Source organism: Lepidochelys kempii, chromosome 4 (genome assembly GCF_965140265.1).
Source record: "Lepidochelys kempii isolate rLepKem1 chromosome 4, rLepKem1.hap2, whole genome shotgun sequence".
NCBI classification, from domain to species: Eukaryota; Metazoa; Chordata; order Testudines; family Cheloniidae; genus Lepidochelys; species Lepidochelys kempii.
The window spans coordinates 20,447,567-20,591,745 of record NC_133259.1 but is presented as its reverse complement, the minus strand read 5'-3'; the positions used below and the strand labels follow the sequence as shown (position 1 = coordinate 20,591,745).

Below are 144,179 nucleotides of genomic sequence, written 5' to 3'. Positions count from 1 at the left end.
ATCCCTGGGTCATTGGGCAATTATCTTGTCCCCAGCATAAATCAGAACAACTTGGACCTGTCAATGGCCCGCAAGGGCCATTCTGGCACCCTGGAATTTCCAGGGTATATGAATGTCTAACCACGTCCTTTTCTCCAGCCACGCCGTCTATGCTGGGGTGGCTGCTACCGTGACTGTCTGCCACCAGAGGATCCCCTTCTACAAGAGCTGAAACCACTGGATTTAGGGCTGCTTTGCACCTGGTGTAGTCATTTACACCAACGCTAGCTCCAGTGTGAGTGAGAGAACTTGGATCTAGTAACATTTTATATCCACTTGACACATGTAAATGACTGCATAAGGCATAGGGCAGCGGAAAATCTAGCCCCCCATTGCTTCAGAACAATTTTGTTTGTTTGTTTGTTTGTTTGTTTGTTTGTTTAGGATCTTGTTGCACGAGAGAGGTATCATATTGCTTTCTCACTGTAAGCATTAATCAATGCTTCTCAGTTTAACATGAGCCCCATGGTTTATTCCACTCTCCTATCTCTTGTCAATATGAAGCGAATAAAATTAGGGTATGGAGATACAGTAGCATTAGGACACAAAATGGCCTCATCAGGAGAAGAAATAAGGGACAGCTATGTTAAGACAGGTTTCAGAGTAGCAGCCGTGTTAGTCTGTATTCGCAAAAAGAAAAGGAGTACTTGTGGCACCTTAGAGACTAACCAATTTATTTGAGCATAAGCTTTCGTGAGCATCCGATGAAGTGAGCTGTAGCTCACGAAAGCTTATGCTCAAATAAATTTATTAGTCTCTAAGGTGCCACAAGTACTCCTTTTCTTTTTATGTTAAGACAGGTCTTCCACTGGATACTAGTGAATCAACTAGTTTTTATACACTTTGCACCAATTGAGAACAAATACTGCATGTATTTGTAAAACTACTCTATAGTTTGCATAAAGACTTCTACAAGTCTCTATGCCTTGTCCTACAGGTAAAATCTTCACTCCAGGCACACAAAGAACACACAAAGTTCCCCTGCATGTTAACAGTCTGGTAGGTCAGATTTTTTTGTATCGTGAATACTTTGCCCGTTGCTCTGTAGCATACCTTTAAGGGTTATATACATAGAAACTAAAATAAAAGTCACCTCAGAGTTCCAAGAGTCTTAAAGTTTTTGAACACAAACATTGTGCACTGATGAAATAATATTTCCCATGAAAACAAATGAGATTAATAAACACTTTCAGAATGAACAATGTCTAAAATAAATTCAACTGGATTTAGGGCTCAGATGATTACCTACTTACTGGCTGGTTTATATAAATAAAGAAGCTTCAACTATAGACTAGCGTGATACATAAGAGCAAAATTGCTGAGCTGTTGCCAGCCTTGGACTGTAGAAAGAGGCTATATTGTAGTAAGAAGGTAACAGCAAACTCTTTAGATTAATGGTTTGAGTGTGAGCAATGTAACCAGCTGAGGTGTGATTTTTGAGCTGCGGTTGACTGACAACCCAGCTAAGATAGCGAATTCCACCTTGACCTTCATCTGTTGGCAAAACTAAGCAAACAAAATATAGCATTGTTATGGCAGAAGTCAACGGGCGATGCTGTAACACACAACCTTACAAGTTCATTTTTGTGTGTGTGAAAGCAAGTGTTTAGCCTTAGAGGATGTGCTTTGGCATTATTGGTTTTCTGCTGTAATTTCTTTGGGGGAGCTGTGGCAATGAGCAAGGGAGATTGCTCTCTGCCTTACGCTCTCTAACCCAAGCTGATTCTTGGGGCAGAATTGCTGTCTGGGAACTGCCCATTAGTGTTGGGCTGAGCTCCCTGGAAGAGGGGATTGTTGGTGTGTTGTTCTAGCCTCTCTCTTCCAGGAGTGGTTTATATGTGTAAATAAAACACGCTGGCACTAAGAATTTAGCTACCTAGATGTTGCATTACTTATTTCTCCTCAGAGTCAAGTTTAAATTTACTAAATGGATCTCAGAGCAAAATGTAGATCTTCTGATGAGCTCCCCCGGAGTTCCAGAGGATTCAGTATTGTGACTCAAACTCTTCTGTACTTTATGCTGTAGCAACACTGAGTCTTGAATTTCCAAGTATTATACCGTAACTGTGGGATCTCCAGCCAATTCCTTAGCCTCAGTTATCTGCACCTCTCTGAAAAGCAACAGCTGAGGATTCTCCCAGCATGGGGGAACTCACTAGCTGGTATAAAGCTGACAACTCTGGCCCTATCCCATCTTCTCTGGCTTCCCAGGTGTAAGAGAGTATGGTAGGGGTAGAAAGAACTGTAGCTTCTTCATTCCAGTGATCCCTGGCTAGCATTATGGCCCTTTAGGGGCTGTAAAAGGCCAGGGTAACTTAGAGCAGCCTCAAGCCTGTTCTAAATTATACTGGCGGCCAAATCATCCCCCACTATTTCAGGGATAAAAGGAAGTGCAGAGTAATATACAAATATCTTTATTCCCCTCACGTCTGTCCTGAGCAGAGCTCAGCCAGACCAAAGGATTAGATCCTATTCTTTCTAGGTACAAGAAAGTGAATAGAAGAAGGAAAGTGTGTCATGTCAGAAACTGTAACACATTAGCTAATGATTTCTGAAAGAGAAGTACTTCCTCTGAGCAAGTTGGGCAGCTGCTAAAGTGGCCTTCTGATTTATCTGCTGTTTGCTTAAAATTTCCACGTCTCTGCAACTGACAAAGCCTCATTAGCAGAAAGAAAAGGAGTACTTGTGGCACCTGAGAGACTAACAAATTTATTTGAGCATAAGTTTTCGTGAGCTACAGCTCACTTCACTGGATGCATTCAGTGGAAAATACCATTAGCAGAGCACTTTGGGAAACAAACAGGTGCTGCAGGAGACATAAACAACTCAGATAAGCAGAGCAGAGCTGCTGGGCTAACTCACTTACCAATGTATCAATCAATACTATTCTGGGAAACTGGAAGGGAGCCAGTTCAGTGACAACGCGCCAAAACAGTATGAGATGCTTCTATTTGTGGTATATGTTGAAAGCTGGGCTGCTAGGTTTTCCAGGCCGAAGATGGCTCCACAGATGAGTAATCATTATGCAGCCCAATGGGAGCATGCAACAGTGCCTCAGAGGGCTAGTATTAGAGAACACCATTTAACTGAGCACTAGAATCAGTCAAAGCCCATGGGACTGTTATTATGGGTGCGTCAACAACTCCGATTAGACTCAGACATTGCAAAACCCCCACCAATCATCCACATCCTGAAGAGTCTGATAAAAACAGATGGCATTCAGCACATGGTTGTTCAGTGATCCCGAGATGATCCATCAGCAAAAATAGTCATTTGTTCTGGTTGTATTTGTGTTAATATTACAAGGGAGAGCAGGGGGAACCTTTCCACCAGTACTTCTGGTCGCAAAAAAGAATGCATGAGGAAGCAAGACAGACGTGACTGGAGAAGAACAGAGCATCAGACTGAAGGAAAATAGGAGAGGGAACGAGGAGAGAAGAAGACAGCACAGAGAGGCAGAGGCAATAATGGAGAGAGGGAGAGAGAGAGAGAGATGACAAGGAAAAGGGACGGAGCAACAGTAGTGGAGATAGAACCAGGCCACAGAGTCTGGATTTGCATCTTGGGTTTTATGCTTCCTCAAAGGTTGGAGGAGCCCAGTGCTAGGTTTTGATTTGAGCCCATATCTGAGCAGAATGAAACCAGAATAGATGTTTGGCATCCACAAAGAGACGTACAAACTAGGGCCCTGACAGCTCCAGTGCTTCCTCTTCCAGAAGTCTGTAAAAGACACCGCTCTCCTTCTCACCACATCTCTGGGTCCGAATATGCAGGGATGCCTCACTGGCTGGGGAACACAAAGCTCAGAGCATGAAGTATGTTGCAGTAGATTATGGCTACTGCCCCTCACAAAAATGATTTGAATATCTAATGGGGAAGTCCCAGAGAGCTGAACTTCACTCTCACCTTTTCCTTCCATTCCTCTGTCTCTCCCAAGGTTTCCTGCATTTGAAGAAGTAAAGAAGAGCCAGGACATTTTAAAAGTAACAACAACGTACATCAGAAAGATTAATAGTCCCAATAAAATTGATGAGTCTATTGCGCCTGTACGAGGAGTAAGTTACTGTTGGCTATGTCTGCAAGGTGTAATAAGATGATTTAAGTGATAGTTGATAGTCCCCTCATTTTATTTCTTATGGTTGCTGTTTCCATGGCAAAAATGCAGGCTAGACTTCAGGCATGCTCATCTTTTATCAGTTTTCTTTTAGCTATGTATTTCATGGGGAAATAATTTTTTTTGAAGCAGCTCAGTGCAGTGTGAGATTCAGTGTACAGGGTCGAATAGATATCGGAAGAGGTAAGGCAAGTCATTCATTCTGAATTATCAGTCAAGGCTCAGATGCAACATTAAAGCTTGTAAGAGTCTGAATTTAAAAGGAGTACAGTTACTCTCAAAATATGCGTTTCATATATAGGGAACATGGTGCAAGAGATACAAAGAGCAATGGTTACGGGGTGCATGTGATCAAGACAAAAATTGTCTATTAAAAATCTGTATGTTTTACTGAAGATAAATGAATTTTAAAGTCGAAATTACTCTTCAGTGTTTGATTTTTTGTATTTCATTCAGCTGGGATATTGGAACTAGATTAATCACTTTGACCATATAGTCAAATTCACTTTCTTATTCTTATAGCCTGATTAGAACAGCATTGCCTGGAGCTTTCCAAAACTGAGGCCCTGACAACATTATGCTAATCAGTGCATAAGAAGAAGAAAGTAACAGACCATAAAATCAAAGTGAGCAATCTAGTGTCAGTTGTCCCAGCTGAGTCAAATGCAAAAGAATCCATTTAGCTTTAGTAAAACATGTATGGATTTTTAATAGACAATTTGTCTTGATCATATGCATCCCTGTAACCATTACTCCATATTTCTTGCACTATGTCCCCCATATTTTAAAAGCATATTTCCCAAAAACATAATAGCAGAAAAACCTTCTGACCAGGCACAGGAACCTTGGGCCTGATCCTCTTTGCCTTCTACCTCACGTCCATTCTGTCTGCTTTCCACAACCCTACCATTCACACAATAGGCCAAGTCTATCCCTAGTCTAATGTCCATGTAAGTCTATAGAACAGAGCTGTTTTATATTTTTTTGTTGAAAAAGTTCCTCTTAAAAAGAAATGAAATGTTCACAAAAAACACCTCATTTATTTGAAATTCTGTTTTCTGATTAAACCCCAAAATGGAAAAAGCAGTGTTTTGGTTTTACATCTCCCCATCCCATATATCAATGGCAAAAGGAAAAAAGGCAGGGGTGGGTGGGGTGGAGTGGAGTGGGGTGGGGAGGGGAGAAGAGGGAGAAAGGAAAAAGAAACCTAAAAGGGAGAGAAAACAAACTGAAGAGAGAAAACTTTAAGAAAAAATCAAAAATGAAAAATTACTTTTCTTTTTTAAAAGATCAGTGGAATTGAAATTTCAAACCTTCCTGTGAAACTCTTTACTTTTTGTCAGTCATCTCTACCATAGAGTTATATCAGGGATGAACTGAACCTGACATGTTGCATCTCCGTGAAGCTATAAAGGAAAGAGCTGCCTATAGAATTTTCCAGCTACAAGACCTGTGGAGAGAAAGAACCCAGTGTAACACCCAGCAGGTGATCCGATGGAACGGGAAATCCACCTAGCTACTAAACTAGCAGCTGAGAGAGGGTGTACAGGATTACAGACAAAGTTCTCTGCCCTTCCATGTTCTTGCAGTGAAGTTTTCTGGGAGTCCAAAGACCTCCTGTCAGTACACAGTTGCTGGGAAAGGACCAAGAGAAAGATTAACGAAGTATAGTACAAGCAATGCATCATTCAGGCTCTGTGGATGGGCACTGAAAGAACTACATAAACTTTTTTGTTTGCATTTGGATTAACAGTAAGGTGCACAACAATACCGGGATAGACCCCAAGCAAAAATTAAGAATGAGCCTCCCCTCCTTCATAACTTCAAGACCCCCCCTCCCCTTCCCACTCTCAGGCTCCCTCTATTTCTCTCCCTGGAGAGGGTAGAGAGCCAGCATTTATGGAAAAATCCTAGAATTTACAAGAAAGCCATGGGCAGATTAACCAGGAGGTCCTGACTGCTTTGCATGGCTCCAGCAACAGCAAGCAGTCATATATCTGGTTTAAGTGATTTGCTAAACTGCATTTATATCTTTGTATCACTGGACAGGGGCAAAAGCTGCAAAAACATGTTGGTGAATAAGGCTCCATAACTTTCTATATGTTTAAACCAATCCTATAGAATTTAAAAGAAAATTAAATCCCTGCTAAAGAATTCTAGAGGATAGTTAGAGAATCTTATAGAGAGAATTTCATCCTCTATTAAATTCAATAAGAATTTTCCGTAGCGAAGACAGGTTGTCTTTGCCCCTGGCAGAGACTACCAGAGCTTGTCTCCTTTACAAGAGTAGTGGTAGGTACTCCATCCACCGGTCCAGTCCTCCATCCACAGGAAAGGGGGACTGGACCGGTGGTGGGTCTCACCCTGGACACAAATCCACAGCATTCCCAGCTTTGGAATGGTCTCTAGGAGGAACCCCTTCAGTATGCCAGATCCCCTCGTGGTCTGCTCGCTCTTCCTCTAGGGTAAGCCACACGGCTTCACCACCTCCTTAGATTGGACCTTGGGAACTTCAGCACTCCTGCTTCAAACCGTGGGTTCTGTTCAGCAAGTCCAGCTGAGTCAGACCCCCTGATGGAGACTTGTACACCTTTTAGGGACCAATGCACCTCTCATTTGCAGTGATGTTCATACAGCATTGTCGAAACAGTCAGGTTTATTAGTCCTCTGGAACATAGCATAGGAAGTCCTTAGGTTAGTATAGAGGACTGAAGGTTAAAGCGTCATCCATTCTGGTTAGCTCTGAGCCCAGCCAAGCTATAGTGAACCCCATTGTCCAAGCTCCATCTCTCTCCATCCATCTGACCTCCTTCATCAGACTCTCAGGTGTGCCCCAACTGCTTCCTGCAGCCCACACTTAACCCCCACCCCAGACCCTTCAGTCCTTTGTTCCCCAGCAGGGGAAATGCTGCTCAACCCCCTGCTGAGAGGCAGGGAAGTCCATCTCTCTCTCTGGATCATTGGTTGCTTGGAGTCTGTGTCTGGGCCATTGGATTTGCTATTGTCTTCTCAGATGTTCCAGTGATATGGGGAGTAAGGTTCACTTAGACCCAGACAGCTAGGTGCCATTCACACCTGTGCCTTAGCCTGTCCTGAGAGCAAACAGACTTTTTCCACCCACTAGGTAACAATGCAGCATATAGGGGAAACTGAAGCACATAGGCTTCACCCAAGGATTACAATAAATTCCCAATTCTTCGCAACTCGCCCCCTTTGAGAAGAATGCTTAGAGGAGGGTGGCTGCTGGCAGGGTTTGTTGCTCTGTGCTCCATTGCTGCGCCTAGCATTGACCAGCAACCTGTACTGCGAATAGCACAGACAGAAGCAAAGGAGAATAAAACAAGTGTTTCATCTTTGCACCAGCCCTGCCGCTTGGCTGAGCAGCAGTGAGGGCCCCGAGCCTGAAGGGGTGGAATTCATGTGCCTGATTAATAGGAAAGTGCCCAGTGGAATTATATTCTTCATAAAAGGACTTGCTGTTAATAAAACGCTGTTCATGATGAAAGGCCAAATGCAAGATGTAAACAAAACAGAGCATACTCCCTTGTGCTTGGCTTCCAAGAAAGCTATTGAGTTCTATAAAGTGGGCTGAGAGGTCTAGAAGGAAAAATATACTCCACAAGTTCAGGGCTGTGCTAAAATATAATGACTATGACTTATTACAGGCTCTTCATTCTACCTGACATTGAGTGGTGCATTTTAAAACCTCTTGTAGTAATCTGGAAAGCAGGGGCCTAAGATATTTGCTTACAATTATATGTGAACTGTGCTGATTCTTTGCAGCAACAAAACTCTTTCTCTTCCCTTTGGGTCCACTTCCTACACGTTGTTGCACTGGAGCGTGTATACATCCTTTCCTTGATCGCCCGCTATTTTTGTTCAGTTTCAATTAATCCAAAGTATGATACAGTTCTGGCACACAAGGGTGCTAGAAAAAGACGATGGAATTTTCCTCGCCCAGTCTCTGGGTTTGTGGTTACTGCTACTCAATATACTGGATATACCTAAAGCAGCACGCAATGCCCCACAACTGTTTAAACCAGTGGTTCCCAAACTCGTTCCGCTGCTTGTGCAGGGAAAGCCCCTGGTGGGCTGGGCTGGTTTGTTTACCTGCCGCGTCCGCAGGTTCGGCCGATCGTGGCTCCCAGAGGCCGCGGTTCGCTGCTCCAGGCCAATGGGAGCTGCTGGAAGCAGCGCGGGCTGAGGGACTTACTGGCCGCCGCTTCCAGCAGCCCCCATTGGCCTGGAGCAGCGAGCCGCAGCCAGTGGGAGCCGTGATCGGCCGAACCTGCGGATGCGGCAGGTAAACAAGCCAGCCCAGCCCACCAGGGGCTTTCCCTGCACAAGCAGCAGAACGAGTTTGGGAACCACTGGTTTAAACAAGCATACAGCCCTACACACTGTGGCTGTAGCCTTGCAGCTATGCCTGCCTGTGAAAGAGCAACGCGTTAGTCTTTTTGTCTTTGAGTGACTGATCTTTTTTCACTTAATAAAACGTAAATTTTGCATTCATGAAAGGTCAATGGGACATGTCTTTATCCAAAGTGAAGTTGTATCATGAGTGTGATGGGGCAGCTGCCCCTCACTGGCTGGCAAAGGGTTAATAGCAGCCCTTGGAGTGGCTGCACAGAACCCAGCCAACCGTAGGAAGGTTTAGAAGCAGCCAATCAGGGCCACGCTGGGTCCTATAAGAAGGGCTGCAGGGCAGAGAGGATTAGTCTTTCCCTTGAGTGAGAAGAACTGGCTATGGGGCAGGGGCAGACTGTGGCCTTGATACAGGAGCTGGGTAGGTGCTGGGGAAGTGGCCCAGGGAAAGCAGGTAGCTGCAGAGGGGAAGGCGAGGCAGTGAGCCACTGCCAGCTAAAGTGTCCCTGGGCTGCCCCCACCCCCTTTTGCCCCACTGGCTGCCAAGGGACTGCAGTTTACACCTGAGCGAGGGGCTGGACTAGGGGCTGCAGTTCACCACTGCAGTGAGAAGCTGGGTGAAAGACTGCCGCTTCCTTTAGAAGCGGGGAGACAACGGAGTTGGGGCACAGCTGCAGGGCCATGCCCTGAAGAGGACACCATGGTCTGGGAGCAACATGGGTCCCTGGAGAGGGTGGAGAAGCAGTGATGGAGAGTGAGACATCACAAGAAGCAGGTGCCCTGCTGATGGACGGAGCTAATTCCTGGAGCAAGCAGCAACAGGTGCTACAGTGGTGAGCACAACCCGTTACAATGAGTATCATGAGTACAAACTTCCCGCTGCCCCTTTTCAAGGGTATTTATCAAGGTTTCTCAAACTCTGTCCCATCATTCCCCTCTAAGGAAAGGGAAAAACTATTCAGGACTGGAAATTTGGGGGTTTTGGCAGTTTTTGGCAGAGAATGGAGCAATGAAGGGGAAGGATGTTAAGGCAATGGATATTGAATATATATTTCTAGAAGATACATTACAATGGCTGATGTTAGGCATATGCTACCACCATTCATGCATACTCACATTTGCTTTAGCTAGCACTACCCTTTTTAACTTGTCCAAACTGCTGTATGCATAATGGAAAGGGCATGGGGATCAGACCAGAAGCAGTAGTACCAGCTAATTAAGGTGCCCATATCGTGTAATTTTTCTGGCTCTGTTTGTTTGTACATCTGGAGTAAACAAATGCTCACTCTGTCTGTATGCAAACGATTACCTTCCTTTGCCGCTCTACAGATAGTTAAAAGCAATGCTGTCGCTTTACAGAGCTGCTTCTTTCTTTTTTTCCTGAAAGAAGTGGTAAATTCAGGACTTCAGTGAAATATCTTTAGGACCTTATTCGTCCTCCTTTTATGTTAACAGCAGAATTCCGGTTGACTTCAATGTGCTGAGTCTAGCTCCAATGAAGCCATCATGGAATTACAGATTTATTTATTTCTGAACAGGAGATAGAGTCCAATTCCCTGGCTTATATTGCAAAGCATTTCCTATTGTCATGTAAGTCATCAGTTACAGTTATTTTCTTTTTCTTCCTACATTCACCATGAGAAGAGGTGCCATTGAGATGAAGCTCCAGGGAATAAGCGTCCCTGGAGAAAGGAAAATAAAATATGTTGCACATCTACTCTACATAGTAAAAATGGTCACTGAGACAGGTCATCTATACAGACAGTGCTAACAATGCTGTAGGATAAATCCTCCCATTTTCATTAGGTGCATTAGCATGTCTACGGCCCCATAATATTAGCCATTGCACGAACTCATTTGTTCCTTTAAGCAGTACATCCCCAGAAGATCTTAAAGAGCTGTATTCCAGATAAGCAGCAGTACAAAACTAAAGTTAATACAGAATTCTGCCTCTGGCTCAGTGCACAGTCAGAAACCTATACCGTAAGAAGGTAAACTACATAAGCGCACACAAATGGAATCCTGTTATGGCACAGTGCACCGCACCCTCAGCAAATGGGGTTGAGTGCATTATAGCTTATGCCCTTATCTCAGACATCCTTTCTATTATCTGGTTACAGATTGCTCATTACAGACACTATTGTGAAGACATCAGTTCAGAGAGATGAAGCTGACTGAGCCAAGACTGCATGAAATAACTGCACATGAACCATTCACCTGGGAGTGGGGAGTACAGGGTGCATGACTCTCAACCTGGCTGTTGGCTTGAGGGAATGTTCCTTACCTAGGCTGCTGTTTTACCTTTTCTGCCTGGTTTCTTTTAACAACCCCTTTTGATATCTCACAGATCCCCTTTGGGGGCATATGGAATTTATAAAAATAAAGATCAGTATTTCCCACTTTTCCCCACTGAGTGCTTCTGTCCTAGAGCCACATTAACTGATTGGAGGGTATGCTAGACACCCACAAAGAATGATTTTAAACTGTCTCCATCCTCTGCCTGTTCATATGGTTCTGCTGCGTGCACTACTCCCTGCAGGGTAAAGTCTCCTTTGCTGTTTTGTGTGACATTGGCAGTCAGGGAGACTTGAACCCACGTGGCTGGGTCAGGGTCACACTGTGGTTGCTTTGCTAACTAACAGTACTCTCTTCTGGCTCTGCCTGAGTCATCTCTGCTTCCTGTTTGTAACTAACTCAGGTCTTTCTTCAGAATGGGTGTGGGCACAAACTAAACTTCAGCTGCGGGTAACATACTGTGCCTGTCTCCCCACTTAGCCGAGTGCGTTTGCTGTCCAGGGCTCATATTTTCAATGTTTCTGTTGCTGGTTGCTGTGCTATGCCTCCATCTCCTCCATTGCCTGTTACATTTTATCAATGGGATTTTTTTTAGTTGAGAAGTGAATGCAAGTCACTACAGGACAGAGGGAACACAACTGTGGCTTTTTGCCAGGCTGCCACCTGCTGTGGTGGAAGTCGAATTATATGAGTGGGCCAAGTTACTATTGGTTCAACACATATCAGGATTTGGCCCTGTGGTAGATTCCTCCCAATTGCTTCCATTTCACAAACTTTTGCCCAGATCATGAAGTCCTTAGCCAGGCAAAACTCATTGATTTTTTTCACACGGAATTTTTCTTAGGTAAGAATTTCCGCCTCTACCGCTGCCACCCAAGACCCACTAAAGTCGATGGGAGCCTTTCCATTGTTTTCAATGGGCTTTGGATCAGGGCACAAGTGCATGTGTTCCAGAAACAGTGTTTCAGTAGGGACCAGTAAACACTCAGAATGAATTACTGCTCCTTGATTCACCTTTTATACAAATGTATTACAGTATTTGTAATGGGGCATCGACCCTTTATGGCTAGAGGACACCATCTGGAAGGTCTGTTACTCTGTTCCAAGTGTCCAAAGAAAGTGGATGAAGTCCATTTAAAAAACAAAAACAAAAAACCCTGAAGCCGTCACTGGGAGAAAGGAGGATGGCCCCGAGGAACAGTTAGTGTTGGGGAGAGAAAAGATATAGGGCCATCCCAGACAATTGTGCCTTTAAAGGGCCAGGGACCAGCAACATCGTAGAGTGGTGGGCCAAGGCTCTTCTCTCTCCTAGCAGGCCCACACAGGTGTCTGAGATAATTAGACACACTGTGGAAGTGTCAGGAGAGTGGTCTGACAGACATCAGTGACTCGACAAGTAGGCTTCAAGCCAGTTAGAAAGAGCTTGCTGAGAGGAGGATGACTGTTCTGGTACCTACTCCCAGAAGAAGTGTTGTAGAAGCTCTGAACAAAAGGGGTTAGTTTGCTGGCCAGAAAAGCCAGGATCTGAACCACAAAGCCCTATAAAGGAGGGCTATGGGGCCTTGAACCTAGGGGTGGGTAAAAAGAGGGCTCTTTTGGAAGTTGGACTATGTTGACTAAATTAGATCCCAAGAGAAGGGGAATATTCTTTTAAAGAATTTTGAGTGTGATTGGATTATTTCCAGGAACCTGCAGGGGACTGCAGTAGCATGCCATGCTGCATGGAGAGATGCTTGGAGACTGCACCCTTTCTATAGTAATGGTGCCACATATGACATCTTGTAAAAAGGCACTGCAGAACTTTGGCTTATTAGACACTAGTCATATTTTTTTAAAAGTGAAGAATTTCTCTTAGTTATATTTATTTTTAACCTGCCACATAGAGCTGAGTAAACTTTTCTGTGTGTGAAACACTTTGCTGTAAAAAATGCAGATGTGTTGAATGCACCCAATTGTCTTGGCTGGCTCCCCCCCCCCCCCAAAAAAAAACTCCCAAACACTTTGTTTTGATGCTTTCTGAACAAAATATTTCATTTTTTATTTGAAATGCCATTTAAAAATTTACTTCAATTTTATTAACTTCAATTTGGTTTGACCTGAACCAATTTCTTCCTCTCTTTAAAATTTATTTTACAGCCAGCAAACCGAAAAATCTATTAACACAGTTCTACCTCCAAAGTCAAAGTGTAGTCAGAGCTACAGGAAAACCATCAACCTAAAATTCCAGAGCTAACCAAAATCCAGATTATTGTGTAAAAGCATAGTTCATAATACACTGTAGTCTCTCTATTGTAGTGAGCTGGTAGTTCATGGGTCCTGATTCAGCTAAACACTTTAGCAGGTAAAAATTTAAATTTAAGCACATGCTGAAATCCTACTAACCTAATCAAAGCTAAATGTGATAAAGTGCTTTCCTGGAGCCTTCAGGTCAGAGTTGGTAGGGAAGGGGTTATTGACCATGTACTTCTGTGGAGAGAAGCTGTAGGTTTCTTAATCTGGTACTCTTAATAAGAACTATATTAACATAAAACCCACCATAGTTTATGTGCCCCAGATGTGATCTTCTCATGTCACCACTGTTTTTTTTTCTTCGATATTATAAAAAAAAAATCCTTTTCTGACAAACAAATAACCCATAAATAAATACTTTAAACAAAATGATTACAGCTTTCTGTGAAGGCCCCAATTCAACAATTAATCCTGCAGTGAGGCAAATCTTTAAATTATGCTTCAAGTACTCCATCAGATTATAGAATGATGGGTGTATAATATATTCTAAATCTCTCATCAAGGATTAGATAGAAAGAGAAATACTCTGTTCCATTGCTTCAAAAAGAGTTAATTCTTTTTTGTTTTTGGAAATGTGCAAACTCAATTTTATTTGGCAGACGCTTAAATGTTATGGTGTCGTAGGAAATCCTCACCTAAAGTTATAACAGACATCACATACTGTGAGTATGCTAGATAAAAACTGATTGTACCGTCAGCTCTAGGCAGCTTATGATGATTAAGTGACCTTAACACAGTTGTACCTGTATATCCTGCTCCAGTACAATATCACACCATGCTTGCACCAATTCCCACCCCTGAGTGCTTTCAATTGTAGAAGACAAGCAACACACAAAGGGTGGGATGTAGGAGATCTAGTAAACATATGCAATGCTAGGTGTTTATTTTATATACACTTGATAGATACATTCTTGTAATAAATGTTATGAATTTTAAAGGAAGTTCAGAAACTTCTCCCCCAGGTAAGTAAATGTCAGTTACGTGGACAAGCAATTTCCTGCACACAGATACACAAGAAGAACTGAGGGTTATGCTAACTAATACCCAGCATCCCTCCTGGAGTACTAGAGGAGTATGTGCTACAGCAGTTATTCCATCACCCTTGAAAAGGTGCAACATATGTTTCCCCTGTGTACTGCCTGTTTCTCGAGCTGTGGTTCCTCATACCCCTATGGGAGGCGAGCACAGCTGGCAGGACTGGCCAGGAGTAGGGCCTTTGTTGCCAGCAAGGAATGGCCCCAGCACCTGCACAGGGGCACATGAGGCAGAGGAGGAAGGCTCTTTGCAATTCTCTACACATCTGCAAAGAACCAGCCATTTTTGCCCTACACTGGCAGAGGGATTGTGTCTTTACTTGTTTTACCAGCACACTTAATGAATGAGCTCAAAACAAGAAATGATCAGAATGTTAAGCCACCATTCATTGCTTTTACAAGAGGAAGGTAGATTGACTCCGAGCAAAGGAGTTATTACTCTTTTAAAAGACAATTATTTTATGTGAGAAACAACAAAAATTACATCACTTATTCAAAATACTGCTCCTACTTCCTTCGCAAACTAATGAGACTTCCATGCATTGTTATTCAGTATCATTCATACATAAAAGCCTAAATTGCCAAAGTAATATCAGACATGGAAACTTAAAAAAAAAAAAACCCCACAATTAAAATGGTCCACTTAAATTGAGAAATGACTTTTAGTTTTATTTGTAATTTAATATTAAATGTGCTAATTCAGATCTGCCTTTGAACAGGAAAGCAGAACCAATCACAAACTCCTTGCTCAAATACAGATTTGCTCTTGATTTGAATGAACTCCAGCTTGTGGTTAAAATTTTTACTTGTATTGATTCTAGCCATTTCAAAGAGTATATAGGAATTACATTAAAAACTACACTAAAAACATAAAGATTGTGAAGTCAAGCACTCAGAAATTAGGAAATGCCAGATTTAAGGTTGCTTGTGTAACCTTAATTCAACATTCTTGTGTATTATGGTACAGTCTTTAATTACTGTACTTTAATTAAGTACTATTTTTCACACAGGAGCCTTACCTCAGTGAATGGTGATTTAACATTTATCTTCATTTATTTAATGCACACCATTTAAACCCTTTAGTGAATATGAAATTACATATTTTCTCATGGGTGTTTATTGTGCTCAGCCCACTGTATCTATGCATCACAAAAATGAACTTCGCAAAAAGAAAAGGAGTACTTGTGGCACCTTAGAGACTAACCAATTTATTTGAGCATGAGCTTTCGTGAGCTACAGCTCACTTCATCGGATGCATACCGTGGAAACTGCAGAAGACATTATATACACACAGAGATCATGAAACAATACCTCCTCCCACCCCACTGCCTGCTGGTAATAGCTTATCTAAAGTGATCATCAAGTTGGGCCATTTCCAGCACAAATCCAGGTTTTCTCACCCTCCCCCCCCCCACACACACAAACTCACTCTCCTGCTGGTAATAGCCCATCCAAAGTGACCACTCTCTTCACAATGTGTATGATAATCAAGGTGGGCCATTTCCTGCACAAATCCAGAGAGGATTTGTGCAGGAAATGGCCCACCTTGATTATCATACACATTGTGAAAAGAGTGGTCACTTTGGATGGGCTATTACCAGCAGGAGAGTGAGTTTGTGTGTGGGGGGGCAGAGGGTGAGAACCTGGATTTGTGCTGGAAATGGCCCAACTTGATGATAACTTTAGATAAGCTATTACCAGCAGGACAGTGGGGTGGGAGGAGGTACTGTTTCATGGTCTCTGTGTGTATATAATGTCTTCTGCAGTTTCCACAGTATGCATCCGATGAAGTGAGCTGTAGCTCACGAAAGCTCATGCTCAAATAAATTGGTTAGTCTCTAAGGTGCCACAAGTACTCCTTTTCTTTTTGCGAAGACAGACTAACACGGCTGTTACTCTGAAAAATGAACTTAACTACACAACATCCCTGTGAGATTAGGTGGTATTATCTACATTTTACAGGTGAGGAAACTGAGGCAAGGAAAGAGTAGGCCACAATTGTCAGAAGGGTCCACTAACTTTGGGTGCCGAAAGTGAAATACTTAGGGCTTGACTTTTTTTTTCCAGACCACTTAGCACTTTGTACATTCAAAGTAATGCTCCAGTTGATTTCAGTAGCAAATGAGAGAGTTCAGCACTTCTACAAATGTTGGCCTTCAGGTATCTCAGGTTGGACACCCAGGAAATAAGGAAGGCACAATTAGCGGCTGCTTGTGAAAAGGCTGGTTTAAGTGAGTTGCTCGGCATCACAAAAACTCATGGCAGAGGCAGGAATAGAATCCAATTCTCCACAGTGGCATTAAACCACCCTCTCTTCTCTTCCTGCAGTGCCCTACCCCATTCACTACACACCTTTCAACCAGTGCAACAAATCAGGCAGGGACAACAGTCTCTTTCATTAACAAATCTTGATTCCATCCTGAAGGATGGTCCTTCCTGTGCATTGAATAACAGAGGGGTCCAAGGAGAAAAGTAGTATGTGATCATGTCATAAGACTGCATTGTAATATATACACATAAGGGGGATGAGATATGGTTGTACAGGCAACCTTAATGGTGGCATTTCCTAATTTTTGAGTGCCTGATTTAGCAACCTTGTGTTCTTTTAGTTCTGCATATTGTTTTAGACCTTAACCATATAGAAACAGCTTTTAGTTTACCATTATATTCACATTGAGTGGATGGTTTCTCCAGTCCAGCATGGACTTTTGAAAGCAAAAGAGACACCATGTTGATCTGAAAGTGGCTATTTCAGCACAGTTCCTACTTGTGAAAACCCTCAGAACGTTTTCCTTTTTGTTTCAATGCAGAACGAAGACAAATTTTGGAACCTTGAAAACTGCCATGAACTATCAATTTCCAGTGACTTGTAACATACTTCCCTTTTTCTACTGAGTTTTTAAATGAACAACATACATTGTAGAAAAGTCAGAGCTGCCTTCTTAGTGGCTGATATCTGGGCTCAAGTCTTTGTGAAAGACACAGGGTAGCCTCCTAAACAGCCCTTCAGTGCTGAGGGTAAACCTCTAAACCATCCTGCAGTTCAGCATTCCAGTCTCAGGCCCTGAATTTCAGGTTGTAGTGAGAGTTTGGCTCCCAAACTCTCCTGTCTTTTTCAGATTATCTCCATTTCTTTAGTAAACAAAAGATTTAATAAATGATTACTAGATGTTATAAGCACGTTATGATCACCTCAATGGGAAGTGTTATGCGTGGTTGTAAGCAACCTGTTGACCTGTTGCACACTAACAATTTATTAAAACGTCTGTTAATAATTTATTAACCCTTTATGAACTCCTTGTAAATGAAACCTTTTAACATAGTTCAGTCACTCTTTATTATCAACGTTTCACATATGATGACTGAGACCAAGGGTGCATGGAAAGTCTACTGCTCTTAATGAGAGCAGCACTGTGCCCGACTCGAGAGAGATGAAGATATTTGGTTGATGTATGCTGGATAAAGGAAGGATAAAGTTCAGTACATTATGACATAGGCATTTTTTTTTTGCAATGGCGTAACCAGGAACCATTTAATTATCTGCCAAAATGCTATCAATCTCTTTAAGACAGGTTTCAGAGTAGCAGCCGTGTTAGTCTGTATTCGCAAAAAGAAAAGGAGTACTTGTGGCACCTCAGCGACTAACCAATTTATTTGAGCATAAGCTTTCGTGAGCTACAGCTCACTGCATCTATACCAGTGTAAGTAATACAGGAGCTGCCTACAATGGTGCACCCAGGGTGGAGGTAAGAAATCTGAATCCCATCTGCTCCAGTGCTTACACAGTTGCTCTCCAGGAGTGCGCTTGCATGTTTATGTGGCGTTCCTCTCATGCCTGGAGAGGAGCAGTCTGGGAGCAGCACTGCATTGTCCTCCTTCAGATCATGCTTCAAAACATTTGTTTGTGATGTCCACAAAAATTTGACTGTGGTCAGGCAGCTGCAGTTCTGAGGCCACTGTCTCTCATGCTGATCAGTACTGTTGTATTGTTTCCTTATGCTTTCCCACCTGGTGTCTCTTGTCTTGTCGTTTTTGATTGTAAGCTCTCTGGGGCAGGGTGTGACTTCTGTGTTCTACAGATGAAGCATAATGGGATCCTAGCCCATGAGTGGGGGGATGCTACACGCTAGCTCACCAATAACGTTTCTGTCAAACTTAAATTAGTCAGACAAGCTGTTATAAATTAAGACCTATTTGGTGGTCATCACAATAATAAATTCTTCTTACACTTTATTTTATGCCATACCCAAGCTTGAGAATGGACAATGGGATGTAATTCAATTCAAGTTTAATGGATCCATTTATTTTGTTTAGGAAGGTGAAGTAAAATTCATCCCTCTTCTGTTGCCCCTCTCAAATGCCTTTGTGAATATAGGTTTGTCCTTCTGAAGTGCTCACTGTGGCCACAATTGAGCAATCTGTCCCTCTCCTGCAAAGCATTTAAGCACATTCTTAATTTTCGTGCCTTTAAGTCCTTAAAGTTACACATGTGCTTAAGAGATTCCCTGGATAGGGACAGCCTTAAGCTTACACTTAAATGCTTTGCTGACCTGGAGCCCTAAGTAGGAGGTGCTGAATGGTGAGCTGTGTAGAGCGCAAAGATTGGAGGACAGAAGTCTGCCTTTGGGATCAGTGGGTAGTGAAAAAGGGAACGGAGGACATCAAGGCAGCTACTAAAATGTCCTTATCGAGATTTTTACTCTAATTTGCTGTTACGTTACTTTCAACCCTACCAAAGTTTTTTGGTCTCAGAACGAAGTGATGTAGATCCTCCTCTCAGCAATGCCAGTGTAAACAGTCTTCAGAAGAAAACTCTCTGGATTGACACCAGAGTGACTCAGAGAAGAACATTAGGGGGGTGGATTCCTGACATAAGAGATCTGCAATGCTGATTTTGTGGCCATTTGTGTTCTCTTTCCCCTCACCAAATAGGGGTAGTGAAACATAAGGTTTGGATTGTCTCTGTAAATGAGATGATCGATGCCCAGAAAGGTTACGCTGCACAGATCAGGCAGGTGGAATAAAACGAGGCATCCCTTCTGCCCCATTAGGGTTACATGTAATTTTCTCTCTTGTGTTAAGATCTGGAGGACTAGCCTCCCTTTACTACACACTCAGGCAGTTCCGATTACTATCAAAATGGGAATTACATAACCATTGAATCTGAATCTGTTATTCTGTTCCTCTATTTGGAACAGGAATAGGTGCGTGTGGGCAAAAGTGGTTAAAAGCCATCTTAGCTCTTCCCATAATCTGGGTCTGCTTGGCCCTTGGTATAAACTAGAGGCTAAGACCAATTTAAAAGCGGAGGTTATCCATGAAGTTCCGATTCAAAGTGCCCATTGTTAGTGTGTATTCAGATCCAGGCCCATCTCTATACACATGAGTAATAAATGCCTCACTTTAGATTTCCTGTATCTTTCATTGTGGAATTTTATATTTACATGTCACAGTGAAAAACCTGAGTAATTTCTCTTTACATCCTTGTTGATAACTAACTCTCCTTGCAAGGGTGCAGTAAAATGCTTCCTTGAGTCCTAAGTTGTTAATGCCTGCAATTCTCAGGAGCAAAAAAAGGCAACTAGTGTTTGTAAACCTGACCCATTCTGTGGAGGAGTTGGTGTGGGAAGTGCAGGCAGGGAAAGAGGAGTAGTTAGATAAAAGTAAGTGTAGTCATCCTCTCTGGCAGTTACGATAATGCAGTGGGTGTAATCGTGACTAACCTAATTAAGTAGGAAGGCAGCTGTTTTAAAGTAGACAATCTCTGGTGGAGTGCCGACATCCAGGTAATGTACACTATCTGCACTGGCTCAGAAAACCCAGATTTGCAGCAGACAACCCAGATCTCTTAACACCTTTCTCTGAAGCATCTGCCACTGACCTCGGAGACAGGATGCTGGACCAGATGGCCCGTGGGTCTGATCCAGAATGGCAGTTCCTGTGTTCCAAGTATTTAACTAACTGCTGCCCGTTAACACAAGCATGCAGGTGTGGTATGACCTAAAGGAAGCTCTTGCTCTGTGTGTCTCTCCTCCCTTTTTGTTTCCTTCTATGATATTTATGGGCTATATAGTTGAAGAGGTGATCAAAGGAAATACGGCCTTGGCACTCGGCTTGCTAGAGGTGCTTAGGTTCGTCTAGCCTGAAACAGGAGGTGCCAGCACAGCAGTGAGTGGAACACCCTGTCACACCATCTCACAGGGAGAGGAACATATCTCTGCTTGTGATCCACAAATGAGAACCTTCTGCCTGGAGTCAGGTGGCTTACGCACAAAAGGCACTTCTTGCAGGACTGAGTGAAGGGCATGCCTCATGCTGCACAAAATGGATGCTGTTGGAGAGGGAGGCAGTGCCCCCACCAGTGCCTACCCTATAACTGTTGGTCCAGTGGACGGACACTTGCCTGGGATGTGGGTAATGCGCCTCTGTGAGAGGCGGTAGCTATCTTGATGGTAGAAGCTCTCCTGTCAATATAGCACTGTCTATACTGGGGGTTAGGTCAGTATAACTGCGGATTTTTCTCACCTTTGTGTGATGTATCTTTCAAAAGTCCTGGAAGATGGGAGAGATTCAGGATGACTGGAAAGGGGCAAATACAGTATCCATCTATAAAAAGGGAAATAAGGACAACCTGGGGAATTACAGACCAGTCAACTTAACTTCTGTACGTGGAAAGATAATGGAGCAAATAATTAAAGCAATCGATTTGCAAACATCGAGAAGATAAGGTGACAAGTAATAGTCAGCATGGATTTGTCAAGAACAAATCATGTCAAACCAACCTGATAGCTTTTTTTGACAGGGTAACCAGTCTTGTGGATGGGGGGGAAGTAGTCAACTGTTCCCAGAGAGTAGTTATCAGTGGTTCACAGCCAGGCTGGAAGGGCATAACAAGTGGGGTCCTGCAGGGATCAGTTCTAGATCTGGTTCTGTTCAGTATCTTCATCAATGATTTAGATAATGGTATAGAGAGTACACTTGTAAAGGCTGCGGACAATACCAAGCTGGGAAGGGTTGCAAGTGCTTTGGAGGATAGGATTAAAATTCAAAATGATCTGCAGAAATGGTCTGAAGTAAATAGGATGAAATTCAATGAGGACAAATGCAAAGTACTCCACTTAGGAAGGAACGATCAGTTGCACACATACAAAATAGGAAATGACTGCCTAGGAAGGAGTACTGTAACACTATTGAAGAAAAAGTTCTGGGATGTATTAGCAGGAGTGTTGTAAGCAAGACACAAGAAGGATTCTTCTGCTCTATTCCATGCCGATTTGGCCTCAACTGGAGTAATGTGTCCAGTTCTGGGCGCCACATTTCAGGAAAGATGCGGACAAATTGGAGAAAGTCCAGAGAAGAGCAACAAAAATGATTAAAGGTCTAGAAAACATGACATATGAGGGAAGTTTGGGAAAAAATGGGTTTGTTTAGTCTGGAAAAGAGAAGATTGAGAGGGGAACTAACTGTTTTCAAGTACATAAAAGGTTGTTACAAGGAGGAGGGAGAAAAATTGTTGTTCTTAACCTCTGAGGATAGGACAAGAAGCAATCAACTTAAACTGCAGCAAGGGAGGTTTAGGCTAGACATTAGGAAAAACTTCCTTACTGTCAGGGTAGTTAAGCACTGGAATAAATTGCCTAGGGAGGTTGTGGAATCTCAATTATTGGAGATTATTAAGAGCAGGTTAGACAAACACCTGTCAGGAATGGTCTAGATAATACTTAGTCCTGTCATGAATGCAGGAAACTGTACTAAATGACCTCTCGGGGTCCCTTCCAGTCCTATGAGTCTATGTAGTTATACTGATGTAAGTTGATGGTGTAGACTTGGCCTAAGGCTTTGATACTGCCAAGGCAGCTTTTGGCGACAAAACCGCATGAGCGTGCACATGGCAAAGCCACTCTTTTGCGCCAAAACTTCTCAGTTGCAGTGCTGTAATAAAACCACCCCAACGTGAGTCTTAAGGTTTTTTGCGCCAAGGTTTTAGAGCCGTAGTGCCAGTGTAGACACCGTGCTTGATTTTTAGCACTCTTGTTGGCCTCCGGACGCTGCCCCACAATGCCCATCCTGACCACTCTGGTCAGCAGTTTCAAATCCGATGCCAGGTAAACAACTTTCTGCCCTCCCCCTTTTAAAGCCCTTGGAATTTTGAAATTCCCCTTCCTGTTTGCTCAGTGTGCAGAGCTCACATAGCATCTTCCCGGCTGAACATGGCGGCTCCACACAGCAATCTTCTGCTTGGACCACGGCAGAGCTACTGGATCTGATAAGTGTTTGGGGAGAGGAGGCCATCCAGTCCCAGCTGTGCTCCAGCTATAGGAATTTCAATACCTATGGCAAGATTGACGCAGCTTGCATGAAAAGGGATTTGACTGGGATATGCTGCAGTGCAGAGCATAGGAGAAGGAGCTGAAGCACACATACCACGTGGCAATGGAGGCAAATTATCACTCCGGTTCTGCGTCCAAGACCTGCTGTTTTTATCAAGTGTTGGACACTAGCCTAGGTGGCGGCCCCACCTCCACCACAAAGAGCACCGTAGATACTTTGGTGGGTCTGGAGCCCGTGGAAAGTGGACCTCACCCAGAAGAGAAAGTCATTGTTGAAGAGGTGGAGGCTGAAGAAGATGTGGAGCACACGGCAGAGTTGCCTGGTGGTGCGTCCAGTCAGGAGCTGCTCTCCACTCCAGAGGTGTCTCGCCAGTGTCTGCAGTTGCTCTCTGGCAAGCCAGAAGCAGGAGAGGAGACCCCTGGTAAGTGATTTTTGCTTTGTGAAGTTCTGAAGCAGGTTGAGGGAAGGGAAATGTAGAAGGCTGGCTCTGTTTCTGTGTGCTGGGCATTTCCCCACACAGCTAGATGGAACAGGGAGTTGATGCGCTTGGAGATTTCATGGGAATCCTCCAGAGAGATTGCTAGCAAACTTTCCTGGAGATACTCCGTAATCCTCTGCCAGAGGTTCCTTAGCAGAGCTGCTTTGTTCCTTCCCCCACTGAAAGACTCTTTCCCATGCCATTCTGCAATTACTTGGGCAGGGACCAAAGCCACACATAGGCGAGCAATGTAGGGACCGGGGCAGAAGCAGCAAGTGTGTAGCAGATGTACCCTTGCTTCCCTGCTTACCTTCAGGAGTGAGATCTCCCATAGTGACCACTGCCTGTTAAAAACAGTGGGAAAGTTTAGAGTGTTGCCCCCTGCATAAGTGCCCTGTGACCTTTCCAGATCGCTTTTCTGCAATACACAAGGCCCCTACCCTGGAGTTCACTCACCATTCTTGGTCTTCTGCCTCATGTGTGCTTGCCTAGGGTCACCGAGACAGTGATAGCTTTGTTACCAGCAGTGTATTAATCTTACTGTTTCAATGCTGTGTGGGTAGCTGACAATAGCGCTTCTGTTTGTTGTGAAGTATGCCGCTCCACACTTCACGTTGAGAACCAACCCTCCAACCGCAGCTGAGCATCTGTGCAAGATAAGAAAATGGCTGAGATGGACCAGGGTGGTGTATGTTCAGGATGGTAGTGCAGCAGTCAAAGGAAGAAAACACTGAACGCAAGAAGTGGAGGGAAAGTGACAAGCAGGAAAGACAAGAGAAGGATTCTTACAACAGGGATGCCACAGAGAGGTGGATTAAAGTTCTGGAGCATCAAACCAACATGCTCCAGACTCTCGTAACACTGCAGACTGAGTAGATGCGTGCCCGCCCTCCCCTTCACAACACTGTGAACTCTTTCCCATGCACTCCCCAAACTCCCCCTGTGCATTCCTTTCTACCCTCAGGCATTTTGCACTTTCCTCTACACTCCACCCTCACAGACAGCTTTTCAAATGAAAGCTGGACCTATACTCAGCAACAAAAATCAGCCTGCCCCCTGCCCTCTGTACCTTCTCCCCCCACCAACACTGTATGTGTCCATGTGGTGGAGTGGTTTATTTGGCAGTGAAAGCAAAGCTGTTTTAAAACTATAAGCACCCTTTGTTTCCAGACAAGGTATGATAGATACCTCATGGCACTTGAAAATCAACAGGCACTTTCATTAGTTCCTTACATTATTAAGGCTTAGGATTCAATCACAACTACTTCCTAGCCTACCAAATGTAATTAACCTTTGCAGTCCCAATCACAGCAACAAACATTACTGGTTTTCAGCTTGAAAGCATTGCCTCAAGGCATTCCTAATTCTTATTGCCCCACACTGCTCATAGCCCGGGTATCTGGCTCCTTAAAATCAGCAACCAGACATTGTGCCTCAGCAGTCCACTCCTGAGTAAACCATTCGCCCTTCCCTTCACTAATAGTATGCAACGTAGAACACACAGGTATAACCATGGGTATATTTTCCTCATTCATGTGTAACCTGCAATCGCCAGCATACCTTTAATCACCCAAACACACATTCAGTGGTCATTCTGCTTGGTCACAAGGTGGTCCAGTGCCAGAATTGGAATATGCATGCCATCTATCACCCCTCCGCAATTAGGGAAACCTGTGTCTGCAAAGCCATCCACAATTTCATGCACCTTGCCAAGAGTCTGTCTTTCACAGCAGAATGCAACTAATGGTCGTGCACTCTTGCATTAATGCAGCCCCAGCGGTCGACTTCCCCACTCCAAACTGGTTTGTGACCAACCAGTAGCAGTCAGAAGTCACCAGCTTCCACACTGCAATCACCACACACTTTTCCACCAAGAGGGTAGATCTCATGCGGGTATCCCTACGTTGCAGGGCTGGGGTGAGCTCAACACACGTTATAGGAAAGTGGTTTCCCACATCTGAAAGTTCTGCAGCCACTACTTGTCATTCCAGACTTGTATAACGATGCAATCCTACCACTCTGGGCTGGTTTCCCAAGCCCAAAAGTGATGTTCCACTCTGCTCTGCTCTGCTCAGCTCCTCCATGAATGCCGAAAGCAATCTAATGTTACTGCTTTCCACGTCAGATCATGTCAGGCAACTGTGACTGCCATTATCTTTGTAACTTCAAAAATAACTCCACTGCCACTCGTGACGTGCTACTGAGAGCTTGGAGATTACTGTGGGATCCATTCCTGCCAATAGATGTAGTGAGGAAAGCAGAAAACCAGGGACGTTGAAAAATGCCGCAAACTGAAAACGGAAGCACATGGAATGCTGGGACGGAAAGCCATGCATCACAGGCCATTGAGCTGGGACCCGTTATGCACCGCAATCCCTCCGCCTTTCCACAAGACCTAATTGCAGAAGGGGGAGAGCTGCATTGTGGGATAGCTACCCAAACTGCACTGCTCTTATTGGCGATGCAAGTGTGAACATGGTATGCCACCAGCTGAAGACAATGTGGACACACAACAGCCATTTTCTTCAAGCACTTTTTTATCAGTAACGAAGCTCTTGGAGAAACTCTGCCAGTGTAGACATACCCTTACAGAGTATAAAGTTACAAATGTGCACACATCATTAGGGTTGGCACATTAGTCCCCAATCAAGCAAGCCATTTGTGAACTGCTTAACTGTAAGCACATGAATAGTTTCATTAACTTCACCAGACCCTGCTTAAAGTTAAGAATCTGTCTGAGTCCCTGATCCCTCTAATTGTCTGCCTGAACAGACACTTAATTCTGCATGGAGTCCCAGTGAAGACAGAGCTCCACATGCATGCAAGGGTGAGAATGGAATAGAAGCATATCTTGTCCAACTAAAACTATGCAAACTTTGAATTGTGAACACGAGTGTTTAAAACAATCATCACAGTGACCGTCGGGTGGGTCATAAGGAATCCAAAGGCTGAATTATGTTGCATAAAACCCTTGCCAAATTTCACACAATTAACAAGGTCATGAAAATCATGATCTGATTGTAGATAATTTGTAAATAGTGAAAGCCTCCAGTAGATTACTAATTGGTAATAGCTAGCTTGCCCATTTCTAGTCATTTTTTTTTTCATCATCACTGCAGCCTAAGATGGCTTCCTTTCATGAAGCAGCTTTTCAGGTTTGCGAAGGTACTGTATCTCTGTAATGCATCACAGCAGCCGTAGGATAAAATTGAAAGCTTAAGGCACTCCTTGAATCTACAGTGGAAAGCTTTTAACTTTAGAAATGGTGTCAAAGTAAATGTGTTTTCAGTGTCTCTGTATGTACCGGAGACGTTTTTTTAAAAAAAAACTTCAGGAAACACAATTAATTCAATTCACTGTTTTATCTTGCAACATTTTTCCCTGGTAATTGTTCTTTTCCAGAGTGATTAAGGCAGATTTAGTTGATCACTAGCAACTCAACCCATAAATTATCCTACAGCACAAGACTGATTGAGGAGTTTTCATTATGGTTTAACTGATTGATTCTTACAATAGATGCTCATGCAAAGTAAACAGCACCATTAAATAAAGATTTGTTTAAAATGTGAGCAGAGGGCAATCTGTTTACTGTTATTCTTTCTCCAGTCAAGAGAAGCTGCAGGCGAGAACCTATTTATTGTTACATTAATAGTACTATGGGGACAACCTAAAACCAGCTGTTGTAGAAAATGTTGCTTAACATGACTAATCATTAGAGATGTGGGGCCAATTCCAGCACTAGTGTAATTCCATACATTTCATTGAAGCTCCATCCACTTACATGTCTGAATTTGGGTTGCTATATGTAATAGCTTTTTCCTACTACATCTATTTTCCTCTGTTCGGCCATTGTTTAAAAATGGCCTTTTTCTATTGATCCTGGACTTTTTAATTTTTATTTTCACTGTGTTAGTTGCTCTCTCTCATCCCTGCCCTTCTAACGCTAGATGCCTGCTTTTATTATCTTACTATATTGTACTGTTTAATGTCAGGATACCATGCAGTCTCTTGGTAAACACAGGAAGGAAAAGAGACCTAACTATTCTGAGTTGTAGCTGTAAACCTCTGCCCCTTCCTAACAGAATTTAAGGAACAAGTACATCTGAATACATGACAGCAAGGGTGGGATCCATGAAAGGGTTTAGGCATTGCAGCACTGAGTGTCACAGCACCTAGAAAATCCAGGAATATCACTGGTCCATGAAGTGGTTAGGCTCCCTGTTGTTTGACTAGGGAGAGATTAGCACCTACAAAAGCTAGCATGCTAGGTGCAGCGCTCCCTATGCCCACTACTGGGAGATGCAAACCGGCGGGTGGGAGTGCTGAGCCCTGCCCCCACGAATTTTAACCTTAAAAAGTAGACTCTGAGTAAGTTTAGGCACCTCAGCGTTCAGATGGAGTTTTGTGGATTGCAGTGGAGTTAAAACTGGGATTTTAGCACCTAAGTACTTTTGTGGATCCCACCCCATGTCCTTACTTACTGCCAAATTCTGCTCGCAAGCACACCACTGTAAGTCTGTAATAAATCCATTCACTTGCATGGAATTAATCCACGTTTACTCCAATATAATCAAGAGCAAAATTTGGCTCTAAATCAGTCTTTAGTCAAATGACCCCCTGAAGCCAATACAAATTATGCCTGAATGGGGAATTCAGTAACTGCTCAGTATGAATAAACTATACCTTCAGGGCTACATTTGCTGGGCCTGACTTCACATAAAACTGGAGGAGGGTAAAATGGGGTTAAACGAGTTTTGTTCTTTACAAATCCTTGGGCCAGCTGGGGACCAGGCTGGTTTCAAGTATAAATCAGAATACCCTCAGGACTGTTTGAACTTATGCCAGCTGCGCACAGATCCAAGAGCCTGTTGTGGCAGCAAGGGATCAGTTGAATGCAGCAGAATCATAGCTAGGGTTTTTTTGCAGATAGTAACTTAGAAATTAGTTGATAGGGCACTGTATCTAATTCCTATGTAAAAAAAGAGGATTTAATAAATATTAGACCCACTCAGCTCTATACTGATATGTTCTCACATCTTGTGTCAAGTCACTTAAGGGACACTGGTCAGGTTTAAAATTTTAATGTATATTCTTTGTTACTAATTCTTGATTACAACAATTGAAACAATTGTAGAAAAATCTAGATTACTTTCTATCACTTTTTTGCAGTTCATCGAGCTTGGAATAGATCATTTAACTTTGGAAACATCCTACTAGGGCAAGGCCCCGTGAGTTTATACTGCACCTGCCTGGGGCTCTAGGGGTGTTACCTCACTACAAATAATAGACTAGAAACTAACCTTAAACAAGTTTCAGAGTACCAGCCATGTTAGTCTGTATTTGCAAAAAGAAAAGGAGTACTAAGAGAGACTAAGGTGCCACAAGTACTCCTTTTCTTTTAACCTTAAACAGGAGTGAAACTGACACTTTCAAGTTTCAGAGTAACAGCCGTGTTAGTCTGTATTCGCAAAAAGAAAAGGAGTACTTGTGGCACCTTAGAGACTAACCAATTTATTTGAGCATTTGCTTTCGTGAGCTACAGCTCACTTCATCGGATGCATACTCTGAAGTGATCTGTAGCTCACGAAAGCTTATGCTCAAATAAATTGGTTAGTCTCTAACGTGACACTTTCAAGTCACTTTCACAGTATTGCCAATCCCAAATGCTCAAAAATCATGAATCAGGCTCACCAAAAATCAGGAGATTGGCTTTAAAATAATGAGATTATGTAAAAATAACAGATTTGGGGTTCTTTTTATTTGCTGTCTGCTTTTTGAGCCTTTCGGGTGGACTGGGGTCACATTTTGAAGCTTTCTCTACAGCCATGAGGACTAGAAACTTCATTTTTCTTTAAGAATGAAGGCTGAAATGGTCACATATCCACCTGACTCCAGGAGCTGGGGCTTTAAGGAAAACAATTATCATGAGACTCATGACAAAATCATGAGAGTTGGCAATACTGCTTTTACTTCTGTTTAAAGGCTAGTTACTTTCCAGAAGGCTCTTAAACATAACACTACAGTGATTGAGTTGCAGTTCTCACAGGAGAATATTTAAAACGAAACACCAAGAAAATTCTATATTTTAAAGCTGAGAAAAAATGTAGACTTCTGAGGTATATCAGGGCCACTGCAGGCAGGAAAGGGAAAAAAACAAGCACAGGAGCTCTCGGCAGCTCTTCCTCTAGAAAGTAAGTTGGAGGGTCAAATCTTGTAGTTCTTAATCAAGTAAAACTTCTATTGCCATCAGTGCTTCCACTCATAGATTAAACATCACAGTGAACATGTGATAACGTGTGGTCAATAACTATACACTTCATACTTACATATCTGAGCCATCTTGTCCAGAGTTACATGTCTTATATGCATTGGCTCAGGGCCTGGATTTTCTGGCATATTCTGAACAGTGCTGAGCACACAGATGGTGCCCAGTGAATAATGCAAATCGTGACAATAATCGTTGACTTTGTATGGACTCTGTGGATGCAGTTTCTGTTCTTTGTTCTGGAATTGGCCTGGATACAGCTGAGACCCTAAGAATCTGAGGCATAAACACATCTGATACTCATACAACACTTTCTCATTCCTTCCTTTTCTCAAACTCAGAACAAAAAATGACTGAACAAAATGCTTTTCACTTCAAATGTAAAATTGCACAGCAGGTTTTCAGTTAAAATGTAAAATTGCACAGCAGGCATTGCTGTACAACCAAGCATGGGGCAGAACCTGCCACCTCTTGGGAGTTAAGTGATCGCCTCTCCTCTGACTCTCATTTTCTAGCCTTCCTAACCTCTGTGCTGCTTTTCATGCTGTCAACCATGACATCCATCCTGGGACCATTTGCTGGAGTCTCAGAGATCTGGCCGCCTTGGTTTTGCTCCCATCTATCAGAGTCCTCTTTTTTTGCAGCTTTCAGAGTAACAGCCGTGTTAGTCTGTATTCGCAAAAAGAAAAGGAGTACTTGTGGCACCTTAGAGACTTACCAATTTATTTGAGCATAAGCTTTCGTGAGCTTACAGTATGCATCTGAAGAAGTGAGCTAAATAAATAAATAAATAAGTGAAGCGAGTGAAATAAATTGGTTAGTCTCTAAGGTGCCACAAGTACTCCTTTTCTTTTTTTGCAGCGTGCAGGCTGGTCTGCTGGATAAGGCGCTAGCCCAGAAAGACCTGGGTTCTACTCCCCCGCACCCCAATGGCCTTCCTGTCTGACCCCAGGCCAGTGCTTTAAGGCCAGAATTTCAAAGGTTTTTAGGCATCCAAAGATGCAGCTAGATATCTAGTGGGGTTTACAGAGCACCAAACCTTCTAAGTGCATTTGAAAATCTCACTAGGTGCCTAAATACCTTTGAAAATCTGGCCTTTAGTCTGTGTGTGCCTCAGTGCCCCACCTGTACAATGGGGATAACAGCACGGCTCTACCTCACTGAGGGACTAGGAGGAGAAATAGGTTAGACATTGCAAGGTGCAGCCTCAGATACCATGGTGATGGGGCCACATAAGTACCACAGGTAGAGTGGGACCTTCTCTGTACACTGCTAGCCCTTCCCTGGGTTTGACCCCTTCTTTTCACCTATGCCCCCAATCTCCCCCTTTCCTGAATGTAACCTTGGCTCAGTGCTTTGCTGTGTTTTTTCTGAGTTCCCTGTGTTCTCTCTAAAACAACCCCTCCTCTCTCTCCCACCTCCACAGAGGGAGTCCTCTTTTACAGGCTAAGCTTCCATAGCCTTAATTTAATCACCAGACCTTTCTTATCTTAATCACCCTGCCTCTGTTTGTAAACAAAATACTGATTTCCTCTGCAGAGCTCACATTTCACACTGATGCTGGAGACAGGAAGCAGGGGGGGTTGGATAGGGGGTGGGGTTCCGGGGGGGGGGCAGTTACAGACGGGGGTCCCGGGAGGGGGCTGTCAGGGGACAAGGAGTGAGGCGGGGGGCTCGATGGGTTGGGGGGCCTGTCAGGGGGCGGGGGTGTGGATAGGGTCTGGGCAGTCAGGGGACAGGGAGCGGGGGGGTGGGGGGTGGATAGGGAATGAGGGCCCGGGGGGGCGCTTAGGAGCAGAGGGTCATGGGAGGGGGCAGTCAGGGGACAAGAAGCGGGGGAGTGGGGGTTGGATGGGTCGGGGGTTCTGAGGGGAGCAGTCAGGGGGCAGGAAGTAGGAGGGGGTAGATAGGGGGTGGGGGCCAGGCTGTTTGCAGAGGCACAGCCTTCCGTACCAAGCCCTCCATACCATTTTGCAATCCCGATGTGGCCCTCGGGCCAAAAAGTTTGCCCACCCCTGATTTAACCAATTCTAGCTCTCATCTATATCACCAGTGGTGATTCTGGGAAACTGGAGTGTCTAAGGGAATTGCTTGTGTGACTTGTGATTAGCCAGTGGGGTAAAACCAAAGTCCTCTCTGTCTGGCTGGTTTGGTTTGCCTTAGAGGTGGAAAAACCCCAGCCTTGGGCTGTAACTGCCCTGCTTTAAGCAATGTGTCCTAAATTGGCACTCTCAGTTGGGTCCCACCAGAACTAGCATCGTTACAGCTGTGCTGTAGTTAAGAGCTCCACCTAGGAGCTTGCACACCTCCTGTATGAAACTTGGGGGAGAGGGGCTCCTGCCCCTCCCTGCCCCCCCAATAGCCCCCCCCCCGCAAAAAAAGGCATTTCTTTGGTGTTCCTTCTGACAGTTACTACGACAGCTCTATAGCATATAGGCACCCCCGTTCTTTCCAGCTGTTTCATGTCATCAGAGTCACAAAGCATCTGGTGCAGCATATGAGGAACTAGCCGTTGATCCTAACCAAATACCTCACAAGGTCTTCCTCCCTGATATGCTTAGACTCTAATACAATTCCGGAGTCTTCAGACAACCAAAGGCTCAGTGCTAAAGTGTTTGAGAATGATTAACCCTAATGACTATGGCCCAAATTCTCTGCTGGAGTAGATTAGGGTAGCTTTACTCACTACAATAATTTGGCCTTATATGTACAGTTTTGGAAGAAGGTGGTTACACAGAAGACCGCCCAGGGTTTATACACATTATGATAAAATGAGGCAGATTGAGCTGCTTTGGGGAAGGTGATAATGGATGGCCTATTGTCTTGGTTATTAAGGGACGGGAGTTCAGAAAAGACAATGAAAATGTTTTAAAGTACTGACCAACAGTGGGAAAGGGGTAGACTTGCTTATTTGGATACAGACTGATTTGGCAGCAAGAGACATCTTTTTAGGCTTAGCCATGTGTCACGTTCTGGGGTACAATCCAGACCAACGACGAGTTGTCACTACCTGCCCTGTAACCGTGGGGCCTTAAATGCTCTGCTATTGTGGCTTACAGCCTGGACACCAACAGCCAGCAGAAACAGACACACTGAATCCCTGTATGTTAAGCAGCTCTAATGCAGCAAATTTGATTCCAGCCGTCTGCTTGTTACACCCCAGACACACTCTGGTATCCAGCAGCTTGGGTACATGTAGAAAGATGATACAAACAAACTGTCTTCCTGAATTTTCCTAAAACTGTGTGTTTTGCAATATCCAGCCCTTAACACTGGATTAGTCAGAGAAATAATACAGTTCCTTTGTTCCTCTGAAGAGACAGAATGTATAGCTTATCACTTTAACTGCAGTTAACCACTTCAATTCAAACACAGCAGAGGGCTGGTTTAGATTAAAAGTAAAACAAGTTTGTTAACAAAAGGATTTGCTATGAAGTAGAAGAAATAAAGTTAGAAAGGATTACAAACAAGCAGAAGTTAAAATATGCTTTCTAATGCTAAAACTTTAACAAGCTGTTATCTCTGTATCAGATAAGATTCTTGCTACACTTTCTTCTAGCACTATGGCTGACTGCCTCTCTGGTCAGGAGCTCTATCTACCCAAAGACAAAATGCTCAGTTTCTGTGTCTTCTTGGGCGAAAGATAACTCAGATTCTTTTCTCCTCTCTTTCATAGCCCAGTGAACCTTTGAAATAGATTTTTCTGCAGGCTACTGTCCAAAATGAAGTTCATTAAGCTGTGAGGAAAAAAGACATGAAGTCTGGTAGGGAAGGAAGTTCTATGGCAGTTTCTTCCACCACTGCTATTTGCTAAAATGCAAATTGATGGCCACTTGACATGTTATTGTTAATCAGCTCTGATGATACCTGGAGGCATTGACTAGTCCTTTGTGTTGGAGAAACCTGTCTACCCACTCTCCAGACTTGTCTGGTAAATACATTTTAATTCCATGTTTCCGTCATAGCCGCATGGTCCCTTGAGCATTTACCATACATACACCATGGAAGAATATGAATGATGAGTATGTTATTAGTTTTCCAGTGATACTTTACATGACACTTATCAGATACAGTTTATGACATTAATGAATTGGAATACAATGAACTGGTCAAGCCAGCTGAAACTGGCTACCAGATACCAGCAAGCCTCTTGCATTGCTGTGCTGTTTGGGTCACAGCTTGCTGTAGGTAATATTTCCATACTCCATAAAGCAAGTCTTGTGCATCCTATTAGTCTTATTGGAAATCTTGGGAGGTGAGCGGGCACAAGCCCACCCACATCTAAAGGCCCCTCCCCCAGCCTTGCGGGAGGGACCACTGGACCCGGGAACCAACTGAATTCGGGGGACAACTAATGAGTAACAGGGTCAAGAGTGAAGGTATGCATCCTATTGGTGCTTGTAGTGTCCTGCTGGATGCGATTATATCCCATTATGTCTTATTTTGTCTGTTTTTCAAAAGTTTATCAATAAAACTTGCTTGTATTTAGGATCTCCTGCACTGAGAAAGGGAGATTGCAGGGGTGAAGAATTGCTGTTAAGGTCATCTTTTGAGGGTCAAAAACTGAAGAGTGGTGTCTGGGGAGTGGGGACCCCTTGCAGAGGCAGTAACAGCATCTAGTCAGGGGCACCAGACGTTCCAACCTGTTCATCAGCTGTTCTTTCTCAGAAAATATAGGCAAGTGTCTGTTAGCTACTGTTCAGTGTCTGTTTGATTATTATACTGAAAGATATGGTCCCTGAAGAAAAAACATACCTTAAGTTACATGATTAGAATTGTTCTTGAAAATTAATACACTTGTCAGAGTGGCTGACTTAAGGGAAGTTGGAGCCAGTCTACCTGTGACAGGGTTTGTTAAGGAGGACAAGCCCACCTGTAAGTAACTAACTGCCCAGGTGGCTGGTAGGCAGCTAATGATTAACAAGCACCTGAACCTGATAAAGGCTACCAGAACTCAGCTGAAAAACAGTGCTTCCAGGGAAAGGAATTGGGTGGGATCTTTCAGGTATTTGTAAGGGTCTGAGGAGTTGTGTGGAGAAGAGCTGAAGTTGGCAGAAATCCTCTGGCTCTGTTGAAGGAAATTAAGATCAAGAATACCTTCTAGGTAAAGGGTCTGGATATGGGATTGATAGACTTAAATGGAGTCTGCTTCCCTACTGAGAAGCCTAGGTGAAAGCCTTTCTTGGGTTTCTTTTGAACTTTCTGTTAATAAATCAGCCCCTGGGAAGGGAGATACCGTTTGGTGAATTTACTGGTGAGCCAACTGAGAAAATTGTCATGATGCACCTACTGTGCCATACCTCTCCACAAGAGAGCACATGGGATGGCAAATACTTTTTACAACAAACGTGCATCTCTTTTTAGAATGTTAGAAATAATTCATTTGGTCAGATCCTCCATTGAGGCCTGTCCCAATAATGTGCTGTGTATGGACAGGCCCCTCTGTGAGCCTAAAGTCTCTGGGTTTCGGCATGGGAACAAGTCTAGGCTTACATAGAGTTAATTGTGTGATGCTGGTAAAAAAGAATTTCTATGGAACAAGTACAAAAAACAGCTTTTAAATCTCTGGTGTCTGAATACTTGAAATTCAAGCGAGAGTTAAAACAGGCATCAAAATCAGCTGCTAATCCCACCATATCTTGTTTAATAGGAATAACACAAGCAGACTCTTATTTGTCTTTCAATTCTCTATAATTGTCTGTCTGTTTCCCAGGACAGTTAACCTGGCTTTCTGTGCAGTTTCTGTAACCTGTCCATTCTCCATTGATCTGGAACCTAACAGGTTCTCGCTAGATTTTGATTAATTCTCTTTCACAGTAAGAGAAGCTGCTCTCACAGCTACAGAGGTGAAGGCCTAATCTAAAATATAACAAAACCCTTCATAGTCCTCATTTCTTCTATGTAAAAAGTAACCTTTTGTGTGGTTTATATGTATAAAAGTACCTTGGTGTAGTGTGTGTGTGGACATAAAGGTTTATATAATGCTGACAGCAGCCTGTCATTGCTGTAGTACAACAGAGTCATGTGACACAATTGAATAACATGTTAATATTTCTTGAAACCACTTTAAGGATTTCACTGGGCAAATAAATCCTGCGTGCTGGGACATTCATCTATTACAATGCTTATGCCCATTGGTGGAATCTTTTCAAAAGGGATTTAGGAACCTAAATACCATTCACTTTCATTTAGGCATATAAATATGCCAATAGGTGCCTAAATCCTATTGATCTCAAAGGTTTATTGAGAGTGGGCTTTTTTTTTTTAAATTCAGTGTGTCACTGGTGACACTCTTCAAATTGTCCAGAAAGAACTGGGACATATAAGCAACACAACCCTATAAGATTATCTTTTCATTCCACTGGATATACTTTCTCTTGTATTCAGCAATGAAAAGGAAATAAAACTGCTTCTCTTAATTCTTTAGGCTTTTCTCTAGGCTTAAATTACATAAAAGAAGCTAGAATCTGATCACCCGGCATCCTGCTATCCCACTCTTGCAATAAAACAACACAAATCATTACGTGTTGACACATCCCCTCCAACATGTGACAAATAAATTACAGCTATGATCCTCTCTCCCCAGCAGCAGGAGGGAAGGCCTACTATCCCCCACAAGACACGCTCTCTTTCGAGTATAATTGTACAGCACTGGCAAGTGAGACGAAACACCTTTATGTAATGCAATTATTGTTAGGAGGAAGAAGGGAGGAAAAACCTTGTCTTGAGGACAGGGTTACCTAAGGGAAGAGATTTGTATTCTCAATCAGCCCCCTCTTAGAGGGAGCAATAAACCAGGTTTCTGAACAACTGGCACATTTGAAGTCAGTAGGAGGATGAACCAAATGAAAGTTTATCAGACTGTAGAGAGGCATTAGAAGTTCACTCATGATCTAGGAAGTGCCAGCCTTCTGCTAGCATAATTGTGTGGGGAAGAAACCCTGTTGTTGTTTCAGGGATGGAAGACATCTCTGTGCTGAGCATTTGGATCCTGTGCTGGACGGAAGGGGAAGTGTGACACTCCCTGAAGTCTAGCTCTCTGCCTCTTCTCCTCCTTCACCCAATTGTCTCCCTCCCCCTTGCTCCAGGCTAGGTGATGCAATAAAAATAAGAGAAAAGCTGGTGCTTGGGGGATCCTGCTGACTTTTGGCCTCCTGTGAGATCAAATTGCATTTTCAAATTAGAGAACAAGTCTGATTATTCCAACTTCACTGCAAAAATGTCTAGTGCATCAGGCCCTGGATTATTTTAGTGAGGAAGGAGAGTTGTCTTATTTTCTATTCATGCTGTATAATTAGGGGGGATGGCGGGGGATACCATGATGGCCAAAAATTGAAAGACTCTGGTGGGACCAAGGTTCTAGATATAGGTTTTTGCAACATTCATGTTTTGCGGTGTAGATTTTTTTGCAGGGGGGTGGGGGAGAGTGAGTTCAGTAAGAACAAGTTTCAGAGTAACAGCCGTGTTAGTCTGTATTCGCAAAAAGAAAAGGAGTACTTGTGGCACCTTAGAGACTAACCAATTTATTTGAGCATGAGCTTTCATGAGCTACAGCTCACTTCATCAGTGATGTGACAATAAATTACAAATAAATTACTGATGAAGTGAGCTGTTGCTCACGAAAGCTCATGCTCAAATAAATTGGTTAGTCTCTAAGGTGCCACAAGTACTCCTTTTCTTTTTTCAGTAAGAACAAGTAAACTTCAACTTAAAAAAAGTTTACATGAGAACAGCCATACTGGGTCAGACCAAAGGTCATCTAATCCAGTACCCTATCCTCCATGAATTTATATAGTTTGTTTTTTGAACCCTGTTACAGTCTTGGCCTTCACAACATCCTCTGGCAAAGAGTTCCACAGGTTGACTGTGCATTGTGTGAAGAAATACTTCCTTTTGTTTTAAACCTGCCTATTTTCAAAAGTGAATTAGGCACTTGGAAGTTTAACTCCTGTAGAAAGTCAATGGGACTTAGGCTCCAAAGTGACTTAGGGACCATTTTCCAAAGGCATTTAAGTGCTTAAAAATACAGATAGGTGACTAGGGAGATTTTGAAAACTGCCTAACTCCCAACTCTAGGAACCTTTGTAAACCCTGTCAGTGGCCTAGCTGCAACTGTAGATGATAAAATGCCTTTGAAAGTTTGGTCCTTGGGCACTTTGGAAAATTTTACTGCTATTCTCTTTTCATAGTCAATTTGGGGGCTTAAAGATGAAGATCAGTAGGATCCACCTTTCCTTTTTATCCCTTGGGTATCTTGCAGGGTCTTAATGTGTGTGAATTTAAATAAACATGCCTCTCCCACCATGGATTTGTTATGTACCCAGCTTTAATGTTGTTAATGAATCAAAGGGGGCTGGAGAAGCTAATGATTGCCTGCACCATGCTAGGCCCCTGCCCTCCGCAGCAGTGAGGGCACGATGAAATATTATTCCCCCCACCCACCCTCAGTCTCTGGGGGTATGTCTACATGGCAGCAAGGAGCCAGCAGCTCCCGGGAGTAGGCAAACTGGGGCTAAAAATAGCTGTGTGGAGGAAACTCTCCACTGCCAATCCCATTAGCAGTCACAAGGCGTGCGGGTGCTGAAGCCAAAGCGCTGTCCCTCTCTTCTCGCCCCACTTCAGGCTAAGGAGGGGTTGGTGGGCGGGAGAGGATCGGGAGAAGATTTCCTGCCCCCAAGGATGGGAGGGTGGGGCCGGCTCTCTCCTCCCTCTGGCAAATCAGCCCGAGAGGGTGGGGAAGGAGGGAGAGGGGCTTGCTTTGCACGCTGAAAGTGGATGAACATCCCTCCCCCGCTCTCCTCCTCCCCTTCTCTTCCTCGCTCTCCGCCTGTGGAGCTGGGACCTGGGTGCGTTAGATGCCGGACTCCCTCTCCGCCTCTCCTCCGCCTGCTTTGTCGGGGATGTACTGAACAGGGGGGCCGCTGCCCCGGGGACTCTCCGCTGTGCACCCCTCGCCTCCCCTTGGTGCCGGTTTTAACGCATTTGCAGATTGAGGAGCCCGGCCGGCGGTGAGTGACCTGGCCCTGGCTGCGCTGCTTCCCCACCCGGGGATGGAGCGCGCGGGGCGGGAGCGCTCGGGTGCTCCGGGGTTTGTCTCCCGGGGTGAACGGGGCTGGGGGAGCCTTCCCGACGCGGGTTTTTTTTGGGGGGGGGGGGATGTAGTTTGGGCGAAGTGGAAAAAGCTTCTCATTGAAGCCTGGATGCGGGGCTGCTTGTGTGTTGGGTGGATCTGTACGTGCTTATCCCTGCAGAGTGTGATTTTCTCGGGTGGGGGGGGACCCATAGAGACCCAGTCTGCCAGAGAGACAGGATGGTGGGGCCGCATGTGCCGGTGTGATCCTGGCCCCCTGCCCTGTCTCTGTGTGACCCGGGCTGCATGTGCCGGTGTGATCCTGCCCCCCAGCCCGGTCTCTGTGTGACCCGGGCTGCATGTGCCGGTGTGATCCTGCCCCCAGCCCGGTCTCTGTGTGACCCGGGCCGCATGTGCCGGTGTGATCCTGGCCCCCTGCCCTGTCTCTGTGTGACCCGGGCCGCATGTGCCGGTGTGATCCTGCCCCCCAGCCCGGTCTCTGTGTGACCCGGGCCGCATGTGCCGGTGTGATCCTGCCCCCCAGCCCTGTCTCTGTGTGACCCGGGCCGCATGTGCCGGTGTGATCCTGGCCCCCTGCCCTGTCTCTGTGTGACCCGGGCCGCATGTGCCGGTGTGATCCTGCCCCCCAGCCCGGTCTCTGTGTGACCCGGGCTGCATGTGCCGGTGTGATCCTGGCCCCCAGCCCGGTCTCTGTGTGACCCGGGCTGCATGTGCCGGTGTGATCCTGGCCCCCAGCCCGGTCTCTGTGTGACCCGGGCCGCATGTGCCGGTGTGATCCTGCCCCCCAGCCCTGTCTCTGTGTGACCCGGGCCGCATGTGCCGGTGTGATCCTGCCCCCCAGCCCTGTCTCTGTGTGACCCGGGCTGCATGTGCCGGTGTGATCCTGCCCCCAGCCCGGTCTCTGTGTGACCCGGGCCGCATGTGCCGGTGTGATCCTGCCCCCCAGCCCGGTCTCTGTGTGACCCGGGCCGCATGTGCCGGTGTGATCCTGCCCCCCAGCCCGGTCTCTGTGTGACCCGGGCCGCATGTGCCGGTGTGATCCTGCCCCCCAGCCCGGTCTCTGTGTGACCCGGGCTGCATGTGCCGGTGTGATCCTGGCCCCCAGCCCGGTCTCTGTGTGACCCGGGCCGCATGTGCCGGTGTGATCCTGCCCCCCAGCCCTGTCTCTGTGTGACCCGGGCCGCATGTGCCGGTGTGATCCTGCCCCCCAGCCCTGTCTCTGTGTGACCCGGGCTGCATGTGCCGGTGTGATCCTGCCCCCCAGCCCGGTCTCTGTGTGACCCGGGCCGCATGTGCCGGTGTGATCCTGCCCCCAGCCCGGTCTCTGTGTGACCCGGGCTGCATGTGCCGGTGTGATCCTGCCCCCCAGCCCGGTCTCTGTGTGACCCGGGCCGCATGTGCCGGTGTGATCCTGCCCCCAGCCCGGTCTCTGTGTGACCCGGGCCGCATGTGCCGGTGTGATCCTGGCCCCCAGCCCGGTCTCTGTGTGACCCGGGCCGCATGTGCCGGTGTGATCCTGCCCCCCAGCCCTGTCTCTGTGTGACCCGGGCCGCATGTGCCGGTGTGATCCTGCCCCCCAGCCCGGTCTCTGTGTGACCCGGGCTGCATGTGCCGGTGTGATCCTGCCCCCCAGCCCGGTCTCTGTGTGACCCGGGCTGCATGTGCCGGTGTGATCCTGCCCCCAGCCCGGTCTCTGTGTGACCCGGGCTGCATGTGCCGGTGTGATCCTGCCCCCCAGCCCGGTCTCTGTGTGACCCGGGCTGCATGTGCCGGTGTGATCCTGCCCCCAGCCCGGTCTCTGTGTGACCCGGGCCGCATGTGCCGGTGTGATCCTGCCCCCCAGCCCTGTCTCTGTGTGACCCGGGCTGCATGTGCCGGTGTGATCCTGCCCCCAGCCCGGTCTCTGTGTGACCCGGGCTGCATGTGCCGGTGTGATCCTGCCCCCCAGCCCTGTCTCTGTGTGACCCGGGCTGCATGTGCCGGTGTGATCCTGGCCCCCAGCCCTGTCTCTGTGTGACCCGGGCTGCATGTGCCGGTGTGATCCTGGCCCCCTGCCCTGTCTCTGTGTGACCCGGGCTGCATGTGCCGGTGTGATCCTGGCCCCCAGCCCGGTCTCTGTGTGACCCGGGCTGCATGTGCCGGTGTGATCCTGGCCCCCAGCCCTGTCTCTGTGTGACCCGGGCTGCATGTGCCGGTGTGATCCTGGCCCCCAGCCCTGTCTCTGTGTGACCCGGGCTGCATGTGCCGGTGTGATCCTGCCCCCCAGCCCTGTCTCTGTGTGACCCGGGCTGCATGTGCCGGTGTGATCCTGCCCCCCAGCCCGGTCTCTGTGTGACCCGGGCTGCATGTGCCGGTGTGATCCTGCCCCCTGCCCTGTCTCTGTGTGACCCGGGCTGCATGTGCCGGTGTGATCCTGGCCCCCAGCCCGGTCTCTGTGTGACCCGGGCCGCATGTGCCGGTGTGATCCTGGCCCCCTGCCCTGTCTCTGTGTGACCCGGGCCGCATGTGCCGGTGTGATCCTGGCCCCCTGCCCGGTCTCTGTGTGACCCGGGCCGCATGTGCCGGTGTGATCCTGGCCCCCTGCCCGGTCTCTGTGTGACCCGGGCCGCATGTGCCGGTGTGATCCTGCCCCCCAGCCCGGTCTCTGTGTGACCCGGGCTGCATGTGCCGGTGTGATCCTGCCCCCCAGCCCGGTCTCTGTGTGACCCGGGCTGCATGTGCCGGTGTGATCCTGGCCCCCAGCCCGGTCTCTGTGTGACCCGGGCTGCATGTGCCGGTGTGATCCTGGCCCCCTGCCCTGTCTCTGTGTGACCCGGGCTGCATGTGCCGGTGTGATCCTGGCCCCCTGCCCGGTCTCTGTGTGACCCGGGCTGCATGTGCCGGTGTGATCCTGCCCCCCAGCCCGGTCTCTGTGTGACCCGGGCTGCATGTGCCGGTGTGATCCTGCCCCCCAGCCCTGTCTCTGTGTGACCCGGGCTGCATGTGCCGGTGTGATCCTGCCCCCCAGCCCTGTCTCTGTGTGACCCGGGCTGCATGTGCCGGTGTGATCCTGCCCCCCAGCCCTGTCTCTGTGTGACCCGGGCCGCATGTGCCGGTGTGATCCTGCCCCCCAGCCCGGTCTCTGTGTGACCCGGGCTGCATGTGCCGGTGTGATCCTGGCCCCCTGCCCGGTCTCTGTGTGACCCGGGCCGCATGTGCCGGTGTGATCCTGGCCCCCTGCCCTGTCTCTGTGTGACCCGGGCCGCATGTGCCGGTGTGATCCTGCCCCCAGCCCTGTCTCTGTGTGACCCGGGCTGCATGTGCCGGTGTGATCCTGCCCCCAGCCCGGTCTCTGTGTGACCCGGGCTGCATGTGCCGGTGTGATCCTGGCCCCCAGCCCGGTCTCTGTGGGACCCGGGCTGCATGTGCCGGTGTGATCCTGGCCCCCAGCCCTGTCTCTGTGTGACCCGGGCCGCATGTGCCGGTGTGATCCTGCCCCCCAGCCCGGTCTCTGTGTGACCCGGGCTGCATGTGCCGGTGTGATCCTGGCCCCCAGCCCGGTCTCTGTGTGACCCGGGCTGCATGTGCCGGTGTGATCCTGCCCCCAGCCCGGTCTCTGTGTGACCCGGGCTGCATGTGCCGGTGTGATCCTGGCCCCCAGCCCGGTCTCTGTGTGACCCGGGCTGCATGTGCCGGTGTGATCCTGCCCCCAGCCCTGTTTCTGTGTGACCCGGGCTGCATGTGCCGGTGTGATCCTGCCCCCCAGCCCGGTCTCTGTGTGACCCGGGCTGCATGTGCCGGTGTGATCCTGCCCCCAGCCCGGTCTCTGTGTGACCCGGGCTGCATGTGCCGGTGTGATCCTGGCCCCCTGCCCTGTCTCTGTGGGACCCGGGCTGCATGTGCCGGTGTGATCCTGGCCCCCAGTCCTGTCTCTGTGTGACCCGGGCTGCATGTGCCGGTGTGATCCTGGCCCCCTGCCCTGTCTCTGTGTGACCCGGGCTGCATGTGCCGGTGTGATCCTGCCCCCCAGCCCGGTCTCTGTGTGACCCGGGCTGCATGTGCCGGTGTGATCCTGCCCCCCAGCCCTGTCTCTGTGTGACCCGGGCTGCATGTGCCGGTGTGATCCTGCCCCCCAGCCCTGTCTCTCTGGGCGGCTGGGTCCGTATGTGCCTGTCCCGAGGAAGGGTACGTGTGTTGCAGGGTGTAGAGGCCGCTCCCTCGGCCTGGGGGGCAGTGCTGGGCAGGAGTCAGGTGCCCTCCTCCCCATTTGCTTGTGGGTTCGCTCGGGGGTGGCGCTGCCCCAAGGCGGGGCTTTGCAGTGGATTCCAGCAGGAGCCTCCCTCCTTTCCCACACCCAGCATGTGCTGCACAAACTTAGTTTTATCCTTCCGCTTAGTCCCTCCTCCGCCTCAGGAATCTTCACCAAGGAGGCAATTATGGTCCAATAGTGCAACTCTCGGGGAACGGGGGGGATAAGGGACTGAAGACATTGTCGTCTGAACTGTCATTGCACATGTGCACAGAGATGCCTCATCCCTCCTCTCTCTGCTCGGGGTAATTTCCGTTAGGACAGTGTCCAGGTAGCTGCATCCTTCTGGGGGAGGGCGGGTTTTGTAAAAGGGAATTGGAGATTTCCCCTGCGGATGAGGGTAGGTGTCAAGTCTAGTTAGATCTTGCCTCACCCTAGTAGCTCCCAGAGAGATTGTCTGACAGGCAGAGAGAGAGAGAGAGGTCTCATGCATTTAAACTGACATTCCTATTTTCAGCAACGTGAAAGCTGTTCTCTTTCTGTGGGAAGGATTTTGCAGTGTGTGTTAATGAGCCACAAACCTCGCTCGTATTTTTTATTTTCGCATTTAAATGATCACAAGTTGGTAGTGGTGGCTACAGATGTTTCTTTAGACACCCCGTCCTCCTACTCAGCAACGCAAGAAAAAGGGAGGTACAGGCATCAATAGACTCTTATTCTGTGTGTGGGTGGAGAAATAAAGGATCCAGAGTTAATTTGTTAAAGGGACATTGCTAGGGTTTTTGTTTGTTTGTTTGTTTGTTTTTGAGGACTTAAATGAAGGTCCTGGTCCCACACCTGGTGCTGAAACCACCTGCCAATGTTTGTGGCTTTACAATCACATTTTCCTTTAACAGATTATTATAAATGGCTTTTTCACCCCCTCTGCCACCCAAAAGACCCACACAAATAACAGGGGGAACGGACTATGGTAGGGGGGAAAGAGAAACTGACTATGGCTAAATGCTATCAGATGCACTAAGCAAGCACACAGGGAAAATAGATTTTTTTCCCTAACCTCTTTCAGTTCATAGATTCTAAGGCTAGAAGGGACCACTGTGAATATAGGGATATAATATAATTATAATAGGGGTTACTTGTACTAATAGTAGGTAAACGATTTTCAGAGAGAGGTGTGATTTTTGTTTTGTTTTGTTTGTTTAGTTTTTAAGTTGATGGTGTGTTTTTAACCACACTGGTGGCTCTGAGTGAGGAGATGTGGAGGAATATCATCTAACCAAAGAGCTAAATCCTGCAGTCCTTCGAACAAAACTCCCATTCACTTCAGTGGGAATTGTGTCTCAGTCAAGAATCAAGGGATCTAGAAAAAACCGGTCAAGTCAACCAGTGCACCTCCCTGTCAGAAATGGATTATTTTCTACAGTGAATTGAAACCTCTTCATTTATATGGCTTTTTTTAAAAAAGGCTACGCTTGTCCTACTTGGTTTGTGAGAGTACTGCATAAACCTGATGTGTGTCTGTAACACTGTTAAACTTGTTTGTGTCATAGAAAGTGAGAAGCCATGAAGGCTGTTTGTAGAATTGCGCTTATTGTTGTATGCACTTGTTGAACCACTTTTATTCTGCATGAAATATTGAATGCTACTATGGCCAGATACAGATATATATGTCTGAAGATATATAATATGTGGATATAGATGATTGACAGACAGATAGAATCTTTTTATAAATAACATTCCAGTCAGAGTTTGATCAGTCTTCCTGTCTGAAAAATATTTTCTTATTCAAAATGTTTCTGATTTTTTCCCCTAGAGCTGTGTAAAGAAAATCTTTAGCCATGGATGTATTCATGAAAGGGCTTTCCAAGGCTAAAGAGGGAGTTGTGGCAGCAGCAGAAAAAACCAAACAGGGTGTGGCAGAAGCAGCAGGAAAGACGAAAGAGGGCGTTCTCTATGTAGGTAGGTGGGCAATAGAAAACCAATTGCTATTAACCTGTTTGCTTCTGTTTGCTGAACTGAATGATCAGTGAAAAGATGAGGATCCAGAGTTACCTTGCTATAAGTATAGAGTAACTCAATAATAAAGCTACAGCTATGGAAATGTGATCAGAGTTGAGTCCTAAGTCGGAAGTAAAACCTTTATAAAGATGGACAATGACCTAAAGTCCATTGGGGTGTCATTGCATTGTTGATAGCCACCCGTTATTTTAGCATGGTGCTAAAACCATAGATACCATACCGTAGGAGATCTGTGCCTTACATTACACTGTACTGTAGGAGCCATGTGCCAAAAATAACTGTCCAAGAGCCCTAAAAGTTTAAGGGCACACAGGCTGGTACAGTAATTAACAATATACAAAGACAGAATGACAGGTGGCTTTATAACCAGAATGTTACCAAATATATGGATTTTAAGGACTTTTATTTTAAAGAAAAAGTCAGTTAATTTGGCAATTTATCCAACCCTATCCTTCCTCACTGTATAAAGCAAAGATGATTCAGTAGTTGGAAGGGAATATAATCAGTTGTTTTTCAAGATTTTAAATAAAGATTCCTGATATTCAGTATTCTGTGTACAAGCATCTCATTTCCTTACCTCCCTTGACTGAGTTTTCTCTAATGGTTACTTGTTACATTATAGGCCCATAGCACCTTCCTTCCATGGGTCATGAAAGAATGAGCACTGAAACCCTTTGACAATGAGGAATTATTATACCCATCTTATAAATGGAAAAACTGAGACAAGGAGAGGTTAAGTGACTTGCCCATGTCACACAGGGAGCCTGTGCAGAGCTAGGAATATAATTCACATTTCAAATTCCTGTCCAATGCTTTAACCACAGGATCATCTTCGTTGCTTAGCAGGTTCCAAGCTCTGGGGAACTGTGTCTTCCAAAGGCTGTGATGAAAAATTCATAGGAAAGAACCTGTAAAACACATGATGATTAAATGGTTCGTTAGTTAAAAGAAACAAAGGAAAAAATGGAGGCATAAGTTAAATTAGGTCATGGAAAAATGTGAATGAAATAATATATTCCTTTCAGTATATCCTTTCTGTTTTTTCAAGGTTTTATAGGTAAATACTGGTATGCTATGTGTACTTAGGGAGATGTGCACAGATTTCAGAGGATGGTTGAAAACTGGAATAATTTCCTTGCTATGAAGTATTGGGTTTGCCACACACTCCTATTTTTGTTTTCCTGAATCCCAATACCCTTCCAGGTTAGCATTAGTTTTTAACAAATTATATCTGCTCCAGATACATTAGACTACACATTTTAGCCCATCTTGAACATTCTTTTCCAGTTAAGCCATAGCAAATTCCATTTAACACAGAAAGCAGTGATTTTGCAAACTAAATTTGAAATGAATATATCTTTCAATGTATGTAGGCATTTTTGCACAATTATCAGAATATCTTTCAGTATTTCATTGTCTATTATTAGTTTTCAGTGGTGTATGTTTTATTTCCTTGTAGATCAGGATAGCTCTTCTGTGATTTCTTTTTATTAGGTATGCTCACAAAGTGTATGCTGAGTTAATCTCCATGCCTTTTCCATTTGCTGTGATACTATGAATGCTAAAACCCAGTCCTGCTTCCAGTGAAATCAATGGCAAAATTCCCATGGTCTTCAATATGCTTAGATTGTGAATTGTTTAGGGGTAGGGTCTGTATACTAATAATTAATAATAGTGCAGGAGTGATCCCACACTGAACTGATTTCTTTCATAAAGGAAACATAAACATATATGTAGTTTCACGATAACAGGAAAGGAGCTACTGGCAAAAGATCCACTCTCCTTCATCCCAGGATTGATGACAGCTAGTGTGTCTTGCCTCTGGAAGTTCTTCTTCCCCAGCTGGAATTGTAGTTAAAAATGTCAACTGATCTAGGTTGGCCTGATTCTCCTTCATGCCCTGCTGTAAAAAAGGAAGCCAGCTACTCCTCTTTTTACCTCCCCAGCACAGGGCAGTGGTAACTTCTCTTTTCTCCTGCTCAGACAGATCAGAGGAGGAGGAGGAGAATGGCTAAATTCCTAAAGTACAGTGGAACTCATTTATAATGTAGTGAAATGCATGGAAGCAGTTGAGGATTTTTACTCCACATGGCTGTATGTAGAGTTGCAGCTATAACTGGGTGCATTACAAGTGGGTTCTGTCATGCTACGGGTTGACACCTTCCCAAAAAGAGCCTATTGAGACCAGAATTGAGAGCGTCTTGATAGTAATTTTTAAATTTCAGTTGTCAACTAGTCAATGACTCTTTGTCATAAGTTCTTGGGGACAGATTAATGAGAAGCTGAATTCTTCCTGTCCAAATTACTGCTACCTATTATTCAGAGCATAGTAAAAAAGATATCTAGTGCAAAAAAAGGTGGTAAGAGAATCCCATGGAAAAATATCCACTGTCTAGGAAGCAATGGAATCATTGTAATGGTTTAATCTTCTAGGGCACAAAGGAACATTTCTATCTGTGGGTAAGGGGGTTGTGGAAGACTTGAGAAAGTTTGGATTTTATTCTACTTATCTTCATCCTGAATGCTGTTCTCCTCTCCCATTGTTTCTTTCCTCCTTTCTTAACACCTGATCCAATGTCCGTTGCAGTCACTGGAAAGCCCCTCCTGGATGGATTTTGGATTAGGCCCTGAGTTAGCTTCTTTCTTACACTCTGTGTTCAGAGTCTTAGCTTGTGTGTGCCAGCATAGGTCCAGTGAAATCAATGGAGCTACATTGATTCACATCCGCTGAGCATCAGATCCTTCATAGTGAAGGTATAACTTACAAAGGAACCATGCTGATTAGTTGTTACTAAGAGAAGGGGACTGGGCATTCAGCAACTAAGCCTGGGTTCTGGTTTCTGTTCTGCCACTGACTTGCTGGGTGGCCTGTGCAAGTCACTCAGGCCAGATTGTTTAAACTTGAGTCCCACTGTCTTCATTAGAAATTATGGGTGCTTTGCACGTATGAGTTTATGAAGCTAAATAGGGATTACTTAACCATGTTTATCTTTATGCAAATTTCATTTAAGTGAGTAAGGACTAGATTCTGATTTCAGTGAGACTGTGTGAGGAGTGTGGTACTACTCAATGCAAGAAAGAGTATTTTAATCTGACTCCGAGTATAGCTTTGATGCTCTGAATCAGGGACTGCAGTCTTCTAATCTTGGCCTCAAACTCTCACTATCTCAGGGAAAAGGGATGAGGCTTGTCAGGAGATGGCGTGTGGCAGAGTGAAGCTTTGTTACTCCAGTTTCTCTGCTGCTGTGTGATCTTGGTGTAGGACAAAGTGCCCCCCTCTGCAGCTTTAACTTACACTGGATAGCTCAGTATCAGGTAGCTGGGATACTCTCCCAGTCAGCTCCCCCTCTCCACTGCACTCAAACTCTGGTGTTCATATTTGTGTAGATTTGATCTGACCCACAGCAGGTGCACGGCTACAAAACTGTACCTTCCCCATATTGTTTAGATCATAGAAATGCCTCTGCTGCAGCCTTCTCTCAAGGCATATGTTGTTTTTCTTTGGCAGCAGAAAGGCTAGTGAGATAGCAAAGATATTCCAATTCTGTCTGCTGGAAGAATGAGCAGCCTAATCCCTGCTAAAGTCCTTGTGGAAACAGTTCCCTATAGGAACACTGAGAAGCAGAGGCAATAATCTCTCCTCCTCCCAAGTGGGGTCATGCTTCCCTGTCCCCAACCAGCTGTTGCTTAAAGTGGTGCCTACACCACTGCAGAAAGGGCCTTAACCAGCCCTATGTCGCAATTCAGTGAAGTGCTGAAAATACTCGGCACCTCTAAAGAAGTGCTCAGAAATGAGCCCCTTGTAGGATTGGGTCTCGTTGCCAACACACAAAATAGCTACTTAAGTTTAATAGTGCTGACAAGTACTGTTGAAATGGGAAGGAAGAGTGGTATCTATTATTTCTTGACTTTTCACCCAATGGTCCAAATTCTGCCTGAAAACAGGAGTAATGTCCACCCCCCTCCTCCTGTGCAATCACATGAACCATGTATACATGAAAAGTAGTGTGCACATGTGCCACTATTCTGCCTGAATTGTGCAATCTGTGCAGAGAGGCCATTGCTGAATCAGAGTGTACGTGCAGCCCATGTTTCTTGCCTGCGAGTTCATGCTCTTTCCCCTTCCACAGCCCCTGTCATGCAGGGCACCTTTCTATGATGTTTTGGAGTGGCCAGAATAAAGACAGCCACTTCCCATCATATGCTCCCACTGCTGGCTGCAACTTTACTTCGGTGAGCCCCTGGGCCTCTCCAGCCAGAATTAGTCCCACAGAATTCAGCCACTGTCCTTACAGGACTGTATTCTGATGCTGAGCAAAGCCTAAGTAAAAGGGAAGCTGTGCTACAACACAGCACAAGTAAGGTATCACCATGAAGTGTGAAGCCAGGAAAACTGCATAGCTAGCTGGCTACTACCTTCTGCCAAGTATGAATTTGCTTATGAAAATCTGTGCTTTGGATGGATCCACTGGCCAAACTCTCATGTGGGCAACAGGCCCACTCTCCACAGACCTGATTCTTTATCTCAGTTATAGTAATGTAAATCGGGACTAACTACACTGAATTCAGTGGAATTATACCTGTGTAACGCTAGTGTAAGTGAGGTAAGAATCAAGATATATATTCCTTTCTGGAGATATCTGCTGTGGAGAATTCCTCTGTGAGGATTTTTTGCTGCTTTACCCCATTTCTCCCTACCCCAGCTGTACAGTTAAACATCATAACCATGCTCTTATGTCACTTGAAGGATTTAGCCCATAATAGCAAGGGAGTCAATCCAGCAAGGGGCTGAGTGCTCTGGCTCCAATCCAGCAAAGCACTTAAGCACGTGCTCAATTGTAAGCACATGAATTGTCCTACTGAAGCCAATGAAGTGCTTTGTAGGCCGTTTCTACAAGTCAATGGAATTGCTCGTGTGTTTAAAGTGAAACATGCTTTGCTGGATTGAGGCCAGAGCACATATGACGTGGGATTGAGCCCTGGTGATTTAAGAGGAATCCTTACACATTGAAAGGACTTCTGCTTTGTTTTTAATCAGATAGCTCAGAAACCTTGCAATGATACCATTTGGAATGGAGAAGAACATCTTGTGTTTTTCCTTGCACAAATTGAACAATGAATATAAAGAGGAAAGGACACCATTTCTTTACCCTTTGTTCTGATCATTGGCTATTTACCTAATTTTCAGACAGAGACAATCTTCTCCAAAGTACCCAGGGCAAGTCTGGCATCTTCATTTTCCAGGCTAGAGCATGAAGTCATTTCACATGACACAAAGAAATCATTCATTCTCTCTCTCTCCTTATTCTTATTCTGCTCTTACTCTTTAGTAACAAGACATTTTCAATTATGTAAAAGTTCATAAATCTGATAGTACAGATAATAAACCCCAGGGTTTTAGTTTAACAAACTGGCACCAGTAAAGTACGAAACATAATGCTGATGGAGAGTATGTGCTGTTCTACAATATTTACATTTATATTAGTGTGGTACCCTAATGTGACAACTCTAAAGAATCACTGACTGTCTCTTTCTTCTAACGCTAAACAAAAAACTTTATTAGAATAAGGAAAACAATGTTAAACCTCATGCTACTTTCTCCCTGCTTCACCGTAGAGCTTCTGCCTAGAATTTTCCCTAGAGCCTCTTGTTTGGCTTCCTACTACAGATTTAAAGAAACAGTGCACATGCACACTGTTGAAAAGCCCTGTATGCAAAACAATGTGTGTATACTGAATATGATACATAAAAATTATCCAAATTAAAAAAATAATATAGCTAGAAGTCTCTAAATACTAACTCCTTGGAAAAATGTTTTCTAATATAATAATGTGCATAATAAAGAAACGAAATGCTTTTTAAAATTTAGATCTCAATACTGTCCCTTGAAGACCTAGCCCAATGGTATTATAAAGCTATTACTTTGCCTTCCATGGTATGTATCACATACCCATTCTCTGCACTGTAAATTGCTAAGCATGGTAGGCCAGAGATGAGCTCATCCCCTTCACATGTAGCTAAGTTATAGAATCAGAGAACTAGAAGTCCAGGATGGAAAAAGACATTAAGGGTGGGATTTTCAAAAGCACTCCCTGTAGGTTTATTTCTGCTCCCACTGATGTGAATGGGAGTTTTACCACTGACTCCAGTGGAAAGAGCCCATTTCCTTTCCAATGCAGGATTTTTCCCTAAAGAGCCAGGATGCATTTGCATATGCATCCCAAAATTTGTTTGGTATCTGTGGCTGCCACATCACACTGTACACTCATGTCCAGTATTATATCTGTTACCTCTAGGCATCTCTCAGCATAGCTGCTTTCCAGATTCCACTCTCATTAAACCATTTGTTTTAGATTACTTCCCACAGAAATATTAGCTTGCACTTTTCCAAAATGAATTTCATGACCATGTTTCTATTATCGCTGTGCCCTTTTATATCATTTTCCTGCCCTAACTTTTTGCAGTTCCCCCCAGATTACGACCAGAGTAAAGACTGCAGGATTGAGTTGTAAATCACATATGCTAACCTGGGTCCTGAAACTACACAGCCTTACACACATGAGTAATTTTATGCATATGCGACATTAGTTGAACTGCTCACATGAGTGAGGTTATTCATGTGCAAAAGTTTTTGCAGGATTGGGTGCTTACTTCACAAGCTGTTTACTAGAACACCTAACATGGATGCTTCCCCCACTCCACAACTCAAAACATGGCCACTTATCTTCACCCTTTATTGGTGGTTCTCCAGGTGATCTTCAGTCCTTAAGCCATTACTTATATCAAGCCCAATTTGAATTAATTTTAAACATCTTATGAGACACTATCACGATTTATTAAAATCAGCTGTGCTATATTTACTGCTTTCCCATCACCCACTCACTTGTACCAGTATTTGCTAACTGGTATTTCGAATGCTCATAACTTCATTGTAAAATGATTTTTGCTTTGTTTAGGTTCCAGGACCAGGGATGGAGTTGTTCATGGTGTCACAACAGGTAAGCACACAAGTACATTATTTTAACTGTCTTTTTATCTAAATCTATGACAAATCAGCCATCTAGCTGTTAAATGGGTTCTTCGTCTTTGCACAGCCTCCACCATAGAGATTGACAGCCCTGTTTGGGCAAGTCTCTTTCTCCTTGCGTGGGCAAGAAGGGCACCAGGTGTTGAATGTGGGAGAGGGTGAAAGGGAATGTATTTGGGGGATATGAGGTAGAGTAGGATGCTTGTGTATCTGTCAGGAGGACTGAGACCCATGCTGCCAGATGATTTGGGGGATGAGGGTGTTGTAAAGTGGGTGACAGTTGGCCTGGAGGTGGAGAGTGCTGATGCTACTTGGGGATTAGGAACTGGGACCAACACAACCAGTGACAGGGAGCAGAGTATGCAGAAGCTAGTGGTCAGGAGGTCACTCATACCAGGGATTGTGCAAAGCACATGGGAAGGAAAGGCTGTAGGAAAGTAGGGAGCATTTGAAGCACACAGTAGAGACCAGTGTCAGTAGTCAATAAGTGGTGGAGCGTTTTAGGCAATGCTGGAGCTGCTGTGATGTAAGCTTTCACCTTGTGCAGATATTCCAAGGCCCCCCCGAGGAGAATACATCTGGGGTCTGTATCACAGGTGGCACCTCTGCTTTTTTATCTGAGCCATGCCCTCTTTTTCTTGAACTGTTCTCAAACCTGAATGAGTCACAGGGTTTGAAACTCTTCCATGGCACTAGAGAGTATGGAACTGGCGGATGGTTCTCTTTGCACCATTTCAATATATGAAGGGACACAGTAGAATTGAACTCATAGGGCCTGATCCAAAGCCTATGAAAATCAATGGAAAGAGTCCCACAGACTTCATGGAGCTTTGGATTGGGTCCATAATGAAGAGTGGAAGTGATATTTTCCCAATTTTCTTCATCTATCTGTAGAGCTATACCTGTCTGAATTTGTACACAGCAGGTGATCTTGTGTTTGTCTAATCCATTTAATCTATCTGAAACCGGAGCTCTAGCAAGCAGTGTCTAAGCATTTACATTCTATTGCTCTGTTTTCAACTGCTCAGAACTTTCCAAAACTGTCACTTTTTGGCCTGAAATTTACCAAAATTGGCCTCTTCCTGAGGACGATTTTTTCCCCCTAGAAAGTTTGAGCAAAAACAATTCAGCCATTTTTGAGAATAAGGAGAGGGCAAAATAACATTTCTCCCATTGTTAAAATTATTGTGATTTTAATTAAGGTCTGGCACTGAAGTAGGCAGGAATAGGAGGCTAAAAGCTGGCAGGGAAATTGCCCTTTTGGGAGAAGTGCCTTTCAGAATTGTCAAGAAATTTGGTTTGAATTTGTCACAGTTATGAAGATTTTAAAATTGTCCTTGCAAAGTACAGTCTATTTCAACAACATTAGCACTTTACAATTTGAAAAATAGGCTTCATGGGGCATGCACATGACCTTATTAGCTGTACAGTTTAAAAGTCAGTGAATCTGTGCATTGAATTGATTTGGACAATAACAGGTGTGGTCAGGCAAAAATCAGTAAGCAATATGGTGCAATAATCAGTAAGATGCAAAGTCAGTGAAACTCTTTGATATCCACACAGAGCAGTTAGGACTTAAGCTTTTAAGCTGTTTGAAAAATCTGCATAGTACACTGAATTCCACGCAATTTATCTTCTTTGGAATGATCAACGCAGGGCATATTTACACTTCATCTGGGTACTGCCTCCCAACCCTTGCAGATAGACACACACTAGCTCTAAAAATAGCAGTGAGGATGATGTGGCATGGATGGTGTCATGAGCTATCCACCTGACAATGGACCAAGGGGAACAGAGGGCTAGCCTGTGCCACAAAATCAACTCTACTCTTCTTAGCATGCTATCTCGAGCAGATCTAGCGCATGTCTGTCTAAGCATGCTCGTAGGCACGCTTCCGGCTGCAGCATAAACATTTACTTAAAGGCTTGCGAAAATACCTGAGCAAGAAGTTCAGCAATTCTGAAGACCACTATGAAAGTTAATAGCTCAGATAAGGAATTAGAAAAGAAAGCAGTCTGGGGTAAGACAAAGACTTTTTCTATTGTCTACTGCCCCACCGAGAAGCCCAGAGGAGATAAATAGCAGTTGATTGATTGCTCAGCTGTACAAACCCTACATTTTTTGAAGAAAAACTTCTTGGGAGGCTTATTTAGCCCTGTCTCACATCATATGCCAAATGAATGGTTGAGGAATAAGGAGGATGTTTTAGCAGCTAAGCAACTAGCTGTGACAGTGCTGCAAAATTTAGCCTTAGGACACACACTGAGGCATTCTAAGTTGTTACAAATCCCGGCTATAAGGTTTTCAGCCTGACATCAATCTAAGCTGGCCAGAGCTCAGTTAAGGGGTAGAAGGAGGAAGAAAAGGAGACTCCACTTGAACTAGCAGAGGATCTGTGGTGATTGGTGTGTCCGATGTGTGGTGTATCTAGACAACCAGCATGGACATCCAGATAATTAAGTGGTGGTGATAATGACCAACTGGACTTGAACTTGAAAAGTCCAAGGACACTTTGTGAACCTGTTGAATTTGCAGAAATATTCGAATATTTTTGTGCAGCAGCCTAGCAGGGATGAAAGCTGCCTATCATGAAGAAAGTAGAAATGATTTATTGTGAATCCTGTGAATACCAGTCTATGTCTGATATTCATGAGAAGGGGGATTCCAGCTGGATGCATTACGCGTATGAGAGGGTTGGGAGGGGGAGGGAAGACGTAAAATTTTGTTTGTAAGACAAAGAACATAAGGGCATCAGTTCCGCTAAATGCTGCTTCAGTGAAAAAAATTGACCACAAAAGGATCATTATGAATTTTAGGCAAACCAGAATAGAATAACATAACTGACTGATGATAGGTCTCATCCAGCTCAGGAAAAGGCTGACACCAAGCTGAATAGACAAGGCTTAGGTTTACTGATAGTAATTCCATAATATTTTTATTTAATTCTGTGCAGTTGAGCTCCAGTAATGGACTTGGATTGTTGAATGTAAATTAAAAATATGAAATGGGTCATACCTTTGTACAATTACAGTGAATAGAGCAAACTTGCTTCAAAAGCTGGAGAACGCAGGTTCTAAAGTGAAGCAGTATGGTTTCATATGGAGTAAGTGACTAGAGAACTTGCTCCCTCCAGTACAAACCGGGGAAACTGGGTTTAAGAAATGAATCTTTGGATCTGAACAATTGGTCTGGAAAGGAAAGATAGTGGGTGGATCCAGATTTGTATTTCATTATAGCTAATGATTGTGTCATATATGCTAATAAAGTGTCCTGTAGACCAGTCCATGGAAATTAATCCTGATAAATCATGCTATTTTCGTCTAAATGTGTGATTGAAATATGAAATGTAATGAGTTGTGTCATCTTGAATGGGATTGGAATGTTTCATATAACCTTGTGTTGGAACCAGAGGGGAAGAGATTGACGATTATTTAGCCAGTAATTCAGGCAGGCTGCCTTAAGTGGCTTCAGAGCTGTACTCTCAACATTAGCTTCACCATGGAGTAATTCTGACTTTCCGGTTCCAGCCAAATAACTGATACAGCGAATATCTTGATTAGCACCAGAAGGCTTGAGGCATTTCATATACATTGTCAGCAGCAACTAGTGGGCATAATCAAGTATCAGAGGGGTAGCCGTGTTAGTCTGGATCTGTAAAAGCGGCAAAGAGTCCTGTGGCACCTTATAGACTAACAGACATATTGGAGCAGAAGCTTTCGTGTATCCGACGAAAAGCTTATGCTCCAATATGTCTGTTAGTCTATAAGGTGCCACAGGACCCTTTGCCGCTTTTACTGGGCATAAGATGGTTTGATTTTATCAGGAATAGGGATGTATTATTGAGAAATGGCCTGGAGAGGACTGACGTTATAATCAGTCACTGCTGGTTGGCACTTGTTAGTCAGATTGCCTGCCTTGGAGATAGTCCCCCCACTCTTCGAGCCCTGAAGATCACCTTGAGGGGACTTTTCTCAGCCATGGACTGGCAGCAGCCATGTGATTGTCCATGGTTAATCTGGCTGCACCCAGATCTGCAATAACCCCGTGGGGCTTTTAGACACATAGAATAAAGCTATACAAAGTGGCCATGGATATTTGGCACTATGGACCCTTGCTGCCTCAGCATGCTGTTGCTGTATTACTGTGGGGGCTGATAAACTGCTGCATTCCCAAATTACTACATAGAGTTTTGTATGGGATATGGTTTGATCAACCTGATTAGATTAATTTGATGATTTGATATTAATCCACTTCATTCTAATTTGATTATGTTTATAAACAAATCAAATAAACGTGTGCTTTTGTTTTGTTATTTAGTATAGACAGTAAAATTATATCAAATGGAAGCTTGTGTGGTTTGGATGGCTCTTCCTTAGAGTTAGGGTTCCCGAGGAGTTCCAGAGTAAATAAGAGACAACTCTTTGATGCACCTAGTGGTGGTACATAGAACTGCCTTGTAATCCTCTTATAACTGGTACCTGAGCAGGTATCTTGGTTTCTGAGGGAAAATTGACTTCTCTATTGCCCATTTCTTTCAATAAGCAACATGGGCTCCAGAAACCGTGAGGGCTTGAGATAGACAATATGAGCCGATCAGCTTACAGGCTGACCAGTTCCCTGTAATCGTATCAATACTCCTCACAAGCAGGTAAGAGGAAACGCTCTCCCAGTCTCTCTGTGCTTTTAGCAGAGGAGGGGGCATGCACTTTGACATCTTCTCCACAACTGCAGTTTGTTGCACTTACATGAAGGGATCTGAGAGATCATTGCCTCAGCACCTCTAGCCCCAATCTTACGCCAAAGTATGGGCCTCTGTGACTCCGTGGGAGACACCTAACCTGCTTAGGTGCTTTTGAAAATCCCCCTTGGTACCTAGCAGCATCTTCAGGCACATTTGTAAATCCACACTAAGTGACTTTTAAAAATTGATCTTAAAGCTCACGGTCGTGCTTTTGAAATTTTTATACAAGAATATTAGCTAAAATCTATTCTTGGCAAACCCAGTATAATACTAACCTTGTATTTCTGGGCGAGAACACGCTTTGGGTGGCATGCTTTACTCACGTTCTGCAGAAATCATCTCTGCTTATTGTTTCGAGATGGAAGCACTTCAAATGAATATTTTGTCTCTGGAGAAAGCAGCTTTTCCCAGGAAAGCTATTCAGCAGCCTCTCATGATTGTTGAGATCTGTATCCCAGCCCAGACTAATGATTTGGCAATGGTGTCTGAGGTAGTAAGACAGAAACTGGCAGATGGGGTGTTCTCAAGCCTTCACTTGTGTGCACAGAGGCAGACGCACATCGGGTTCAATGCTCAGCGTTGTTATTTTCTTTTGCAATGTGTTTTATTCTTTTCCCTCTAAGCCAGCAGGATGCAGTTACACTTTGCATTTCTGTTGGTTTGTCTTCCTGTTTCTTTACATACACTGGGTGCTATTAAATATGGACCTAATGCAACAATTTCTCCTGTAGACTGTAACAACAAGCTGTTCATATTGTCCCACAGTAAACAGTAAATCTCTTTAATGGCACCTATTGTGTCTCTTCTGTCAGGTTAACCTACAGTACTGGGAGGTGAACTCTATAGCTACTCTTCGGGTTCCCATCTTTTGAATTTTTATTACGATTATATTACTAAAACCAGTGACAGCAGTCAGATTCCTTGTCCCTTTTCCTTGTTTGCATGCATGTACTAAAACTTTCCTGAGGAGAAATACATCCCTTTTCAGGAAAAGAAAACATACGCCCAGGGAGAAGGCTTTCTCTATACACTGTAGTGTATTAGCAACTGTAGTCAATAGACAATCACCCTTGCTATATGTCAACTGTTGTCACCTTAATGTAATCTAAGAAATGTGGTTTTAATAATGGCATTGTGTACGAGCCATTGTATATCACAACTGCATTAATACATCTGTGGGGCCCCAAACTTCAGTATATTTTTCCTTGTTTTGTCAGTGATACAGAGTTAATAGGGCAAATCTTTAAATAGTATAAATCTGCATGATTTGATTGAAGTCAATACAGCTATGCTAATAGTTCTGTTAAAACAATGGAGCTAATGTTAGTCAACAGCAGCTGAGAATTTCGCCTCTTGTCTTCATCAGTGCTCCTGTTTTTGACTAGAGGTGGTCGAAGTTTTTAATTTTTTTTCTCAAAAAGTGCTTGTTTTTATAAAAAATGTTAGTGAAAAACATTAGACTTCTGGATAAAAATCAACACAACAATCTGTTTATTGAGGTTTTTTTTAGTTGTTTTTGGGTTGTGGTCCTCACCCACTTTTTTCACCTTTCCTGCTTCTCCCCGTCCCGCATTTTGCCACTGGAAGGAGGAAAAAGCTGGAGGAGGAGGGGGACAAATAACAAAAGCCTTTACAATTTGTTCAGTTTTTAATTTCTTTATTCAAAAATGGAAAACGTCAACATTTTTATGATTCTTTTAAAATGCAACATTTTTCAGACATATTTTCCAAACATACTCACCATTTTTAACCAGCTCTGCTTTTGACAATTCTTTAACCCACTCTAAATAAACTGGAGAGAAAACAGCTAATCAGTTCAGGGCAGAGAAAGTTCACTCAGAACTGTCAAAAGTTCTCTGGGCATCCACAGGTCCCTGCTTTGGTTGGAGTCTCTGGCAGGCTCTTCTCTGCAGTTTTTTTCCCCAAGGCAACACGTACAACATTGTGGTCTTGATTCATGGCTGCGGCTTCTAGCTGCTACTGCAATACAAATAATAACCATAAGAAAACAGTTACAGTCTGAAGTTCAACTTCCCACTTCTATTTTACTTCCATTGGCAGTGGGTATGACAAAGAGTTAAGTCATTTGCATAGACTTCCTGCAAGCTGTCCTTTATTACCTAACTTGTTAATAACATTTTCTAATGGGGACACTTGTTTGTGTGTTTTCCCCCCAGCTATTTTCTGTTGATGTTGTAATCGCTTATAGTAATCTGTAGAATGAGCCATTTGATATAGGAAGCTGAAATTATTTCCATAAGAAATGGAAGGAATCTAATTGCTGGAAAGAAATGAAAATTGCCAGAAGAAGAGCAATGTGTTTGTGCACCACTTACAGGGTACAGCTTGATCTGATTTCTGTTATTTTACTAGTAAAATTGTGGGTGTGGATACATCTTGTGGGCCAGAGTTTCAGAAGAGTTTATCGACCATTTGGACACCAAAATAAATGATCAGATAGATTTTTTTTCAAGAGAAGCACCACATTAGATGTTGATCACTTTTGACAGTCTGACCCTTGGTGTTGGTGACTAATTGGGAGTTGTGCTCTTTTGAAAATCTGGACCTGTATCTTTAAAGCTCGGAGTGATATGGTCCTAATCCTGCTTTCTAGATTGATTTCACAACAGTGCAAGCTGCTGGTGGGGGAGAGCCTTTGGGAGTGAATGACCAGAAAGATCATTGTAAGATTCCACAAGGCAGAATGGAGAACTATTGATGTGTATGGAGGGTAAATGTATTGTCGTCTCCCTAGAGCCATAGATCTGGCCACTAGCTCAGTTTGCTCTGATAGCTTTGGTTTGTATTTATTTTTTGTGTGACATGGGCTTAAAACCCCACACTGGAGTAAACCTTTTTCTGAGAACGAGGTCTTCAGAATGTTACTCACAGGCTGAGAAACAATGGCTCCTGTTTGTTAGGAAAATGTTTTTTAAAAATCCTGAGAAATTAATAACTGGAATTTGACTAGTTCACTGAATTGTTTCTGATTAGCAGTAGCATGCAGTCAGTGTGTTCTGTGAACTAATCAAAATGTGGTTTTTGCGTTGCATTGAATGTAAATGTTATGAAATGTAGATGGGCATAATAAAGGGCCTTCTGCTAAAAAACTCTGTCCCACACAGTATAACCTGATAACTAAATGAATGAATGGATGTGGTCAGTAAAGCCTTACCAAGCAACAACAGTTGAGCCACAAATAGATCCTTAATTCTAGTTGTGCTACCACTATTTGTATGATCAAATGATGATGTTTCATTGCTTATGATTCACTTGGGACGTACAGAAATTGTAATGGTCTCACTGTCTGTCCATTGATGCTGCGCTGTTGACTTCTGTATTAATAAGCCACTTTATCCTCTCATTCCATGACTAACCTTCATCTCCCAGTACTGTAATGTATTGTTAATCTCTTGCTTTTCTACAGTGGCTGAGAAAACCAAAGAACAAGTGTCTAACGTCGGGGGAGCTGTGGTGACGGGAGTGACGGCAGTAGCGCAGAAGACAGTGGAAGGAGCAGGCACGATTGCTGCAGCCACTGGCTTAGTCAAGAAGGATCAGCTGGCCAAACAGGTTTGTTTTAGTTACCAGATTTTTTTTTTTTTTTGAAGGTGAGGAAGTGACCAAATCAATGGGGCCTCTGTGAGTCCACTGATGTAAAGGACCTGGGTGATGTTGGTAGCTGGCTGCAAGCGTATATGTCTGTCTTTTGATCTTGTGGAGGGTATTTATGTGGTGAGGTTTACGTTGCTACATGAGTGAGAAATGAAAAAGCAAAGGGCTTGAGGAAGTTGGGAGCTTCAACAGTACCCCAGCTTGTTAACCCCAACAGTTAAGCTTGTAGCTCCTTTCTGGTTCCTTTGAAAATCTCAGCCTACAAAACAGAAACATGTACATTAAGGATGGTCCTGAATGCCTTCTAATGGGTCAAACTAGAATGCTGGAACTGTATGGGATGGCTGCCATTTTGGGGATTGAACAAGTGACCTCCAGAGCTAAAAGCATAAGCTGCTACAACTTGAGTTGAAGGGCCAACTCATATCCTCTGTGGATTGGGCACAGAAGGAGCAGTGTAACATATCCTCACCAGTTAATTACATTGGCATGCTCAAACATTAAGAAAGTTTTGATCCAAATCTAAACTTTGCAGCAGACTGCTACCTCCGTACCTATAATAAGATGAACTCAAAGCTTCCTCTGAACTTCTCCGACCTCTGCAGGTCAGATTCCTTTCTAGCGTGTTGTATAAAAATAATTGCCATTATTTTTGTTTCAGCCCAGAGGCTGCCATTATCAGTTGTTCTATACCATCAGTTCCTACATTTTGGTATTTGATACACTGTCATGATATTTCTATACTTACGTCAGAGAAAAAGTATGGTCTCAGATATAAAAGTGTGGTAACTGTTGGTAAATGATGACTTCTTAATGACAATCATGGTGTTTGTTGATCTCTTGGGACAAAAACAACCAAAAGACAGAAGTAAAACAACTCGTGTTATGTATTATGCACAAATATTTTTAAAGTGAGAGGAAAATAGGAGAATGAAAAGAAAAAAACATTTGCAAAAGAATGGATTTTAAATGTAGGGTATTATGCTGCACTTAGACTGAATAAATTGCTCTGTGTAATTTTTTCCCATTTAATAGCAAGATAAGCTGTTAAAATTGAATTCTCTCCAGTAACTCTTCTATATCCTTACTAGACAGAAATGCACTTTAAAGAGTCTCTTTATTGTTTTAGAAAAAGAAGAATTACCCTGTTAGTGGGCAGTTGTTGCATAGGAGGAGTAGGTTAGTCTCAAAACATCACATTAGTGGTTTTGTTATTTTTTTCAAGCAATTTTCATGTTTTAATCCTTTTAAATTCAAATGTAAAGAAAATGCTGCCTTAATGTGTCCCAGGTGCTTTCTACAAGCTGTTTTGTAGCATTTAGAAAATTAAATATGTAATGAACTGTCAGGAGATGAGATGAGTGAAAAGTTATAGAGCCCACACCCTTATTTTCTGCTAAGTTTTGTTGTATCTCTGCAGTGGCTTTACAGAGAGAATTGCATTCTTTGCTGTTGAGTAGCTCTTGGAACTTGAAAGCATTCTATGCAGTGTCATAGGCATCAATTTTACTACTGTATATGATTACCATTTCACTCTTAGCAACTCCTAATGTTTGTGATTCCTGACTTTTAAAATTATAACCTTAACATTACATTAATCTACATTTATATTTCCTTGTATTTTTTTAAGAAAAGCACTACTCTGTACTGATTTTACTGTTTAATCCCACTTTGCATAGTGAAAAACGTATATAGCTATGAAACTCATGAGCAATAACAGAATAAAATCCCATCCATAGAACCAAAGAACATCTGTAGTGTATATTTGTATTATTCCACAATCCTATAAATAGCATAATACAGTCTAAGCATAGTTGAGATTTTGTACTTTTGGATGTGAGAACCAATTTTTCTATTTCTTACACTGTCATTAGTTATTCATTCCTATTTATTTAGGCTGAGGTTGTCAAAGCCCTCTGGGCTTCTTTGGCCAACCACCTCATTAGCATTCAAAACTCTTAGCCCTGGTCTACACTAGGACTTTAGGTTGAATTTAGCACGTTAAATCGATGTAAACCTACACCGGTCCACACGATGAAGCCCTTTATTTTGACTTAAAGGGCTCTTAAAATCGATTTCCGGACTCCACCCCTGACAAGTGGATTAGCGCTTAAATCGGCCTTGCCGGGTTGAATTTGGGGTACTGTGGACACAATTCGATGGTATTGGCCTCTGGGAGCTATCCCAGAGTGCTCCATTGTGACCGCTCTGGACAGCACTCTCAATTCAGATGCACTGGCCAGGTAGACAGGAAAAGAACTGCGAACTTTTGAATCTCATTTCCTATTTGGCCAGTGTGGCAAGCTGCAGGTGACCATGCAGAGCTCATCAGCACAGGTGACCATGATGGAGTCCCAGAATCGCAAAAGAGCTCCAGCATGGACTGAATGGGAGGTACAGGATCTGATCGCTGTATGGGGAGAGGAATCCGTGCTATCAGAACTCCGTTCCAGTTTTCGAAATGCCAAAACCTTTGTCAAAATCTCCCAGGGCATGAAGGACAGAGGCCATAACAGGGATCCGAAGCAGTGCCGCGTGAAACTTAAGGAGCTGAGGCAAGCCTACCAGAAAACCAGAGAGGCAAACGGCCGCTCCGGGTCAGAGCCCCAAACATGCCACTTCTATGATGAGCTGCATGCCATTTTAGGGGGTTCAGCCACCACTACCCCAGCCGTGTTGTTTGACTCCTTCAATGGAGATGGAGGCAACACAGAAGCAGGTTTTGGGGACGAAGAAGATGATGATGAGGAGGTTGTAGATAGCTCACAGCAAGCAAGCGGAGAAACCGGTTTTCCCGACAGCCAGGAACTGTTTCTCACCCTGGACCTGGAGCCAGTACCCCCCGAACCGACCCAAGGCTGCCTCCTGGACCCGGCAGGCAGAGAAGGGACCTCTGGTGAGTGTACCTTTTAAAATACTATACATGGTTTAAAAGCAAGCATGTGAAAGGATTAATTTGCCATGGCATTCGCAGCTCTCCTGGATGTACTCCCAAAACCTTTGCAAAAGGTTTCTGGGGAGGGCAGCCTTATTGCGTCCTTCATGGCAGGACACTTTACCACTCCAGGCCAGTAACACGTACTCGGGAATCATTGTACAACAAAGCATTGCAGTGTATGTTTGCTGGCGTTCAAACAACATCCGTTCTTTATCTCTCTGTGTTATCCTCAGGAGAGTGAGATATCATTCATGGTCACCTGGTTGAAATAGGGTGCTTTTCTTCAGGGGACACTCAGAGGAGCCCGTTCCTGCTGGGCTGGTTGCCTGTGGCTAAACAGAAATGTTCCCCGCTATTAGCCACGGGGAGAGGGGAGTGTTGAGGGGGTAGCCACATGGTGGGGGGAGGCAAAATGCGACCTTGTAACGAAAGCACATGTGCTATGTATGTAATGTTAACAGCAAGGTTTACCCTGAAAGACTGTAGCCACTGTTTTATAAAATGTGTCTTTTTAAATACCGCTGTCCCTTTTTTTTTCCCAACCAGCTGCATGTGTTTCAATGATCACAGGATCTTCTCCTTCCCAGAGGCAAGTGAACATTAGAAGAAGAAAAAACGCACTCGTGATGAAATGTTCTCTGAGCTCATGCTGTCCTCCCACACTGACAGAGCACAGACGAATGTGTGGAGGCAAATAATGTCAGAGTGCAGGAAAGCGCAAAATGACCGGGAGGAGAGGTGGCGGGCTGAAGAGAGTAAGTGGCGGGCTGAAGACAGAGTTGAAGCTCAAATGTGGCGGCAGCGTGATGAGAGGAGGCAGGATTCAATGCTGAGGCTGCTGGCGGACCAAACCAGTATGCTCCAGTGTATGGTTGAGCTGCAGCAAAGGCAGCGGGAGCACAGACTGCCACTACAGCCCCTGTGTAACCAACCACCCTCCTCCCCAAGTTCCATAGCCTCCACACCCAGACGCCCAAGAACGCGGTGGGGGGGCCACCGGCCAACCAGCCACTCCACCACAGAGGATTGCCCAAAAAAAAAGAAAGCTGGCATTCAATAAATTTTAAAGTTGTAAACTTTTAAAGTGCTGTGCTTAAAGTGCTGTGTGGCATTTTCCTTCCCTCCTTCACCACCCCTCCTGGGCTACCTTGGTAGTTGTCCCCCTATTTGTGTGACGAATGAATAAAGAATGCATGAACGTGAAGCAACAATGACTTTATTGCCTCTGCAAGCGGTGATCGAAGGGAGGAAGGGAGGGTGGTTAGCTTACAGGAAAGTAGAGTGAACCAAGGGGCGGGGGGTTTCATCAAGGAGAAACAAACAGAACTTTCATACCGTAGCCTGGCCAGTCATGAAACTGGTTTTCAAAGCTTCTCTGATGCGTACCGCACCCTCCTGTGCTCTTCTAACCGCCCTGGTGTCTGGCTGCGCGTAACCAGCAGCCAGGCGATTTGCCTCAACCTCCCACCCCGCCATAAACGTCTCCCCCTTACTCTCACAGATATTGTGGAGCACACAGCAAGCAGTAATAACAGTGGGAATATTGGTTTCGCTGAGGTCTAAGCGAGTCAGTAAACTGCGCCAGCGCGCCTTTAAACATCCAAATGCACATTCTACCACCATTCTGCACTTGCTCAACCTGTAGTTGAACAGCTCCTGACTACTGTCCAGGCTGCCTGTGTACGGCTTCATGAGCCATGGCATTAAGGGGTAGGCTGGGTCCCCAAGGATAACTATAGGTATTTCAACATCCCCAACGGTTATTTTCTGGTCTGGGAATAAAGTCCCTTCCTGCAGCTTTTGAAACAGACCAGAGTTCCTGAAGATGTGAGCGTCATGTACCTTTCCCGGGCATCCCACGTTGATGTTGGTGAAACGTCCCTTGTGATCCACCAGAGCTTGCAGCACTATTGAAAAGTACCCCTTGCGGTTTATGTACTCGGTGGCTTGGTGCTCCGGTGCCAAGATAGGGATATGGGTTCCGTCTATGGCCCCACCACAGATAGGGAATCCCATTGCAGCAAAGCCATCCACTATGACCTGCACATTTCCCAGGGTCACTACCCTTGATATCAGCAGATCTTTGATTGCGTGGGCTACTTGCATCACAGCAACCCCCACAGTAGATTTGCCCACTCCAAATTGATTCCCAACTGACCGGTAGCTGTCTGGCGTTGCAAGCTTCCACAGGGCTATCGCCACTCGCTTCTCAACTGTGAGGGCTGCTCTCATCTTGGTATTCATGTACTTCAGGGCAGGGGAAAGCAAGTCACAAAGTTCCATGAAAGTGCCCTTACACATGCAAAAGTTTCACAGCCACTGGGAATCGTCCCAGACCTGCAACACTATGCAGTCCCACCAGTCTGTGCTTGTTTCCTGAGCCCAGAATTGGCGTTCCACAGCATGAACCTGCCCCATTAGCACCATGATGCATGCATTGGCAGGGCCCATGCTTTCAGAGAAATCTATGTCCATGTCCGGATCACTCACGTGACCGCATTGACGTCGCCTCCTTGCCTGGTATCGCTCTGCCAGGTTCTGGTGCTGCATATACTGCTGGATAATGCGTGTGGTGTTTAATGTGCTCCTAAATGCCAAAGTGAGCTGAGCGGCCTCCATGCTTGCCTTGGTATGGCGTCCGCACAGAAAAAAGGCGTGGAACGATTGTCTGCCGTTGCTCTGACGGAGGGAGGGGCGACTGATGACACGGCTTACAGGGTTGGCTTCAGGGAGCTAAAATCAACAAAGGGGGTGGCTTTACTCAAGGAGTATTTCAGGCAGGACTTCACGGAGGGTTCCAATAAGAAATGGTGCACCTAAGTTATTGTTCTTATTGGAACAAGGAGGTTAGTCTGGCCTCTGATTGATACATGGCTAGATTTACCTCACTGCACCTTCCCTGTGAGTGACTGCAGTGTGACCTAGAGGAATGAGTCCCCTAGACGGGGGAGAGGGGGAAGCAAATGAGTACAAAACAAATCTGGTCTATTTCTTGTTTTGATACACTCCATCTATCTTTTACATCTTTGGCTGGCAGCAGACAGTGCAGAAGGACTGCATGCCATTCACATCTCAGGGCTGCTCGGCAGAAGATGGTACAATACAACTGCTAGCCATCCTCATATCTTGCCTGCCTGGCAGAAGATGGTACAGTACGACTGCTAGCAATCCATATTGCCGGCCTGCCCGGCAGAAGATGGTACAGTAGGACTGCTAGCAATCCGTATCACCTGCCTGCTCACCATAAGACAGTTCAATAGGACTGACTGCAGGACTAAAGAGAATGACCTGGTCAAGTCACTCCAAATTTAGTCCCTGCGCCTGTGTCTGCCCAGGCGCTCCCGGCCGACGCGGCCAGGAGCACCTCGGACATGATGATGACGGCTACCAGTCTTATTGCACCGTCTGCTGCCATAAGGCAATGGGTTGCTGCTACTGTGTAGCAATGCAGTACCGCATCTGCCAGCACCCAGGAGACATATGGTGACAGTGAGCTGAGCAGGCTCCATGCTTGCCGTGGTATGGCGTCTGCACAGGTAACTCAGGAAAAAAGACGCGAAACCATTGTCTGCCCTTGCTTTCACGGAGGGAGGGAGGGAACGGGGGCCTGACGATATGTACCCAGAACCACCCACAGCAATGTTTTAGCCCCATCAGGCATTGGGATCTCAACCCAGAATTCCAATGGGCAGTAGAGACTGCGGGAACTGTGGGATAGCTACCCACAGTGCAACACTCCGGAAGTTGACTCTAGCCTCGGTACTGTGGAAGTGCTCCGCCGAGTTAATTCACTTAATGCACTTAGAGCATTTTCTGTGGGGGGACACACACTCGAATATATAAAACCGATTTCTAAAAAAACGACTTCTATAAATTTGACCTAATTTCGTAGTGTAGACATACCCTTAGGTAGCTTTGAGAATTTCTGCCTTATTGTTACAGAGTTACAACCGTTTAAATTCTTTTTATAGCAAGGTGGGGTGGGGGCTTCTCTTCTGTATAATACAAAAATGAGTGAATGGATTTTGCTCAAATTTGCCAGTTAAGTTCACATTTGGGCTGAGGCCAAGAATGGAACATTTCGGCTAAAACTGAGTATTTTTCAAATAGCACGTGTCTGACCATATGAAATTGGAGTGTACAATGGACATTTGGATGTAACTTTAAGTAGCGTGTGTGTGTGTATATATATATATAAAATGTTCTGTGTCAGTTAAATAGTTCATAACCTGTGTTTGGTGCCCGGTCCATAGCGAGTAAGAACCTTCTACTCTTACTAGTAAACTAACTCCTTTAGCTCAATTGTTAGAAGTCTGTGCCTTTGTGTCCCAAGCTTCCCCCCTCATGGATGACTAATAATCGGGGATGTTACAAAACAAATGATCTAATATCCCTGTGTGCAAGGTTTGAGCTTGCATACTGTTCTCACGACATTTCTCATTTTGTAAAGCTAGAAATTAAACCATATTAATTGGAATTGGACAGAAAGAGGGTAATGAGCTGGGGTTTCCTTTGCACACAAATCCAGGATGTTTGCTAGTGTGGTGTCACCTTCTGAGTTTGCTTCCAACTTTTTGATAAATTGTGTCTCCCAGTTCATGTTGCCTAAGCGATTAGGCCCGGATTCTGCAGATGACCGCATGTGAGCAAACTGATATAGGTTTGGAGGGACCCCATGTGGGCACGGCACTCTGCCCACGCACTTTCAATTGCAGGATCAGGGCATCTGAGATGGTTGCGATCAGCTCTCTATAAATACTTGGCTGCAGGACTGTCAAAACCGCTAGACACTAATATCCGTTTCATGTGACTGCTTTTTGAGGTTAGGAAGGGGTTTTCATTTGATGATCTTGAAGTATAAAGCAGGATAGAAATGAAATATCTCTGCATTACCAGGTCCCTCTTACCTGAACTGTTTGGACTTGATTCCCTCAAGATTTACACTAGCACTTGTGAAGGATTATATCACGGATTAACCGTTTCACTAGCTAAGTGATCGCTGGCATTATTCTCAAGAGCAAATAGCAGCTTAGTTGTGCCTTTCAAATTCCTTGTTAGGGAGAGGAATCACAGGTGTAGCAGAATGTATTGTTCATAGGTAGCTGCAAAACTACTTGTGGTATAGAAACTCTGATCAGCTGCTTGGAGAAATGCTTTCTGTGTGGGCTACATCCATCTGAAGGTGCCTAATATTAATCTTTAATACTTCCTCTAAGAAGTTAAATATTGGCTGTGTATCATTCTACATGGCCTGGAAACATGAGAAATACTGTTAGTGATCTAACTGGAGACCGGACTGGAAGGCTTCTGTTACCATGAACTGTCAGCCCAAATTCTAACAACACTATAGATGCAGGCAGACCTTGACTGAGAAGTGGTTTAGTGACAAATTAAACTGGTTTACAGGGCTGATTTGTTCATTGGCAGTTTCAGTGCTGCCTATGGGTTTTATGATTTTGGAGGAATTTACTTGTGAATAGCAAAGGAAGAAGTGTCACACTTAATATAAAGTTCATAAATAATTTTAAAGGGTTAGAAAATTTTTGGAAAATGTTTTAATAAATGGTTAATCAATTCCTATAAATAGTTATACAGCCAAAAAAGTCAGTAGTTGCTTATAATCATTGCCTATTACCATCCACGTGTATATCATCTATAACACATATTACTTGTGTAAAATGAGAATGAGAAATCGAGATGCTGAGTTACTAGGTTCTATGTTTGGCTTCAACTTTTGTTTGGTTCCCCCATCTGTCTACTGTATGAGTCATGTTTGGTAATAACGCTTAATCTCGTAATGATCAAGGAGAAAAATGGAGAAAATAAGATAATTATATTTACAGTAAGAGAATATGCTTTCCCCGTGTATAGAGAGCTAGCCACTAAATCCCTTGGGTGTCTGTTTGCTTCAGTCACACCACGTGTAGCTTCCATTAGCATCAAGGAGAGTTAAAGAAGGAGTACCATGGAAAGGACACACTAAAGTTGTGGTTTTTAACTCACCTGGATTTAGCTTTTGTTACAGCTCATAAACAAATCTCGGGGTGCATTTTAATTCTAGTAAAGATAGTGATGATTCTTTATGTTGTGATCGCATCCAAAGGCCCTATTCAAGATCAAGACTCGTGCTAGGCGCAGTGTAAACATATGTTTAGACCTGGTCCCTGCCTTGAAGAGCTTATTGTGTTATGAAATAGACTTGCACGCCTTCTCCTTAAGGTCTTTAGTTTTATATATCTGATCTCTTGTAAATCCTACAGTGGAACAAAAAAGGCTTTCCAGTTTCCACAGGGACTCTAAAGTGGCAGGCTGAATTGTGCTTGTGAGTATATAAATACAGTATGTGAGGCTGGGTGATATAGTTCATCAGTGTAATTACCGTGCTTTCACTGCGGAAAAAACCTGTTATGTGAGGATTTTGTTGACTATGATGTTAAATAATTCTTTTCTACAGGAAACCTCATTCAACTAAAAACCCTTATTAGTGTATTTTGCACATGAAAATGAATACAAAAGCATAAAAACAGTAGGAATTTTGCAAGTTCCCTTTCCTTTTTCCCTCTTGATATAATATGGCCATCATTCTCAGGGCCGGCTCTTGGTTTTTTGCCGCCCCAAGCTCAGGTGGGGCTGGGGCTCGCAGGCGGCGCGGGAAGTGGAGGGAGTGATGTCACCTTCTCACGGCGCCTGCAGGGGCTTTCCCTTCTCTCCCGCCTGGCCGCACAGAGAAGCCCCGAAATAAGGGGTGGCACAAGGCAGTGCAGCAGCCAGTGTGCAGAGGAGGTGGTGCAGCCCCTGCTTCCCGGCAGGACTCGCCCTCTCCTCCCCAGGTAGCAGCTGGGCCCTGGCAACTCAGCATCCCGGGGCTGGGGCTTCCCCTTCCCCTTCCCCTCGCCCCGTCTAAGTGGCACACCTCCGAGAGCGCAACTGCCCCGAGAAAAAAGGATGGCCGGAAGGCCGCCCCTGGAAATGTGCAGCCTCAAGCATGTGCTTGCTTCGCTGGTGCCTGGAGCCGGTCCTGGTCATTCGCTAGATTCTTCAGAAGAGTTTAATCATTGTTCCGCAATGGCTGTTCAGTGAAAGAGGGCCAGTTAGGCCAGCTGAAGAACACAACATAAAAGCGACTGTAATTCAGCTGCCTCTTTTTGCTACTTCTCACGGTCAACCAGCTTTTCCCATACACCTGCTGACTTTTACCAGTCCCTACCTCTCTTCTTGGGGTCACCTTGATCAAATTACTCTCCACACGGATCTTTGATCCCCTGGTGTGTAGAGGAGCTCTGGGAGGCATTGTGCCCAATAAGAAGTTGTGGCTCAAGTACCTCAAGAGACTCTTATGTGTGGAATGTTCCTTTTAAGGTTGGTGAGACCAGAACAACTCTAATTCGAATTCAGCCAACCGGCGCCAGAGTGAGGTCCATGCACTTACTATTTGTACACTTGGGCTGAATTCCAATTTGAATGGGCATTAGGCATCAGCATCGCTTAAATGGCTCAGGCTTAATTTTTCATTGATTAAATGTTTCTTTTTCTTTTTCTTTCTTCTTTCTGTTAAACACACACTTTAAAAAACTGGGTGATGCATCATCTTTAAAGATTTCATCACCCCGTAATGTGGACTAGGGCTTTGGGGTATTCCTTCAAATGCACTAACTAGCACTCCTGTAGCTGGAAGAAACGATAACTAAGGGTACACAGGATGATTTTAATCTCATTTAAAATGGATAGAAAATGCCAAAACCCGATCAGCAAAGTCTTCCACACATTCACTTCTGCTGACAATGTCAAGTAGTTTAGGCTCAAAATTTGACCTACAGTAAAGTTATTATCTTGGGGAAACTGCCTCAAAATTTGAAATGTCTAATTTTTAAAAAACAAAACAAAATCCCTGTGTATATATTAGCACTACAGTAGAACCCCAGAGTTACAAACACAGGGTTATGAACTCACTAGTCAACCACACACCTCGTTTGGAACCGGAAGTACACAATCAGGCAGTGGCAGAGACAGCCCCCACCCCAAAAGCAAGTACAGTCAGTGTTAAATGTAAACTAGTAAAAACAAAGGGAAAGCACCATTTTTCTTCTGCATAGTAAACTTTCAAAGCTGTATTAAGTTAATGTTTAGTTGTAAACTTTTGAAAGAACCACAATAACATTTTGTTCAGTGTAACAAACATTTCCGAGTTACGAACAACCTCCATTCCCGAGGTTTTCATAACTCTGAGGTTCTACTGTAGTTCTCCTCAACACTACATGGAATAGAAATTACTCATTTATGCCCTGTTCAGAAGCCCATTGAGATCAGTGGAGTGATGCCCATTGATTTCAGTGGTAATTCGATGTCTCCTAAATATAAGTAGAAAATATGAGGTGGGAATTTCTCCAGTGCTCAGAATTGGCCTAACTCTGCTTGTAATGAAGCGAGTGATGAAACACCCACTGAGTAAAATGGGAGCAGTTAGGTCTAGTCTACACTAGATAGTTAAGTCTATGCAAGGCTGCTTACATTGACCTAACTATGATCATAGAATATCAGGGTTGGAAGGGACCTCAGGAGGTCATCTAGTCCAACCCACTGCTCAAAGCAGGACCAATCCCCAATTTTTGCCCCAGATCCCTAAATGGCTCCCTCAAGGATTGAACTCACAACCCTGGGTTTAGCAGGCCAATGCTCAAACCACTGAGCTATCCCTCCCTCCCCAGAAGAGTCTACACTTAAATTTCACTCCATCTGATGTAACTGCTCCGCTGTGCCAACTTAGTAACTCCACCTCCACGAGTGGTATAGAGTCAAGGTCAATGTAGTTAGGTCGACACAATGTCAGGGTACACTCTGCATTGCTTATATCGACTGTCACTGGCTTTCAGGGGCTGTCCCACCATGCCCCCCACTGACAGTATGGTCAATAAAAGTGCTCCTGGTGAGGACACGCACAACTGACACAAGGAGCCAGGCGTAGAAGAGTTAAGCCCAAGTATCATCACTTGGCTTAGGAGTTCTTGTCATGGACCAGGAACGAACCCATTGTGGTAAGCACTGACCAAACACAGAACAAAAGACATTATTTGCCTGTTGACAGGTTTCGGAGTAACAGCCGTGTTAGTCTGTATTCGCAAAAAGAAAAGGAGTACTTGTAGCACCTTAGAGACTAACCAATTTATTTGAGCATGAGCTCACGAAAGCTCATGCTCAAATAAATTGGTTAGTCTCTAAGGTGCCACAAGTACTCCTTTTCTATTTGCCTGTTGTTACTTACAATCTAAGTAACAACAGATGGATACAAACAGTTGCGGGAGTGCAAGGGAACAATATTGGTCAGCTTGGTAGGATTTTCAAGATTTTTGTAGGAGTCATGGCAAAGAGAGTTTGAAGGAGAACAGTGAAGTGGCTTTACGGAGCAGCATGGGAGAAAGCAGAATGGCACTTGTTTAACAAGTGAGCAATGAAGGCTAGCATTGTGGGCTAGTAAAAGGCAGGAATCAACCTTTCAGTACTGAATGAGGAATAATAGGCATGGGGGGAATAGACTGTCAAGGGCCTTTAAAAGCAAAACCAAGCAGCTTATGTTGGATGCAATAGAGAAGGGGGAGCCAGTCGAGAGATGACAAGAGAGGTGTGATGTGGTCAGAAAACCAGGTGCTGAGGTGATCTTTGCAGTTATACTCTGAACGGATATGGGTGGGGCAAGATGGCATTTGTCAAGGCCAGAGAGAAGGATGTAGCGGTAATCGAGATGTGAGATGATGAGAGTCTGGACACAAGTTTTAGCTGTTCGGATGAATAAGAAAGACCATATCCTGAAAGGTTATGCAGAAAAAATCAGCAAGATTCACTTATAGCTGAGATGTGAGGGCCTAGAGAGAGGTCCAAGTTGAAGATGGTGCCCAGGTTACTGTCCTGAGTGACAGGTAGGATGGTGGTGTGGTCCATAGTCTTCAAGAAAGGAGGAAGCCAGGAGCATGTCAGAATTCTGTTCAATTACCAAACCCCACACCTGGTATCTTGTTGGTAGTTAGAATTGTTTTAAAAGACAAAATGTAATTTACTGTCTCCTGGTAAAAGAGATAGCAGGAGAAACCTCCCGACTTTGAATCCCATGAGAAGGAAAACATGAGAAATACCATTCAAATTTCTTTTGAGAAGTGACTTGATAGATTGGTTAAAATGCAAATGAAGTTCTTTGGTTTTAGATGGCTGTCCCCACCCTACATACTATATTGCCGGCAACGATGTTTTACTGAGGTACCTGTAAAAGCGTCTCCACCCAGGGAGGCAGGACAGCATCTGGATAGGGCAAATGCTAGGTCTTCTCTGCTTGGGTTTCAGCCGGTGTTGCTCAGGAAGTGGTAGGAGGGTTTTGTGGCACAATCTGTCCATATGATGATGGACAGTGGGAAAGGATTGGTCCCTTCATGGAGGAGATTGTCAGTGCTTTCCTTAAGGAGGGCAGTGACCATGAGTTGGTTGAGTTCAGGATCCTGACACAGGGAAGAAAGGTAAGCAGCATGATACGGACCCTGGACTTCAGGAAAGCAGACTTTGACTCCCTCAGGGAATGGATGGGTAGGATCCCCTGGGGGACTAACATGAAGGGGAAAGGAGTCCAGGAGAGCTGGCTGTATTTCAAGGAATCCCTGTTGAGGTTACAGGGACAAACCATCCCGATGAGTCGAAAGAATAGTAAATATGGCAGGCGACCAGCTTGGCTTAACGGTGAAATCCTAGCAGATCTTAAACATAAAAAAGAAGCTTACAAGAAGTGGAAGGTTGGACATATGACCAGGGAAGAGTATAAAAATATTGCTCGGGCATGTAGGAATGAAATCAGGAGGGCCAAATCACACCTGGAGCTGCAGCTAGCAAGAGATGTCAAGAGTAACAAGAAGGGTTTCTTCAGGTATGTTGGCAACAAGAAGAAAGCCAAGGAAAGTGTGGGCCCCTTACTGAATGAGGGAGGCAACCTAGTGACAGAGGATGTGGAAAAAGCTAATGTACTCAATGCTTTTTTTGCCTCTGTCTTCACTAACAAGATCAGCTCCCAGACTGCTGCGCTGGGCATCACAACATGGGGAGTAGATGGCCTGCCCTCTGTGGAGAAAGAGGTGGTTAGGGACTATTTAGAAAAGCTGGACGTGCACAAGTCCATGGGGCCGGACGAGTTGCATCCGAGAGTGCTAAAGGAATTGGCGGCTGTGATTGCAGAGCCATTGGCCATTATCTTTGAAAACTCGTGGCGTACGGGGGAAGTCCCAGATGACTGGAAAAAAGCTAATGTAGTGCCAATCTTTAAAAAAGGGAAGAAGGAGGATCCTGGGAACTACAGGCCAGTCAGCCTCACCTCAGTCCCTGGAAAAATCATGGAGCAGGTCCTCAGAGAATCAATCCTGAAGCACTTACATGAGAGGAAAGTGATCAGGAACAGTCAGCATGGATTCACCAAGGGAAGGTCATGCCTGACTAATCTAATTGCCTTCTATGATGAGATTACTGGTTCTGTGGATGAAGGGAAAGCAGTGGATGTATTGTTTCTTGACTTTAGCAAAGCTTTTGACATGGTCTCCCACAGTATTCTTGTCAGCAAGTTAAAGAAGTATGGGCTGGATGAATGCACTATAAGGTGGTAGAAAGTTGACTAGATTGTGGGGCTCAATGGGTAGTGATCAATGGCTCCATGTCTAGTTCCATGTCTAGCAGCTGGTGTCAAGTGGAGTGCCCCAGGGGTCGGTCCCGGGGGCCAGTTTTGTTCAATATCTTCATAAATGATCTGGAGGATGGTGTGGATTGCACTCTCAGCAAATTTGCGGATGATACTAAACTAGGAGGAGTGGTAGATAAGCTGGAGGGCAGGGATAGGATACAGAGGGACCTATACAAATTGGAGGATTGGGCCAAAAGAAATCTGATGAGGTTCAATAAGGATAAGTGCAGGGTCCTGCACTTAGGACGGAAGAACCCAATGCACAGCTACAAACTAGGGACCGAATGGCTAGGCAGCAGTTCTAGGAAAAGGACCTAGGGGTGACAGTGGACGAGAAGCTGAATATGAGTCAGCAGTGTGCCCTTGTTGCCAAGAAGGCCAATGGCATTTTGGGATGTATAAGTAGGGGCATAGCGAGCAGATCGAGGGATGTGATCGTTCCCCTCTATTCGACATTGGTGAGGCCTCATCTGGAGTACTGTGTCCAGTTTTGGGCCCCACACTACAAGAAGGATGTGGATAAATTGGAGAGAGTCCAGCGAAGGGCAACAAAAATGATTAGGGGTCTGGAACACATGACTTATGAGGAGAGCCTGAGGGAACTGGGATTGTTTAGTCTGCAGAAGAGAAGAATGAGGGGGGATTTGATAGCTGCTTTCAACTACCTGAGAGGTGGTTCCAGAGAGGATGGTTCTAGACTATTCTCAGTGGTAGAAGAGGACAGGACAAGGAGTAATGGTCTCAAGTTGCAGTGGGGGAGGTTTAGGTTGGATATTAGGAAAAACTTTTTCACTAGGAGGGTGGTGAAACACTGGAATGCATTACCTAGGGAGGTGGTGGAATCTCCTTCCTTAGAAGTGTTTAAGGTCAGGCTTGACAAAGCCCTGGCTGGGATGATTTAATTGGGGATTGGTCCTGCTTTGAGCAGGGGGTTGGACTAGATGACCTCCTGAGGTCCCTTCCAACCCTGATATTCTATGATTCTATGAATAGTTTTAAAGCTCATGATTAGCCTCTGTCCAGAAAGCCATGATTTGATGTGGACATTCTCTTCGATTATTGACCCCAATGTAATCTTCCATAGCAGTTTATAATTATTATTAAGGTTTGGCAAGATAACTCTCGCAGTAACCATATGCCTTGGAATTCACTTGGACTTTGTTAATTTTGGAATGGACCTGAGTCTGGCACGGCGATGACACAGATTACACTGGTTCATCTCCTGCTGATTGAAGATACTGGAAAACATGCTGAAGTTTTTAGATCTATTTACGGCTTTGGATACCACCGGCCATAAACTATAAAAGTCGGTGGAGTGGCTTTTGAGTGGCTTCATTCTATTTTCTCTATTCTAGGAGTCCCAGCTGCATTGTTTTAGGTGCTGCACAAACATGCAACAAAAAGTCAGCCCTTCCTTAAAGAGCTTACAATTTAAGTAAAGAACAGAAAGGAAGGTTGGTCCAAGGAGGTAGCCTGGGACTTGAGAGTCCTGGGTTGAAGTCCTGGCTCAGCCACATTATTTCAGTGTGGCCTTGGGCAAGTCACTTAGTCTCTCTGTGCTTTGGTTCCCCATCTGTAAAATGGGGATATAAGCACTGCCCTATCTCAAAGGGATGTTGTAAGGATAAACACATTGAAGATTGTGAGGTGCTCAGATGCCCTGGTAACAGGAGGCCATATAAACACCTCAGATTGAATAGGTGGCTGTCGCTATTTTTCTTCTGGTCTAATTCTCTCACTTTCTAGCTTCTTACGTCATCCCCTTCCCCAGGTACTCTCCTGCCTCTCTGGAGTTTGACTATCATTTGATCCATTGATTTATTTTAATTTTTTAGTTTCCATACTCTTTATTTAGCGTCCTATGCTTTTTCTCACTCACCCATTCTTTCCTCTGGCTTCCTCTCCTCACTCCTGTACATTTAATCTTTAATACCCTTTCCAGTTAACTTAATTTTCCCCCAGCACATTAGAGGCTGATACATTTGTCTCCTCTAATTCTAGTCATACTTAGGGTGTGTTATATAAATCTTTTCAGTTAATGTGGCACCAGTTCTTTTTCAGTGTCCCACTCTTTCCTGTGTATCTGTCTGTGACCGTGTGTGGGCATGTATTTTTCTTGATCTAAATACAGTCGCAAAACCTATATTAAATATGCAGGGGGATGCTGCTTGCTAAGAGGGTGAATGTGTTCAAGTTCATTCAGGGATGATTCATATTCATGCCAGCTATTCCTATCCCTTCCCACTGTTGCACAAATGGATTCTTGAACAACTGCCTCCCATGGGAAATAATTGTTTATAACCTACAGGGGTTGTGCAAACTTACTTGTATTATTGTCTGTCCTGAGTGCTGGGGGTAGGTTTACAAGCCTCATCAGTTACAATAGCACCGTCCTTAGTTTCTCCTGCCTCTTACGTATTGTGTCAGAGCCTCTTTGCCCATCTTGCTGACCTCATATGACCAAAAATGCGTATTAAAGTAAGTGCCCTTAAGATCTGACATTTAACCCTGATTCACACGCCACTTACTAGGACAGCAGTTTACATGGGACGCAGGTTGGTAATGACTGAAAGTTGTTACCCTCTGAAGATATGTGAAGTTAGTTGCTGCTTATTGTCCAGATCCTAGTAGATAGGTCTCCATATAATAAAAATGAGTATCCTAGCTGGTACTTTTTGTTGAAAGTGATGAAAATTTTGCTGGGCACTGAGGTACCATTTCAGAGAAGCGGTGAAACATGCTTGATTCCATCCATCCCCATTCAGCAAAGCACTTCAGTGGGATGTGGTCTGCTGAATAGATATGCAATGGAGAATCGGGGTCCATTGGCACCCCCCGGCTTGAAGTGATTCCCATCATATCGAGGGTTTACAGTTTGGTTCAATGGCTGTCAGCACCCCCACAATACAAATTGTTCCAGCTCCCCTGTGATGATGGCAATATAACGTTCGAGACCGTCTAAGCAGAGACCTTGGATTGAATGGACAAAGAGAGAGTATTGAGAATACATTATTTTTTCACTCATACAGATGGCTTCTCTAGTTCATGACTGAACCAAGAGGAAGTAGTTGTTGTGTGGATGAATAGAATTATTCATGCTTTCAGATATATCAGTCAAACATCATTCCTGAGAATTAAATTCACTACAAATTTAAACAGGGGAAAATAAGAATTTTAACAGTTGATTCATTAGGATAGATTTGACAATGAAGTTTATTTAGGGATTTGTATAACCACTCTTCAAACATAGTTAATGTTATAAAACACGCCTGTTTCAATCGGAGATCTCATGAGAGCTCGAAATAAATCTTTGTATTCATAAATAAAAAGCACACGTTTCTCATGATTACAACTAAGTGTTATAAAAAGCCAGCGGCATCCAGGTGAAGAGCAAAGCAATTCTGGTGCCCTGTCATCTGTATAAAAGGCTACCACTGAACTATCTGTGCAAACTGCCTGCAGTGCTTGCAGCTGTATTCTATCTGGGCCTTTAATTGACACCTAAACAAAAGAGAGTAAACTGGTTTGTGACAGGGTACCTAGTAGGTTGGGGTTTCCCTCCCTCCAATATTTCTTACAAAATGTGAATGTCAAAAGCTCCCAGAATATGTCCAGGGAGTCACAATTCATTATTGAGGAAAACTAAGTGGACTACATCACAAACACATCAAATTTTACCATCTGAGAACAGACATCTGAAACCTTTTTATGTTTTTGGCTCTCTAATCTAAAATGTTACCTTTTGAGCAGTTGGATGCAATTATCAAAATGGGTCATTAGTTCACTGAAAATGGATATCTGTAAGAAACTCCAAATGAAACCCAGCCAGCAATGCTGTTTTCTTTAGGCCTTGATCGTGAAAGTGACGGAGCACTCCGACTCTGATCCAAATGCGTAAGGATGTGCTTAACTTAAAGAGAACTGCTCAAGTGCTTGGCTGGATCAGGGCTGGAATAGTCAGGATTAAGCCCAAAATGAGCTGATATAGCAGACACAGTTAATGCAGAACCCCTTCTACAGCATTAGATATTTTAATAGCAGTGTGCTAAAATGGTGGATTAACCCCAGCCCTAAGAAGCAGCCCAAAGTTGGGCTGCCACCAGAAGCAGATCAGGGATTGACTCAGTGTGAATTTGGTGTCTAATCCTCCCCTTCCTTTGCTTCAGGAGGGAAGTAATCTTCATTAGCTCAAGGGCTCCTCTACAGCAGCACAGCTGTGTTGGCCACTGTGCTGATAGGGTAGAGTAGGGCAGGGCAGAGACCAAGGTTCCACCCATTCCTTGCTCACTCCCTCCACACCTGTCTATGATGGGGACAACAGGACCTGCAGAAGATGCTTTCTTCTCTGAGCTGTGATCTGTAATAGAGGTAGCCCATGCCGGTGAGTAAGGGGACACTATATGCCCACTAATTCCCCAGGTGTATGAGATGGGTGACAATCTTGCCCAGTGTGATTATATAGTTATAAAATGAGGTAGAAATCATTCCCCATGGCAAAGTAAGTATAATTTGTGAAAAAATAAATCCTTCCTTATGAGTAGATTAGATGAGTATTTTAGCAGTGCAAGGATTGTCCACCCTTGGAGGGAAGGGGGAAATAGTCAAAGGGAGAATCATCAACAATCCAAGTGGTAATTTGCCGTTGCTGAAGGAATCTGTGCTTTTACAACTTAAAGTGGAAAATACACCCAGGGAAAAAATGGTAGAGCTAGGTTAAGACATGGCCATTAGGGAGAAGTCTAAAAAATGAGAGGTTTTCTTAATTTCATGTGTACCTTGGAGCAGAGGACTGGAACCCATGTAAAGTATAAGTGGGTGTAGCAAGAGTGGATGCTGCTAGCATTCTGATCACTCCTATAATGAAGTATTTATCATGAAACTGCTGAAACACTATAAATTGTTAACAATTCAGGCTGCAGTTCAGCTAGGCACTTAAGCATTTCCCTTAAATTGTAGTACATTCACTGACTGCATTCCGAACTTCTTAGGTACAGAAATAACATAGCATGGTTTTACAGATAGCAAATTAATTTGCTGTCGCTGTAGTTCATCTATACCGTGTAGATACTAGAGAGTGTGTGTACGTAAGGTTTATGCATAAATACCAATTTAGTGTCCTAATTCAACATACATTAAGATAATTTAAAATGATACTGATTATACAGTAGGATTTAATCCTGTAATTCATTACAGGATTTAATGCATGTGTAAATCATTTAAGCATTACATTCTTTTGTTATATACTTGTTTAACCCAAGTCTGATTGAAATTGTGATTTCTAGAATTGATGCAGAATAAATCTCTCTCTTTTAAAAACAGCATTACCCTCCTAGTAGTGTCAGGTTTAGTGGGGTTTGGTCACTTCTGATTTCCCTGTTGACAGTATTTCATTTTACAAGATCCTCGAGACATAATTAGAAGAGCTCAGATGGACATACAATGTATACATGTGTTTTGTAAAGTAGGGTCAGAGATGAACAAGCATGGAGACTGAATTAATTTCCATCCCTTGAGAGAGTTACTCTAACAGGTCAAGGGGGAAGTCACTAGAGAGGGGATGTAAATATGAGTGGCTTCCACTCTGCTCCTTATACTGAGGAAAGAGGATTTTTTCCCCACATGTTAAAAAGTGTATCTTAAGTGAGTTTAGTGCATGTGAAAGGGGCTGGATTGACAACTCTGGAGACCAGAGTGCTCTATATTTAGGTACAGCATGGCCAGTGTCTGTCTAGTAACCCCACATCACCCCATCAGTAAGCCTCTCAAACCTGATTGGGAAGATCAATTTACAGTGTGAGAAGGTAGTTTAGATTCTGTGCACATAATGCTTTTTGGTCTTTCTGTTAAATCTGACAACCAACTGCCAATTGTTATGCTGGTGTCTGTGACAGGGACATCAGACCAATGGGAACTGGGGGAAGACTGCTAAAAGGAGTTTAGTTTCTAGTCCTGGCCATTTGTTTCATCTTGCTAGCCAGTCACATCAAAGCTGATGTCTTCAAATGGTGATTACACAGCATTTATGCAACTTCACTATATTGCAAATAAGTCACATGGGTTCATTTGTGAATATAAATGTAACAATTGATCGTTCAAGGTGCCTTCTGAAGTTAGTATATTAACTGGTTTATTACACGCACATAAAGGGGCTTTTTTGATGGCAGGGGGAATGAGAGGAAATGTATTGAAACAGATCAAGTAATGACTCTGTATCTAAACTGGTACAGTGAGGTATTGCTCTTCCTATTGATTTACGTAGCATTTACTCACTAGTCTATTTTTTTAGACTGGTATGGGCTGAGCATTGGCAAGAAAGGAGACATTTTTAGCAATGTTTCTTTCCCCCTCCTACACAGCATACATCAATGAGACAAGGTTTTTAAATTTCTGGAGTTCCCTTGGCAGATTTTTCTCAGGGCTTCATTTCAGATGCATGCTTTATATTAAGGTCAGGTGGAACTTATAAATTTCTGCTGCCACATAGGCTCAGAAATATGAGGCAAAAAATGTTTCTAGAGCAGTAATGGGAATAAAATGGAAAGAGAGTGAAAATGAAAATAGATCTGTTTTTGTTGGTTAGGCATCCATCTTGAATGGTAAACTCCTTGATGATACCTCAGATTAGAAAACATAAATAGGTTTGCAGATATACCATTTGCTGTGTTCTTTGAACCTAGGTTAACTATGGTTCCCAAGACTGATGAGTGATCCATGCACAGGCAAGGTAACTGGAGGAACCAAAGACTTCAGTGGGCTTTTCAAGGAGGGTCAGGTTTGTGTCCAGTGTTTGGCGATTTGCAGGTTAGCATCTAGAATGTGAACAAGGGCAGTAGGGGGTCTACATGTGGAGAGTGAGCAAGGATAACTGCAGGTAAAGTTGTTTGTGCTATGTTAATGCTGAATTCCTTGGCTAGCTTTTCTCTTAACAGTTTTTTGGGGGAGGGGCTTCAGTTTTTGTTTTTTATAATGTTGATGAATTATATTAAACTTGCATGGTCTGTCCAGCTGTGCTCAGGATTGCTGTCGAGACCTGGCTTGGCAGGGAATGGCTTATCACCTCTGCCACCCATATTTTTTGTAGTCTGGTCAGTGGGATGAAGTGCTGCCAAAATCTCCATTCACAATTGGGGCAGGGAAAGGGAATTTTTGGAAAATACAAATGTGTGATGCTGCTGTAGAAAGCTTTGATTACAGGGCTCCTATCCTTTTTCTCTGTCCTTAGTCCTGGCCTCTCCCCTGGTCCCCATTTCCATATCCATTCCATGGAATGGTGGAGGGAGGGCTGTGGGTAGATACTGGAAGGCTAGCAGCTCCCCCAATATGTGTGTTTCATCCTGATGTCTCTGGTCCTATCAGGGAACAGCCATTAATGCCATAGTGAGGAATTTCACATGGGATTTTTACTTCAGTGGGAGTAGAATTTGATTACTTTTGAAAACCCCACTCCTAATGGTTTAGAAATGGACATCAGCATTTTATACGCACTATTTTTAGGAAGTTGTATCCAGCACAGAAAGGCTTTGAGTGGCTGTTTTAGGGACTCAGATTCAAATGAGACTTGGGTTTGTCTGAAGGGGCTTGTCTTGGACAGACCTGGAGCTGTGTGTAAACAATTATGTCAGCACAAGGAGTTGTGAGTTTACACCAGACTGGCATGTCCCTACCTATCCTGATTTGTACTGCCAACTCATAGGAAAGTGTCTTATTTGGTATCTACTGATTCGGAAAAAATAGTTGGGAATGGTTATATCCCTGGAGAGCAAGGGTGCATGAGTAAACATCATTTGAATGGAGTAACATGGGTGTTGAAGGGACAAGCCATTTTAGGTGTCGAGGAAGGTTGGGAACTACTTGTTGCAAATATGTTTATTTAAATATTCAACATTTAGGTTATTTTCAAACTATAATATTTTCTCTAACTAGCGCTTGATCCTGAGTTAACAGTCTGCCCTGATCACGCATGAGAGCCACAGTCTTCTTCCCAGGGTCTGGGAAGGGAGTAAACGCCACCGAGTGTCTCTTCGGTGCAGCACACATTGTTCACGTAGTAGTACAGATATGCCACCCCGTTGGGCCTGTGCTCCCTGCAGCGGCTGCTCCCCACACTGTGCAGCTACTCATGACTGGGCTAGCCGGCGTGAGGTAATAAAGGGACCTAAAACACCCACAAGGCCCTCAGACATTTTGCTTGGCCAGGCAAGCAGAACATAATCTGCCTCTTAATATGAGAAGAGTAAGTGTTGGCCACCAGTCCCAGGGGATCATGCTGGATTCCAAGTGAAGTACTACCAGTAAGCTAAAGTACAGTGTGAAGGAGGCCTCTCTGGCCCAAACGCCATCCCCAAGGAAACCCCAATTTGATACAAAACCAAATGACACTCTGAAGTATCTTTTCGATTTGCATCTCTTTATTTTGTTCCTCTCCTTTTTTTACAAACATAATTTTGAAAGAATTTGACATTTTCCGAGAGAGACGCTTTTTAAGTGCATTCTTTTTAATTGCAGTTCTTCTCTGTTTCATTCACAAAGAGTGATGCTGCATGCAGCTTAAGTTGAACAAGCAGAATTTTATTAAACCCTGTGCACTGCTCTGTCCATTTGGCCGAGTTGCTTCTAGCCTAACTCTCCAGCATCCCGTTTCCATTGGTGTCCCATCAATAACTGTCATAGAGTTTGAGGCCAGAAGGGTTCACCAGATCATCTGGTCTGACCTCCTGTACATCACAGGCCACCGTCACCACCCAGCACCCACACACTAAATCTGACAACCAAAATTAGATTCAAGTCAGACAGCCCACAGGAGACTAAATTATTATGTGCCACAGGCAGTGAATAGGAGGGACTGAGGTGCACTAATGGCTGGAGCCCCGCAGTGGCAGGGAAATGATTAAGTGAGATATACCAGATAATTCTGCAAGTGACCCCCACACACTTGTTGTGGAGGAAGGCACACAGAAACAAATCCAAGGTCACTCCCAATCTGACCTGGGGGGGAAATCATAGATGCTGACTCTGTGGGTGCTTGGGGGCTGGAGCACCCATGGGGAAAAAATGGTGGACGCTGAGCACCCATCAGCAACCCCCCTATCAGAACCTCCCTCTCCCCCCAATATGTCCTGCCAGCCGGCAGGCCCCGCCGATCAATGCTTCCCCATCCTTCCCCGCGCCCCCCAGCCACAATCAGCTGTTTCGCAGTGTGCAGGAGGCTCTTGGGGGGAGGAGCGAGGACAGGGTACGCTTGGGGGAAGAGGTGGAGTCAGGGCGGGGCCTGGGGCAGAGCCAGGGGTCTAGCACCCTCCCCCTGGCACATTGGAAAGTCAGCGTCTGTGGGAAAAGTTCCTTCCTAATCCCACATATAGCAACCATTTAGACCCTGAGCATGTGAACAAGAGCCAGCTAGCCAAGCACCTGGGAGAGACAACACACAGTGCCACCTCAGAGCCTGGGCTCTCCCCATCCGGTGTCCCGTCTCCAGCCATAGCCACTCCTGATGCTTCACAGGAAAGAGATAAAAAAACCAAACTGGTCCAGAATACATTAATACATGGTGGGGAGCAGGGAGGAATCGCTTCCTGACCCCAGCCAATGGCCAGCTGAACTCTGAAGCATGAGCTTTTAGGAACATAAGACAAACCATAAATGAGACCTAGGTCCCTTGAGCCCCCTACTATCACCCTGTCCTACAGTCGCTGTCATACAGCAACTCTGTCATACAATCACACTCAAACTTGACCAGCTCTCTCTCAACTAATTAAGTTGCTTTCCCCCCACAACTCCTGTTGAGAGGCTGTTCCAGAACCTCACCCCTCTTATGGTTAGAAACCGTCTAATTTCACAGTGAATTTGTTCATGGCCAGTTTATAACCATTTGTTTTTGTGCCAACATTGTTCTTTAGCTTAAATAGCTCTTCAGTCTTCCTGATATTTACCCCGCTAATGTATTTACAGAGTGCAATCATATCCCCTCTCCGCCTTCTTTTTGTGAGACTAAACTAGCCAGGCTCTTCCAGTTTCTCCTCCTAAGACAGGATCTTCATTTCTCTGATCATCCGACCGGCTCTTCTCAGCACCTGTTTCAGTTGAAATTAATCTTTCTTGCACGAGTGACCAGAATTGTGCACAGCTATGCATCCAAGTTGGTATTGCCCATTACTGCTTTCCTGAACCTGATATGCTCTTGGACTCAAGGAGAGAGTCATTTGTGCCATCCCCCTCTTATACAAGTCGACTGAATCTTTCTGAGATCATCCTCTGCTCTTGCACAAACTGCTAAAGTGGTTCAACTTGCCACATTCCTTGCGTTCCAGCCTGCTCATGCTGCCTCCCATGGTAAATGCATCTCAGTAAATGGGCACTATCGAAAAACCTGTGCTACTCCACTTTCATTCTACTTTGGGGAGCACTAGTCTGCAGGATTCCTAGGACTGAGGTGAGGTTTGAGGCAGTGGTGAGCTTCAGAGTGCTGCAGACCTCTGTGCCTTGTTCCCCAAGAAGGTAATGTGACTGTTGTCATCCTCCTGCATGGCCAGGTCAGTGCACAGCTCAGACTCCTCCTTCCAGGGGTCCATTGCTGGGATAGGCTTATGTCTGCAAAATCCAGGGGATTTCAGACTATGCTCCATAGCTCACAATGCCAGCTGGTGCACTTCAGAGAACTCCTGGCTCTGATGTTAATTCACAAAAAGTGATGGTGAATTTAAGCTAAGTCGAACAAGCAGAACTGTATTAAACCCTGCAGACATCTCTGACAGGAGCTGCGTTGCTTCCAGCCTAACTCCCTGTTGTTCCCTGTTTCCACTGGTGTCCTGTCAACAATAGTTCATTTAGAGGGCACATGGGCCCTCTAACTCTGGTTGCACTGATCAGGATACACTCTGAACAATAGCATTGCGGGGTTCTATGTTCATTGTCTCACAGATTCCGTATGAGATTTGACCAGTTTACAAATAAAATGATTGATTGTTAATAACTGTCAGTGCTGCAAACTGAATCTGAGCTGGATTCTTCCCTTCTCATGAATCAGAACTATTAACTGCAAGCCAAATTGGACCCTTGATTACATTGAAACTTCAGATGATACTTTCAGTTTCATATGTGCAAATCCATTGAAGACTAATGGGCTTTGCAAAGGTGTGATTGCATTGTCTGAAGATGATGTAGCTGCATAGGAGTAATTTAAGGCATAGTTTGGCCTGTAGCGTCTTTTATTAATAGTGATCTGTGGGAAGAAAAGATCTCAGGGCTGGCAGTTTTCAGTTCAGGGCTGGCCTCAGTTTTCAGGGCTGGCAGTTATCAAAACCCATTGTTTTACCTGTAAACTGAGCATATTTGATCCGACAGCCATTGAGAGACAATAAACACAGAGCATCACAACAGCATTTTTACAGTCTCCCTTTCAACAGAACTAAGTTTTCCATAATTTACAACTTGTGTTCTGTTGTGAACTGTTTCCTGCCTAGATGAGTCATTTTTGACACTGATTCGAAATTCAGCCATGATTTTAGCGTTTCTCTATATAACACATCAGCAGTTGCTGAATTACAGTTTCTCATCTGCTATCTCTTCCTTCTTGCTGTGAAGCCGTCAAATATAATTCAAAGCAGGATGGTTACGATTGATTTAATTACATAGTTTAGGGAGCGTTTTGGGGGGGAAGGGAGAAATTGGTGATGTTTTGATCTTTGGACACTTTGAAATGCAGCATAAAACCTCCTATGAGCTCTATTTGTTGTTTGTGTGCGATCACTGGATGTTGTGCTTCCTTTTGTTAAAAGCAAGAGGGGAACCCTGCCAGAATGTCATTCTTTGTGTGCCACAGCTTTTGAAGACAGACTTAAGAAACTGAGACAATCAGCCGCAGAAAGACATTTTATATCTGCATGGGAGTTCTTTCTGTCACGGTCAGACACTGCATGGGAGCTTTTCAGATGGTCTTTTCTCTCACTTTCGGGATCAATAACTGTCAAAGTTTGACTCAGACTCACAATTTATCAGACCACTCTGTTTTATTAGCAAAGCTGCTCTGCTAATACATTTAGAAGTGAGCCCCCCTAGTGGGGCTTGTGTCTCTTAATTTATACAGTTTTTGGAGAACAAGTTACAGAGAAGTTACAGACAAAAGAAGAAAAAAGATTTTAGTTACCACCCTTCAAGATCCCTGAGACCAGTCACGTATCTTCAATTACCTGCCACCCTTAACAATCTCCTTTAACAGCTTCCAGTTAACTTAACTAATTGCCCTTCACACCTTCCATTCTGATGCCTGCTTCTTAGACATGCTGGCTCTATCTTAATTGCTTCTCCATTCAAAAGCTAACTGTCCCTACGTGTGCTCCCTCAGATACTTTGTAACATGTTTTGGCATGCCCTCTCATATACAATGTATCCAGCATGTCCCCTTATACAACGCTATACTTATACAATGTTATACTTCCACATAACTAACAGTTGAAATTTGGAACTTATGTTAGCAAGAACCAAAGCTAAATGAGTCTAGAAACCAGAATGCTTGGGAACACAGTGTTTAGTAAAAACATGCCTACCCAATTATATGCAACTAGCAATCAGCTTTATCCAGTAGCATCAGATATGGTTAACTGTTTATTATGTTCATAATATTAGGTGCCAGAATCTCCCACTATTTGCATTTAATAGTACATTACTCCATAAGCAGTCTCACTGAGTTCAAAGGGATTACCCATGGAGTAAGGTGCTACTCAAAGTAATGAAGAATTTGGCCCTAAATATCTTTTGGAGGGGAGACTGGTAGAGGAAGAAGAATATGGTGGTATATTATAGATTGATGCAGTGAAAGCATTATATTTGGTAATCACAAACGAGAATGTAATTCTAATAGTCCGCCCCAGCTGTATTTCTTCTGTCAAAATCTTTAAATAGATTGTTTAGACCAGCTGGCTACCGTGACTGAATTGTCTTGGGATTAGATATCTTTCCCTGAAGAACCCACAACTAGGAGGTCATTTTTGAAAATCGGCCCTAAATCTCCTATATACCTATAGATAGAAATGAGGATAGACTCAATAATATCTGGTTAATGTGTTATGAAAAGTGATAATTAGTGACTTGTGAATTATCTTCATATCCATCATACTGAAGATAGGGGTGAGCTGAACTGCTGCTAGAACTGTTGTGCTATAGCTTTGTGACTTTAAGAGTTGCTGTATTTTACCCCAGAGAGAGCTGCGATTCACTAGTTCCCAAAATGATTTCTATACAGACAATCAACTAATAAAGTTGTGCAACAAGAAAGAAAGAAAAAAAACCACCGCAATTAAGCCTTTGAGAATAAATAGGATAAAGGTAAGTTTTACCACTGATCACTGTTGAATAATGGTTAGAAATAAGTATCTTGAAACTGGAAACAACTGGCAAATGTGTTTTGTCCCTCATTACGGCGTGATAGTGTGGCATAAACATGTACAAACATTTTGTATGCTGTTGTGTCCTGGGATCCTGATTGCCTTTTTGTCGCTTTTCATATATTGTAGGACACGATATAAGGTATTCATCATATGGGCAGCGTACCACTCTTTGCTGCTATCTAGCACCACAGACTAACTACTCTTGTCAACCATGCCAATGCTAACAGCCAGCTTTTAAAAAATATATAGGTACCTTCAGCCTGGTCAACACTGGAAAATTAAGTCAGTTTAACTATGTCGCTCCAGGGTGTGCAAAATCTACCCCCCGGGTGGCGTACTTAGGTTGACCTAACTCCCAGTGTAGATAACGTTAGGTCAACAGAAGCTACCGCCTCTCAGGGAGGTGACTTACCTACACCAGTGCGAGAACCCCTCCAACGGGCATAGGTAGTGTCTACACTGATGCAGCCGCTCTAGCATTTGTGCCGCTCTAGCATTTCAAGTATAGACAAGCCTTAAGTATGCAAATTGGAGGCTAGTGAGACTTCTGAAAAGTGCCGTGGCAAGTTAGGTTCCTGTCTCCCATTAATTTGAAGGGTACTTGGGAAAATTCCACGAAGTGCCTCTCTGTGACTCCAGGTGCCTAAATACCTTTGAAAATTTGGCCCTAAGAGCTTGTCTACATTAGGGATTTTTGTTACACTGGTTCAAACTCCCGTTTTCAGACTGGAATAAGTCGCACCAGCGTAGCACATATAATAATGCATGCCTTCAGCGTATAGCTGTATCAGTGTAGCTTCATGGATGAAAAAATCCCATCAGAGATTCCGAGAGAGCACCCTGTGAGAATATGGCCCACCTTAATGCATGTCAGAGCTTCCCCAGATGCTTCTCACTGTTGATATGTGGCAATTGTGTTGAATACATCAAGGAACCTATCAGATGACTTGTCCTGTGATGGGTAGGTTCAGTGGCATGTTGTTCTAGTGTCATGGTATAGCTCGTGGTGGCCTTTGTTTCTGGAGAGATTAAATGAGCTCTAACAGGCATATGAAAGCAGCTTGCCAATTAACATGTCAATGACTTACAGTATCCGGGTTAGATTTTTTTTGGTAGGGTCATGAGCTTCAGCCTGAAAATCCAAATACCCCAAAAGATTGAAAGCTATAACAAGATGATGTACATATATCCCAATAAAAAAAAACTGGAATAATCCAGTGTAAAAAAACAAGTTATATCAGCTGATTTATACTACCATAGATTATCTCAGCTGAGTGGGAGGGGAAAAGTTAACACTTAATTTTCCATTACTCCTTACATCTTAGTCTTGTAAACAGCAAATGCTTTATTATAGTCAAGAATTGTACTTGCCAGACAGATGTTAAAATTAATGATCTTATTGTAGGTGAAACTCAACAGCTGCTTCCTGTGGTGTTGGGATGCATTGCGTGGCTGCACAAGGGCTAACTATTCTGAGCATGCATGAATACTGCTCTTCCTGCCAGGCACTCTTGTTTCTTTGCTCTGTCCTGCATCTCTTGGTGATGGTGAAGCTCCTGAGGAAGCGATGGCATGTTTGTGTCAGGGAGCATAGCACAAGTCAGTGAAGGTTATAGGGTGCTATTAGTTGGCTGTCACTGGCATTTCAGTTCAGTAACCTGTGACAGATGTGAGACCTTGGAAGTGTAGAAACTTCAAAAGACTACTACACTGAGATTTGCCAGACACTATGGGCCCAAGGAATATTCATAAACTTTCATATATATACGTGTTATATCTGCCTTTGGGAGGAAGGAATTGATTTGAGCTCCATGGTAGGGGAGGATGTCTGAGCTTTTCCAGGAGCTCAAATCAGATGAGTGGGTAATTACTGCAGATACTGGCTTCAAGAGGCTCAGGAGATAAAGAACCTTTTGGTATAAAGAGTCAGCCTGAACTGACTCAGGAACCTTATTGGATCTGCAAATTAATAGGAAACTAACTCAGAGGGCAAAACATGGCTAGAAGTGTTTGAAGGACTGAAAATCTGCCAGGGTCTCCATGGGGAAGATGGGAGGCACCTGGTATGTATGGCATGCATGTAGACTCTTTCTTGTTTTATTCTTTGTTCTCTCTCTAATGCTTTTGATCCTAAAATACACATACTGTGCTTTGCAAAAGCAGGTTGGTCACTGGTAAACACAGTCATTGTTCCTGAGAGAGCGTGAACCACAGGTGTTAGATTATGGTCAGACCTGTGGGGATAGTCACAGTGGATTTACAGACCTAAATCCCCAGTCTGGATGGACAGGAATGTGGGTCCTCATCCATACAGAGGTAACATCTGGAGGCCTGAGACCTAAGAGATGCCCTTAAGCAGACCCAGGAGGTGGCAGGGGGGCAGTTAACTCTGGAACTGGGACAGAACCCATTTTAGGTGACAGGTGCTGTGAATTTAATGTTCTCAGCTTTCTCTAAAGTAGATGTTTTTCTTCTAATTTGCCAATTGCAGCAGCACATGCCAAAATATTTTAATGAGAGCTAAGGAATGGAAAGCGTGTTGTAGATCAGGCCTGGAAATGCTGAGCAGAGAATCCCACTTACCTGTCTTTGATGAGGGCTGTTTCTACTTAGGGCTATCACTCTTCCCTTTAAGAATACTTAAATATAAAACAGATTAAGATAATTTTGTTTTTCAAGATTGGGAGGAAAATGAGCATCTGAGATCATTTGGTGCCTGGCCAGAAACCTAATTTGGCATTCCATTCCACTTCCTGATTGGCAGTGCTGGTGTAATTGTGACACTAGGGGTTGAGAAATATGAAGTAGAGAATAGGATGTTCTTATCAGTGAAGAACTGTTAGTTTCTTTGGCTCTGAATACATGAAACAACATTCAGGTTAGTACTGCATAGCAGTGCTTCACAGTTTCCACAGCCTAAGTTCCAGTAGTCTGATTCCTCAGATATTCTGTAGTCTTGACATGTGCATCCTTGAAACATTGTTTTTTGTGTAATATCCACTTACATTGTATGTCATATGGTCTGTAAAGGTGTTCAAGGTCTTGCACATCATTAATATGACTGAACGGTATCTTCCTTGCTGGAAGACCAGCTTGTTTCCTACCTGAAGGCTTTTGATCTTCTTACTAAATAATAATAAAAATGGTAACTTACTGCATCTGTGTTGCTTTTGGTTCTCCTCCTTCTCTTTCTTTTTCTCCACTGCATCACTTCATGTATCTTTCAGCATCTGATTCCCTCATCTTTTATAATGTGGTAGATCCTCATTGCACTTAAAGAACACGCACTACACAGGGTCGGGGAGGAGGGAAGGAGCCAGGAGATGATCAAAGGGGACAGAGTGAGATTTGGGCCCCATGCCAATTTTTTAAAAATACATTCTCCTTCCCCCACCCCTTTTAAAACTCACCTTTCGCTCCTTAGGCAATGCTCTCCCCTTCTTTCCTCATTCCCTTTCAGTCTGTACTTTCTCTTCATCACCGTCTCTTTCTGTAATGGGTGTGTTTTCTCCCAGGCCAGTGCCTCCTCCTGTTGGAACCTGCAGTGAGGTAGGACTTGTTTGCTTATGACATAAATCCATTATTTTGGAAATAATTCTGAAGTCAGAGTCCTATATTACAACATCAGCATCAGAGCACAAAGCAGAGATGATGGGGTGTGAGGAAGGGGGCCCTGGCTTAAAGATAAATTGGGTCTGACTTTCACAATTGCTGGGCATCCAAATCTCCAGATGAAGTCAATGGGGGCTGTAGGTGCTCAGCATTTTTGAAAATCAGACAAGACTATCATTGGTAATTATCAAATATGGGGCCAAATTCTAAGGAGGGATTGCTGTCAAAGGAGGGGAGCTGCAGGATTTCATCCCTGGCAACAGCATCTGTATTTCCCTTCAGTGGTCCAGCAAGGGCAGACATGCTCAGGTTTCCAGATCCCCTGCTGTTGCTTCTCTTGGGTGGAATCTGCCTCCTACACCCCCCTCCCCCCATTCTGACTGGGATAATTTTCCAGGTTGGACAGTTCCAGGCCTTCACTGTGCAATTCCCAGCACAGACAGGTTGCCCTAAAACACTGACTTTTTCTTCAGAGACAGATAATAGTGTAATTACTACAGATATAACTCAGCACCCAGCTCTTTCTAAGCAAGCACATTTTATTTTTAAGGTAAAAGCATTACAGAGAAAACAATAAAAGAACCCACACACATGCTAATAAGCTTATCAGAGTGCATCCCAACTCTCTCATGGGCTCTGGCACATGCAGTGTTTTAAAACCCCACTCTAACGGCCTCTTTGTGGTTGCAAGTTAATCAGAGCTTCACCTCAGAACAAGCACCCAGTCTTATGAAGCCCCAGTAGGACAAGTCCTTCCAATACTCCCTTAAAGATGGGGGCCATCTGTGGACCAGAGGTCCTGTCCATTTGCTGGAGCAGGAAGAAAGCCCTAAGGCAGGTTAAATCCCAAGTTTTTATCCAGTTTGAAATTGTGTGTGTGTATGTATTTCTCTCTGGGGGGGACGGGGATGGGGGGACTTCAGAGGGTTGATAATGGAGGAAATACATTAGCATTGCCCCTTCCTATTAAAGAATGTATGTACAATGCCACAGCAACACATACACAGTTGCATTTTAATACAATGTACCCCAAATGTCAACCCTAATTCAGTAAAATTTACCTTAATTTAATAACACTTCGCTTAATTCCGTAAGGTTTGTTCAGTATATTACAGGATATTGTCAGTCTGTCACACGCTCCATCTACCTTTCAGTCACTTTTAAGTTTTCAGTGAGAAATATATAAAGGTTTTCTTCAGTGTCATAAACCTTCCAAATTTCACAAGGAGAATATCTTCTGCCATGCCTTCCACTGCATACTAATTCTGTTTGAGGCCTCAGGATTTGAGTAATGGCTTAATACCTGGACTCTACTTGATTAAAACATTTCACACATGAGCTTATTTCCAGCAAGATGAAATACATTAGCAGCATTGTTCTGCGTGTATTGTCTCTTGACAATATGTTCTCCCTGCCTCATTTGTTATAGTCCTAGGATGCAGGTAGGCATTTTAAAGATAGCCAACACATTACAAAAAAAAAGTTCATCCAACCTGACTTTGGCTCCGCTGAGCTCTGCAGAGCATGTTCAGATTTGGCCAGTCTGATACCCTATGGATAGACCTTTGATATGAACATGACTCTCGCTTTTTTTAAAGCTAGGGCTCGATCCTAGAAGGGCTGAACATCCTCTGTGAGGGGCTGAGCACCTTCAAACTCCATTTCAAGACAATGCTCTCAGTCTTGCTCCCAACTGGAGTTTTACCAGTGACATCAGTGGGAGCAGGGCCAGGCCCCATGGGAGATGAAGTGCTTGGCATCTTGCGTGACTGGCTAAAGAGAGTGACTAACCCCCTACCTGCCAGATTATGGTGACATTGACAGGGCACTGTAGGGGAGCTTGTAGCTGCCAGTGCTGTTCCTTTTTGGTGGATAAAAAGAAGACACTGGCTCTTGAGTGCTGTCAAATTTTTCATGAGCAGAAAGGGCCCCTCCCCAAATATTTTGAAATAAAAAAGAAAATGGTAAAAGATGCCTGGACCTGCTACATTACAAATGGTTCGTCTCACTCCGGATCTCCCATTGTTCAGTGATGTCAGGGTGGGGTAGCTTACACATGTCCCCATGATCAGGGCTGTGTCTGAAGACACACTCTAGCCCACAGAGAGTAGTCTCGGGAAGACAGAAAAAATACAAAGTTATTCAGACATTGAGAATAAAATCAAAGGATATACCAACAAATTGCAGAAATCTAGCCTGAGTGTATTTCATTTAAGTGTAAGACTAAAACAATTACCGGTAAATTGACTTTCATCGTCACAGCTCTACTGTCGACTCTGAAAAACACGCACACTACTTCAGAGAGTAAGAGCCAAATGTCACTTTTCACCAGGTGTTTCCAGTCCATCTGCACTGCAGGGCAGAAAGCTTGGGTTTCAAGTCACCGTTGGACAGACCTGGGAATACAATCTACAGATTTTGTAGACAATGCTGATTTCAAATGTGGGAGCCTCCCATATTTGGATGTCTGGATACACGTGAGGTGTACAGATTGGTCACTTACACACCTCAGTGTTGGTCTGAACATCCAAAGATAGGGTTTGGATGGTTTCAGACACCCAGGTTTCCAAATTGGAGTTCCCAATTATTTTAAGAACCTTCAGATTTTAATTTTAATGAGGCTGCCAAAGAATTTTCAGTCTGGTGCACTAGAATGCTGGAGAGCCCAGGAACTGCACTGCAGAATGCATGGGGCTTTGATCTCGTGCAGCAAAAAGAAACAGTCAGTAGGTAGACGTTGCTATTTCTGGGAAGTGAGAGCGGGCAACTAGTGGCAGGTCCATGTGGAGGGAAAAACTAGCAACCACCCAGGCCATTCAGAACTGTACAAGACAACACTATTAATAATGTGCTTCAGAATACTGGGGATTCCATTATGCCATCTGACTATTCACATAGGGTCAAATTCTATTACCTTTACTTATGCTGAATAGTACTCACGATGATTCTGTCACTTTCACTCTCTGCGAGTGGCCCTGTTAATTTAGCATTATTTTAGATATTGAGATGTAAAAAGGAACCTCCAAGATACTGACCTCAGTGCATAATTTCTGATTTTCACCAGTGTATAGATCAGGAAAAGGCTCTCTGTCCCTTTCTATAATAAAGCTGTGGAGAACTTGCAGGATTTTAATTCAAAAGTTCCGTCTGTGTTAAGCCAAAAATGACTGATCTTCCGTTTTAACTCAGGTGAATAATATTTAGGCTGTCATTATCTATCGCATGCATTTCAAAGATAAAGTTCATTAGATACCAGAAGAAGGGAAATCTTTTGTACCTTTCTTTTTGAAAGGAATACTATTTAAGTTGTTTTTCATTTCTTTATAAGGTCATGTACTACTTTAACAACCCTTTCAAAAATATATGTGCAATTGATTTACATAGTCTGGAAAAGGAGTCTAATTAGTACGGCTTCTTTAAAATGTAAAGTTAGCCTCGAGTTACAACATTAGCTGAAAATTACTCATCATGACTTTCAATTATTTTATGACTGCTAAACTATTGCTCTCATAAACTGATAGACTTTAAAGTCAGAAGAGACCATCAGAACCATCTAGTCAGACCTGCACATAGCAGGCCACAGAACCTCACCCATCCACTCCTGTAATAGACCCCTGATCTCTGGCTGAGTTACTGAAGTCCTTAAATCAGGATTTAAAGACTTCAAGATACAGAGAATCCACCATGTTAATATTTCCACATTTTTTTGAGAACCTTTCTTCTACATTTTGGGCCGTGTCTGTCTCCTGTTGAAGTCTTTCCTCTGACTTCAACATCAGCTTTGCTGGACTTTAGAGAACTAGATTTTCAGTTGGTATAAATTGGCATTGCTTCATTAATTTCCCATTACTATCCCAAAACATCTATAAAGGCATACATAAATAGACCATCAGTAGTCTCAGTTTGGCCAAATAGATCTCAGTATACCTATTGTTGGTGGTTTTTGGCCAGGGTGGTGTGGAGCATACTTGTGATCATATTTGGGGTTGCAGTGGGATGACAGGCCAGAGAAAACTTTGCTTCCATTTCCACCTCTCCCTGGAAGGACTGGGGCACAGATTAGGCATGAAGAGCAGGGAATCCTTGCTTCTCTCACTCAAAGGATCCAGAGAGGTGAATGCCAGTGCAAACACAGAAGGAGGAGAAAGAAATTACAATGGAAACACACAAATATTTTAGGCCACAGACTGCTAGGAAATAACTGCCTTTGACCTGCAACAAGGGAATGCCCCTTTTACAGGAACTCAGTGTTATTCAATGGAATTTGCCTTGCAGGGCAGACAACCCGCAGCTGAACTTGTGGCTCTTTAAAATCCCAGCCCAGGCAGCTGCTTATTCTCTCAGTTGTTGCTGCCTTAGGTGAGCACAGCCCATGCTGTGGGCTGATATAGGCCACAGCCCTACCTCTTCCTTATGAGGAAAAAAGTTACATACAATATTAGTTGAAAAAATAGTATTATTGAAATAATGTAACATATTATTAATATTAGATTATTTGTCCAGTTCTAGAGTGTATCCTCTGACTGCACACAAACATATCTATACTCACACTGGAGATCTAGGCATCAATTCATTTTACAGAGGAAATGCATCCAATGTTTGCTTTTTTCTCTATCCCATAACTGTAGGCTGTTTATAACAACTTGCTTTGTATGAAGAAGGACTTTGAACTCTTCTACTCTCGCCCTTTTTTCTGGTGTCTGTGAGCTTAGATCCGATCTTTTCATTCCTTTACTGTGTACCGTTGATGTTCAGCAACAGCAGTAGTTGCTATGACAACCAAAAACTCCACCCAGTTCAGAAAACGATATTTTGAGGGGGTATTTCTCTGCTTACAAATGTACATCTGACACAAGAAACGAGGCAAGCATGATCAAAATAACCAAATCTAAGTCTCTTTCAATCACTTTTATTCTTTGCATTTTCCAAAGCTTTATATGATTCACTGCTTTGCATTGTTCAAAGGGGATCTTTCGCAACAGAGCAAACCTGGAAGAAACCTTTGTATATAATAATAAATTAACATGGACAATAATTATTTCTATTCCCATTGCCATTATTGGACCAGACCCTGAATAGGAATCCCAGAAGTTGGAAAAGGGGGAAAGGATCATTCTGTCCTTCTCCATTTTAGGCAATGTCTGCCCTGCAGCTGGGGATATAATTTCCAGCTCGGGTCGACATACCCGTGCTAGCTGCAAGAGAGCTAGCATGCTACAAAGAGTTGCAAAGCCTTGGCTACACGGGTGGTGATACAAACTCGCTATTTTGAGTACAATTCCACTTGACGCCTTGGGAATGTACCTGGGTGGCTAGCCTGTTCCACTGCTCATGTAGGTGCAGCCACCCTCCTATTTTAGCATACTAGCTTGATCAGAGCTAGCGTGGGTACGTCTACCCACACTGGACATAACGCCTCCTAGCTGCGGTGCAGCCACACCCACAGCAAGGACTTTCCCCGACGGTACATTTTCTAGTGTATTGCTCCGCCTCATTTTTAAAGACTCGGGCAAAAGGGAGAGAAATTTAGCTGCCTTTTGGTGGCTGCGCAATCCCTCTGAATGGCTTGGTTTTCTAAGAATTTGATTACTGTTGAAAATTATTTGGGGAATGATTTATATCATGGCAGCTTGTTCACCCTGACAATTGCTTGAAGTTCTCATTATCTGTAATTTGCTATTTGTGCTGTGTGATTGGTCACTTAAGTCACATAGGAATAGTCCAGCTCCTTGATGGGAGGACATCCAAACCCATGTGTGAAATGGCTGTGCAAATACTCTGGCAAATAAATGATTGCATGGTTATTTGCATCACACTTTCATATGAATAGTAAAAGAAAGTAAATAAAAGGAGTTCTGAATGCAATTGCAGTGAATACATAATTTTATTTGCATCAATGTTCTTTAATATTTTCTGCAGTATTTTTTCAGCCCTTACCATAGGTGTTTTTCAGCATCCCTGCTCTACAGGTATCTCTCCTTTACTCCAAGACTGTGAGATTGGACTTAGCACAAGCTGGCATTTTCCCAAGATAAACCTCCTTTAATTATTTTATGTCCTTGTTTTTAATCCCTACAAATAAAGGCCCCACATAATCTAAGGCAACGTGGAAGTAAATTCTGCTGTCATTTCCTGGATTCTGTGGCAATCTGGTGCAACAGACTGGAAATTCTGCAAAAGCTTCATTTAATATGCAGGTTTCAAATAATTAAATATTGAAATGTGCAATACACTTAGGAGTATAGCTGCTGTGTTATGTGTTTAATAGTTAATTTTATGCTATCCCATATTATCAGTGAACTGAAGAAGTTTGTATAAATGACAACTTACTGTATTGTGGAAAGAAAAGGAGTACTTGTGGCACCTTAGAGACTAACCAATTTATCTGAGCATAAGCTTTCGTGAGCTACAGCTCACTTCATCAGATGCATACTATTGTGGAAGTTGAACCTGGAGATTTTTGGCAGCTGGGATGGAAGAAGCTGGGGCTTTTGGCACCTGCAGAGGAGCGGGAGGAAGTTTGGGAGTTTGGGATAAGGGCATTAGAGATTTCTTGTGAAACAGATAACTATGCTGACATTTAAATGGTCATTTTTGGATTTCAGACTTAACCCAGAGAAGAGAATGGGAGAGTTTACATCTCTCAGAGCTGTCATTTCAGGCAATCGTCAAACTTAGGCTGAGATTACTACATCAGCTGCACTTGGTTCACGTTTTCAAAGGTTTCCCCCCTCCCCCCACCGTAATGATGTTACCAAAAAAATTAGATTCTGGAGCACACCGCTTGCAGCAAAGGGTGGATTTGGGAACAAATTCTGCAACTGTGGAATTGCAGAAGGGCTCTGGCTATAGGTCTCTGTTTCTGTATTCTCACTTGTATTCACAGTTTCTCCCAATTTATTACCATCAGCGAATTTTATTAGCATGCTGCTTACTCCTTTTACAGATCATTAATGAAGACTTTAAATAAACCCAGTCCCTGCAGTGAGCCACTAGGCACCTCCCCTTAGCTTGAAACACTGTCATTTATTATTACCCTTTCTTTGCAGTCTTTTAGCAAATTTTTAATCCACATGACCTTGTTTTTATGTAAGCCAATTTGAATTATCTTTTCAGTTAAAATTTTGTGAGGCACAGCACTGATGCTTCATTAGCATCCAAATACATTAACTACTGCCCTTAATCCATTAATTCTGTCCAAAAAAAGGAGTCTGATCAAAAAAAGATTTGTTCTTATAAACCCATGTGGCTTATTGCTGAGTTTTCTCAGTCTTCTTACCTTTACCCCCAGCTTTAAGCCTTTTGAGGGGGCATGTGGACTTCCAGTATGAGCTATTCCCTTCTTGTAGCTCAGTGAAGGGAAGGTTTCCAGTCTTCATGGGGCTTTCTTCTTTCTCACGAGGCCCTGTTTGAAGAAGGGGAATAAGATTTCAATTCAACATTGTAAAAGCACCAACTAGCATGTGATTAAATGAATATCAGTGGGTGTTAGTTATAAAGGACAACTGTAATGTATGGGACATTGGAACAGATCCCTGGTTGGCTAGCACTAAAGGAAAGCATTTTTAAAGCTAAAAGGGCATTAGTTCTGAACCTTTTCAGAAAGGGGATTACTTAAATTACTGCTTATCCTATTGTGTTTCAGTTTGTACTGAGTGAACACATGGTAACCCTTTGATATTGGCTATAACTTTTTATGTGCAGCAACAACTTAAATAAAATATTTTGGGAAAACATAGTTAAAGTATTGAATGTAAAGCAGTAATTAAAGGCAATGGCCGTGATTTTCAAAAGTGACCTGTGATTTGGGGGCACAATATGAAATACATTAAAAGGGCTTACTTTTCACTAAGAGCTGAGCACTCATCCAACAGCACTCTGCAAATCAGGCCCCTTTAAAGTGTCTCAAATGGACACCCACAAATTGATGAATCCAGAATCACTAGCTACTCATGAAAATCTTGTTCAACATGTCTGAGAGAAAAAATTCCTAGAGCTAGCGTAAAAACTCCCAACTTCCACAGAATCACATGCCATAGAGAAACAATGTTGTTCACTCCCACCTCTATACAAGTAGATAGGGAATAAAAAGCTCGAAATAAAGCTCTCATAAATGGCTCCTTTGTTAGCACAGAGTGTGTAGGAGCCTCTCTAATACAGGGGATTCTCTACCGCTTGAATAGTATTGTACAGTACAATGAAAGATTCATGCAAAACACAGTGTCTGAATCTCTCTAAATACTACATTATGCAGTTTGTTGTTGGAAACTGTGCCCCTTGGTATTTCATTTGTAGGACATATTGTTCCATGAACCACGTTAGCCTTTAAATTGTTGCTCTTCCTAGGGGAGGAAATTAAATAAGAGCGCAGCTTTCATTCCCGTGAGCATTTGCTAGAAATAAACAAGTGGCCGCCAGTCTCAGAACAGAACCATGCTCAAGTATTTTCGACAGAGACCAGGAAAGAGGAGACTTCAAAACAGGGTTTTCTAAAATGCCTACCTGTACAAAAACAGAAGGGGGAACTTTGACTTGGGAAGCACTCCAGCACATACTGCACTCTATGTTGGTGTATTAATTTTTGTCACTTTGTTAAGAGGTTACTGAATTTTACATCTTCTAATTAACTACTGTTCCACTACAAACATCTTGATGGCTATATATACACATCTGTTAAAGTGACGAAGTATCTAGCTTTATCAGACTTGTTGCTTAGTCATATCTTGTAACTGTTTGGTATCTATAAGGGGTGCTGACTTTTGAGTAACGTTCACAAGAATCCAGAGGCAAATTCAGAAATGGAACTGTCTCTCTTTAGGAGAGATTAATTCACCTACAGTATGCAGCTGAGATGGAGTTATCTGTAAGCATCCTAAAGAAATATACCCCCAGCAGAATATTGATTGGCAATACGTTAAACTAGTAAAATATGGGATAGAGACATTTCATCAACAGAATACTATCGTTATCTGAACAAACCTTGGAGTCAACCCTACTGAAGTATTGTCTCAGAGCTGAGCACTTTGATGGTAGTACCTTAACATGGGGTGGGGGATGTCACACTCATATATATTGGGGGTGGGGGTAGTAGAACAGACAGAGAACCATCCAGGTTAAAAATCCAAATGGCACAGAATCCAAGAAATACTCCTGCGATTCTCTTTAAAAACAACAAACAGGAAGGGGTAAGATAACAGCAGCCTTTCACAAGGATTGCAAAAATAACTACAGCTACTGTATTTTAAAAAGCAGTGAGTGACTAAAGATAAGTAATTGTTGGGCTGTGTGCTTTAAGGACCGCGTTCCTGTGTTTGAAAGGTCTGTGTGGGTGCTGAGTGAACAGCAGAGATGGTTACCCACTCTTGATAATTAGATGGGGTGGCGGGGGGAGATAGCCATAAAGACCTGTGACTAAGGAAACGATGCAAAGAGCAAACAGGCAGAGAAAAAGCAAACTGGGGAGTTCAGAAGGAGATGTGAGATGCAGAAGTGCCTGGATGTATACGAGTTCCATCAGAGGTGAAGAGATTCTTAGAGGTAAAAATGTCAGTGGAATACAGAATGGTCATCAAAGGATCCAATGAAGTTCTATGTGTGTAGAGGTGATAGGAAAATTGGTTTTCTCCCTGCCAAAAATGTAGACTTTTGGCAAAAAAAATCAAAACCAGAAATTTTTCAGCCCCAAACTTTGAGTCAGAAATGCTGCTATGGTGCTTTATCAGAGGTGTAGTTTGGAGCCCAAATTCACCTCTATGTGCCAGAATCCTTTTGCGGACCCATTGTGGTGCATCATGTGAGATACAGTTCAGCTGGGGAGCCTGGCCCATAGAAGAGAATGGGACCTGAGGTGACCAAACTACAGCTCCCATGAGTTACTGCAGTTGCTGTTCTGAGCAGAAACTTTTTGATGTTCAGGTGTGTGTGGCTTTGCAATGAAAAGTCAAAATTTTATATGGAAAGCAGATGCTTTTCATGCAAAAAAAATCAGTCAAAAACCTAATTTTCTGATGAAAAATGGATTAGGTGGAAAATATCTGTCCTAGAGGTGTTCTGTTTCTCTTCCTGTACAAAGAGCATGGTTGCTGTGTGTGTGTGTGTGAAGCACAATCTGGCTTCCTTCAAGGAAGAGAAGATGGAGGAGTTGAAAGAATGATTGAAGTCACATTGAGAAACCATGGAAGCCAAACGGCCTCTTGAACCAAGGAGCCATCAGAGACACTGCAAGCTGAGTCCATGCAAGGGATAGTTATGGAGGTGACAGAATGAAGTTAGAAAAATTTACCAACTAGGGAGCGTAACAAAAAGAGAAGAAGGGAGACGGCAATGAAGCGTTGCAACCTTGTCACCAATAACGGATATTCTTCCTTTTAGGAATAACTAAACTGAGAACTAGACAAAAATGAACAGTAGCCTGATTAATGACCAAGAATCAAGTAATAAAAAGGAGCTTCCACAAAGACATAGCCAGCAGCATTCCTGATTGGTGACTCCATAGTGAAGAACCAGGACAAACAGGACTCAGTAGGGGAGGGATAGCTCAGTGGTTTGAGCATTGGCCTGCTAAACCCAGGGTTGTGAATTCAATCCTTGAAGGGGCCATTTAGGGATCTGGGGCAAAAATTGGGGATTGGCCCTGCTTTGAGCAGGGGGTTGGACTAGATGACCTCCTGAGGTCCCTTCCAACCCTGATATTCTATGATTGTACGCTTCCACCCTGGGTGCCAAAAGTGATGATGTGACAAGAAGGGTGTAGAGTAGCAGCTGTGTTAGTCTGTATCCACAAAAAGAAAAGGAGTACTTGTGGCACCTTAGAGACTCACAGATTTATTTGAGCCTAAGCTTTCGGGAATATCTTAAATGAGTGCTGAGGAATTTCCACTAATTGTTACCATTGTGAGACTGAGAACAGGGCGATTCAGTTAAATCAAAGATGAGTTCAGGAAGCTGGGAAGGCTGGCTCGATGTATATGAATTTTCCTAGATCCTTCCAATACCAAGAATGTGTGAAAATAGGGGATGACCGATACTAGTGGCAAGCTGATGTTATAGGGAAGAGGGTCTTGTATTCATGGATCATAGGAATGCCTTCTATAATGAGATGAGACTCTCAGAACAGATTCCTCTTAAGCAGAAGTATAGGACATGTTTTAAACTAGTCTGGAAATTGGATGAGGGGTTGTGTTCACCTACTCCAAATAACATGACATATAGTAAAGTTACAGGTTGAGATTTCCTGAAACAGAAAGTAAAGAATATGGAAGGAGTCTGTGAAAGAGGGAAGAAGAACTTGAAGTGATATTCGGCACAGGAAAACATAATGAACTGGGGTTTTAATGAGAGTTGGTGAGACTCTCACAAATGAAATGGCAATTAAACAAGTACACTCTATTCAGAGAGACAAACAGCAAAGAAGAGGTGGGAGGGTGGTGCGATCTGTCAAAGGTTTCTAATATGTTCTACCAGCAATATAAAATTTTGGTTGCGGAAGAAGTGTGGAAATGAAATTCTTCGATAAGAGTATAATGAATGAAGGGAGTACAGGAAATACATTTCAGGGAGCATCTAACACAGATTGCTAGGACTAGAGAAGAGTGAAAATAAAGCTTTCCAGAACCACCTGTTGGGATTCCCAAAGCCACACTATACTCATGGCACTTCTTAGCCGTCTAGATATCTGAGTAACAAATATAGCCAAATGTGTCACTGGCCATTTCCTAAATTACACAGAATATAAGAACGTAAAAATGGCCATATTGGGTCAGAACAATGGTCCATCTAGCTAGTATCCTGTCTTTTGACAGTAGCCAGTGCCAGATCCTTCAAAGGGAATATCAGAACAGGGCACTTATCAACTGGTCCATCCCCTGTCATCAAGTCCCAGCTTCTGGCAGTCAGAGGTTTAGGGACACCCAGAGCATGGGGTTGCATCCCTGCCCATCTTGGCTAATAGCCTTTGAAGGACCTATGTACATGAATGTATCTAATTCTTGTTTGAATCCAGTTATACTTTTGGCCTTCACAAAATCCCCTGGCAACGAGTTTCACAGGTTGACTGAACAACCCAATCTTTTTAATATCTCCTCATGTGGAAGCTGTTCCATACCGTTAATCATTTTTGTCACCCTTCTCTGTACCTTTTCCAATTCGAATATGTCTCTTGAGATGGGGCAACCAGAACTGCATTCAGTATTCCAGGTGGACGTGTACCACAGTATATAGTGACATTATGATATTTTCTGTCTTCTTATCTAGCCCTTTCCTAATGGTTCCTAGCATTCTGTGAAATGTTTTGACTGCTGCTGCACATTGAGTGGATATTTTCAGAGAACTATCCACAATGACTCCAAGATCTCTTTCTTGAGTGGTAACAACTAATTTAAACCCAATCATTTTGTATGTATAGCTGGGATTATGTTTTCCAATGTGCATTACTTTGCATTTATCAACACCGAATTTCATCTGCCATTTTGTTGCCTGGTCACCCAGTTTTGTGAGATTCTTCTGTAACCCTTTGCAGTCACCTTTGGATTTAATTATTCTGAGTAATTTTGCATCATCTTCAAATTTTGTCACTTCATTGTTTACCCCTTTTCCCAGATCATTTATGAATATGCTGAACAGCATTGGACCCAGTATGGATCCTTGGGAGACTCTACTATTAACCCCGCTCCACTGTGAAAACTGACCATTTATTCCTACCCTTTTGTTTCTATCTTTTAACCAGTTACTGATCCATGAGAGGACCTTCCCTCTTACCCCGTGACTGGTTACTTTGCTTAAGAGCCTTCGGTGAAGGACTTTGTCAAAGACTTTCTGAAAGTCCAAGTACACTATATCAACTGGATCACCTTTGTCCACATGCTTGTTGACACCCTCAGAGAATTCTAGTAGACTGGTGAGGCATGATTTCTCTTTACGTAAGACTTGCGCACTCTTCCCCAACATATGGTCTTCATTTATGTGTCTGATAATTTTGTTCTTTACGATAGTTTCAATCAATTTGCCAGGTACTGAGGTGAGGCTTATTTGCCTGTAAATTGCCAGGATCACCTCTGAAGCCTTTTTTAAAAAACAGATGTTTCAATTAGCTACCCTCCAGTCATCTGGTACAGAGGCTGATTTAAGTGGTAGGTTACGTGCCAAGGTTAGTAGTAATTCTGCAATTTTACATTTGAGTTCCTTCAAAACTCTTTGGTGAATACCATCTGGTCCTGGTGACTTATTACTGTTGATCAATTTGCAGACAATCAAATGGACCCAATCATGGACAAGGACCCCTGTTGTGCTAGGCACTGTACAAACACAGAACAAAAAGACTGTCCCTGTCTAACACGGCAGCTGCAGCCACAGCCAGAGAGAGTCACTCCTCCAATAGTAGAAAGTATGGCCTTAGGGTTAAGGCAGTTGACTGACTTGGCAGAACTGGGGTCAATTCCTGGCTCTACCACAAGCTTCTTGTGTGGCCCTGAGCAAGTCATTTAATCTCTATGTGGCCTGGTTCACAATTTGTAGAATGAGGAGTATCGATATACTAACTTTCTGTCTTGTACATATATAGATTTTAAGGTCTTTGATGCAGAGGCTGTGTCTCACTGTATGTATGTGCAGTGCATAATGGAATTCCATTTTCAGTTGGGGCGTCTCTGTGTAACCATAATACACAGAGTAAGTAATAAAAATGACATAAAATGCTGGAACATCAGTGGGCTTATTTCCAATACACAGGGCTTAATTCGGATCTCACTTACATCAGTGTGCACCAGGAGTAATTAAAATCTGTGGAGTTTTAATAAATGCAGGATAAGGATTAAACTGTCTGTGTCATAAATATAAAGGGAAGGGTAAACACCTTTAAAATCCCTCCTGGCCAGAGGAAAAATCCTTTCACCTGTAAAGGGTTAAGAAGCTAGGATAACCTCGCTGGCACCTGACCAAAATGACCAATGAGGAGACAAGATACTTTCAAAAGCTGGGAGGAGGGAGAAAAATAAAGGGTCTGTGTCTGTCTGTGTGATGCTTTTGCCGGGGACAGAACAGGAATGGAGTCTTAGAATTTAGTAAGTAATCTAGCTAGGTATGCGTTAGATTATGATTTCTTTAAATGGCTGAGAAAATAAGCTGTGCTGAATAGAATGGATATTCCTGTCTGTGTGTCTTTTTGTAACTTAAGGTTTTGCCTGGAGGGATTCTCTGTTTTGAATCTAATTACCCTGTAAGGTATTTACCATCCTGATTTTACAGAGGTGATTCTTTTCATTGTTACTTCTATTAAAATTCTTCTTTTCAAGAATGCTTTTTTTCATTGTTCTTAAGATCCAAGAGTTTGGGTCTGTGGTCACCTATGCAAATTGGTGAGGATTTTTATCAAACCTTCCCCAGGAAGTGGGGTGCAAGGGTTGGGAGGCTTTTGGGGGGAAAGACGTTTCCAAACGGGCTCTTTCCTAATAAAATAAATCCGGATAAACGTTTGGTGGTGGCAGTGGAAGTCCAAGGGCAAAGGGTAAAATAGTTTGTACCTTGGGGAAATTTTAACCTAAGCTGGTAAAAGTAAGCTTAGGAGGTATTCATGCAGGTCCCCACATCTGTACCCTAGAGTTCAGAGTGGGGAAGGAACCTTGACAGCCTGTGATTTGTGCATGGTGGTCTCTTTCTCTTAAGGTGATTCACTCAAGACAGTGCACCAATATGTTGCTTCACACATTATTTGTATATCTGTGAAGCACACCATGAGCATTGTTGGCACTTAACAGCAACATTAGAAAATAACTGAAAGTAGAGTGCAGGAACTACACACACGAGTGATGGCAGTATGTCTAGAATACTGGGAATGTGTCTAACTATATTTTAGTTTTCAGTTTCCCTTCCCTTTTGTTTGTTTATAAATAGCCAGAGTTCTCTTGTTTTCCCATTCAGTTTGCACAAATATTTCCCAGCAGAAAGTAAAGAGGAACTGTGCAATCAAACGCAATGACACACCTGCTATTAGCAAGACATTTCCTTTCATTACAGTGTAGAAGTTGGATTAGTAACGATACCTTTTGTCAGTTTATTCCTTTCACGTTCATTGTAAGCAGCAGGATTCCTAAAGATGTGTTCTCTTGATACCTATACATTTTCTTTTAACATCTGTTATGTTTGTTTTTAATGCCGCCATTTCCAGTATCAGATTCTTAGAGCAAAAGAGAGCACTGATGCCAGCTTAGCTTTGCCTCATGCCACAGGAATTGCTTTACATGGATAAATACAGCCACTGCTGAGTGGGATATTTAAAATATCTAGCAGCATTTTCTTTTCTGGAAAGGCCAAAATCCAGTCCACAGTACTATATTCAAAACTCCTGTGCAATGCTGCAGAAACACAAGTGCCAGGGAAAACTACCAAAAACAGTGAAGGAAAATGGGGTTTTAATATTTGGCAATTATAAGGCCTTTTGTGTGTTGATCTGATAAATTTTATAAAGTCTTGTTATGCCTGGTATACAGATGGGGAAACATCAGAGCAGGGGACTTAGTCATAGATAGACTCATAGATACTAAGGTCAGAAGGGACCATTATGACCATCTAGTCTGACCTCCTGCACAATGCAGGCCACAGAATATCATCCACCCACTCCTGCAATAAACCTGTCACCTATGTCTGAGCTATTGAAGTCCTCAAATTGTGGTTTAAAGACTTCAAGGTGCAGAGAATCCTCCAGCAAGTGACCCGTGCCCCATGCTACAGAGGAAGGTGAAAACCCCCCAGGGCCTCTTCCAATCTGCCCTGGAGGAAAATTCCTTCCTGACCCCAAATATGGCAATCAGCTGAACCCTGAGCATATGGGCAAGATTCACCAGCCAGATACCCAGGAAAAAAGAAAAGGAGGACTTGTGGCACCTTAGAGACTAACCAATTTATTTGAGCATAAGCTTTCGTGAGCTACAGCTCACTTCATCGGATGAGCTGTAGCTCACGAAAGCTTATGCTCAAATAAATTGGTTAGTCTCTAAGGTGCCACAAGTCCTCCTTTTCTTTTTGCGAATACAGACTAACACGGCTGTTACTCTGATACCCAGGAAAGAATTCTCTGTAGTAACTCAGATCCCACCCCATCTAACATCCCATCACAGGCCATTGGGCCTATTTATCATGAATAGTCAAAGATCAATTAATTGCCAAAATCATGTTATCCCATCATACCGTCTCCTCCATAAACGTATCGAGTTTCATCTTAAAGCCAGATAGGTCTTTTCCCCCACTGCTTCCCTTGGAAGGCTATTCCAGAACTTCACTCCTCTGATGGTTAGAAACCTTCGTCTAATTTCAAGTCTAAACTTCCCGATGACCAGTTTCTATCCATTTGTTGTTGTGTCCACTTTGGTACTGAGCTTAAATAATTCCTCTGCTCTCTATAAATATATCAGACGGATAAATACCAGAGAGGGAATCATATCTCCCCTCAACCTTCTTTTGGTTAGGCTAAACAAGCCAAGCTCCTCGAGTCTCCTTTCATAAGACAGGTTTTCCATTACTCTGATCATCCTAGTAGCCCTTCTCTGTACCTGTTCCAGTTTGAATTCATCCTTCTTAAACATGGGAGACCAGAACTGCACACAGTATTCCAGGTGAGGTCTCACCAGTGCCTTGTATAACGGTACTAAAACCTCCTTATCTCTACTGGAAATACCTCGCCTGATGCATCCCAAGACCGCATTAGCTTTTTTCACGGCCATATCACATTGGCAGCTCATAGTCATCCTGTGGTCAACCAATACTCCGAGGTCCTTCTCCTCCTCCATTACTTCTAATTGATGTGTCCCCAGCTTATAACTAAAATTCTTGTTATTAATCCCTAAATACATAACCTTACACTTCTCACTATTAAATTTCATCCTATTACTATTACGCCAGTTTACAAGGTCATCCAGATCCTCCTGTATGATATCCCGGTCCTTCTCTAAATTGGCAATACCTCCCAGCTTCGTATCGTCCACAAACTTTATTAGCACACTCCCACTTTTTGTGCCGAGGTCAGTAATAAAAATATTAAATAAGATTGGTCCCAAAAACGATCCTAGAGGAACTCCACTGGTAACCTCCCTCCAGCCTGACCGTTCACCATTTAGTGTGACCCGCTGTAGTCTCCCCTTTAACCAATTCCTTATTCACCTTTCAATTTTTATATTGATCCCCATCTTTTCCAATTTAACTAATAATTTCCCATGTGGCACGGTATCAAACGCCTTACTGAAATCTAGGTAAATTAGATCCACTGCATTTCCTTTGTCTAAAAAATCTGTTACTTTCTCTAAGAAGGAGATAGGGTTGGTTTGGCATGATCTTCCTTTTTTAAAACTATGTTGTATTTTGTCCCATTTACCATTGATCTCAATGTCCTTAACTACTTTCTCCTTCAAAATTTTTTCCAAGACCTTGCATACTACAGATGTCAAACTAACAGGCCTGTAGTTACCCGGATCACTTTTTTTTCCTTTCTTAAAAATAGGAACTATGTTAGCAATTCTCGAGTCATACAGTACAACCCCTGAGTTACAGATTCATTAAAAATTCTTGCTAATGGCCTTGCAATTTCATGTGCCAATTCCTTTAATATTCTTGAATGAAGATTATCTGGGCCCCCCGATTTAGTCCCATTAAGCTGTTTGAGTTTCCTTTCTACCTCAGATGTGGTAATATCTACCTCCATATCCTCATTCCCATTTGTCATACTACCGTTATCCCTAAGATCCTCTTTAGCTTCATTAAAGACTGAGGCAAAGTATTTTTTAGATATTGGACCATGCCTAGATTATCCTTGCCCTCCACTCCATCCTCAGTGTTTAGCGGTCCCACTTCTTTCTTTGTTTTCTTCTTCTTTATATGGCTATAGAACCTTTTACTATTGGTTTTAATTCCCTTTGCAAGGTCCAACTCTACTTGACTTTTAGCCATTCTCACTTTATCCTGACATGTTCTGACCTCAATAAGGTAGCTTTCCTTGCTGATCCCTCCCATCTTCCACTCCCTGTATGCTTTCTGCTTTTTTTTCATCACCTCTCTGAGATGTTTGCTCATCCAGCTTGGTCTACAACTCCCGCCTGTGAATTTTTTCCCCTTTTTTGGGATGCAGGCTTCTGATAGCTTCTGCAGCTTTGACTTGAAGTAATCCCAGGCCTCAGAGGAAGTCAATATCAGAGACAGGACTGTATCCTAGAAGTCACTCATTCTTTGTCGTTGGCCTGTTTGTTCTCTTTCCATGACCCTGGTTACTTCTACAGGTCTCTTATTCTTTGCAAATCTCTCATCAAGCTCTCTCAGCTAGTAGAGGCACTTCCTCTGTTGCTGGGCTTCTCGCTGAGCATGAAATTCACACGAGTACAGAGAGATAACTCAAGGCCTGTGCACCAATTAAGGAGTGAATGGTGCACCCCTTCTGTTTTCCCTGAAACTCCTGGCTCCTATAACCTCTGCTCACACTTTTGATACTGCAGAACTTTCCAATATCACAGCTACCTGCCAACACTTTTCACGTAACGCTTTTCACCCGGTACTTACTGGCATGCTAGTTGTGAATTTTGGTAGTGCCAGCTTTTTGTGTGTTGCAAATAAGATGTGATGAGACTGTCCACGCCATGAAAAATGAAAAGCCCACTGAAGTCAATGGGAGTCCTTATATCAGGCCCATAGGCCCCAATCCTATATTTTGGATATCACAATTAGCCTTACATGTTTTTGCACTCATGCAGTGTGAGTCTTTACAACTCTAATCAATAGAGACTTATTTTATTCATAGTAAAAAGAACAGGAGTACTTGTGGCACCTTAGAGACTAACAAATGTATTGGAGCATAAGCTTTCGTGGGCTACAGCCCACTTCATCGGATGCATAGAATGGAACATATAGTAAGAAGGAAGGAAGATAGATAGATAGATAGATAGATAGATACACACACATACAGAGAACATGAAAAGGTGGAAGTAGCCATACCAACTGTAAGAGGCTAATTAATTAAGATGAGCTATTATCAGCAGGAGAAAAAAACTTTTGTAGTGATTATCAAGATGACCCATTTAGACAGTTGACAAGAAGGTGTGAGGATACTTAACATGGGGAAATAGATTCAATATGTGTAATGACCCAGCCACTCCCAGTCTCTATTCAAATCCAAGTTAATGGTATCTAGTTTGCATATTAATTCAAGCTCAGCAGTTTCTCATTGGAGTCTGTTTTTGAAGCTTTTCTGTTGCAAAATTGCCACCTTTAAGTCTGTTACTGAGTGGCCAGAGAGGTTGAAGTGTTCTTCTCCTACCAGTTTTTGAATGTTATGATTCCTGATGTCAGATTCGTGTCCATTTATTCTTTTGCATAGAGACTGTCTGATTTGGCCAATGTACATGGCAAAGGGGCAATGCTGGCACGTGATGGCATATATCACATTGGTAGATGTGCAGGTGAATGAGCCCCTGATGGCATGGCTAATGTGATTAGGTCCTATGATGGTGTCACTTGAATAAATATGTGGACAGAGTTGGCATCGGGCTTTGTTGCAAGGATAGGTTACTGGGTTAGTGTTTTTGTTGTGTGGTTGCTGGAGAGTATTTGCTTCAGGTTAGGGGGCTGTCTGTAAGAGAGGACTGGTCTGTCTCCCAAGATCTGTGAGAGTGAGCGATCATTTTTCAGGATAGGTTGTAGATCTTTGATGATGCGCTGGAGAGGTTTTCGTTGGGGGCTGAAGGTGACGGCTAGTGGTGTTCTGTTATTTTCTTTGTTGGGCCTGTCCTGTAATAGGTGACTTCTGGGTACTCTTCTGGCTCTGTCAATCTGTTTCTTCACTTCAGCAGGTGCGTATTGTAGTTGTAAGAATGCTTGATAGAGATCTTGTTTGTCTCTGTCTGAGGGATTGGAGCTAATGCAGTTGTATCTTAGAGCTTGGCTGCAGACAATGGATCGTGTGGTGTGTCCTGGATGGAAGCGGAGGCATGTAGGTAAGGATAGCGGTCAGTAGGTTTCCGGCATAGGGTGGTGTTTATGTGATATTGCAGATTGTGGGCTCACAGTTAATTTGAAGTGCTTTCTTAACATGTTTTGGAAAGTGTTTGTGACTTACCATGCTGGATACCAGATTTGTTGCTCAGGCTGTTGGGTCTCATTTAGAGTGAGTCAGTGCAATGGACCATCACATATCTCAGATGTCTCTTTATTTTCCAAGTAGAGTTTGTACTTTGATATCTTACTGCTGCAGAGGCCTGAGATAAAGATAACAGCTCCCTCATGATCTGTCATCTTTCCTTGGGTTCTTAAAAATAGTCATTAAGCAACTGGGCATGATTTAAAAGACTGGCCAAGATTTTCAAAAGTCACTGGTGATTCTGGAGAGTTGAGTTTTTGGATGCCCAGCTTGACACTCCTTAAAGGGGGCCTGATTTTCAGAAAATGCCAAGCAGCCACCTTCCGAAAAACTGGCTCCCTTAAAGCTGTGTCAGATTAGACAGCCCAAAAAATTAGGCACCCCAAATCACAAGTTTCACTTTGAAAATCCTGGCACCTAGTATTTCTTACTCACAGATAAATTCAATTGCCTAGAACTTAGAACCTGAGTTTTATGTTGTAGATAAAGTATAAAGGCTTGATCAAATTCCTAGTGCTCAGGCAATGCAAATCTGCCATGCTGTAGACTTAACTCCATCACAAAACATAATTTTATGTATGTGATTGAGGTGTCAGAGAGAGGGAGAAGAATTATAGGTTAAAAATCTACAGTGCCAAGTTTGTGTGGGGTGAGGGGGCGTGTATTTTTTTCATGTATTAAATAAGAAAAAGATTTTTAGGGTCCATATTTCTTTCACCAATATAATTTAACCAACAAATTCAGAAGCTGGTGAGCTAATTTTTATTTGACATTTCAAATAAATGTTTTAATGTATTTTTAATACTGCAATTACTTCCAGTTCTCTGTTTCCTGCTGTGGATAAATGTGTTTCCCTATACCAGACACCTTGGGAAATCTCAATGCACAGAAATTGTTTATGAAAATGGCAAAATAAAATAAAATAATTCAAGTTGCTGCATTAAAAAAAAAAAGTCAGGCTTGCAGCCACATTACAGCAATGCACAGAATTCATAAAATAGGGATAATGTTCAGCTGTACTGTTTCTCAGGGAGCTCTAATACACAATGACTTCGAGTTCCCCTAGAACACAAGGGGAGTACGTGTGCTACATCATCCCTTAGGCTGGTGAGGAGGCCTTATATAAGTGTATTTCCTCCAGGAAAATGCTCAGGCCATAGCAGTTTGTCTCAGTCTAGACTCCAGCATGCCTTTTTATTAGATAGTGTTAAACCTATGTTATAAATGTATTATATTTTTCATGATATCTATGTTTTCATGGTATATAATACTGTTTAATGTCTGACTCAGCTACAATACAAGCTGCTCAGTGCACATCTGTTACTATACTTTTCCCAGACCAGAAATAAACATTTCTTTTGGATGATTCCTGCACTGATTTCCCTCCCAGCTCCTCCATTTCTGATCATTTTATTTTTTTAAGCTCTAGAACTCTGGACAAATGAGAATTTTTCATCCTTACAGGTCCAGTTTCAGAAAAGCATCCCTGCAAAGGGAGGGCACTTAAGCACACACTCGAATACTTTGCTTAAGAAGGATGGATTTAAGCACATGCCTCAGTGCTTTCTTGAATTGCAGCCCTACGAAAGGAGCTTGCAGATCTAGTGCAGACATACTTCACCTTTCAGTCTAAGGAGTGAAGATTGCATTTCAGAGTCATTTTTGAATCAGGAATATCTGACCCTTTGGTTAAAACATTGCTAACTGCAAGGTGCTACACCAATGTGGTCCTTTTCCCGGAATCACCTTGGTGTCTCTTGGAACCCTAAAAAGAAGCACCAAATTTGTACAATGTGATAGGAAAGCTAATAAAACAAAAGGCAGAGTCTTATAAGTGTTACCCTCATATAAGACTGTAGGATACTGATGTTTTTTAAATAAGTGGCTGCAAGATAGTACAGCATGATAAAAAAACAATAACCTTTTCACTCAGCTTGTTGCTGCTTCTTCAGTCTTCCTCATTTTACTGTATTTATGGCTTTCATTTTATGTTGGTCGCAGTTATCTTCCTTTTGGGAGGTTACAAAAAACCGATAACTTACCAGCCATATAAATCTGATGACCTTTAACAATCACTATTTAAAGGCCAGATTCAATACAATTCAATTCTGTATTTGATGGCATGGGAGCGAATCTGGGTGGTTTTGGTTTGTGGGTGGTGGGGGTGTGCAAACTGTTTTTCTTTTCCCAGCATCTGATGGGGTGTCCCTGGGCTTGCAGGGAGCTAAACTTTCACCATGTGTACTGACATCCATGCTCTGAAAGAGAAGGTATGTAATGGGGTGCACACACCCCATTCCCGGGCCGACAGGGAAACAATTAACACACTTTCCCTTGAAAGGCCCATAGCTGTTTGTATCGATTGCAAAGGCCCTCAAGAGGGGTGGAGACAACTGAGAGAAAGGGGTGGGCTCTGTGTAGGAGGTCAGTTGCTAGAAGCACAAAAGGATCCCTTCAGTAAGGCTCTCCAAAGAGTTGCGCCTGGGGAAAGGGCTGAGGAGCTATTTGTACAGAATAAATTGTACAGAATTTTTTGTTGGCTTTTCATTGCCCTATGAATAAGGGGCAACTTTTATTCGTTTAGCCAGATGGCCAAATCTCACTATGGGCAGATGGGAAACTGAACTATGTTTGTCTGGATGATGGGATGGGGTAAGCTCGACTGCCTACACAGTTCATATGGGATTTGCTTCCCTTAAGATTCAGGTTTGGGATTTGAACAAAATTCAGCTAGTTCTTTGGCTTCTGGCTGAAATCACCATATTTTATAATGTGTAGAAAAGTTCAAATTTCCCACCCTTCAAAGCACTGCACAGTACTCTCTGAGCCTGTACTTTATAGACTTTCGTTTTAAGGACAGATGGGACCATTAGATATCTTGTCTGACCTGCTGCATAATGCAAGCTGTCGATTTTCATCTAATTACTACTGTACTGAGCCCAATAATTTGTATTTTCAAAGGCATCGAGTCTCTCTTTGAAGACATCAAGAGGTGGATAATCACCATTTCCCTTGGTAGATTGTTCCAATGTTTAATCACCCTTACTGTTTAAAAAAAAAATGCCTTATGGATCTGTCTCTAATTTCTGTCCATTGGTTCTTGTTAAACCTTTCTTTGCTAGATTAAAGAGCTGTTTAGTACCCAGTATTTTCTCCCCAGGAAAGTACTTATATCCTATAATCAAGTCACATCTTTATCTTGTTTTTTATAAGCTGAACAATTTGAGTATTTCACTGTATGGCATCTTAGCCTGCCTTTAACTCACTTTTGTGTGTCTTCTCTGCACCCACTCCAATTTTTCAATTCGCTCTTTAAAATGTGGACACCAGAATTCCACTATCGGCCTCGTCAATAGTGTCTACAGAGGTAAAATCACCTCCCGACTCTTACTCACTGCTCCCCTGATTATACATCCAAGGATCACATTATCCCTTTTGATAACAGCGTTGCATGGACAGCTCATGTTCTGTTGCTTCGCCACAATGATCTAAGTCCATTTTGGAGTGGCTGCTTTCCAGGATACAGTCCCCCATTCTGAATGGGCCCAGCTTACCAAGCAACTCAGATCATTCTGTATAACTGTCCTCATCGTTATTTACCATTCTGACAATCTTTGTGTCCTTTAGAGATTTTATTGGCAGTGATATTATATTTTCTTACAGATCATTTTCTTCCAAAATATTGAACAGCATCAGGCTGAGAACTGATCTCTGTGGGGACTTACTAGAAACATTCCCATTCAATGATGATTCTCCATTGACAACTACTATTTGAGATCTGGTACTACCCCTTCCCCCTCTCAATTTTGTGTGGAATGAGGCCGATGCAAAACTCATTTTCACAAGAAGCAACTTAAGTGCCTAAGCCACCTCACTCCAGGAGAGGGTTCCCAGCTGTGGATTGCAAGCAGAGATAGGTGCCTACCAGTTGCCTGGATTTAGGTGCCAAGCTCTATGAGGGGGCCGAGTTTAGAACACACCCACCCCCTTGACATCTCTCATTGGCTAGCTTAGGCAGCTCCTTGCCTAGCATGCTGGCTTTTGTGGAACTGATTCATAAGCACCTATCTCTCCCCAATTCATTGTCATTCGGAAGCCTAGGCACCAAACTCAGGCTTTGTGGATTCCAGTGTTATTCCAGTGATTTTCTAGGCACTTAAAAATTAGCTGTTGTAATGCTTAGCATCACAGTGGATCTGGACCCAAGTGCCTTCTCCAGATACATAGCTTCTTAGGGTCTCAGGAGACAAGCTGCTTCCTGTAGGCCTCCTAAAATATGCGAGAAACTACGCATTCCAGTGATGACAACCCAAATAGTTCCAGAAGATTGGCACCAGCATGCATACATTCTTTCTTTTAAGCCAGAAGCCCTGAAGTGTGCAGTGCTTGCTATTAATTTTTTTACCCCCACCCCCTTTTTTTTAACTAATTCCATTTTTAAAAGACTACAGTAAGGATCCCCAGGTAAGAGAAGCATTCAAAAGTCCAGAAGGGCCACATGGTTTCACATGCAACTTTAACTCCATCAGTGTGGCCAGCTCTTGTGATTTTTAAATTGCAAGCCTCATTAAGTTTGGTGTTTTTCTTAGAACCCCAGTTCCTGTAATCATGTGATTAATGAAAACTGAAATTGTCATGTAAAAAAAAGAAGTTCAACCCACAGGATTACAGAGAAAAGCTTGAAAATAAGGACCCTAACGGCTCATAAACCAGAAATTAAAAAAATGTTTTTTAAGCTACCCTTGTTGTTTGGGGGATTATGCTTTCATTGGCAGTACTGATTCTTGTGGAGACAGATACACACCAAGGGCCAGATTTTCCAAAAGCACTCCTCTCCTGTTTAGGCACCAACCTCAGAGGGCCAGATCTTTGAAAACAGCTCAGCATGCTGGGGGGCTGAACCTCTTTTGAAAACCTGGCCCTTGTTGTGGAGGCCAAACACTGTAAAAATGTGGTCCCAAGCCCCAGTTTTTATGTTTGGTGTAGAGTGTTTGAATCGGGCCCATTGTGTTTGGCAGCCATACAGGGAAGGTGAAATGCAAAGCCCTGCAGCTCATACACATTATTTCTTGCTAGTCCAAGTATGGCCCACATCAGCATCTCTTTAACAGGAGTGAAAGTTTTGTCTGAACTGCCGAACTTGCAGCATTTGGTACCACTCAGCAGGTTCACACTTCTTTTTTTTTTTTTTTAAAACAAATGAAAAAATTATTAGAAGCAGAGGTTATGTCATGGTCACATGATAGCAATTACTGTCACAGCACAGTACAGGGCAGCATCCATCATGACTCACCTGGGCCTGGCAGGCACTGAGTTGCATTAAGGGTGGCACACGTCTGCACTGCCCTGATGGAAGTGCAGAAGACGTGTCTCAAATATGCAGCATGCATCCTGCATCTACTAGGAACACAGGGCGAGTTCACCCAGCGCTGCTCACATTAGGTGGATGTAACAAGTGCTTTCCACCAAAACCAACCAGCAAGTTGTTGACCTGGGCCCTGCTTCCTCTCCACCTTGCAATTTTAGGTGTAATAGCTCTGTTAGCTCGGAACAGTCCTTGCACTTGTGGGAGTCTGTGCGCTCCTTGCATCCTCCTCTAGCTGTACAACAACAAGGATTCCAGCTACAATCTGACCCTCAGCCTGGGAGCAAGTCCCTTGTAACCAAGTTATAACATCTTTATCACTCCAAAATGAAGATTTTCATATCTTTGACAAAATTTCAGTCAGTGGTGCCATATGAAATCAATTGATTCCCTCTGCAATAAATTGTTGCCAGTATCTTAAGAAGTGCAAAAGCAGTCCGTATGCCTAACGTCTGACTCATAGGAAACCTGCATCACCAACAGTGTCTATTACAGTCAAAAATCAGTACTTCCCTTCAAATTAGAAGATATTTTGGTGCCGTGTATGTGTTAGGGAGGAAGTACTCATAGGCCTATGTAGCTGGAGCAAAATATAATGCTGTAAGAAGAGCAGAAATGAGGGAATCATCAGGAAAAACAGGGAAGCACTTCAATAATTGCATTGAAAAAACAACTGTCAAAAAAAATCACAGCTCCCCATGCTCTGTATTATCTGGGAGACCATGTATGTTGTAGCACCCAGGTCTATTCCAGAAAGATTGTTTTATTTGTGAAGGACCTGATTCTCCACTTCTTTATGCCAGTTTTATACCATAAAAATTCATTATCTTTGTACGTGGAGGATCTTACTTTTCAAACATGTTAGGGAGTGGGCAATTTAATGCTGAATTCAGTTGCTGATCTCAGTGTTCCTCTCTCTAATACTTCCACCCCCTGACGTCACTCATGCATGATTTCTCATATTCTTTTGAAGTGATCTCTTAATCTCATGTGTTTTGTTTATCCATGGAATTATTACCTTTCCCCCAATCTTGCTTTAATTTCATCAACCCATTGCTTTGGATTTTGTGCTGCCAGTATAATCTCAGGTTTCAGAGTAGTAGCCGTGTTAGTCTGTATCTGCAAAAAGAAAAGGAGTCCTTGTGACACCTTAGAGACTAACAAATTTATTTGAGCATAAACTTTCATGAGCTACAGCTTCTGCTCAGATAAATTTGTGCATCTCTAAGGTGCCACAAGGACTCCTTTTCTTTTTGAGTATAATCTCAGTTCTTAGATCAGAGAGAGAGAAGCACTTTCCTACAAACCAAATCAGTCACTTTTCTCTTCCACTCTTCACCACTTCCATTTTTTGTTTCTCATTTCAACTCTCCTCCCTCTTTCCAGGAAACAAAAAACACAGTCGGGTGAGGCGGTGGAGGTCAGAAACCTCTGCTGAATGAAGTTTTGTGGGCACAAGAAAAACACTTCAGTGCTTTGGGCCAGATGCTGTTTTCACCAGCTGAGCATCTGGTCTGATCATGTATAAACTCTGTAGCCATTCCATAGAGAGAGGTTTTGCAATAGGGCTACACCTTGCGAAAGTACTATTTAAATGTTAATATACACATTGTTTTTAATGTTTTATAAGCTTTGTGCCAATGAAATGCAGTTATACTGGAACAATAAAGACATTAAAAATAAGCAATGGCTAATATTCCTTACATGCCAAAAAGCTGGCATCCAAATAACTTGTGTATTAGCTATGATGCTCGGAAGGGAGAAAATAGATATTTCCCCAATTCTTCACAGAGCAAATCCTGGCCAGCGATTAACTACGACAGTCTGGCAATTAATATATTGGAGAGGTTAAAGGAGTGAGTTTAGTTCCTCTCCTAGGATCTGTCTCACCAGTACAGTACTTTATTGCTTTATGCAGTTGTTCCCCTAGATAATACTAGGGTAGTACAGTGGTTAATCAAAGTCATTGTATTTAGGAAATATTTAATAGTTGTTTTCATGGCTTCCTGTCTATACCATATTTTTCATTTGCTTTGTTTGTTTTTGTCACTTTTCCTGAGTTTTTTTATATCCTTTCCTTTATTACTTTGACTTTGTCTTTTACTAACTAGCCAATGGATGACTAAACATGTGGGCCAGATTCCGTTCTCACTTCTACATCAGCATACCTCCATTGACTTCAGTGGAGCTACTCCTATTTCCACTGATGCAAGTGAAATCCTGGAGAATCAGGGCCTAGAAGATCTGCTCTTACCTAATATGATGACATGGGGAACTTCATATGCCTAATCAGAACAGTCTCAGCACTATGGGTATCGTGTACGTAGTAAAAATGGAACTGCTTGGGAAACAAATGTGTCCAACAATTGAATGGTTGGCCAATCTTTCCCCAAAGCCACATCACTATCTTAGGTTTCAGAGTAACAGCCATGTTAGTCTGTATTCACAAAAAGAAAAGGAGTACTTGTGGCACCTTAGAGACTAACCAATTTATTTGAGCATGAGCTTGTGAGCTGTAGCTCACGAAAGCTCATGCTCAAATAAATTGGTTAGTCTCTAAGGTGCCACAAGTACTCCTTTTCTTATCACTATCTTACTTTCAAGTTAGTTAATGTAACACCTGTGTGTTTAATTAGAATTCTATAACAATGTACAATTTACTTTTCAAAAGAAATTGGCTGTGTTAATAACTTAGGCGTTAGGGACATAATGGTTTCGGGAAAATTAAAACCTTAGTTAATATGCAACACTTGCTGGACCCTGATGTAGATGGAGCTAAACAGATTTACACCAGCTGAGGAACTGGCCCTGTATGCCAATAAAACAAATATCTTTAAGAAGAAAAGTGACTTATGCCAAAAAGATGTTAATCTCTGATGTTTCAATTCCGTAGCTGTCTAATTCCTGCAAGCTGGCATGTGCCAGAGCTCCTATCTCTAATATCTTATCTCAAACAATAAATTGCCAAAAACACTAAAAGGGAAAGTTAATCCATAGTCCCAGTGGTAGATATGCTTGGGTCTCAGTCATGACTGACAGTGGTTCTGAATTTTTGGCAGAAAATGACTTCACAGACCAACCGGTGTAAACTGGTGTCACTTCATAGACGTCAGTGAGGCTTTGTCAAAATATACCAGCTGAGGATCGAGCTCTCATGTCTGTGTGTGTGTGTGTGTGAGAGAGAGAGAGAGAGTGAGAGAAACCTATTATAATCTGGAGTATGAGGCCAAACCAAGTTATGGTTCTCATTAATTTAAGGAAGTAATTTCTCTGCTTGGAAACAATCAAGTGCAGAAATAAATGGGAAAGGGTTAATCAGCATGGGAATTAAACTGCAAGGCCTGAGCTCCAGCATTTAAAGACAGAACCCTGTTGTGAGGATAGGTTATGTTAAATGAAAATGAGTCCTCTTAATAATTTCAGTAATGTGATTAATACTTTGCTTGCATGGACCATTATCAGGTTCCCGCATCTGGCGAAGGTCTCTCTGAGCCACAGCCATGGTGGAACAGAATGGAGAGGAGCTTTTCTAAAACAGTGGAGGAGCCGGCCAAATGCGGCCCATATACTGGGAAGGCCATGCTTAGGAGAGGCTGTTACTAAACCGGTAGCATGTACCCAAAGCTGCTCTGTCAGTCGTGGCCACACTCCTGTGCCAGCCCAACACATTTCTTCAGGGAGCCAGAGTGGTGCTGTCAATTGCTGGTTGGCCTCCTCCCTATTTCTGCCAGAGCATTTGCAATTAAATTATGGCAGCCTTCTGTACCCATGTGCTAGATGGAAGAGGACCCCTGTTCTTTAATTTAAACCTTGGAGTCTTATCTCAAATACAGTTGCAAGCCACTTTTTCTTTTTAAAGGAATTAGCATTATTTTAAGGGTGCTCTACATGTTCGCACAACTCCTCCTATTCATAAGAGAGAGAAGGAAATCCTTCTATTGCAGTAAATTTATTCCCAACTGTTGTAAGATGGTTGGAGGGTGGGGAGGCCAGCCAGCCAGATAGATGGACAGACAGACAGAATCCACTTTGTGTGGGAGAAAAGTGGAATGGGTGACTTCAAACATCTAAACAGAACTTTCCCAGTGCCTTTCTCAAACTGATGAGTCATATAGTGCCTTGTTTTAGAATGTGCTGAGAGATTAAGTTCACACTTTTGCTATTTTCCTGAAGAATAAAGTCATTTTTAAAACACTGCATTCATTATTTACTCTTTTCCACAGGAAACTTCAGTGAGGCTAAAATGCAGGAAGATGTTTGTTTGTTTCATGTTATGGGGGATAACTGACTGACATACACTACAAAGATGGCTACATAAGGATTTATTCATGCATAAGTGAGAGTTTTTTAAAGTAAAATTTTGAAGTAAAACGGCCTTTTCTGAGCCTCCAAGCGCTGTCCACTATTTGGCTCAAAAAAAGATTAAGATAGAAAGACATTTCCCCATATTAGTATAAGCCTGATATTATGAGGTTTTTCATTCCACTCTAAGCCCTGCAATGGTGGCCATTAAATCCATGTTCGTTTTTGCAGGACTAAATTATTATGGTCCTGAGAGGTGTCGAGTACCTGTAGCTCTTGTTAGAGTCTACGAGAATGGCCCACGCTCGCTATGCTTTGAGATCAGGGCTCCAAACCCTTAATAATGTCACTTCTGTGAGTTGATGCCAGGAAAGATTCAAATCTCTGCTAAGCACCTGAGAACTCCCTCCGCTATTTTGATAGAGAGGCTGTATGTGAATCATCTTATAAGAAAAGGCCCTGTTCTCAGAATGTATAGAGGGCCTGATCTGGGGCCCCATGAAGTCAATAGGGGTCTTTCCACTGCCTTTGTTGGACTTTGGATGAGACCCGTAGAGCTCAATCCTGCTACGTGCTGAGCGTTCTGGCCCCAACACAGCAAACCACGTAAGCATGTGCTTAATTTTCAGCTCAAGCCCAGTGACATTCAACTCAATGCACTTAGCATATAGTTAAAGTTAAGCAGTTACTCAAGTGCTTTGCTGGAGAGGGAGGGGGCAGGGTGTTCAGCATTCCCTACAGAATCGAGGCCATTCATTAAAAAGTGGATATTGTGGTGATGAATGAGAGTTGAGTAGCTCTCCAGCCATTACTTGCAAGATGTTGGGCAGGAATAATGGGGCAGGGCTTCCTTGTATTATGTTAGCACTCACGGTGATACACAAGTTTGTTGTGAGGCATAGTCACTGCCTCACGAGATCTTCACAAGCTACAAGATAACCCCTAACTCTTTTGCATTTAAATTTAGTTCTATTTTTTTCCAGAAAAGGTGATGAATAATGTCAGTTCTCAACCCTAATGTCATTTTAGTTGGGGAAATCTATAAGTTATTTATGTTAATACTCAAGTTCATCAGAACTAGTGTCCGGGATTTAAAAATGGTTAAGCAATCAGAAAAAGGACTTTCTTTTAAATATTTAAGCTAACTGTTTAATGATCAAAGTCTTTTATGATTTTAAAGCAGCAAGATACAATGGGTTTACAATCTCTAACATTTGCAGTATAAGATGTAATGTCACAGACTAAAGTCCTCCCACTTTTTAAATGAGCTGAGGGTCATTGTCGTGACACAGATTAATTTATGACAAGTTAACTACCATTACTGTCTACGAAGGACTTATTCCAGATGACCAATGAAGGTATCTCCCTGACAGTACAAAGCTCAGGAATATTACTGTTTTCCCTCCTTCTTTTCCACAGAGCTAATCATTGACATCACATAGAAAAATCACGTTAATTCCATAGGTGTCCTATTTATAGAGAAATATACAGCTAGAATGTAGAAAAAATCATTCTCTTCTCACATTTTAATTAAAAAAATGAAACCAGGTTGTCTCTGATTTGCATAAGTTCTTGCATCTGCATAGGTCTTGTTATGAACTAGGGAATATACTTTGAATGTCATCTCTTTATGTATGATTTTTAATTTATTCTTGTAATTTTCAGTGTTGCTATTTCATAGAAAGGACAATAGATCAGCCCTTTTGTTGGTAATTTAACATGTATAAATGCACATAGATAATGCTGAGCCTGTGTATTTCAGTGGAAAGGGGGTTTGCTTTGTATTTCAATGGGCATATATTTAGCTCATATTAAGTGAAGGTTTTGCTTTTATTTACTTTTACCAATTGGTGACTATAAAGTAATCATTGGCAATTTCCTAAAGCAGCAAGCAAGCAAGCAAACAAAACAATCGAAAGAGAACATTTCATCTCTATAATGCTATAGTGCTTGATTCACCCCTCTGTTACTTGAGTATTATGCCGATGGAAATACATTGAATTAAATGGGACTGATTCCTTGCTTCAAGTGAAGTGTGCACTTAAGTGCTTTGATGGACCAGAGCTTAAATGAGCTAAAATGGGTTGCTTGGTAGACATTTTTGGTCTGTGAGCAATCATGGTAAATGTAACACAAAAAAGTATTACATTATAGTGGGACCCATTGTAGTAGTCCATGAAGAAAACAGGTGTAGACGTGTTACTTCACAACTGAACTGAAAAGAAGATGAGCTGTTTTAAAGCCAGATTATTTACAGGAGATTAAGCACGTTTTAGGAGTGGATTTCTCTCTGTGTGTGCACACTCTGTGTGATGCACACTCACCACATTTATTCTTGGCTTCAGGTTCCAGGTAACCTTGTCTTCCTGCCTTGATCTATGCCTAGGCAGACCCAAATCTTCGGACCTGCGTATGTACATAACTTAACCAGCTGAGCCTTTAACCCATCATTTTGCTTGTGCGTTTACTCCTCTTGGGCAACCAGTTGTGGCAAACGTGCAAGTAAATTGTGTGTGTTCCTTTCTGAATGCACGATTTTGAAGATTTGGATCTTGTGCTCTTATCTGAAGGATCGGCAGTTAGCACGAATGCAGAGGATGATCGTTAAAGTTGCAAGAAATGAAAGCAAGCAGAGTTTTATGTATTATTTCAAAGTAGATGTACTCATGTCAATTGCAACAGGAAATCTTTTGGATTCTAATGGTGGGTAACCTGATCCTGGTACTCTTGTCCCCCAGCCCCAGCCCTGAATATCAGTGTAAACATGTAAACTACAAAAGGGCTCTGCAGCAGCAACAGTGAAAGCTTCAAAACTGAAGCTACTATATTGCTCTAGACAGCTTGTCAGTACTGATCAGGTCAACTGTAAATGTGACTTGTAGGAAAAAGACGTGTGGTTATTAGCCTCAGTTTTCTAGTACTGTGTGTATGAACTACATACTCTCTTCCACTCTACTTTTCAACTGCATATTATAAACTCTCTAGATAGAACCCTGTGATAATTTCTTGTATTGCGTGGTAATGGTAATGGGGAAAGTTACTCTTGCTCAGTTTCAGTTCAACTGCTGTAGATTAGCTTTAATTGAGGTTCATGCCATGAAATCGGACAAAAAAAAATCTTTTGTCTCTCAGATGTGGTAGGCGATAAGCACACCTCCTAGGCCAGTACTTTCCCTTTAATCAGAAAATATCTGGCCTTACCCATATATCTGTCCTGCGTTTTAAATGATTGAATGGGTATGAATGCTTAGTCTAATTTATATTTTCTGAGCAAGGGTGCAAGGAGTCTTCCCTTTTGAGCTACTTGATCAAGACTAGGCCCAATCACAATCTGGCACCCAGGAGAGTACAAGGATTGTACTTGAGCAGGGGGTTGGACTAGATGACCTTCTGGGGTCCCTTCCAACCCTGATATTCTATGATTCTATGATTCTATGACTGCATCCTCCTAGTGCATATGGGGCGTGCATATCTTATACCATCCTTGTCAACATGATACCTGCAGGTAGGATACATGCAGGGCTATGGCCCCTTCCTTTCCTCCACATAGAGAAACACAGAGGAGAGCACACATACAGCATTATCCTAAGGAGACGGCATGCGTAAAACCCTTTATGGTCCTGGGAGCTGTGGAAGGAGGGGTGGGATGTCCTGAGGCAGCACCATTCTTCTTGCACTGTTCTCCCTGCAGCATCATGACTGCACTGCCTGAAAGGCTGTTTTGTGTGCAAGGTGTAGAATCTGGCCCTCATGGTCCCATTTGGGTATACTGTTGTGGTTAATAACAGACGGGAGAAGGATTGTTCTAGCTAATCTAATTATGAGCCATCATTTGTTCCTCTTAGACTCTGTAGAGGCAGACCTAAATGCTAATCTTAAATGGGCTTAAAACAGAAGGCTCTTGCTGGTGAAGGTCAAGCTGTAACAATTCCCTTGGAAGACCTTTCAGTGACTAAATTGATCTTCTCACTGTGTTGATTATGCTGTTATCCCAGCTTCGGTACCTCTGGGTCTTGCTCTCCTTTTACTCTGACAGTTTGATATGGAAAGTCTTTGTTGATCTCTTTGACTCTGACCGCATCAGGCACCTACAAGTGGAGGGGCAGGAAGAACTTTTTATAATTAGCTGTCACAATTAGAATAAAAGGGAGCCTGGCGGGAGTAATTAACTATTGATGGGCTGCCTGTATTTTAACAAAGAGCTCTCACAAATATTTCCCTGACCCTGTGATCAATCTTATATTAGATTATAGGTTATAGCTGGTTGGGAATTGTCCATTGAAAAAAATTTTTAATGGAAAATGCAGCTTCTGCAAAATCAAAATATTCTTTGAGAAAATTTCAATTTTGTAGAAATTTTCCATTTTGGGTTGGGTTGACCCAAATTATAACACTTTAGTTTGTTAAAATGTTTTGTTTCATTCTGGGTCAATTCAATATTAATCTCTGTCTGCTTGAGTTGCTGAGGGAACCCATGATAGTTGTCGTTTGGCTGTCTTGTGCCCCCTTTTCTATGGAACAGAACCCTGATTCGAGTACATATCCCATGATGCACTATAGTCTCCCCTCTGGCTGAATTGATACAGTGCATCATAGGAGTCACATTACCACAGTACATCGTGGGAGATATAGTCCACCTGGGGAGCACAATCCGTAAAGCAGAATGGAGGCATGAGGGCACCCGGACTACACCTTCCATGAGGCACCACTGCATTTTGGGGGAACCCAGATTAACGCTGAACCAAGATAAAATTAAACATTTTGATTTAAGGAATGTTGGCACAAAATTATCTGAATTGGAATTTTTAGGAACCTTCTGTGAAAAGTTTGGCTATTATAACTCTTCATCTTGATTTGGGACAAAAATGAATCTGGAAATACTGGAATTTTCCATGTGATGGCTCATTATGTACCTGGGGCCATGTGTGCTCAAAAGAGCAGAGATGAGGGAATCTAATCACTTATTCTGACATTTAAACCTAGATACTTGTTCATAACCAAGGAATGAGGGAGCAGCACTTGCAAACAAACCTATAATACTGTAAACTTCTTGAGAATACTTTTACTTTATTTCTGAAAACTCAATTGACTAAAATGGGTTTATGATGAAAACCATTTTTCTATCCCTAAGTACTGCAGAGTAGTTGATACTTTCAATACTGTTACTGCCTGACTTATCACAGTGTTTGCCTTGTTTAATCTGAAGTAGGGCATGGGCACTGGGTTATCCTCAGACGAAAGACTCGTTTATATTTTTAAAATACCTGCCATTTGGCCTATTCCAAACTGGAGGGGGGGAACAACAGAAAAGGTGTAAAAAGCCTCTCATACGAAGACCACACTTGCATAAATCCAGAATCAGTTCATTGAGCTCAGCAGAATTATGCATCACTTTCTGCTATTGTAACTGAGATCAGAATCTAGCCTGGGAAAGACTATTCAATTATCAAAGCTACACCCTTCCAGTGCAGGGTGCAGGAGATAGGAGATACTAATCAGACACTCTATTCAATCTGAACCAAAAGAACAAACAAACAAAACATGTAAATAACAATAACATCTGTTTGTTGTGATTTATCTTTTGTCCCTTGTTTTATATTTAGATTGTAAACCCTTTAAGGGCAGGGCAGTCTTTTTTTTCTTATGTATAAGTACAGTGCCTAGTACAATTGGACCCCCTCTCTGACAGGGGACTACAGGCACTTTTACAATAAAATAATCTTCCAAAAAAAGGTCAGCATAAATGTCTCAGATATTTTTCATGAATGGCTCATAAGCATTAAATATGTCAGGTATAAAAATGACTTTGACATTGCCCTTTGCTCCCTCACTAATAAATACACCCTGGCTAATAAAGACTTCAGCATCAGAATACAACTATTACCTTGTAAATAGAAGCCAGTACTGTAATCACACATATTCAGATTGTGAATATGTGCTATTACAGTACTTTTTCATCATTCTTAATGGGAAGGAACATGCGTCAGGATTGGAAGAGTTAGTAAATTGTAACTTTGGGGGAGCTGCTGTAGTTACTGATATTACAAATTTAACTCATGTATTTTGTAAGCTGCTTTTGTTAATGAGTAGAGATGAGGTAACTTATTTCTGACTGAAATAACTTGCATTCAGTGCAGTTGCATTCCACTGAGACGTCTGAATACATTTATTAAGCTGACCCAGCTACCCACGTGGTGCTGTCATAAACGTGACAGGACAAGCAGATTGCTCCTTCTATTTTCCATTGGTAGCCGAGTATAAATAAAATCACTTTCTTTTCACCAAGAAAACACGAGAACGATGATGATTGATGATGATAATAATAATTATAACAACATAATATTAAAAGCTACGGTAAAAGCAAAATTTTCTTTCTAGTAAAGACTGGAAAATCTTTCAACAGAAAGTAAACATTAAGCACTTTCATTTGCTTCTTCATGGTGATAGGAGGTGAGTGAGAACTTCATTCCTATAGTTATTAGATTTTTAACAAGGCCTTTAGATTAACTTTACCAGGTTGACCAATACTTTGTGAAAATGGTGGTCACTGGGAACTTCCAGTTTGCCAGATTTCTCCCCCCACAATGTTATGTAGGGGGTACCAGACATTTTGCCCATCCCAAGAAAACAAAGTGGACTTCATAGTGATAATGCTATTGGGGACTTTGGGAAACCTTTACCCAGATTTTCTCAGCTGTAATCAAATACAATTGTAACTATTCCTGGATGTAGAATGTAGTTGGAATCAGTGATATGTAAATACACTGTATTACACTGTTACAGGGTGAAATTATGACTCCCTGCCCACTCACCTGCATGATTGTCGAAGTGATAAAATTAAATGGAACAGCCACCATTCTGCTGTGTGAGGGGGCCAGAAAGCAGAGAACCCTAAAAAGGAATATTATGCAGCTTCCTTTGCACTGCAGAACCATGCACAGTAGCAACCCCATACACAGAGGTGTGTAACTGGGCATGTAGGTAGGCTGGTTGGAGCAAGACCTGTGAGTCTTTTAACTGAGCAGATCCACTAGCCACAGATTCCCCCAAGGCAGGAGGAAGGGGTGGCAATATCCCATCATGGCCACTGTTGTCGGATGCCACCGGTGTGGTGCTCTGCTCTTGTTCGATGATGATAACAATCGGCTGCGTGCGTGTTCCCTCTGCATGCTGCCCCAGCTCTGCGCAGATTGCTAACACAGCAGACCCCAAGAGAACCCCCAATGACCACAGACTCTAGTAAGGTACGAAGGCAAGTCAGCCAGGTTTATTGTCGAAGAGAAACACCATCTCTAACTCCCCGATTCATATAACTTATATACGGTTTGTTGCTAGTCTCTATGTGCTCCCTGACAGTGGACTCAGCTCAGTCAGTGGTGGGACTTTCCACTGGCCCCTAAGCCGGACAAAGACACCACCCCAGGGATGCATTCTTATACACAGGAACAAACAAGTTACATAACACTCCTGACGTACTGAGGTGCAACCCCTCTATATAACAATGCACCACCCTTCTACACAGCTTGGTGCCACCTCTCACCTTGTACATGATGGTTCAAACAAAACAACTCTACCCATCATACTAGCCTTTTGCCCCTGTCCTTGTTATCTGTGTGGACGGTATAAGAATGTTCTTGTACCATTTGTGTATGGCTCTGGTATCTAATACACTTCAGATATACATTTGTGCAACAGCATATCTTTATGCAACATCAGCCCTTTCCTTGCCAGCTTCTGTGAGCAGGGCCTGCCTCTGGCTCACAGCTTAACTTTGCTTTATGTCAGCAAAGTCTTGACCATTACTTTAGCTCAGGCCTTTGGTCTCATACCAGGCCTCTGTCAGGGCCTCATCTTACTACAGCCACTACTACAACCTGGAAGCTTTAGCAGTAGCTATGGACAGTCTGTGTGGGTACTTTACATTCTGCCTCATACCTAGGTTAGGACTCTGGGCCTCCCCCTCATGTTTTAGACCACAGAGACTTGAAGGAGGCAATGCCCGTTTCACCCAAGTTGTTAACATTGTAGCCTTGTAGAAATGCCAAGGTTAGCTCACATTTCTGGTTACTTAGAGCTGGTGCTACAGGGCAAGACTGAGTCCTCGTGCTCTGCCTTTAACAGCATGCTTATCACAGCTTTACTTTTCTGTAAAATACCCTAATTTTAAAAAATTGTTTCTGTGCAAAAGAGCAAGCTTTTGTATTAAAAATAGATTGTCCTCAAGAATCCACGTATGTGAGCTTTTTAAGGCTTGTGATGCAAAGGTTTCCCTAAGGATTCAACTTTCTGTGTGTTTTCAAAACAGAAGAATGTTGATTTTTATTGGAAAATGTTCTGTGAGGAAGTTGCTGATAAGAGAACTGAAATATCAGAAGCGATTCCCTTTGATAAATGAATGGGGATATTAAAGTATTAGCTTCATCATGCAGATAGTAGGGAAATGATTTTACGCTCCAAGTAAAGCTGGTGCATTTATTTATATTATTATACTAAAATAAATAATGATCCTGGACATGCCTCTAATTATTGTAATGTTTTCAGGGCCATTGTTTTCTCTTCTAAAATCTTAATTGCAGAGGGAAGAGATGGCTTGGGCAGCGAGGCTGTCATTAACATGTGTGGTAACATGTAGAGCAGTGTTTCAGTGTAACCAATTAGAAATGTGACCTTGGGGAGCACCATTAGCGTTTTAACTAAATGCCAGTTCGGTTCAACTTGACCTCAGAATGGATACGTGTGGCATTTTGAGATGATGGTTACAAACGGACAACACTGATAACCCTTTCCCAGGCAGCCAGCTCTTTCATTTGTGTGGTATCGTGGGTATGTTTTTGCTTCTGTAAAAGTAAATTAAAGAGAGTGTGAGGTTTAAAGTAGAGTAACTTGGAGTCTTTAAATCATGATTTGAGGACTTCAGTAACCCAGCCAGAGGTTGTGTGTCAATTAGAGAATTGGGTGGGAGAGGTTCTGTGGCCTGCGATGTGTGGATTAGATGGTCTCGTCTGGCCTTAAAGTCTGAGTCATGAGGCATTAATGTTGTTCTGAATGCCGCTTTGTGCTCAGTTTCACCAGCTCTGTTGGTTTCCTGGGCTGGGAGCTATAAAGGAATTTTCCTTCCTCTGAAAGAATTTCCCACTGGGCTAGCGGGAAATTTGGTCTCTTTTTAAACATTCTGTCCATCATAATCCAGATGGGCATTTCAGGTCTGTGATAAAGATACTTAGCAGACAAGCAGCTCATGAGCTGTGAAACCCTCCTTAAAACTCTGTTGACAAACCATTCACTTCATCTTTATTAATGGTGTTGGCAATTTAAGTTGCCTTCCGATGAAGTGAGCTGTAGCTCACGAAAGCTCATGCTCAAATAAATTGGTTAGTCTCTAAGGTGCCACAAGTCCTCCTTTCCTTCTGTTGTCCTGTTACAGATAACTTTAGCCTGCACGCCGCCTTTCTTGTGCAGCCTCAAGAACAATTACAGCCACAATTTTACTTGGCAGATGGATTACGAGCTTTACTACCCTTTAATGATAGGGAAGGCAGAAATGAATTTTCTGACTCTGAATAAAAGAGTGCGGTAGTTGGGAAATATAGGCCCGAAATACTAAAGTGCTGGATGAGGCGTTAAATAACACCTTTTAAATTATTCATTGCAAGAACACCCTTTGAGCTGCTTCAATCAAATTCAACCTAGGCCACTTGCTGGGGAGCAGTCAGTGGCAGCTCTGCCTTCAGGGTAGCTGTGGGCTGGGGCATTGCCCTGCTCAGAAAAGCAACAATAATTAAAAGACCTTGAAAAAGGTTTAAAAGTTAGAGTCTAAATTTTCAAAGTGATGTGTGATTTTGGGGGCCTCCGTCTTTGGGTGCCCTGACTGACACCTGAAAGGGGCCCAATTTTTCAGAACAATGCTTTGAAAATCAGGTGTCAGTTGGGAACCCAAAATCATTAGTCACTTTTGAAAATGCCAGGCTAAATAAAGATACCAATAATATGGTTCGTAAAATGTCCAGTAACAGTTTCTAGGATTGTGGTGCAGTGGCTCTAATACACCAGGTTGTACACATCAGTTGGAGTCCCTATACAGTGCTGTTGCGGAGGGCAACACAGACGAAGCATTAGAAACTCTCTCTTCAGTTTAGGCAGGCACAGCTAGAGACCTGCATGGAACATTGAGAAGTGCCCAGGATTAACCTACATCTGTTGTGCCGCAAACAGCTGGTAGGAGCAGGGGGGTTGATCACAAAAGTCCTGAAGGGGGCATACACTTTCAGACCGAATATTTTATATCTGGGGTGGGCAATTTGTCCCTGGCACGATTTTTCTAACTGGCATATTTGATGGAGATGGCTGCTTAGTAACTGGAAGGAGAGGACAGCGAACTGTGCAGGGAGACCCCCCTGCCACACTCACAGTCTGGGGAAGCTGGGATGAGGGTGGTGCCTTCTGTCAGCTGTGCCATTTGGCCTTGGGGGAGAAACTAGCCAGAAACTCCAGCTGGTAGGATCAGAAGCAACCAACGCAGGGAACTTCGGACGTTCAGAGAACTGTCAACAGTTTTGGCTGGTCTTTTTCTGTCCTGTGCTGCCCTCATAGTCTCTTCACCTCAGCTTCCCATAATATTTGCTCCTCTTACCCTCTTCTCCCCTGTCCTGCCCACCCCCTTTCCCTTCAGTGTTCTTTCTCCCTTCACTTTTCTTTCCGTTTAGCTTATCCCCTCTTAGCTAAACCCCTCACCAAATATATATATCATGGAACTGATGTGCATTTGCTGCCACGACAGAGTTCACTCTCTGTGTTTTCTCTCTTTCTCCATCCTGTGTCTGTCTTGTCTATTTAGACTTTGTCTACACAGGAACTTCATTAGCAAAACCTTTGTCGTTCAGGGCTATGAAAAAAAAAACACACACACACACACACACACACACACCCCGCCCCCCCGAATGACAAAAGTTTTACCAATGAAAAGCGCTCTCCTACCAACAAAGCTGCTGCTGCTCGTGGTGGGGTGGAAGATTTTTGTCCGCAGGAGAGCTTAGACAAAGCCTTCGAGCATAAGGCCTTTGAAACAGGGACTGTCTGCTAATCTGTTTGTACATTGCCCCATTCTTGGTTGGTCCTTAGACACTAGGGTAGTAAACAGGATTAATAATAATGAAAATAACTTACACACAGAGGGTATGAAAGTGGGGGCCTTGGTCATGCTGTTCTTGCAATACAGGGCTCCACGCTGAGCACAGGAGATCTGATGCCTTGAGCTTGTAGGCAGTGATGTGAGAATATGGTGCAAAGAGGAAGAGAAATTAAAGTTGAGAGAACAAAGAAGACCCACAGAGTTTCATTTTAAGGATACATGCTGCTAAAGTTTGTATGACAATGAAATGCGTTAAGAATTCTATTGTAAAACGTGTGTCATTTGGAAGTGTTGTGTAGAGTTTTAGATACGTGACTCTCTTAAATCACAAAAGCGTGTGCTGCTAAACCCCATGCAGCACCGCAGCACTTTGATACTGTGTTCCTTTATTTCAAATAATTATAGGAAGAAAATTAATTATGAATTGAATAATAGATTATTTGAAATTAGTAAAAAGAAAAGGAGTACTTGTGGCACCTTAGAGACTAAATTGGTTAGTCTCTAAGGTGCCACAAGTACTCCTTTTCTTTTTGCGAATACAGACTAACACGGCTGTTACTCTGAAACCTTTGAAATTAGTGTGTTGGATTCTTAAGTGCACCAGAATGTTGCATTTCTCATGTTACACTTTAAAGAATTCCCAGGTAACATGCCCCCATTGGGTTCACTCCTGCTGTTTGGGTTACTGTGCCCAGTTAGACTCATCTTTGCTGACAATGAAGTTTAAAGTCCTATGCCTAGTTTCAGTTCCCTTTATGCATCTGTTCCAAGCAGCTGTGACAAACATGGGTATGGGGAGAAGGGGAAATCTCAGAGCCCAGATCTCGGAGTATTCGTGCCACCCTCCTTGTACCCAATGCTAATTTAGAGTTAAGATCTCTATCAAAAGACATTGAGAGAGAGAGAGAGATGAATCATGACGATAGGATACCGGGATATAGTGCCACTCATTTAATACATTAGTTCCAGAGGCAGCATTTCAGGGCCCGTTAGTCTCTAATCTGTATGAACCTGGGAAGATGTGTGTTTTGGTTTTAAATATAATTGGTTTTCCAGATTTTATCTGCAGCATGTATTGGCGTTAGCATGGCTGTCATATAAATCCTAGGCTATCAGTAATTGTCCCTTTAGATTGGTCCATGGGGTTTTATTTTTACATTAAACTCCATGCTGCAAGTCTAGAAATTGACTGAAAATACTTTTAAGTCAATTTCCTCTAAAGTCTATGTGAACTGATTTGATATCTATTTCAGGTTTATCAACAAGTGTAAATCAGCATAGCTGCATTGATTTAACAAGAACTATTTTACACCAGCTAAGATCTGGCTCTTCATATCAACCTCATTGTTATGTATTTTCAAATTAGGACCAATTTCTACAGTCCTTGCTCAGGCAAAACTCCAAATGAAAACCGATAAGAGTTTTGCTTGAGCAAGAACTATGGGATTTGGCCCATATAGAATATGCATTCCTGGGAATATTCACTCTCTTTTAATTTATTGTAGATACTAAATAATAATATTTTCAATTATAGGGTTAGAATCCAACGCCTTTGAGATTGAGTTGCATCCATAAAAGGAGAGATTAATAAGACTGGGACTTTTCAGCTTGGAGAAGAGATGATTAAAGGGGGATATGACAGAGGTCAAGAAAATAAATAAGGAAATGTTATTTACCCCTTCTCATAATACAAGAACTAGGGGTCACCAAATTAATAGGCAGTAGATTTAAAACAAGCAAAAGGAAGTATTTCTTCAGACAACACAAAGTCAACCTGTGGAACTCTCTGCCAGAGGATGTTGTGAAGGCCAAGACTAACAGGGTTCAAAAATGAACTAGATACATTCATGGAGGATAGGTCCATCAATGGGTATTAGCCAGGATGGGCACGGATGGTGTCCCTAACCTCTGTTTGCCAGAAGTTGGGAATGGACCATAGGGGATGGATCACTTGATGATTACCTGTTCTGTTCATTCCCTCTGAAGCACCTGGCATTGGTCGCTGTCAGAAGACAGGATACTGGGCTAGATAGACGTTTGGTCTGACCCAGTATGGACATTCTTATGTTCTACTAATTCTAATGGAACTACTCATGGAGTAAGATTCTATTTAATATGCGTAAGAATATTAGAATCTGGTCCATAGTATCCTTAATTTTGTTCCATGTTCTAAAATTGAAAAAACCCCACAGTGCTGTGTATTTTGATATATGTCTTCCTTCTGACCAGATTGTTTCTATGTTTGCATGTACTGTGAACATGTTAGAACTGTTGTTAAGTGATGCTCATGTAAATAGGACTGGTTCATCAGTCTATACTATAATAGACTCATAGACATTAAGGTCAGAAGGGACCATTATGATCATCTAGTCTGACCTCCTGCACAGTGCAGACCACAGAATCTAACCCACCCACTCCTGCAATAAACCTCTCACCTATGTCTGAGCAATTGACGTCCTCAAATTGTGGTTTAAAGACTTCAAGGTGCAGAGAATCCTCCAGCAACTGGCCCGTGCCCCACACTGCAGAGGAAGGCAAAAAAACCCCAGGGCCTCTTCCAATCTGTCCTGGAGGAAAATTCCTTCCTGACCCCAAATATGGCGATAATCTTACTGGAATAGCCATTTGCCTTATTTTTATCCTAAAGCCTCCCCTACTCTCGTGGCCCAATCCTGCAAATGTTGAAGCACATGAATAGTTTTACTCCCACAAATAGCTACACGGAAGTCAATGGGACTACTCGATTGACTAAAGTTATTCATAGGCAAAAGTGTTTCCAGGATTGGGCCCTTCCAGTGTAATCCTCAAAACAGCCTAATTTACTTGCTAATTTTGAGGTAGGTAAGTCCCCATGGTACTGGAAAGTTTCTCAGGGTAACTCCAGAAGCTGACACTGATGTCATTCCCATGAGGTGAGGGGTTTCTGGACACATTCCTGCGGGTGGAGGAGTATTGGGGAAGGCAGGGGTGAAGTCGCAACCCTCCAGCAATACAGGGGAATTCAGCAGTTCTTGTGGTATCTGCCATCACAGGTGCTGACTTTTGTCTTTGCTGGTGTGTGCATCTCTCCACCCGCTCCCACTGATGCTAGGGGCTTTGGGGGGAAGATGCCAAGTGGGGCTAGGGCATGGGCGGGGCCTCAGGGAAGAAGCAGAGCGTGGGCAGAGCCTCGTGGAGAAGAGGTTGAGCGGGGTTGGGGCCTTGGGGCAGAGCGCAGGTGGACTGGGGGCACGGCCCGGGCTCCAGGGTCTACAAAGAAGTAATCCAGAGCTGCAGGTGCTGAGTACCCCCTATATTTTTTTCGATCGGTGCTTGAGCCCCAAAGCACCCACAGAGTCAGTGCCTATGCGTGCCATGGTCATATGTTTGGAGAGTCAATGCCACCTTTAACTTGGCATCATGACTCTTTAATCTTTAATAAGATGTGCTGCCATTGGGTCCTGGACTGCTCTGTACTTACGACCAAACCTGGATAGAGGGCACAGAATTTGTAGACATGAATTACAAGGACAACATTAATTCCCATGGGGATTGTCTAAGGTCACTCCATGGGGCTGCCTGGAGATGATGCCACCTAGAGCTCCACCACCAACTGTCCAGGTCCCCTAGCCAAAATATCCCCACAAGCTGAACAGTATTCATAAAGGGACAGCTGGATGCTAACATGGAAGGGTGATGCTGCACTGGCTCCTCTTCCCCAGTCTCTGACAGTCTGGGATCCACTGTTTTGGGATTTCCACAGTTTTTGTTCTCCTGTTGTCAAGCAGCAGAGGGGATGATATGGCCCTTTGCCTTCACTAACCAACTACTCTCTCCTTAATGGAAAAAATAATACTGATATAGACATATTTTTCAAGGTGAATCGTAAAGGAACCCATGACCGCCTGTTGCTTTTCTCTCCTGTTTTAAACATTAGAATGAAGAAGGAATCTCGCAGGAAGGAATGATGGATAATACAGATATGCCAGTGGACCCAGATAATGAGGCTTATGAAATGCCTCCTGAGGTAACTCTTCCTTTGCTGTGCTCTCTGAATGTATGTGGCTAATGGACATCTGAGCATTTAGCACAGGGACTTTATGCCAAAGTGATCCAGGTGCAGAAATGTGATGATCATGATGATGATGACACTTACATGAATGCACAGAGGGTTGCTTCCCCTCTGTGGGTGCCCAGTGGTTGAGAGGTTGCAAAGATGAGGCAGATCCATGACTCTAACCCCCTTCACCCCAGGCTGTGGAGCTGGCCAGCCATTCAGGGGTATATGAAGCTGCAGTATAGTAGCAGACATGCAGCCTCTGTGACTAGGATCTCAAGAAGTCTGAATGCATCCCTAAGGCAGCACACCCACCTGGGGCTCCACACCACCCATTGATTTGAGCCCAAATGGCACAATCAAGCCCCAGGAGAGGAGATTTGCATCAGATTCACGCTTGGCTGTAGGACTCTGTGCATAAGTGCTCTGTTATGTAATTAATAAGTAATAGTGAATCAGTACTCTTTCTCAAAAAGAAAAGGAGTACTCGTGGCACCTTAGAGACTAACCAATTTATTTGAGCATAAGCTTTTGTGAGCTACAGCTCACTTCATCGGATGCATCATGAAAGCTCATGCTCAAATAAATTGGTTAGTCTCTAAGGTGCCACAAGTCCTCCTTTTCTTTTTGCGAATACAGATTAACACGGCTGCTACTCTGAAACCTCTCAAAACACAGTGTTACATTATTAAATATTTTCCTTGCAGTAATGCTATTTGAGAGAACAATTATACTTACACATGCATGTGCGTGCACGTACACACACACACACATTCTAGAATAATCCACAATAAATTCCCTTTTTCTTGTATTTGATAAGAGATGGGAGGAAATGATACCTTTGTCAATGTATGAGTTCAAGAAAAAAAAACCACATGTCTGTTCAGTGTCTTCTTTCAACAGTTTCCTAGTTTTGTGAATAACATTTTATAATATGCAGCAAATCACTGTTGCTCACTTTTGCTCAAGAAAGTGCAATCAAGAAAGTAAAATCTTTGTTCTCATAGTTTCCTTCCACTAATGCTGAATTACTTTGGTCCTACTATATACAATATTACTGCCATGCATGGGGTACCACCATGAGTAATCAGACTGGTTGTTTCACAGAATTTCCATGCATGGGCTTGATCATGAAAGGCCTGGAGCATCTAGGGTCTGATCCAGCAAAGTACTTAGACATATAATTAACTTTAAGCACTTGAGTAATTGGAATCAATGGGGCTACTCGTATGCTTATAATTAAGCATATGCTTAAGTGATTTATTGGGTCACTGTGAGTATCTGCAACTCCCACTGCATTGCAGAGTGCAATAGGAATTTCAGGTACCCAGGACCTCGAAAGGTCATAGAATATGAGGGTTGGAAGGGACCTCAAAGCAGGACCAATCCCCAACTAAATCATCCCAGCCAGGGCTTTGTCAAGCCTGACCTTAAAAACTTCTAAGGAAGGAGATTCCACCACCTCCCTAGGTAACGAATTCCAGTGTTTCACCACCCTCCTAGTGAAAAAGTTTTTCCTAATATCCAACCTAAACCTCCCCCACTGCAACTTGAGACAATTACTCCTCGTTCTGTCATCTGCTACCACTGAGAACAGTCAAGATCGATCCTCTTTGGAACCCCCTTTCAGGTAGTTGAAAGCAGCTATCAAATCCCCCCTCATTCTTTTCTTCTGCAGACTAAACAATCCCAGTTCCCTTAGCCTCTCCTCATAAGTCATGTGTTCCAGTCCCCTCATCATTTTTGTTGCCCTCCACTGGACTCTTTCCAATTTTTCCACATTCTTCTTGTAGTGTGGGGCCCAAAACTGGACACAGTACTCCAGATGAGGACTCACCAATGTCAAATAGAGGGGAACGATCACGTCCCTCGATCTGCTGGCAATGCCCCTACTTATACATCCCAAAATGCCATTGGCCTTCTTGGCAACAAGAGCAAACTGTTGATTCATATCCAGCTTCTTGTCCACTGTCACCCCTAGGTCTTTTTCTGAAGAACTGCTGCCGAGCCATTCAGTCCCTAGTCTGTAGCGGTGCATGGGATTCTTCCGTCCTAAGTGCAGGACTCTGCACTTGTCCTTGTTGAACCTCATCAGATTTCTTTTGGCCCAATCCTCTAATTTGTCGAGGGCCCACTGTATCCTATCCCTACCCTCCAGCATATCTACCTCTCCTCCCAGTTTAGTGTCATCTGCAAACTTGCTGAGGGTGCAATCCACACCATTCTCCAGATCATTTATGAAGATATTGAACAAAACCGGCCCGAGGACTGACCCTTGGGGCACTCCACTTGATACCGGCTGCCAACTAGACATGGAGCCATTGATCACTACCCATTGATCCTGACAATCTAGCCAGCTTTCTATCTACCTTATAGTCCATTCATCCAGCCCATACTTCTTTAACTTGCTGGCAAGAATACTGTGGGAGACTGTGTGAAAAGCTTTGCTAAAGTCAAGGAACAACACGTCCACTGCTTTCCCCTCATCCACAGAGCCAGTTATCTCATCATAGAAGGCAATTGGATTAGTCAGGCATGACTTGCCCTTGGTGAATCCATGCTGACTGTTCCTGATCACTTTCCTCTCCTCCAAGTGCTTCAGAATTGATTCTGGCAGGCCTGTAGTTCCCAGGATCCTCCTCCTTCCTTTTTTTAAAGATGGGCACTACATTAGCCTTTTTCCAGTCGTCCGGGACTTCCCCCGATCGCCATGAGTTTTCAAAGATAATGGCCAATGGCTCTGCAATCACATCCGCCAACTCCTTTAGCACTCTCCGATGCAGCGCATCCAGCCCCATAGACTTGTGCTCGTCCAGCTTTTCTAAATAGTCCCGAACCACTTCTTTCTCCACAGAGGGCTGGTCACCTCCTCCCCATGCTGTGCTGCCCAGTGCAGTAGTCTGGGAGCTGACCTTGTTCGTGACGACAGAGGCAAAAAAAGCATTGAGTACATTAGCTTTTTCCACATCCTCTGTCACTAGGTTGCCTCCCTCATTCAGTAAGAGGCTCACACTTTCCTTGACTTTCTTCTTGTTGCTAACACTTCTTGTTACTCTTAACATCTCTTGCTAGCTGCAACTCCAGATGTGATTTGGCCTTCCTGATTTCACTCCTGCATGCCCGAGCAATATTTTTATACTCATCCCTGGTCATTTGTCCAATCTTCCACTTCTTGTAAGCTTCTTTTTTGTGTTTAAGATCAGCAAGGATTTCACTGTTAAGCCAAGCTGGTTGCCTGCCATATTTACTATTTTTTCTACACATCAGGATGGTTTGTCCCTGTAACCTCAAAAAGGATTCTTTAAATTACAGCCAACTCTCTTGGACTCCTTTCTCCCTCATAGTAACAGCCGTGTTAGTCTATATTCGCAAAAAGAAAAGGAGTACTTCTGTGCCACAAGTACTCCTTTTCTTTTTCCCCCTCATGTTATTCTCCCAGGGGATCCTGCCCATCAGTTCCCTGAGGGAGTCAAAGTCTGCTTTTCTGAAGTCCAGGGTCTGTATTCTGCTGCTCTCCTTTCTTCCCTGTGTCAGGATCCTGAACATCCTGTGTCATGCCCAATTACTGTAACTGGATATATCTTGGTAAAGGAATAATAATTTTAAGTCCACAAATGTAGTAATTGCCACTAAGAGCCTGATCCAATTCCCACTGAAGTCAGTGGAAAGTCTCCCATTTAGCTCAGTACAAATTGGATCAGGTCCCAAATGAATATGAAAGATATGGCTGAAAATAGTTAATTCACTATTGATTGTGAAAATATTTTAAGCGTACAGTCTATTTAGCTGCCATGACATTTCAGGCGTATAGCTTTTCACAGTAAACTTTTTTAAAGCAGTTTTCTGTCCTAGGTACTGATCCTTCCAATACAAACTCATGTACGTAATTTGTAAGCATATGAATTATCCCATTGATTTCAGTGAGACTACTCCATTAATTTAAAGTAAAGTGCACACCTAAATGCTTTCCTAGATCAAGGATTAAGATTGATGATATGTTGCCACTGAAATGAGCGTCAGTGAAGCTTTTCCTTCAATAAATTACAGGAATACATAAGGATGGCTTATGCACATGTTATACACAGAAATGTGATTTTTCTCTTTGCCCATTAGTTCTCTTGGGAATTCTCTGGATATCAAAAGCTGTAAGTAATCTTAGCCATTGATACGTAAGGTGAATGGCAAATTAATCTCACGGGAAGTCTAATTAATCTGTAAATACCTTTCTCTTGTAAATTAAGTATTTGGAAAACATGTTAAAGTAATGCCAACCAAATAAAGATAAATAGCCAGATTGTGTTCTAAATAAAATCAGTGGCCTTTTCTCCATGGACTCCAATGGGAATAGAATTGGGCCTAAAATGAGATTTTTCCCTTAATGTTTCCAATTTTGATTTTTGCTCTCCTCAATAGGAAGAGTATCAAGATTATGAACCTGAAGCATGAAAATGTCTTCCCTCTTTCTGTCTTCTGAAATCTACTAACAAAGATGTCCTGTCCTGTACAAGTGCTGAGTTCCAATGTGCCCAGTTGTAAATTTTTTTTTTATTATTATTTTTATTACAGTTTTTAACAGTGTATTCTGAAGTCTTCTATCAGCAATGATTCGAGTGTCTGGGTCTGCACCCAGCTTTCATTTCAGTGATTCCCTCCCACTGAAATGAAACAACAGGGTGGCAGGGGCATTGTCGTGCTGTGGATATTGTGGCTTCAAGTTTTAAAAGTATAAAAAAAACATTAAAAAACCACCTAAGTGTCTATTACTTATTTCTAAAGCTGTACATGTTTTCTTGCTAGATTGTCAGTAGCTTGGTATTGTTTCTGATACAAGGATTTTTTTTGTTTCATATTATTGCTCTGTCTCGGGGTTAACTTATTGTGAGAATTGCTTATACATATTATATATATATAAAGTAATTGAGCATGAACTATGCACCTATAAATATTAACAACATTTTTATTGTCTTGTGATGTGTTTTATTAATGTATGTCTGTAAATAACGGTGTTCAACTGCAGCAAATAAAATGTAATTCACTAAAAAATGAACTTTCATATTGGTGGTGATTTACAGCACACTCTTTCCTTTCTAAGAGTATATGTTAAATAATTCAGGATAAGTATCTCATTGTGAAGGAGTTGCAGCGAAAAAAAAATTACACTCGGAGCAGTATAAAAGATGGGAGGATGAATTATACACCAGCTGAAGATATGGCCCTCTATGTTTGTGGGTGTGGTTTATTCAATAAAAGTTTACAAAATAGATGTTTTGACAGTGACAATAAATTCAGTCATAAAGAATCAAGAAACAAAAGAGGTCGTCAACAATGAAATGCAGCAGTTTATCAGGAAATTGTAAGAACCTATGAAGAATCATCATCTCGAGGTAGTTAAAATACCAAGATATGGAGAAACCAGCTGAGTGATGGATTGGTTGCACTGTATTTGTGTCAGGTAAAATTTGACTATAATTTGTTTTCCCAAAAATAGACCCATTGTGTGGTTACTGTTTTACAGCACTGAATTTTAGTTCTTAATTAAAGCTAAGTATCTCTCTATTCACTGTGCTGACTGGATACATTTCTCTGGAGTGGGATATGTAGATATAAAGAGACATTTCAATTCTTTCCCTTGTTATTCAGGCTACTCTTTTATCCTTGGATTCAAGTTTCACCTCTAACCTGCACGACAGTACTTTTTTAATCTACATTTTTATGATGCATATTGTCACAAGTAGGATTTTTACCTTTCCTCAGACCCTCTCTTTTCAATAAAACCTTGCTCGTATATAATGCTTTTCATGTGTAGATCTTAATGCAGGTAAATATCATTATCCCCATTTTGCAGATGAGGAGACTGGCACAGAAAGGTGATGTGACTTGCCCAAGGTCACAGAGTAGGTCAGTAGCAGAGTTAAAAATAGAACCCAAGTCTCCTGAGTCCTGATCCAGTGTCCTATCTGCCAGGCAACACTAATCATTTCTCTGGCATTGGCATGCCCAGAATTGAACGTAAAATTCCTGGCATGGTCTCACTAGAATTGTGTGCAGGGAGACTTGATGTGAGGTCTCTGCAGTCAAAAAAAAAACCAACAAAACCCCAACAAAAAAAAAAAAAACAACACGGGCATTTTGGTTTCATTTTGCATTGCAACCTTACATTTAATTTCCTCTCTGCTATCACTCCTAGATCTCTTTTACCAGTGCTGCATTGCTAAATAAATGTTTGAAATGAGAGAGAGCTGGAATAGAGGACTTTTTTTAAAATGGCATTAAAATTTTTTCTCAATCATTTTTCATCTACAGTAATATTCTTTACTGAAACCTCAGAATTTAAAAGTCAGAAAAAGTAATAATTTAGCTCCTGGTCTGCAGCTCACAAATGTCAATTTGTGGGATGGGGTTTACTCAACTGTCTTCACTGGGCTTTGGCTCAGGACCTAAATCATACTCAAAATGTTTAATAAAATCTCTTATTTATCCACTGGATCAGGGATTCCCAGACATATTCATAGTATGAACTGCAACACAATAGAGTATCTTAGACTAGACACCTACATTCCCATTGAAAGTCCTTTTTCCTTCCCATTAGCCATTGCATAACATCGGCAGGGCAACTACAGCAATTGCGTCAATGGAAAATTGATATCAGAAGAATGTTTAATGTAAATTTTATAATTATGAATGTCGATTTAAGCTCCTTTAATTGTGGTTTGGCAGATGGAAGCGAATGAGAAGATCCAGCACCATGGAGCCATGCTGACAAACACATACTCCATGGCCCACCAATGGGCAACAGTTTGAGAACGGTTGCACTTGGGCTGAGATTGACAAAGCTACCTTGGGGAATCAGATGCCTAATTCCGTAGAAAGCTTTGAAAATGTCATACATTTCTGAGTGTCTTCTCTTTCCTGCACCTCAGATATGGGGTAGTCTTAGTTTTTCTGAGTCAGGAAATCAAAGTGAATTATTGAGGGAAGATATGCCCAGCTGTTGGGAGCCATAGGACAGGATCGTGAAAAATACGAACTATATAAATTCATCCCTGAGATGGGCCAGACCACGGTGCCTCTCAGACTTAATTCTTTTCTTTCTAGGGTAACGTCAGCAAATCATTCATGGTATAACAACATTTTTAATGTACTACAGGGGATATCTTTGGTTCATGTACCTCTTGAAAACATGCTCTCAGATGGCCTGAAAGGCCCATAACTTCTCACTGTTGCGATGGCAACACAGTGTGATCCAGTCATATAGCACTGTGCTGCATTTTAATTAGCTTCCTCTCGGGCTGCCTTACCGTCTTTTTCAGGTACGCTAAATGCCAATTTGTCTTATTTCCTGCAGTGCAATGAAAACAAATGTGTGGGCTGCAAATGTCAGAACTGAGTTAGACCTTGGTAAAGCGAGATCTAAACAAATATTACTGTAACATCATCTTAAAAACAGTCTGCCCTGTATATTTTTAAAAAAGGCAGTACAATTGTGATACTGTTTGCTTAAGCGATGTCTGCTGGCGAACAGTGTACAGTTTAAAGTGAGTAGAAAGTAAAAGCTCTTTTCCTTGACTTAGGAGTCTGATTTCCAGGTTATCAAGGGAACTGAAAGCAATACTCTATCCTCCGATTAAATAATCAATAACTAATCTCTCCATATTCCATTTTTCTAGGGAAAACAGT

The 144,179-nt window shown here is 43.1% G+C and overlaps 2 protein-coding genes across 2 annotated transcripts; both read left to right on the top strand.

The window, feature by feature from the left end:
* Window positions 1-37,828: 37,828 nt before the first annotated feature.
* SNCA (synuclein alpha) lies at window positions 37,829-141,519 on the top strand. Its single transcript, XM_073340686.1, has 6 exons — window positions 37,829-38,218; window positions 44,343-44,488; window positions 51,505-51,546; window positions 59,744-59,889; window positions 136,383-136,472; window positions 140,916-141,519. The coding sequence occupies exons 2-6, from the start codon at window positions 44,368-44,370 to the stop codon at window positions 140,946-140,948; spliced, it is 432 nt and encodes a 143-aa protein (XP_073196787.1). The 5' UTR covers window positions 37,829-38,218; window positions 44,343-44,367; the 3' UTR covers window positions 140,949-141,519.
* Window positions 62,232-64,054, top strand: LOC140909942 (uncharacterized). Its single transcript, XM_073340034.1, has 2 exons — window positions 62,232-62,827; window positions 63,416-64,054. The coding sequence occupies exons 1-2, from the start codon at window positions 62,248-62,250 to the stop codon at window positions 63,565-63,567; spliced, it is 732 nt and encodes a 243-aa protein (XP_073196135.1). The 5' UTR covers window positions 62,232-62,247; the 3' UTR covers window positions 63,568-64,054.
* Window positions 141,520-144,179: the final 2,660 nt, after the last annotated feature.

Bases quoted from the DNA above. Each gene is read 5' to 3' on its own strand.
- LOC140909942 (XM_073340034.1), top strand. From the start codon at position 62,248: ATGCAGAGCTCATCAGCACAGGTGACCATGATGGAGTCCCAGAATCGC. The intron at 62,828-63,415 runs GTGAGTGTACCT...TTTCCCAACCAG, and splicing joins AGGCAGAGAAGGGACCTCTG to CTGCATGTGTTTCAATGATC.
- SNCA (XM_073340686.1), top strand. From the start codon at position 44,368: ATGGATGTATTCATGAAAGGGCTTTCCAAGGCTAAAGAGGGAGTTGTG. The intron at 51,547-59,743 runs GTAAGCACACAA...GCTTTTCTACAG, and splicing joins TGTTCATGGTGTCACAACAG to TGGCTGAGAAAACCAAAGAA. The intron at 59,890-136,382 runs GTTTGTTTTAGT...TTTAAACATTAG, and splicing joins AGGATCAGCTGGCCAAACAG to AATGAAGAAGGAATCTCGCA.